Below are 121,896 nucleotides of genomic sequence, written 5' to 3' on the forward strand. Positions count from 1 at the left end.
TGGCTGGTGTGTTTACAGACATATTCAATCAATCCTTATCTCAGTCTGCTGTTCCCACATTCTTCAAGAGGGCCACCATTGTTCCTGTTCCCAAGAAAGCTAAGGTAACTGAGCTAAATGACTACCGCCCTGTAGCACTCACTTCCGTCATCTTGAAGTGCTTTGAGAGACTAGTCAAGGACCATATCACCTCCACCCTACCTGACACCCTAGACCCACTCCAATTTGCTTACCGCCCCAATAGGTCCACAGACGACGCAATCGCCATCACACTGCACACTGCCCTAACCCATCTGGACAAGAGGAATACCTATGTAAGAATGCTGTTCATCGATTACAGCTCAGCATTTAACACCATAGTACCCTCCAAACTCGTCATTAAACTCGAGAACCTGTGTCTCGACCCCGCCCTGTGCAACTGGGTCCTGGACTTGCTGACGGGCCGCCCCCAGGTAGTGAGGGTAGGTAACAACATCTCCACCCCGCTGATCCTCAACACTGGGTCCCCACAAGCGTGCGTTCTCAGCCCTCTCCTGTACTCCCTGTTCACCCACGACTGCGTGGCCATGCACGCCTCCAACTCCAACTCAATCAAGTTTGCAGACGACACTACAGTGGTAGGCTTGATTACCAACAACGACGAGACGGCCTACAGGGAGGAGGTGAGGGCCCTCGGAGTGTGGTGTCAGGAAAATAACCTCACACTCAATGTCAACAAAACAAAGGAGATGATTGTGGACTTCAGGAAACAGCAGAGGGAGCTTTTGGCCAAGTGAGACAGTAGCGTCCCGCCTAAACTCAGATTCTTCTATATAAATATGAACTTTACCGAACAAAACATACATGTATTGTGTAACATGAAGTCCTATGAGTGTCATCTGATGAAGATCATCAAAGGTTAGTGATTAATTTTATCTATATTTCTGCTTTTTGTGACTCCTCTCTTTGGCTGGAAAAAATGGCTGTGTTTTTCTGTGAATAGGCACTCACCTAACATAATCGTTTGTTTTGCTTTCGTTGTAAAGCCTATTTGAAATCGGACACTGTGGCTGGATTTACAACAAGTGTATCTTTAAAATGGTCTAAAATACAGGTATGTTTGAGGAATTTTAATTATGGGATTTCTGTTTTTTTTTTATTTGCCGCCCTGCAGTTTCACTGGCTGTTGACGAGGTGAGACGCTACCGTCCCACATACCCTAGAGAGGTTAAGTTCCTCGGCGTACACATCACGGACAAACTGAAATGGTCCACCCACACAGACAGCGTGGTGAAGAAGGCACAGCAGCGCCTTTTCAACCTCAGGAGGCTGAAGAAATTCGGCTTGTCACCAAAAACACTCACAAACTTTTACAGATGCACAATCGAGAGCATCCTGTCGGGCTGTATCACCGCCTGGTATGGCAGCTGCTCCGCCCATAACCGTAAGGCTCTCCAGAGGGTAGTGAGGTCTGCACAACGCATCACCGGGTGCAAACTACCTGCCGTCCAGGACACCTACACCACCCGATGTCACAGGAAGGCCAAAAAGATCATCAAGGACAACTACCACCCGAGCCACTGCCTGTTCACCCCGCTATCATCCAGAAGGCGAGGTCAGTACAGGTGCATCAAAGCGGGGACCGAGAGACTGAAAAACAGCTTCTATCTCAAGGCCATCAGACTGTTAAACAGCCATCACTAACATTGAGTGGCTGCTGCCAACATACTGACTCAACTCTAGCCACTTTAATAATGGAAAAATTGATGTAATCAATTTATCACTAGCCACTTTATATAATGCTTACATACCCTACATTACTCATCTCATATGTATATACTGTACGCTATACCATCTACTGCATCTTGCCATCTTGATGTAATTAAATGTATCACTAGCCACTTTAAACAATGCCACTTTATATAATGTTTTCATACCCTACATTACTCATCTCATATGTATATAATGTACTCTATACCATCTACTGCATCTTGCCATCTTGATGTAATGTATCACTAGCCACTTTTAACAATGCCACTTTATATAATGTTTTCATACCCTACATTACTCTTCTCATATGTATATACTGTACTCTATACCATCTACTGCATCTTGCCTATGCCGTTCAGGCATCACTCATTCATATATTTTTATGTACATATTCATATTCATTCCTTTACACTTGTGTGTATAAGGTAGTTGTTGTGAAATTGTTAGGTTATATTACTTGTTAGATATTACTGCATGGTCCGAACTAGAAGCACAAGCATTTCGCTACACTTGCATTAACATCTGCTAAACATGTGTATGTGACGAATACATTTGATTTGATTAGAAGTTTCACCTTCCAAAAGGACAACGACCCTAAGCACACAGCCAAGACAACACAGAAGTGGCTTCGGGACAAGTTCCTGAATGTCCTTGAGTGGCCAAGCCAGAAAGACCTGAAAATAGCTGTGCAGCAACGCAGCTGGGAGAATGGGAGAAACTCCCCAAATAAAGGTGTGCCAAGCTTGTAGCGTCATACCCAAGAAGACTCGATACTGTATTCACTGCCAAAGCTACTTCAACAAAGTACTGAGTAAATGGTCTAAATACTTATGTAAATGTAATTTTTCAGTTTTTTTATTTTTATAAACTAGTAAACATTTCTAATAACCTGTTTTTGCTTTGCCATTATGAGCTATTGTGTGTAGATTGATGAGGGAATACAAAACAATATATTTTATAATAAGGCTGTAACATAACAAAATGTGGAAAAAGTAAAGGGGTCTGAATACTTTCCGAAGGCACTGTATATATTATTGATTAGATGAGTTTATTAGTCACAAGCACAGGGTCGCAGATGTGATTGCAGGGTACAGTGAAATGCTTAAGCTCCAAGCTCCAACATTGCAGGTCAAAAAGAGAAGTGAATGGGATAGAGTTTTGGCCTGCATGTTGACATCACCAGGTGGTAAATTAGTTCCTAGACCAATAAAAAATAGAGTTCTAAATCTCTCTGCTAATAACAGCTAGTTTTCTGTTTTCCCCTCCCCGCTCAGACCACTCCCTAGCTAAATTCTTGCTTAAGAAATTGCTCTTCGCTAAGAAGCTATTTTTGTTTCTTTTTTACCATTTTAATTGAAGGTACTTTTACCCAGAAATGATTTGATATTGAGATAAAAACTGATGTATTATGAACTTAAATTAATTTTGAGATGTTTTTATATTTCTTTTTCATAAATGTGGTGTAGATTGTGTAGATCTGTAGGGAAAAAAATCCCATTTAATATCTTTTTAGATTTTTAAGGTAGCAAAATGTGAAGACTGCGCAAGGGGTGTGCAGACTTTCATTAGGCACTGTAAGTATACAAGAGAGGGCTCTTCTGTGGAAGGACATAATGAGAACATTGTAGCTAAGTAAGTAAGCCTTGTCTGAGCCAGAACGGCCCATAGGGTCTCCCTTTTCTGTAGCATGAGGCAGCTTGATGTAGAAGTATACACCCTGGACAGAACGCTAGTCTGAGAACATTTTGCACAGAGCTAAGCCAAAGTTAAACCGGCACAGGCACTGGTGCATCTCATTAATATACAGGGTAACACAAATACTGAGCTATATTGTATGCTTCAAAATATATATATATATATAGTATTTTATATGAATACAATTGCTCAGAGAAATATATTTTAAGTAACATTTTTTTTTTTTTTTTTTTAGATCTATAAAAATAATTGGCACCCCGTTTTCAATACTTTGTGCACCCTCCCCTTGTGAGGATAACGGCCCTTAGCCTTTTTCTATAATGTTTTATGAGATTGAAGAACACAATGCCGTTTAGCAAACTCCAGGCATTAACATTTGTTGGTTGCTCTCAATAAAGGCATTTAGCCTATTGGCATGGAGGTGGCGTCTAATTATACATTTGCGACTTGGTGACCGCAGGATGCGAGCAAGTTCTGTAATTCTCCGACTGTAGCCCTTGATCTTTTCTTTGCCTCCTGAACCATCTTCCTCACTGTGTGTGGGGACAAGATACACTTGAGTCCTCTTCCAGGAAAGTTTAACACTGTTCCAGGGATTTTAAACTTCTTAATTGTTGCCCTAATAGTGGTAAGCAGTATGTTTGGTTTTTCCGGGTTTTTGTTAAACAAATTAACTAATTTATGAAAGTCAGCAACCATTTGTCTCTTTTCATTTGTGAGTCCTTTGCATTTCCCCATGGTGATAGATGACAAATGGATTTTTACATGAGTGTTACCTCATTTTTATACCCTAGTAAAACAGGAAGTCATGAAAGGCCACAATACAGTTCTTTAAAATGAGATTAATTTTTAAAAAGTAGAACATCGATGCAGATTCAATTTTGTTTGATTTTATTTCTAAGAATCATTAGGGGTGGCGGTAATTTTGACACCCATCTTTTTGTGAAAAAAAGTGTTACTTGTTAAACAAAATATTTTTCTCTGAACAACTTTCTAATTTGGCAAGAGTGACAATAATTTACCCAGTCTTTTTTTTTTCAAGGGTGCCAATCATTTTGGTTGTGACTGTACATCCTGTATAGGTGGGTATCTACCAGGCCCATCTTTCTAACGGTTTTGTAAAGTCAATAAAGATTAAGCAAATGTCCGGGTGGGGCAAAACATAAGGGTGAAGAGTTCCAGGGAAGAGCATGTGATATACAGTTTAGTATGATATATTTTTTAATTACTCATTGCTTCACAGTTAGGGACCAAACTTGATATGCGTGTGTTTCATTAACTTTGACAGCCCTAGTTTTAACTCATATTTTCATGTGAAAAATGCATTGGTATCCATGAGAGATTGTAATAATTGCAGTCAAGTTAGGATTCAGAGCATGCTGATCATGGTGTGGTCAGGAGATTTACAGAGTTTACAGAAGTTAGCACAATTAAGCCACTGTTTTGTGTGAAGGGATACAGTACTATGTATGTAGCTAAAGGAGCAATTAAAAGAGCACTGTCTTACACAGAAGGCATTGAATGTGTTTAGCCTAAAGATCCAGGGCCAGGTTAATCTCCCATAGAGAGAGAGGCACTGAGAAGTACTGTGTCAACAGTAAACCTAGTGACCCGCCCTATAGCACCCAGACCAGACCAGACCCAGCCTATAATCACTACATACAAGCACCAGGAGGGAGGGAGGGAGAGACCCCAAACCTCCCCAGGCCGGAACACACCAGAGGCAAACTCTATGATTAGGGGGATTAGGGGGTCTGAATTACAGACCACTATTCATATAGGCTTAGTTATCCCCCATAATAACCCTCACAGAGAGAGAGAGAGAGTGTGTGCACAAGGCATTTATGTTCATTTATAACCCAGAGAGAGCACAAGCAATACATCATTATTGTTCTGTTCCATTCCAGAACACTTATGGGTTCCAGATGCCCTTATTTTCCAGAAGAGCAGCCTAATGTTTGAGTTAAATGACATGGTAAAAATCAACAAGGTTATGTGTGTTAAAGTTTAAAAAAAAAAAATATTAAAAATGGCTGGATAAAATCAGACCACAACAATCAATCAAATTAATTTATAAAGCCTTTTTTACAGAAAGACCACCATTCCTTTCTAGATTTGTTGTAGCCTATATTTTTGCTTTGTCTGAACTAGATTTATATGTTTTGTGTTTTTTGTGGATCCAGAAAGTAAAGCTGCTTCTTCTGCAAAAGCTAATGGGAATCTGAATAAACCAATGCCCAATGATCCACCAATGTACTGTATTCCAGTTCACCCTGGTTACTACAGTATAGGCATTGGATGCAGGATCTCTAGTTTGGCTGGTAAACATTGACGCCCATGTGTGCCTAGCAGGGCGGGTTCTGTCCTGGCCCTCCCCAGCACCACTGATAATGGTGTGGATAGACAATAGGGGGTGATCAGGGTCACACCCTGGCCTAACCCTGGGATAGTGGCCAGCTGTGATGGGGCCATGATGTTTACCCACCTCCTGATCACACTCTGCACTACAGCACACACCCTACTATGGTGTTGTCACTGGCTCTAGCCTTCCCAGCCACCCCGATCTCTCTGAATCTCGCTTTCTTCTGTTTACGTCTTCATCTCTTTTGCCCTCTCCATCTTTCTCTTTGTATTTCTGACTGTTTCTCTGTCTTTCTCCCTCCCTGTCTTTGTCTCTCTTTGTATTTCTCTTGGCCGTTGGCTGTCTTTTTCTCTGTCTCTCTCTCCCTGTCCCTGTCTCTGTATTCCTCAACATTTCTCTGTATTTCTCTTGCAACACTTTCGGTGTTGTGAAATTCACCAACTGACACACCCGCTGACGCATTGTGGCTTATAATTTCAAGTGAATGCTTAGTATGGGTGTGTGCATAACCTAATATGCATGTGCACATACTGGTATAACCTGGTTTCTGATAAAAAACCTCCCCTGTAAATACCTGGTGTCAATCAAACAGCTTTTTAGTTTTATGATAAATTAAGTCTAGAGGATCCATGGCTGAACATTACCTTAAGTTGCCCTTATACCCATGTAGCTACAAAGCAATAGCTGTGGAAACAATCTTGCAGTTACATAGGACATATACCCCTGAACTCTATTACCATGTCATTACATCGCAGTTCCTATGGAAGTACACTGTTGTTGCTAAAAATGATTACTGTTTAGTTACCTATCCATGTTACAAGTATAATACGCGTCGTGCCGTGTGTGTTATGCTTTTCTTCTCCTTACACCTTCTGATAAGATATCCCCATTTTGCATGTGGATCCCCAGTAGAAAGAAGTTAGTGAACCAAGAGACTCAGTAGCTCGGCATAGTGCTTATAACCACTTACTGCAAGTTTATGAGCACTTAAGTGCTTATTAAGGGTCTTTCCAGACTTGAAAATGATGATATAGGGCTAGTTTGCATCATCCACACTTGTCATTTCTGGACCAGGCCATATTTGTGTATGTCAACCTAATTAAATAACCAACAAAGCCCTTCGCGTTCATCTGTCAAATAGTTTCAGGTCAAAGATGACATTTCTTGCAGTTAATTGAGCATTGATTGCTGGGAAAAGGTGACGCTTTTGATCGAAGACAATTTGCTGTATAAATGTATCTAAATCCACTAGTGGAATAGTGTTCATTGTCAATCCCCCATAACTGCCAGGGCTTTCTTAGCCGGATAAGCTGTGCTTTGTTCGCCGCAGAGTTGACGTAGCGCTCTTTTTGTTGCTGTGGGTCATCACATTTTACCCTGCTCTCTGTAGCTGTATACGGTCTCACTCAAAGACAACAACCCTGACAACACCAAATGATTAGACACTGTAGGGTGAGACCCTGAAGTCACTTAGTCTCCATGACATGGTCATTTATGTTAAGATAGAGGGTCACTAGGCCATATACAGCAACGGGAGACTTAATATAATGGAATTACTGTACACAGTATGTGTTTGTACATGGGGCACCAGGTGTTGAGGATCTGCCACTGAAAACCTATACGAGGAAACGGTAAACCAACATGGAAAACTGTGGGGTTTCACATGTGCACTCATACAATATCTGCAGGATGTATTGGAGTATATTTGCGTAGATAGGGCATATTACTCAAAGCAAGGTTGGTAATAGCCTACTGCATATCATGCTACACCATATGCTAGTGATAATGTGGTATCTGTGTGCAGTATGGCACAACGCATGGCATTTTGGTTTAGCCCCAGCAACACAAAAAGACTGCATTGAAGAATGTCTTTGGAATGAATAGTCCGTCTGATCAGATATTGATGCTGTACTAAACCATTCTAATGCAACATCATTGTCTGATGCAACACCGTGGCAAAAAAAAGGAGGAAATTCAGCTTTCTGACTTAATTATGTACCAATAATTGTTATTAATAGAATCTTATGTCATAAGTTATGTCAAATCCAGTTCCTCAAATTACTATCAGGCAAAATAAAAAGCGGTCAAGAGAGGCTAGTTTTAAGGTGACAGTGGGCCCTGGTCAAAAGTAGTACACTATATAGGGAATAGGGTGCCAATTGGGGCAAATTCAGTGTGGATTCATCTCCTGCTGCTTGCCACCCAGTTGGAATGTCCCTTTGAAATTTGTGGCTTACAATACAGAATGCTTCGAGTGACCCCTGGTGGTGCTAACAGTGAGATTGGGGTGAATCTCAATTGTATTTCCTTCATTACTGCACCCTCTCTCTTCACGCCTGTCTCAAAAATAATGTTTTCCTCCAATGCGTTTAGAGAAGAAGAATCAAGGATAAACAATCGTAATACACCGTGACTACTTTATGACTACTTTAATACTATATTTTTATTGAATACTTTTTTTTTGTATAGATGTTGCGCTTTTGAGAGGAGAGCTTGCGAGAAAGCATTTAATTGTGCTGTGTGGTAGACTATGCTGTATTCTGTGCATATGAATAAACTTGATTGATTGATCTCTTTGGGATGCTGATCCCCTCCGACTAGATGGAGATGGAGCAGAAGCAGTCTCATTTTCCAAAATGTGTTCCATGCCAACAGCGACACTGTCGGAGTGTTCTCACATCCAAAACACAAGTCATATCCTGTCTCTCTCATTTTGTCACACCCTGATCTGTTTCATCTGTCCTTGTGATTGTCTCCACCCCCCTTCAGGTGCCGCCCGTCTTCCTCATTATCCCATGTGTATTTATACCTGTGTTCTCTGTTTGTCCGTTGCCAGTTTGTCTTGTTTGTCAAGTCAACCAGCGTTTTTCTCAGCTCCTGCTTTTCCCAGTCTCTCTTTTTCCTCGCCCCCCTGAATTGACCCTTGCCTGTCCTGTCTCTGAGCCTGCCTGCCTGACCACTCTGCCTTCCCCTGACCCTGCCTGCCGTCCTCTACCTTTGCCCCACCTCTGGATTACCGACCTCTGCCTGACCTGACCCTGAGCCTGCCTGCCATCCTGAGCCTGCCTGCTGTTGGCTGAACGCCATGACCGGGCGTTGGACAGTTTACTGGAGTAATTCCACAGGTTGTCTGGGAGGCCGCCTACCACGGTGGTAACCCCACAGCCCCTCAGTGACTCAGCTGCTAGCAGCTCCGTCTCATCGGTCACTCCACCTTCTCGGGAGCCCTGCTTACCTCCCCAGGAATGCTTCAATGGAGAGCCGAGCACCTGTCGGGCGTTCCTAGCTCAGTGTGCCCTCGTATTCGAGCTTCAGCTCTCCTCCTTCCCCTCGGATCGCTCCAAGATAGCCTGCCTCATCACGATGATGTCTGGGAGGGCTCTCACCTGGGCTACTGCCATGTGGGAACAACAGCCGGCCATATGCACTAGTCTGGAGGGGTTCGTGGGAGAGGTGAGGAAGGTTTTTGATGCCCCGTTCTCCGGGAGAGAGGCCGCCCGGAAGCTAATCCAGCTACGGCAGGACTCCCACAGTGTAGCAGATTATGCGGTGGATTTCCGCACGTTGGCAGCAGAGTACTTGGAACCAGGAGGCACTGTTTGATATGTTCCTGCACAGCGCCTCGGGGGAGGTCAAGAACGAGCTTGCACCTCGGGAGTTACCTACGGATCTCGGGTCCCTCATCGCTTTGACCATCTGTATCGATGGGTGATTACGGGAATGACGGAGGGAGAGGAAATTGGATTTTGCTCGCACACCCAGGGATCCCACCTTGCCTCCGAGTCATTCCGGAAGCTCCCAATGGTCTCGTTGCCGAGAGAAGCCGAGGCTTCCCGACCTGCCCCGAGGGTTGCCGAAGATGGCCGAGTCACTGCTTCCTAAGCCTATGCAACTAGGCAGAGCTGGGCTGCCGCCAGCGGAACAGCAATACAGGATTGACACGAAAAGCTGTCTGTATTGCGGGACTCTTGGTCAATTCGTGTCCTCTTGTCCTTTAAAAGATCAGGCTCACCGGTAGGAGCGAGTACTCTGGTGGGCCATATGGAGAACGTTCCTGCTTCCCCTGCTCGCACCCTTTTTCATGCCATTCTGCTGTGGGGAGACCAGTCCTAATCTCTCCGGGTTCTCATTGACTCTGGGGCCGACGAGAGCTTTTTAGACGCTACCCTGACGTCCGAGCTGAACATCCCCACTCAGCCCCTCTCCATTTCCATGGACGTTAGCGTGCTGGACGGGCGCTCTATAGGCCGAGTCTCCCACAATACCACTCCCATCAACCTACGTGTGTCAGGAAACCACAGCGAGGCTATCCAGTTCCTGCTCACCAAGTCCCCTCAGATTACCGTGGTATTGGGATTCTCCTGGCTCCTGCGACACAATCCCCTCATTAACTGGTCTACTGGTGCCATCATGGGCTGGAGCCCGTTCTGCAACGCCCATTGCCTGAAGTCAGTACAACCTGCCCCGGGACGTCTTCCCGGGGGCTCAGAATGTGCCCCGGACCTCTCCGCCATTGCCACGGAGTACCAGGACCTCCGGAATGTGTTCAGCATGGCCTGGGCCACTGCACCGACCTTATGACTGTGGGATTGACCTTCTCCCTAGCATGACTCCTCCCCGGGGATGACTTTACTCTCTGTTGGGACCAGAGACAAAGGCGATGGAGACCTACATCGGGGACTCCCTTGCTGCAGGATTCATCCGTCCTTCTTCTTCTCCCGCCGGGCGCAGGGTTCGTGCATCGACTACCGGGGTCGACTACCGGGATCTCAACACTACCCGCTACCACTCATCTCCTCGGCCTTTGAACCGCTCCAGGGGGCCACCGTGTTTTCCAAGCTGGATCTACGGAACGCCTACCACCTGGTGCAGATACGGGAAGGGGACGTGTCGAAAACCGCCTTCAACACGGCCAGCGGTCTCTACGAGAATCTGGGAATGCTATTTCGTCTCGTTTGTGAAGTCAACCAGCATTTTTCTCAGCTCCTGCTTTTCTCCAGTCTTGCTTTTTCTCGCCCTCCTGGTTTTGACCCTTTGCCTGTCCTGTCTGAGCCCACCTGCCTGACAGGGGCAGGCAAACACAGGTCAAGGCAGGCATGGGTCGACAATCCAGAGTAAAAGGGCAAAGGTACAGGACTGCAGGCAGGGGCAGACAGAGAGGTGGAGTCTGTCTGCCCCTGCCTGCAGTCCTGTACCTTTGCCCTTTTACTCTGGATTGTCGACCCATGCCTGCCTTGACCTGTGTTTGCCTGCCCCTGTTGCTATAATAAACAGTGTTACTTCGACAGTCTACCAGGTTCTAACCTTTATTCCTGATACACACATATTAGAGTTAAATGCATGTCAGACCTGGGTTCAAATACTATCTGTATTTAGGGTATTCCAATTACTTAAAGACATTTGGAAGTAAGAATTTAGATATGTTTTATTTAAAAAGTGGTTGAATATTGGAATGTATTAGAAAATACTCAAATACACTGACTCAAATACACTCCCATGTATTTGAAATATGCATTTGAAAATAATTTAAAATACTTCCAAAAGAAGTAGTTGATTCAGGCCACATTATTTAAAAAAATACTCATACACAGACAGTAAGTATTTAAATAACAAATACACATGTATTTGAACCTAGGTGTATGTACAGGCACAGAACAGCCAAAGTTCTAACTTTGGCTGTCAAGCCCAAAAACTGCAGTGTGTACTCAGTTAACTCCAGGCCAGACAAAGACTACGATTAAGTTGCATGGTTTGAAATATTCCACAGATGCTTTCCTCCAAAAATGGTCTTCCCAAAAGAGATGTATCCCAGACTTAAGACATCACTTCTAATTGAACTGTTGTGAATTAAGATGACAAGGTTAGGAAGAAAGATGCCACAACATGATTTACTTGAATAAAACTGTATATTTTACAGATCTTTGTACACTTTAATTACAAAACTGTATGATACTACATTTTTTAAATCAGTTTTTGGTCAGAGAATATTTAAAATCGTCTTATGTGCAATTACCATGTATTTACAAAGTCTCATGTTAGTGATTTATCAAAGAAAGCAACCAAATAACAACTCCAAAATGTTCATACACTCAACATAAGACATGGCTTAAAGATAAATATATTAGTAAATAAATATTCAGAGAACATATTTCCATTTATGAAATGTGCTGCTATACAGATACAGAAATATACAGATTGATTTCTAACCTTTTTAAACATCTGTAAAATGGTAATGATGGAGAAAATAATTATATTCTTAAGTTGTTTTTTAAAAAGCATTTTTTTTGTACACATTTTCTTTTTATATAATCTTAAGTGCTACAAACAATTAAAACAAATTAAATAGTGACTTGCGTACCCCCACATTTTCATTTGCAGTACATCTCTATGCAAAGGCAAGATTAGATTCTCAATATCTTTAATTTATTAGGGCTCTGGGTTAACATATAAATATTGTTATTTCAAAACGAATGCCTCTGTGAAGAGAATGGGTACATTTCATAGAAACAGTAGAATACAGTCTGTAAAACAAACAGAAAGAAGGTATGAATGAATGAACAAACAATGTTGATATTGTTTGTGAGCATGATGTGTATTGTGTGATTTAATCATTTGTTTTTTTAAATCAGGTGTGCTGCTTTTTTTGTAACTGCGTTGTAAAAAATACATCAACAAAAACACACAGCCACAGTATAAAAGAGATCCCTTGTGAATGATACTTTTTTCCTTTGGCCTATTTTTTTTAAGCAACACAAGAGCCTCGATACGACCATCTACATTAGAGCTTAAGTGTTGAGGAGGCTAGATGAGTAACTGCCCAAAAAAAACCATGAGCTTCTAAACTAGAAATAGTAACTAAAACGGATATGAAACCAATCCTTTGAAGATTTCCAAATCTCTTTCGAGGAACTCAGAGAAACCTTGTCACTATGTGGACCTCTATTCAACCAAAAAGTGACACAGTCCCGCCCCAGATAATAAGTATGGCTCGCTGGCCTAAGGCTTGGTGTTGGTCTGAGTATACCACCAACAGACAGAACTGTAGAGTAGTTTGTATAGCTTAGCTTCATCTTCTCAATGAGAGAAGTGGGTGACTGACTGACACTGGCTGTCCTCCAACTACCAAAGATCCCAATCCCAATCCCCACCCAACCCCCTAAAAAAGAAAAAGGAAATGTTTTGGTATTCTTCCATAACCTTTCATCTGAGTTGGTGGTTTGTTGAAGCTTGTTATCCAAGCTGTATAGGTAACTGTATGTCATAAAAGCAGTACAGTACACACATAGTCAGGTCTAAAGGGAGCAAAAAAGCAAAAAAGACTTATTTTATGCTAATACAATTGCTCAGAGGAAGATACTTTATTTAACAAGTAATACAAAAAAATCTAAAAAAGATAGGGGTCAAAAATATTGCCACCCCTCTTTTCAATACTCAAGCACCCTCCCCTTGTGAGGATAACAACACTGTCTTTTCTTTTATGAGATTGGAGAACACATTGGGAGAGATCTTAGACCATTCCACCATACAGAATCTTTCCAGATCCTTGATATCCTTCGTCAGCGCTTATGAACTGCCCTATTCAAATCAAAACACAGGTTTTCAATCGGGTTCAAGTCCCGAAAATATAATACAGCTCAGTATTTGTATTATTTATTGCATACAGTCTTTTTTGCTCATCTTTAACAAGGGTGCCAATCATTTTTGACCTGACTGTACATATAGTGCATACTATATGTACATCCAGGCATTTGTGTAATAAGAATTAAGAAGGGAAAAAAAGGAAAGAAATCCTCAAAAGTTTTGCACAAAATGGAGTTTCGATATCATGTGAAGAAAAACAACTCACCAAATCAGAAAATACAATCTCACAAACTGGGCCCAGCTAACACAATTAGTTTATCTTCTAATGGGTCTCATGACTGACACTGGCTGGCACTGATGGTATGTGGTAGTAGCCTACATGTCGTGTTGTGCCCCTGCCAAGCCAACCACTGAACTTCCACCCATATGTTGGAGCCTGATTCTCTATCGCAGCCTGTAGAAGCTGCTGCTGGCCCACCTCAGCCCACGAGGTGGGCTGAGCCACAGGAATGAACTGGATAGGCCTGGTTACACCAGGCAGGCCATCATATAATTTTCAGTAGAAATCCACACCATCACCATATAGGATTATAACATTCAGAGCTCAGCGAGCGAGCAAGGCTTAGAACAAGGCAACTGAGGGTTTGTTGATTGACTAACTGAACGACTGACTGGTTCGGTACCAAAGAGGCTGTTTCTGGGCTCCACACCCCCTCATATACCCCCAAGCCCCTCATCTGTAGCTTTACTGTTTCCCGACGCATCGTGGTTAGTGGCGTTCCGGGGATGGAACAGGGCCCTGGTCTCTTCCTCCTGGGTGGGGTACGTTTGACCTCTGAACGGTCCTGAAGTGAAGTAACCCCCTTCACCTGGCTCCACCCGCCAACGAGTCCCAGTCCGCCCCTCGCCCCCTTGCCCCTCCCCCGTAATGATGCTGCCTAGCAGTAGGCTGCTCTGGGTCTCCGCCCCCAAGCCCGGCTCACAGTCTGTGTCCTCATGGATTATGGGTATTCTCTGGCTGAGCTCGCCACAGCAGCCCTGTCCGGAGCAGGCGTCTGAGTCTGCAGCGTGGTGTGCGTACTGCACGTTCACGGCATAATCCTCGTTGTAGCGCCCCCCTGTGGCCCGGTGGACCTTCATCTCCTTGTAGAAGAAGCAGGGCAGGCCCTCATAACTCACCTGCTCCGACGGAGCCAACAGGTGCTCCCCCTGGCCGTAAAAGTTCTGCTGATGCTGAGAGGCGGAGCTCTGCTGATGGAACTCTGTGACCCTGTGACAGCTACGCCCCGAGGAGGCCAGAGACCCAGCCGTGTCCGAGTCCTGCCCCTGCTGACCTATGCACTCCATGTTGGGTGGGAGTACCTCGAAACAGCAGCTACACGCCCCTGCTCCTACTCCCCCCAGGGCATGATTCCCCCCTATCTCCTCCCCTGTCTGCCCCCCCTTCCCCCTGTCAGCAGCTCCCTCTAGAGGGCCGGCTGAGGTAGTGCTAGTGGTGCTGGTGTCCCTGGGTTGCTCCAGTGACGAGCGGCTGCTGTAGTTGGGCTCCAGACTGCAGCTGGAGAGCTGGTCCCCCGAGCCGAACCCACAGGCTCCTGGAGGAGGCTGTGGCTGCAGGTTGCAGCCATCTTGTCCCCCCGAGGGAGCTGGGGTTAGGGAGTCCTCGGCTGTGGAGGGACAGGCGGTGGAGGCCCCTGCGGCTGTGGCCCCTGGCTCCCCTTGCGAACCTCTGCAGGGGCTCTTACTGCGGTAGACGTAGGGGTCGTAGTCAGAGCTCAGGGAGCTGCGGAAGGTAGAACAGGAGCCGTACACCCCCTGGTTGCTAACCTCGGTGCAGTCCAGCATAGAATCACTGGATGAACAGTGGCACTGGCCTGAACTGCTGCTGCTGCTGTCGCTGCCCGGACAGTCGGCCAGGTAACCGCTGCACACAGAGTGGTGGCCATGGTAACAGCCCAGGCCTGAGGCACCACTCCCTGCCTCCCCTATCCTGGAGCTGGTAGCGGGGGCCATGTGGACCACCGTGGGGTAGAGCAGACCCCCTTGGAAGGCCCTGCTGTGGTGGCCCTTGTGGGGCCCGGCGCCCCCAGCCACCCCCACTACGCCTGCAGCCCCCTCACCCTGCTGGGGGAAGGTCAGGCCCTGGAAGTAGTAGTGTTGGTACATGGTCTCATACTGCGAGTAGCAGGCAGCACGCGAGAAGCTGCGCCCATGGAATTTGGGCCTCTTGAAGGCTCCATGGTGGGGCCCGGACTGCTGGTGCTGGGGGTAGGTGGGGGGGTTGAGGCCCAGGCCGCGGTGTTGGTGCTCCAGGCCACAGTGGTGGGGGTTGAGGGAGTGGTCCAGGTGCACGGTAGTGTGGGGGTGGTAGCCCCGGAGGAAGGCCCCGGCGTGGGCAGACTGGGGAGGGTACAGGCCCTGGGGGTCTGGGTGGTGGTCCACAGTGAGCATTGTGATGGGGTTACCATGGGGGTCCATGGAGGTGCGGGTGGGGTAGGTAGTCACCTGCCCAGCACGGTGCACCCTGCCTGGGTAGTGGACGGGCAGGACTACCCTCTGCTGCCGGCTGTGGACGGGATTGCCATCCATGCAGACAGGGCCGGGGTTCCCCTTCTTTTGCTCTGAGAAGAGGGGTGTGAAAGAGGGAGAGTGTTTGATTAAGGTTAACCTAGAGAGTCAAAGAAGAGTCTTTCAAAGGTTAGCTTTGTTACAGTTACAGTTTCATGTGTTGTAATATTTACTTTATTTCATGAAAAGGGTATTTCACATCAACTGCATTTTGCTTTTACTGTTTTAGTGGGTTGTGTAGTCTAACAAAAGTGCTGACTGGAAACTCTTATTAGAGAGTCACAGGTGCTCCCCCACTGGGACCCTGTTCCCCATATAGTACACTACTTTTGACCAGGGCCCATAGGGAATAGTGTGCCATTTGGGATGCAGCCAGTGTGTACCAACTCACCGATAATGTTGTGTCTACAGTGAGGGCAGGTGTGGTGCTGAAGGAGCCAAGGGTCCACACACTTCTTATGGAACCTGTGGGCACAGGGGATGACCCGCAGCTCCTGTTGAGGGGAAGGAGAGCAGGAGAAGAGGAGGGGGAGGAAACAGGGGGAGAAGAGGAGAGGGAGGGGAAGAACAGAGGAAGAGGAGGAGAGGGGGAACAAGAAGAGTTAAGGTTAGTTAAGGCTTATGATATCGAAGGACATTATTGGCGTTTTGTTGGATGAATGGCCAACAGGTGGCAGCAAAGCAGCAAGAAGGTTTCTCTTCTTCACCGGTGTCACATTATACATCAGTATACAGCTACACCGAACAAATCCAACCTCACAATCAAACCCAAGACTACACTACTCATCATGACAGCACAGAGCCCTCAAACTACACCAGTCACCCTTCTTCTCAAACCTGACACCATGCCGTTGGCCGAGCCAGAGAGCGTCTTATACAGAACACAGCAAGACTGACACAAAGAAGGATCATTATTATTCCGTTCTTGGACAGAAGATAGCTCAAGTTTTTCCCTCCGTCTCTCTCGCCGTTTCCCTCTCTCCCACTCTCCCTTCCTCTCTCACTGCCCCTTAGCATGACTCATCTCCTCTTTGGGCTCTCTCCCTCCCATCTTTTGTCTTACTTCACTGCTCAAACCCCTTTGATGCCATTCAGCCTTTTATATCACTACTATGCTTTGTTGTGTGTTTTCTTCCCCCTGGTTTCCCAAGACGACACATAACACACTCACTGACTGACTGGGTCCCCTGGGGGCTCGGGGCTCTGGGTTGGTCCCCTGACGTCCCCAGGCTGGGCCATGATTAGCAATGCTGTTACTGTAAACCTTCAAAGGTCCTAGAATAGGGTCTAGGAAACATCTTTCTACGGTGACTTCAGAAATTCAAGTCAGTTTGACCATGTGCCTTAAACTCACCACTTTCAAATACCACTCCAATTAAAATGCCACTCTGACATAACAAAGTCTCTCAACTTTTTGTTATGAACATTATTCAGTGTGTGCGTGTGTTCTCTCTCACACCTCTCCGTCGATGTACTTCTCCAGGCAGATAGCGCAGTCGGAGGTGGAGCTACTGCTCAGTGAATCCGATGCCCCGCAGCTGCTCTCGCGCTGCCCTTTGACCTTGGCCTTGAACTTCCTGGTCTCCATCTTCTCCAGGGCCTGGATGGCCATCCTGTTCATAGAACTCTGGAGATGGGGAGAGGGAGAAGAGAGAGGAGGGATAGAAATGGTCAGGCTGGGAATAATGGTACACAACAGGTACATAAAGAGAGGTGCAGTATTGGTAGATAGTGTTGGTAGACAGGTACATAAGGACAGATACAGTGATGGTCATGTAGCCTACATAGAGTCAGCAATATGTTGAGGACAGAGTGTCCTTAGCATGCCCCAGTGTGAACTCAACTGGAAAGAGGTTTCGTAACGTGTGACAATCTGCTGCTGGTGTCAACTGCTATTTTAATTAACACTTCAAGGAAGTCGACATGGCTCATTAGGAACACACATACACACGCAAACGGAAACACGTGTGCACACACACTGGCAGGTTTCTCTATATTAATCCCAAACGCAGTCCCCTGGAGTGTGTTCCTCTGTCTAACACACACACACACACACACACACACACACACACACACACACACACACACACACACACACACACACACACACACACACACACACACACACACACACACACACACACACGTGTGCTGGCAGGATTTCACCTGCTACTGTGCTGCTCTCCATCAAGGTTAATTAGATGTTAAAACCTGTTTTGGAGATACTTGGTAGCATTGGATAGAAAACACTCTGAAGTTTCTAAAACTGTTAAAATAATGTCTGTGAGTATAACAGAACTGATATGGCAGGCGAAAACCCGAGGAAAATCCATCTGGAATAAATTATTTTGAGGTCACAGGCCATTTCAGTGCTAGCCTATGGGAAATACAAATAGATAGGACCCAGATTGCAGTTCCTATGGCTTCCACTAGATGTCAACAGTCTTTAGAAAGGGTTTCAGGCTTGTTTTTTGAAAGATGAGCAAGTAGTTGGAAGAACTACAAGGTGTCTCTCATTAGAAAAGTAGCCTTGTTGGCGCGTGAATGAGGTGCGGGCTCTTCATTATTTATCTTCCCTATCGAACATACTATTCTCTGTCTTAAATATTATCGTTTATTTAGATATTAGAGTACCTGAGGATTAATTAGAAACATCATTTGACTTGTTTGGACGAACTTTACTGGTAACTTTTTGGATTCGTTTGTATGCATGTTGAAAGAGTGGATTACTGAGATCATTGGCGCCAACTAAACAGACTTTTTTGGACATAAAGAAGGACTTTATCGAACAAAACGACCATTCATTGTGTAGCTGGGACCCTTGGAATTGCAAACAGAGGAAGATCTTCAAAGATAAGTGATTTATTTAATCGCTATTTGTGATTTTGTGACGCCTGTGCTGGTTGAAAAAGTATTTTGGTGTGGGGCGCTGTCCTCAGATAGTCGCATGATATGCTTTCGCCGTAAAGCCTTTTTGAAATCTGACAACGCGGTTGGATTAACAAGAAGTTAAGCTTTTAAATGATGTATGACACTTGTATTTTCATGAATGTTTAATATTACGATTTTTGTAATTAGAATTTCGCGCTCTGCAATTTCACCGGATGTTGTCGTAGGTGTTCCGCTAGCGGTTCATGCGCCCATTAAACCGGACTCATGGACCACTCCAGGCCTACACTACAGTAACATCCTGTTCAGAGCACATCCATCAGCATAGCATCTAATGTCTCCAACCCTAGGTGAACTAGCATTATGGGGACATGGTGGAGCACTCTGTGTGTGTGGACGTGTTAAACTAGATGTGGGGACCAGAAGTCCACACAAAGTCAAATGCTATTTCTATGGTTTAAGGTTAACCTGTTAAGGCTAGGGGGTGCTGTTGTCACTATTTATGGAAATCGTGTAATTTTTGAAACGGCTTCCTACAAACTTCTTGATCGTACAATATGCATATTATTATTATTATTGGATAGAAAACAGTCTATAGTTTCTATAGCCGTTGAAATTTTGTCTCTAAGTGGAACAGAACTCATTCTACAGCAATTTCCCTGACATGGAGTCAGATTTCACACATTTTGGCCCCTGTTCTGGAGTCAGTTTTAAGGCCACTGTTATTCCTATGAGTATACGGACACTGCTTACGTCTTCCCCTGGATGCCTTTACGTGATGACGCTTTGAACGGTATCGATTGCCCAATCACAGCCACTATAAATGAAAAAATCCTGTAGGTAGGACCTCTTTTCTAGGTGCGTCATGCGCGCGGAGGATACCGACCTACTGTTTTTCCAAGCATTAGTGTAGCCTGTTATATTTCTCCGGTCATATTTTTACTCGTTATAGGAGTTAAAAACATCATAAGGTAGTTAATTTAAAGCGTTTTATAGCAATTTATATCCGTTTAGTGCGATTTTGGGACATTTATTTCTGAGCCACTGTGAATCTCTGGGCACCGTTCCAGTTCATGCCGAACGCAATGTGCATTTCTGCATGGCAAGAGGACAGCTTTCGACCAAAAGACGATTAGACCCAAGAAAGGATTCTTTGCCCAAGATTCTGATGGAAGAACAGCTCAAAGTAGGAACAATTTATTATGATAAATCGTGTTTCTGTCGAAAAATGTTAGTGGCTTAGGACGCCATCTTTTTTGACGTAGCTTCGCTTGGCGCAAACTGTATTGAAAAGTAAGGATAATTTAAAAAATGTAATTCCGCGATTGTATTAAGAATTAAATTGTCTATCAATCGCTGTCCACCCTATATTTTTTAGTCACGTTTATGATTATTTATGTATACGACTAGATCACTGTCTAATATGGCACACGGCATTTTCTGACCAGCTCGGCTACTTTTCTCATTGTATAACCACGATTTTGGTGGCTAAATATCCACATTTTCGAACAAACTGTATATGTATGTTGTAATATGATGTTACAGGAGTGTCATCTGAAGAATTCTGAGAAGGTTAGTGAAAAAATTAATATCTTTTGGCGATGTTGACGTTATCGCGCTCTTTGGCTAGAATCAATGCTGGGGTAACGTTTGCATATGTGGTATGCTAATATAACGATTTATTGTGTTTTCGCTGTAAGACACTTAGAAAATCTGAAATATTGTCTGTATTCACAGGATCTGTGTCTTTCGATTAGTGTATGCTGTGTATTTTTACGAAATGTTTTATGATTAGTAATTAGGTAAGACACGTTGCTCTATCTATTTATTCTAGTCGATTTGTGACGGTGGGTGCAATTGTAAACTATGATATCTACCTGAAATATTCACATTTTTCTAACAAAACCTATCCTATACCATAAATATGTTATCAGACTGTCATCTGAGGAGGTTTTTTCTTGGTTAGTGGCTATCAATATCTTAGTTTAGCCGAATTGGTGATAGCTAGTGGTGTTGGTGGACAAAGAAAAAATGGTCTCTTTTGCTAAGGTGTTTACCTAATAGATTTACATATTGTGTCTTCCCTGTAAAACATTTAAAAAATTGGACATGTTGGCTGGATTCACACGATCTGTATCTTTCATTAGCTGTATTGGACTTGTTAATGTGTGAAAGTTAAATATTTTAAAAAAATATTTTTTTTGAATTTCGCGCCCTGGCTTTTCAGTGGGGGGGGGGGGGGGGTGCAGTCCTAGACAGGTTAAGGTTAGAATTAGGTTTAGTTTTAGGGTTAGGAGCTAGGGTTAGGGTTAGGTTTTTGGATTAAGGTTAAGGTTAGGGTACAGGTTAGGGAAAATAGGATTTTGAATGGGACTGAATTGTATGTCACCACAAGGTTAGCTGCGCAAGACTGTGTGTGTGTGTGCTCACCTGGCTTCTCCTCTGTTTTAGTTTGATCTTGATGAGCAGTATGAGGCAGACCAAAGATACCACTACGAAGAAGGCCAGGAAGATCCCCATGTCAAAGTACTCCGTAGGCTGCTGTAGGGAGGGAGACAGGGGGAGAAGGGTTTGTTAAATTATGTCTATACAGCCAAAGGCAGGCATCTCACACACATGCTTGCATACACACGTGCAGGCACACAGGCATTGAAGCACAGCACTGGGCATAGATGCACCCCTGGCACCATCCATTGATAAAATGACTGTGTGAAAATTGATGTGATATAACGAAGAATAGAGAGCGAGAGAGAATAAAGGAGAGGCTCAGATTTCTCTAGAAGAATGACTTCCCATGTCTGTAACTGTTAGCTGTGGGACTAGACTCAGTATAGTGCTTTGTGAAGTGTGTAGGGTTTAAATAAGAGTTATGATCAAAATATGGTTTGGCTAGTCCATTCACTTGCAAATGTGTGCGTACACACACACACACATCTAGCATCTTCCCAGTGGTTCTGGTTTGGCTTGTCTGGCTCTTACCCTTGGTGGTCTGTGCTGGATTCTGGCACGGGCCACTTTCTGCTTGTTGACTATGTTCATCAGCTTCACAGCATCGGCCCCCTTCACATAAACCACTGGCCTCTTCAGAGGGTCCTCCGCTACCTGGTTCAGCTGCAGGAAAGGAGAACACACAACAGGTCAGCTATACAGGAGAACACACACACAACAGGTCAGCTATACAGGAGAACACACACACAACAGGTCAGCTATGTAGGAGAACACCGACACGGCCAGCTTCCACATTTGGCCCGGCCCACACCACATCGACTTTCAGTATTGTAAATTAAGAATAAGAACTGTGTCCTATCATCAACATACTAATTTTATTATTTTAGAATATAACCTGTAGGAAGGAGAGAGAGAGAGAGAGAGAGAGAGAGAGAGAGAGAGAGAGAGAGAGAGAGAGAGAGAGAGAGAGAGAGAGAGAGAGAGAGAGAGAGAGAGAGAGAGAGAGAGAGAGAGAGAGAGAGAGAGAGAGAGAGAGAGAGAGAGAGAGAGAGAGAGAGAGAGAGAGAGAGAGAGAGAGAGAGAGAGAGATGTGGAAACTGTGGACTGCCTCCTCCACTGAGCTCCTCTTTCTCCAGTTTGCTGTCGGCCTCCCTCCCTTCCTGCCCTCTAGTCTCTCTAGTCCATGTGTCAAACTCATTCCACAGAGGGCCGAGTGTCTGTGGGTTTTAATGAATTAAGGTCCCCATTTTAGCAAAGAACAACCCACACCTGGTTGTCTAGGCTTTAATTGAAAGCATAAACCCAAAACTGTCAGCCTCTCTCCGTCCCTTCCTGCCCTCTCTAGTCTGTTGTCCTCCCTCCCCCTGCTCTCTAGTCTCTCCAATCAGTCAGCCTCCCTCCCTTCCTACCCTATCTGGTCTCTCCAGTCTCTCAGCCTCCCTCCCTGCCCTCTCTAGTCTCTCCATTCTGTCGGCTCCCCTCCCTCCTGGTCCTCTCTAGTCTGTAATTTAGAAAGGCCAGGGGAAATACCAGGGGTATTCACTTTTCAATTTCTTCCCGTCGTCATGTTACCAAGTGAAATATGCTCTCTCTGGTTACAGTATAGCAAATGGCAATTTCACATCTCTGCCTCTGCGTGTGTTCTTTCCCCCCTGCAATCTACAAAGTTAATCTACACTAGACTCTCAAAAGTGCCAACACTGCTAGCAAAGTTACGCTGCATGTGCTTGAATTGAAGGACAAAGTGAATTTGAAAGATGAGATACTCAACCCCTCGAAGTCAAATGGAACTTCAACAAAGTGCTTCTCTATTATCAGAAACCATCATGTTTAACTCTACATTAAATTAAAGCCTTCGTAAAAGTAGATAGATCATGTAAGTGGCAAGAACAATTTAAAAAAGAGAGGTTAAAAACATTAACTTTCTAACCCTCTCTCTCCCTCCTAATTTCACCCGTAGTACGTTAACTGTAACTCTCTGTAACTCCTCCTCCCTGCCCCTCGGCCTTGTGGGTCGTGTCTGTACCGATTGGGCAGCTGCGACTGGAAACCCTCTTAGGGGAATTTAACCCCGCGGGCCACACTGCCTTTCATGTGGTCCCTTCTCAAGCCTTTCATCTCTGTGGGTCGCTGCTACACTGCTGCTGTAGCCTACAGCCTGGAGGCCTGTTCACAGAGAAACCTGCATGTTCGGGCCTGGTGCTCTGGGCCTGGTGCTCTGGGCCTGGCTGAATACCACAGGAGAATTCTTCTCTCTGACAAAGCTGCTATGTACGCTGCACCGGTGGAGGCTAGAGGGTGGAGGAGAGACTTCTGTATTACAGGCAGGGAGCTCACCAGCCAACAACATAGAAACAGGAACTAGCTCAGGTAGAATGGAAGGAGAGAGACAAAGAGGGAGAGGGAGAGGGAGAGAAGGAGAAAGAAGTAGAGAGAGAAAAGTCCGCGAGAGAAGAGAAAAAAAGAGTCAGAACGAGAGAGAGAGATAAAAGCGAGAGAGACTCGGATTATTCGGGGTACTAGGGGATGAGGTAATGTGTTGGTGTGCAGTAGCAGCTCTAAACTACCTCTGCAATTATGAGCTCCACGGAGCACGGTCATGGTTGAGTAAAACCCTAACCTGAATATCAATTTAACGTCTCTCTCACACAGTACACTGTTCTTAAGGCAGGCAGGGTAGGACTCAGTCTGCATCCTAAATGGCACCATATTCCCTATATAGTGCACTACTTTTGACCAGAGCTCTATGCACCATATAAGGAATAGAGTGCCACTTGGGACGGGTCCTTAGGCTAGACTCAAAGCCCCTAATAGTTGAATGAGCCTGCTTCATCCACATGGGTTTGACCAGAAAGAGTATATTGTTGGGCAAACACACAACCTGCTTGTCATAGCAGGGCATGTCTCAGTCAGTTGACAGTGGTCTTGTTAGGACAGAAGGTCTTTGAAAAGAGAAGAAGAATGTGGGTGTTTGAATGGAGAGGAATCTGTTTTTAACCTTAGCACGTTGGCTTATAGCTACCCTGTTTCCTTCATTGAATAAGTGGAGACTTAGGATGTGAGTGCCGTGTGTGTGTGTGTGTGTGTGTGTGTGTGTGTGTGTGTGTGTGTGTGTGTGTGTGTGTGTGTATACTGACCTGATCGATGGCATCAGGGTTTTCGGACACGTCAAAGATGACAGCCGTTGCTCCCCTCTGAACCGCTCGCTTCGCCTGCAATAAACAGAGAAAAACACAATCCATTAGATATGCATAAATCGTTCAAATGAAGGCACTACTTTCACTACTCTCTACTTTTGTTTACAAACATCACCTTGAACTCAAATAAGTACATCTGAAACGGAAATTGAAACCGGGAGCCAGACAGACAAGCGAGCAACAATGACAAGAAGCTGCCTTGTGGGGAATCCTAGGTGGCTCGTTATAAGCTAGCTAACCAACAACTGTAACAATGTCATTGAAAGACAACAAGTGTGTGCAAATGTGTTTGTGTTTTCAATAAACATTTGGAGACAAAATAGAGTTTACATGTCAATAGTCTAAGACAACCCAGTCTGTTTTGCCCCATAGTTGCACACTCGTCAGTTTTGTTGCTTAACAACCAAAGTGGGTCTACACTGAGTGTACAAAACATTAAGAACACCTTCCTGATATTGTGTTGCACCCCTCATTTCTTCAGAACAGCCTCAATTCGTCGGGGCATGGACTCGACAAGGTGTTGAAAGCGTTCCACAGGAATGCTGGCCCATGTTGATGCCAATACTTCCCACAATTGTGTCAAGTTGGCTGGATGTCCTTTGGGTGGTTGACCATTCTTGATATACATGGGAAACTGTTGAGCGTAAAAAACCCAGCAGCGTTGCAGTTCTTGACACAAACCGGCACGCCTGTCACCTACTACCATACCCCGTTCAAAGGCACTAAAATCTTTTGTCTTGCCCATTCACCCTCAATGATACATACACACATTCCGTGTCTCAATTGTCTCAAGGCTTCAAAATCCTTCTTTAACCCGTCTCCTCCCTTTTGTCAACACTGATTGAAGTGGATTTAACAAGTGACATCAATAAGGAATCATAGCTTTCACCTGGATTCACCTGGTCAGTCTATATCATAGAAAGAGCAGGTGTCCTTAATGTTTTTATACTCAGTTGTTTCAATGTATTTTCCCTCCAAACACATTGCACTCTCACTCCCAGCCACTGGAGGGGGTTGTGTGACTTTGAATGGTCTGACTCCAGCAGCAGCTAGGCCCAGCAGCTAGAGAGAGAGACCTCGAGAGAGAAAGCGCGAGAGAGAGATGCGAGAGAGAGATGACCGAGGGAGTCGACCCCAGTCCATGGAGAGGTAAACAACACGATGATAACTTTGGAAGGATGAGCACATGTGGTCTGTCTCTCAACTTTCTTTCTTACTACATGGTGTCACGAGAGACAGACCAGTATACCAAATGACAGCCTATTGCCTATGTAGTGCACTTCTTTTGTCCAGGGCCCAGGTCTCTGGTTAAAAGAAGTGCACTATAAAAGGGAATAGGGTGCCATTTAGGACACACGAAAGAGCTGCCTGTTTTGGTGGGATGGTGTTTTGGCCTGCCTGGTGACATCACCATGTGGTGAATTAGTTAACAGACCAATAAGAAAAAGAGTTCCAAAACTCTCTGCCAGTAACAGGTCGTTTTCAGTTCTCTTTGAATTATTCATTTTGATATCTCACATTTGGGGTTCACTAAGGACCGCCTACTCTCGAAAGTATCAATCTAAAACACTCTGTTGGAGACAGACAGGCAAAGCGGCGAATGAGGTGACCCTCAATTCCATCAAAGGAGACGCTCTCCCGCCCTCTGGTTATTTTCACTTCTTTTCCTCAACAGAAGTGTCACTACTCTAGTTCCCCTCATATCGACTGGATACCGTTTGCCAGCTCACAAGTGAACCGTGAAGGGTATCGCTGCCAAGCATAGGTCTTCAGACCCTGTTGAGAGGTTGACTTCTAACCAGGTTTTTGATTTAAGTAGAAATTTCGACTTCTCAGTCTCCGTTAGTAGCTAGTGTCACTGCTAGCTATTGATACTCAGTTAGCCCATGCTGCAAGGCTTCGGCTAACTTGCTGAGAGGAAAGCAAACCTCACTAGCATACCCTACCTGCAACACGGTAGCTTTGCTAGCTCCCTTCTATAGTCTAGTTAAGCTACGCTCACCCGTTGTGTTAGCTAGACCGACCCTCTCTGCCTTCAAGGCACTGTCGGTCACGGGAGCTTTTATCTCTGAATGCTAACTCGGTCACTTGGTTTCCTTCAGCCAGCACTGACCTAGCCACAGCACACTTTTACCATGAGGTGGCTGCTAGCTAGCTTACGCCCCACTAGCCTCGCAGCTATAGCGTTACAGAGTGCTCAATATTGCTTGTGCTATGCCGCAAGGCTCCTAACTAGCTAGCTTGGTGTCGCTGTTTACACAAGCTACTCTTTTGTTAGCCACCAGCCGCAGGGCTTCTAACTAGCTAGCCTATGCCGTCTGCACGTTATTTTTACAACAGGCATTGTTCGGTCCCCCTTATCCGTTGAAATGGCCACTGCTATCCCATCCCAGGACGAGCCTAGCCCAGCACTCGAACCCCCACGTTCTTGAGCTTGCGGCTTCATGATAGCGGGGAAAGATTCCCACCCTCTATGCATTAATTAACTCCCTCCCCTGACTGTCTGACGAAGTAGTGTCAGGGGAAAGAGAGTTAGGGGACAACGAGGATGACGACGGGATCAACTCACGGAATCCTTGAGATAGCACAGGAGTTGGGGACTGATGACCCCGTTCTCCCATCCTCCAGTGGAGTTTGGGCTCCTTAATGTCTACAAGCGGACCGTGTCCAGATTCGAAATTGAGTGGCTGTCTTCTATAGGCGCTCAAGGCCTGTCAAGGTCACGGGGACCATTATATTGATTTATAATGGCAAGGGTGATAGCCTTCAGAGGGGCTTGGAAGGGCCCTCTCCTATAGAGGAGTTGACCTCTTGGGCACTGTTTTTGGGACATGTCTCATTATACTGAGATTGGTCCATGTATTGGGCTTTCCCTCACTTTTTGAGGTTTTTCCTGACGGGTCGTCCCTGCATCTTCTTGGTCCGTACTCCCTTAGTTTTGGGACCTCTGAGGGTTGCTATGTAGGGACTTCCCTGGCTTCAGCGATACGCAACTTGACCATATCCCCACATGTGAGATATATTTGAAAGAGAACTTAAGTTCACCTGTGTAACCTCGGTTCTCTGATATTATTTCCCTGCGCGCAAGAGCGTCAGGAAGAGAAGCATGCTTGATAATAATCAGAGGGCAGTCCTTAGCGAACCCCACTCATAATACCACACTCATAATATCAGAGAACCGGGGTTCCCCTCCCCACTCAGACCTCTCCCAGACAGTCCTAGAGCAAATTGCTCTTTGCTAAGAACCTATTTTTGGTTCTTTGACCATTTTAATTAAAACAAATCACAGTAAGAATTTTGCTAAGACCGTCTGAGAATGGTCTGAGTGGGGACGGGAAAACTGAAAATGAGCTATTATTGAGGTTTGTAACTCTCTTGCTTGTTGGCCTATTAACCAATTTATCGCATGGTGATGTCAACAGGCAAGCCAAAACTTCATCCCTCTGTACCCACTGTTTCTTGAATAATTTAACTTATATATGCCTCATGAGCTTAGTTTAACCGTCGTACCTCATCAAAAATATTAGCTTGTTTCTCACCAATGTGGGCTGTAGGTAGCCTAGTGAGCGTTGGGCCAGTAACCGAAAGGTTGCTGGATCGAATCCCCAAGCTGACAAGGTAAAATCTGTCGGTCTGCCCCTGAGCAAGGCAGTTAACCCACTGTTCCCCGGGCGCCGAAGACATGGATGTTGATTAAGGCAACCCCCGCACCTCTCTGATTCAGAAGGGTTGGGTTAAATGCGGAAGACACATTTCAGTGGAAAGTAAATGTAAACAAACACTGCATAGCCTCAAAATATGGTTAAAACTATCATTTTTATATCAGAGATGGTAAGTCCTTGCTCTGTCTATGGATTTGAGAGTGATTACATTTCTCCAGCCCGATCTCAGCTTCTTAGCGAAACAGTGGCGAGTAGAACGCTTTCTTTTATTGTTTCAACTGCTGATTGGCCCTTTAACTCCTACTTTCCCTGACCAACCAACATCCATTCTGTCTGAGCCCAGGGGTGTATTCTTTACGCTGATTCTGTTGCAAAAAGTTTCGCAACAGAAACCGTTTACACCAAGCGCTATTGAGTTGAACTGTTTTGTTCTTCAATCAAAGTTGTAGTTAAGCAGCTGGAAGAAGTTGGAACGAACCCCGCGGACTTCATTCCACTTTAGAGCACGGAAGAATCTACAACTTATAGGGAAGGGAAAGGCGATACCCAGTCAGTTGTACAACTGAATGCGTTCAACTGAAATGTGTCTTCTGCATTTAACCCAACCCCTCTGAATCAGAGAAATGCGGGGGGTTGCTTTAATCGATATCCACGTCATCGGCACCCGGAGAGCAGTTGTTGTTGGGGGTTAAGTGCCTTGCTCAATGGGCAGATTTCTCCAACTTGCCGGGGCGGGGATTCGAACCAGCGACCCTGTGTATGTGTGTGTGTGTGAGAGAGAGAGAGAGAGACTGTGCCATGCAGTTTGATTACAATTATGTCCTGTATTTAAGCTGAATAAAGACATTAATGAGCATACAGTCCAGAGCATAAGAGGGCAGCCCAAGGCGGGAGAAAAGACCAGCTCCCTACACTTATATTGTACGCCTGATACCGCTCCCATCTTTCCATACGATAGATGTTCTATCCCAAAGATGAGAACTTGCAGAAGCCACCGTGTAGGAGAGAACGGGGAACCCTTGGGACTCGTGTTCCCTACAACCAGGACTGATTCCTCTCCAATACTGTACAACCGGAGATAGACCGGTAGAAAGACTAGCGAGGGAGAGCAGAGAGCAGTCATAGGCTCTTGTCAAAAGTAGTGCACTATAAAGGGAATAGGCTGCCATTTGGAACATACTGTGCTTGATCCCTCCCGCTCTCTCTATTCCCATCATCTATATACAGTACCAGTCAAGGGTTTGGTCTACCTGTGCAAAGGGCCCATGGAGTGGAACCTTTCATCAATTGGGCCAAAAGGCCTTCCAGGAAAATGGAACTACACACATGGAACATAAAGTACCAGTCAAAAGTTTGGACACACCTACAGTACTCATTCAAGGGTTTTTCTTTATTTGTACTATTTTCTACATTGTAGAATAATAGTGAAGACATAAACTATGGAATAACACATATGGAATCATGTAGTAACCAACAAATGGTTAGACAAATCAAAATATATTTTTTATTTGAGATTCTTCAAAGTATCCACCCTTTGCCTTGATGACAGCTTTACACACGCTTGGCATTCTCTCAACCAGCTTCACCTGGAATGCTTTTCCAACAGTCTTGAAGGAGTTCCAACATATGCTGAACACATCCCAAACCATCTCAATTGGGTTGAGGTCAGGTGATTGTGGAGGCCAGGTCATCTGATGCAGCACTCCATCACTCTCCTTCTTGGTCAAATAGCCCTTATACAGCCTGGGGGTGTGTTGCGTCATTGTCCTGTTGAAAAAACAATTATAGTCCCACTAAGCGCAAACCAGATGGGATGTCCTATCGCTGCAGAATGCTGTGGTAGCCATGCTGGTTAAGTGTGCCTTGAATTCTAAATAAATCATAGACAGTGTCACCAGCAAAGCATCCCCACACCATCACACCTCCTCCTCCATGCTTCACGGTAGGAACCACACATGCGGAGATCATCTGTTCACCTACTCTGCTTCTCACAAAGACAAAGCGTTTGGAACCAAAAATCTCAAATTTGGACTCATCAGACCAAACGACATATATCCACCGGTCTAATGTCCATTGCTCGTATTTCTTGGCCCAAGCAAGTCTCTTCTTCATATTGGTGTCCTTTAGTAGTGGTTTCTTTGCAGCAATTAGACCATGAAGGCCTGATTCACGCAGTCTCCTCTGAACAGTTGCTATGTGTCTGTTACTTGATCACATGGCTGGGCTGTAATTTCTGAGGCTGATAACTCTAATGAACTTATCCTCTGCAGCAGAGGTAACTCTGGGTCTTCCTTTCCTGTGGCGGTCCTCATGAGAGCCAGTTTCGTAGGTAGGTGCGTCCAAACTTGACTGGTACTGTACATCTGTGTACTACAGGCCAGGCTAGGCCAGGCTGACTGGCGCCCCTCCACCTCAATCCACATTCACCTTCATTTTGACTAGAGGAAGTGTGCAGTGAGCTCGCACTGTGTGTGTGTGTGTATTCTTTAATACAGGTTCTCACAGGGTAGAAGGGGATGAATGATTCACTTATGCTTCACCATCGATCAACAACAAACTGACTCACAACAAAGTAGTACTCCACATACGGAATGCAGTATCCACACACAGAGACCAACGAGTTGATTCTAATGGGGTTAAATAGAACTCATTGGCTAGTCCTTTCTTTAGGTCTACAGTCGTGTCCACTTTATAGGAGCTAACACGTTTCTTTTTCCCCCAACTGCATAAATGTGTTTAAACTTCTGAGGCGAAGAGTGAATTCTCTTACTCTGTTCTCTGTGGGTTTCCCTCTCACCCAGTTTCAGCTCTCCATTGCCAGGCTCTGGCTGTAGTCCATTTAATTCAGACGCTTTGATGTTAGCCATCTACGTTAATAATTAATAGCTCTTGGTAAGACGCTTCAAGAAGAAAGAGATCCCTGCTAAAGAATCTCCATTTGGGCATGCGCTGCAGTGTAGGGACTCGCCTGCCTGATGACAGCAAAAATTTACCTACAGGCAAGCGCAGCTCCCTCTTTTAACGTAAAGCGCACACACATGAGCACACACACACACACATGAGCACACACACACACGAGCACACACAAGCACACACACACAAGCACACAGGAGCACACAGGAGAACACACAGGAGCACACACACACACACACACACACACACACACACACACACACACACACACACACACACACACACACACACACACACACACACACACACACACACACACACACACACACACACACACACACACACACACACACACACACACGTTGAGAGGAAGGATGAGGATTGGGTTGTTTACATCTAAAAAAAAAAAACTATTTCCCCTGAGCAGAGCAGAGTGGAGCAGAGCAGAGTGGAGCAGAGCAGAGTGGAGCAGAGCAGAGTGGAGCAGAGCAGAGTGGAGTAGAGCAGAGTGGAGTAGAGCAGAGTGGAGTAGAGCAGAGTGGAGTAGAGCAGAGTACAACAGAGCAGAGTTGAGTAGAATGGAATAGAGCACAGAAAAACAGAGCAGAGTAGCGGTGTGCTCCTAGTCCCTATGAAGAGAGAAAAGGCCGACACACTACTCCACAACGTCATAATCTTGTCACACTAAAACCTTCTACTCCTACACTTTCACACACTGTTCGAGGGTTTCTATGAAGTAAAGAAAGAATATGGTGGTGTTGTACAAGTATAGCATCAGGCAAAAAAAATGATGTTCTGATCAGTAATTCTGTTTGCTTCATCGGTTCAAAACCGCTCAGGAATTTCAAGTAATGTTACTTCCACAGCTACCAGATAACAATGTGAATCTCCATAATATATTTGTAGGAGAACTATAGAAAGATATGGCCTTGTCTTTGCGTAAGTAAAAGGTGGCAAGGGTGACTGAAATAACAATGTAAAGTTGCCTCTAAAGCGACTTACAGTATGTTTTAAAGTAAACAAAACATGAAACTCACAGGTCAGAAACTCTAAACTCTAGCTGTCTGCCATGCCATGCATATGGCCTGTCTGTCATAAACACTTACACTTACCCAGAGCTAGTCGGAGTCTCAAATAGCACCCTACTCTCTACATAGTGCACTACTTATGATCAGAACCCTATGGTGCCAATTGGGACACAGCCACTGACTTAAAGCCAGAGCCACAGTGTGCGGCCCAGCCGCTGGCTCAACGGGCTACATGTTGGCCCTGAGCATGAGAAAGAGGGTACAATCCAACCCAAGTGGACAGAAACCACAGCCTACAACGAGGAGAGGAGGAGAGCCTGGCGTCTAGACACAGAGGACAGAGAGGAAGAAGAAGCCTATGTTTAGAACGGCTAAATACATCTGCCAGCTTGTGTTTTTTAAAGGAAAGAAGACTTCACCATGCAGTCGGGGAAGTGACTTTTCTCAGGATAGATCAGCATGAACACTAGGTCCAACTGTTTAGACACTGTATGTGCACCAGAGGAGGCTGCTGAGGGGAGGGCGGCTCAGAATAATGGCTGGAATGGAGACAATGGAATGGTATCAGCCACATGAAAACCATGTGTTTGATACAATTCCATTGACTCCATTCTAGGCATTATGAGCTGTGCTCCCCTCAGCAGCCTCCTGGTGTACACATAATATGTGTAATCTGTACAGTCTCACTCTTTCTCTCTCACACACACACACACACACACACACACACACACACACACACACACACACACACACACACACACACACACACACACACACATGCACATAAACATGCACCCAAGTGCACACACATAGGCTGCGTTTACACAGGCAGCCAAATTCTGATCTTTTTTCCCCAGTAATTGGTCTTTTGACCAATTAGATCAGCTCTGAAAAAGATCTGATGTGATTGGTCAAAAGACCAATTAGTGGAAAAAAGATCAGAATTGGGCTGCCTGTGTAAACACGGCCTTAGAAGCACACACACACACACACACACACACACACACACACACACACACTAGGCTGTGTATACACCTGTAACCTGTATACTTAGCTAAGCTCTCATCAGAGTTTAACTCTCCATTTCTCACTCTCTCATGCTTGCTCGCCCTCTTTTTTCTTTCCTCTCTTTTCTTCCCTCCCCCGCTCTGCTCTCCCGCTCTGCTCACTGCTATAATTAAGTGAATTAAGTCTTCAGAAGGTTCTCCTCTCCTCTGCTATTACACAGTCATTTCATGTAGCCTCCTGGCTTCTCCTCCCTTTATTAAAAGATAAAGGCATACTTTTCTCCCATGGATTTTCTTACATGTGGTCAGCTTCTTTTCTCGCTCCTTTCTGTTTTAGAGACCGTGTGCCAGGGCATTATTTACATTCTGCTAAAATAAAATGAAAGCTCTGTTCTCAGAATGACTCTTCATCCGACACATGCATATATGTAGACATGTTTGCCAATGGCATTCAAACCAACTGAACTTCATTTCCCATATGTGACTAATTAACTATTATCCACCAACTATAGTAGATGACATCACTACTGAGCAAAATATCTATGCAGTATACATCCAGCAGGAGACAGAAAATCCCTTAAACGCACGCAAAAAAATGGTGTGAGCACAATAGTTTACCTCAATAACACCGTGTGAGTTAGTTTAGACTACACGTTTAGCACATACAGTTGAAGTCTGAAGTTTACATACACCTTAGCCAAATACATTTAAACTCAGTTTTTAAAAATTCCTGACATTTAATCCAAGTAACAATTCCATGTCTTAGGTCAGTTAGGATCACCACTTTATTTTAAGAATGTGAAATGTCTGAATAATAGTAGAGAAAATGATTTATTTCATGATGCCATCTATTTTGTTTAGTGCACCAGTCCCTCCTCCAGCAAAGCACTCACACAACATGATGCTGCCACCCCCAGTTGGGATGGTGTCTTTGGCTTTCAAGCCTCCCCCTTTTTCCTACAAACATAACAATGAGTTCTAAACAAACAGTTCTATTTTTGTTTCATCAGACCAGAGGACATTTCTCCAAAAAGTATGATCTTTGTCCCATTGTGCAGTTGCGAACCGTAGTCTGGCTTTTTTATGGCGGTTTGGAGCAGTGGCTTCTTCCTTGCTGAGCGGCCTTTCAGGTTATGTCGATATAGGACTCGTTTTACTGTGGATATAGATACTTTTGTACTTTTGTCCTTTGCTGTAGTTCTGGGATTGATTTGCACTTTTCGCACCAAAGTACGTTCATCTCTAGGAGATATAACACGTCTCCTTCCTGAGCGGTATGATGGCTGCGTGGTCCCATGGTGTTTATACTTGCGTACTATTGTTTGTACAGATGAACGTGGTACCTTCAGGCGTTTGGAAATTGCTCCCAAGGATGAACCAGACTTGTGGAGGACTACCATTTTTGGTTGATTTCTTTTGATTTTCCCATGATGTCAAGCAAAGAGGCACTGAGTTTGAAGGTAGGCCTTGAAATACATCCACAGGTACACCTCCAATTGACTCAAATGGTGTCAATTAGCCTATCAGAAGCTTCTAAAGCCATGACATCGTTTTCTGGAATTTGTTTAAAGGCACAGTCAACTTGGTGTATGTAAACTTCTGACCCACTGGAATTGTGATACAGTGAATTATAAGTGAAATAATCTGTCAACAATTGTTGGAAAAATGACTTGTGTCGTGCACAAAGTAGATGTCCTAACCTGCCAAAACTATAGTTTGTTAACAAGAAATTTGTGGAGGTTGAAAAACGAGTTTTAAGGACTCCAACCTAAGTGTATGTAAACTTCCGACATTAACTGTAGCTTCCACAGCACACTTCGGTTTACTCTCATAACCAGTGATTGAGGCAGAATAAAAAATGAAATAACCTGCAGTGCTAAATCACGACCTGCTACTTCTGAGCTATACACATTGTCCAACCAATCGCACGGGGACATACCATACAGTCGCACACGCACATTAACCCCTTTCTCCTCATCCTCAGTGTCGTTCCTCATGGCCATGAAATCCCACCCTGAAACCTCCACCTAGACTCTGTACGGCTCTCCAGTTCTACGGGGCGTAAAAACACCACGTCCAGATTCCTGACTGCATGTGGACTTTGAGTGCCCTTGACTTTTGGGGCGACATTCTTTTGAAAAAAGTCAACTCGACTCTCCCTCTGTCCGTAATTCTCCTTTTTAATATCACCGGGGCAGCCCGTTAAAGTTGAGTGTTTTACATGAGTTGAGGGGAACGTCAACGATACAATTTCAAAGTATTTTTGGGGGGGGATGTAAAAAATGTTTATGAAGCACATAAAAAGCCACTTGTGTTCCACTCCTGGTGTAGGACCCAAATATCACCCTAATCCCTTTATAGTGCACTACTTTAGAGGGGCCTGGTAAAAAGGTAGTGCACTAGTGTGCTATTTGGGACACATTCCTTGTGTAAACTAGCAGTTTACTGAATGTAAATATGGACACGGGATCACTTGAACCACTCTGGGAGCCACGGCGACAGCCATTCATAACCCTATTCCAGACGTGAGGTACACTGAGGGTCTGAGCAGAACAGAATCGCTGGTCTTGTTTGAGTATTTTTTTAACACGTATCCGTCCTTTGTCTCTTCCTTGAAGTAATCACTAATCTAAGACAAATGAATGGGAGTTAGTACAGGTTTAAGTACATCGTTTGTATCTATCCATTATAGTCAGATCAGTATTTACTTCAAGGCAGGGTGGGGGATGTTTTATTGTGGATGGGGGCTCTGCCTCTTTAAAAGGGCTCCAAAAAGCAAAAGCTAGCAGCTAGACACAGGCAGGCAGCTACAGTATGACGAGGGAAGATTCCCCTGATCAGTGTCATCTGCTTAGTCCAACTTGTAGTCAGTCAATGTGATGGGTCTCACCAATATGAAAATGGCAACGTCACAGAATAGTTTTCCAAAATTCTTCCAGCTTCACCACCTGATCGTAGCCCAGAGACAGAAATGACCCAGCGTTAATTCTGGGGCCACCCCACCACCACACATGTGTGTGAGGGTATGTATGGAACCTTACTCGGAACACAGTGGGTACGGAAGGGTATGGAACCTCGATCGGATAGAGATATATAGAGAAAGAGAGAGACAGATGATGACCTCACTAGTAGAAAGACAAAGAGAGAGGGGGCCCGTCTCAGGTACAGTACTTTGGGGCTCTGGTCCTCTGGTCTCATACCGAACACAACATAGCCAGCTACGGGAGTGTGTGTGGCTGATGTCATTAGTAAACGTGCATTCTTTGGACAACACCATGTTAGATGCTTATGCAAGTTGCTACACTAGATGCTAAGGCAAGGTGCTACGCTAGGTACCACTAGACGCTAATGCTAGAACGTTAGAGACTATGCTAAATGCTAACGCTAGATACTAATACCAGGTGCTCCTCTCTTCCCCTCTCCCATTTCTTTCCCATTCAGTCTCCCCTATCTCTTTCCCTTTCTCGCCCACTCCCTCTCCCCTACCTCTTAAGAACTCTTGGAAGACTAGCCACTGGTAGGCTAAAAGAGATCCTAATAGATCTTCTCAATCTCTCTCCCAAAACTCTTTCCCGCTGTCTCTCCCTTTCCCCCTCTTTCCTTACCTCCCTCTACCTCTCTAGGTCCCCCCTCTCTCTCCCCTCTCTTTTCCTCTGTCTCTGCCTCAGCGCACAATGCGGGGTGGCCATTCAGCCAGCGTTACATAACCAAAATTATACAATTGAGTTGCACTGTGAGTGTGTGTGCGTGCATGAGTGTGTGTCTGCATACTTGTGCCCGCGAGTGCTTGAATGACTGCGTGTGTGTGCATGAGCACCGAGTAGGTGTGTGTGCATGTTCATGTGTGTGAGGTGGGGCACCTCAGAGGGCCAGCCAGAGCAGTGTGACTTGGCAAACAGCAACAGACCCATTAACGCCTACAGTTCTGCAGGAGAGAACTCTCTCATCAGACCGTCTTTCGCTCTACACCTCTCTTTACCTCTCTCCCTGCCTGTTGTCCTCCATAACACCAGTCCCTCTTCCCTACCTCACCACTGAGTGTACAAAACATTAGAAACACCTGCTTTCCATGACAGACTGACCAGGTGAATCCAGGTGAAAGCTATGATCCCTTATTGATGTCACGTGTTAAATCCACTTCAAATCAGTGGAGATGAAAGAGAAGAGACAGGTTAAATAAGGACGTTTAAGCCTTGAGACAATTGAGACATGAATTGTGTATGTCTGCCATTCAGAGGGTGAATGGGCTAGACAAAAATACTGAAGTGCCGTTGAACAGGGTATGGTAGTAGGTGCCAGGCTGGGTTTCCTGTGTGTATCAAGATTGGTCCACCACCCAAAGGACATCCAGCCAACTTGACACAATTGTGGGAAGCATTGGAGTCAACATGAGCCAGCATCCCTGTGGAACGCTTTTGACACCTTGTAGAGTCCATGCCCTGACGAATTGAGGCTGTTCTGAGGGAAAAAGGAAAGGGGTGCCATTCAATATTAGGAAGGTGTTCCTAATGATTTGTACACTCCGTGTGTATACCCATCATCCCTATGCGCTCGCTCTCTCTGTGTGTGTGTATTTGTGTTATCCACTGCCCAGTCCTTAGTTTTACTTAAAACACAGGACCTAATCAAGCACCCATCAGCCACTGCTCTTCCCTGTGTGTGGGTTCTGCCCTGTGGAGACCAAATGGACAGAGAATGGACAACCGCTAATTAAATATCCTACATTTTTTCTCGTCTCTATCCCCCTGTTTTTGTTTTCTTACCGGTTTGCTTTTCCAGCCTTTGTGATCCGCAGGAAAATAAACAGCCCTTCTGTGTCACGCCCTGACCTTAGAGATCCTTTTTATGTCTCTATTTTGGTTTGGTCAGGGCGTGAGTTGGGGTGGGCATTCTATGCTTTGTGTTCTATGTTTTCTATTTCTGTGTGTTTGGCCGGGTGTGGTTCTCAATCAGAGGCAGCTGTCGATCGTTGTCTCTGATTGAGAACCATACTTAGGTAACCTTTTTCCACCTGTGTTTGTGGGTAGTTGTTTTCTGTTTTGTGCTGCTGCACCTGACAGGACTGTTTCGTTTTTGTTCATGCTCTTTGTTATTTTGTTTAGTGTTCTGTTTAAATAAAAAAAACATGAACACTTACCACGCTGCGCTTTGGTCCACACCTAATTCAACAGACGATCGTGACAGAACTACCCACCACCAAAGGACCAAGCAGCGTGGCCAGGAGAAGCAGCTCCAAGAAGAAAAAAAATTGGGGGGGGGGCACACGGGACGGTCGGCGGATCCGAGGATGGAACCAGAGCCAGTCGGGGTGAATTGGAGGTGAGCGAGGGGAGCGAAACAGAGACAGTGAAGGAGTTGATGGTTAGATTGGAGAAGAGAGCTATGAGAGAGCTGCTGTGTTGGTGCATGAGGCACGACATTCGCCCTACGGAGTGTGTCCTCGAGTTGATGTCACCTGAGTCAGCTCTCCATACTCGTCCTGAGGTGCGTGCTAGCCGTCTGGTGAAGACTGTGCCAGCCCCACGCACCAGCCCTGCACGTCTTATGCCAGCTTGCAGTTATATTTGCTTTCTTTATTATTTGGTTAGGTCAGGGTGTGACAAGGGGTGGTTTGTTTAGTTTTTGTACTGTCTTGGGGTTTTTGTCTTGTCTAGGGTTTTTTGGTTATCTATGGGGATTTTGTATTGTCTAGGGGTATGTAGGTTTATGGTGGCCTGAATGGGTTCCCAATCAGAGACAGCTGTTTATCGTTGTCTCTGATTGGGGAGCCTATTTAGGTTGCCATTTTCCATGTTGGTTTTGTGGGTAGTTGTCCATGTTTAGTTGCCTGTGAGCACTACGTTGGCGTCACGTGTCGGTTGGTTGTTTATTGTTTTGTTGGCGACATCGTTAAATAAACAAGTATGTACGCTCAAAACGCTGCGCCTTGGTCCACTCCTTTAAACGGCCGTGACATTCTGGTAGATGGTGGGTCAGACTCGGGAACCCTGCTGCCTTTTATAAAGTATTCCCACCAACCAACCAACTGACCTCCTCTACTTCAGAACTGGAAAAGTACTGTAGGATCACCAACGAAAAACCTGTATGCATACATCTCCCAAGCCGTTATGACCGTATCATTGATTTATGGAAGTAATAATCATTTATATTCCACAGGTCTCTGTAGATTCCTCTGCAGTGAATTTATTACTGATGTTCATTGACTATCATGTGTGGCTGAGACAACGCTAAACAAAGAATCACATGGTTAACTGCTGAAATAATACCAACTGGGCTTTTTTGCTCACAAATCTACCAAGTCAATTTTTTTTTTTTTTGAAACTCATAACCCCCCTAGCTGTCAGTACAAAACTGCAGTGCTGCATTCAAGTTGTAGAAAGAAGCACTACTAGGAACTAGGCTATTTACTAGGAACATCCTAATGCAAGGACACTCTACTACAGTCAGTCAATATTTCTCATCAATTTGGAACAAAATCTTGAATCAAGGACATCCTTGCGGGAACGTTCTCTTGGAAACATGTAAACCCGTTTTATAGTCGAGAATTGAAAACTTGTCCTTTGGCTCATCAGTAAATAGAAGAGTGGAGAGACAGAATTGGAGGAAATTAGAAAGTGAAACACTAAACAGGAACGTAGTAAGTCAGCCACTTATCAAAAGGTACACATCAAAACGACTGTGTTGTATTCCAGTGAAAAAGCTAAGACTACTAGGAACTGGAGTTGGGTTCCTTTTCTTATTAAAACAGGACGTGTTTTAACATAATAACCTTATCATCTAAATAAAAATAAAATAAAAACATGACTGCATGACAGCAGAGTGATGCAATGTTTCTGGGCATTACATCATCAACGTGGGCCACAGTGTCACTAACTAGCTACCACAATCACACAACACGCTATGTTGACCAACCGTTACACTACCTCACTGTTAGGTATCATAATAATGGAGCATTTAGTCATTGTCAGATGAGCATCCACTTTGGTACCTTTAGGGGAGGGAAAGGGGATACCTAGTCAGTTGCACAACTGAACGCATTCAACAGAAATGCGTCTTCCGCATTTAACCCAACCCCTCTGAATCAGAGAATTGCGGAGGGCTGCCTTAAATCAACATCCACGTTAATTAATAAATAGGATTTTCTAAAGAAAAACTATTTATACAATTTATATAATCCTAGGATCTCAACTACCTCATCAGAACTGACCAATGGGAGCAATCGTTGTCCACCTGCAGCATTTTGCCTGTTAAGCTGGGGCGGCAGGTAGCCTAGTGGTTAGAGCGTTGGGCCAATAACCGAAAGGTTGCTGGATCGAATCCCCGAGCTGACAAGGTAGAAATCTGTCGTTCTGCCCCTGAGCAAGGCAGTGTTCCCCGGTAGGCCGTCGTTGTAAATAAGAATTTGTTCTTAACTGACTTGGAGGATAAATTAAAAAAAAGCTCTTCATCTGCCTCCGTCCTTTTCTCGCCCCCTCACTCCCTCCCTCTCAGGAGACAAACCAAACCCAGCAGCCGTAAAAACCCAAATAATGCACGGAGAGCAGAATTAGTACGATACCCGCTAATTATCAAAATCCAGAAAAGAGCCGTTAAATTCTACGACCACCTAAAAGGAAGCGATTCCCAAACCTTCCATAAGAGATGAACCTAGAGAAAAGTCCCCTCAGCCAGTTGGTTCTATGGGCTCTGTTCACAAACGCAAATAGACCCCACAGAGTACCAGGATTAGACCCAACCAAATAATGAGAAAACAAAAAGATAATTGTTTGTCACATTGGAAAGAACTAACCAAAAACACTGAGCAAACTGGAATGATATCTGGCACTAAACAGAGGATACACAGTGGCAGAATACCTGACCACCGTGACTGCATAGCATTGCTATTGAGAAAGTCCGCCGTAGGCAGACCTGGCATTCAAGAGAAGACAGGCTATGTGCCCACTGCCCACAACATTTGGTGGAAACTGAGCTGCACTTCCTAAACCTCCTGCCAAATGTATGACCATATTAAAGACACATATTTCCCTCAGATTACACAGACCCACCCACAAAGAATTTCGAAAGCAAATACATTTTTTAGAAACTCCCATATCTATTAGGTAAAATACCACAGTGTCCCATTACAGCAGCAAGATTTGTGACCGGTTGCCATACAAAAAGGGCAACCAGTGGAACACAAATTTATTTCACTGTTTATTTATCTCCCCTTTCGTACTTTAACCATTTGCACATTTTTATAACACTGTATAGCCATAATATAACATCATATAATAATTATTCCAAAACTCTTGTGAGTGTTATGTTTACTGTTCATTTCTGATCGTTTATTACATTTTTGTTTATATCACTTGCTTTGGCATTGTAAACATATGTTTCCCATGCCAATAAAGCCCCTTTGAATTGAATTGATTCCCCCCTCTCCCCCCTCCACTGGCAGCCCCTTCAGAGGAGTAACAATAACTGGATGTAACTTAGCTCTCACTACTGCCCTCCCTCCCCCCACAAACCCTCTCCCCTTCTATCCCTAGCTACGGGCTCACATAAAGAGCTCCCAGTCAGTCTGTCTCGCTCGGCCTCTCTCCCCACGGCTGCCAGGTGTGTTACTCACCCCCCCCACCACCACCCCTCGAACTGTGATTCTCTTTTTTCAAGGGCTCTTCTTCCATTAGCTCAACCTCTCTAGGCATGGCTAGCTCCAATGGCACTTCTCACTCCCTCACACACAAACTCTCAGGAGGGTGAACCAAACCCCACCTCTCTGAGGAGCATAAACTTCTTAAACCTCTGGATGTTCTCTCACATGGACAGAGGAACCCCCCACCACACCATGGAGAGGGCAGACAGCCGATCAGATCGAGTGTGTGTATGTGTGTAGCAGAGAGAGGCCCCTGGCTGCATGGGGCCCAGATCAGGCTCAGGCGTGGTGGGCCTCGGCCCCGAGCAGCTCAGGCTCAAAGAGAACAGGGCCATCACACTCAGAGAAGCCCAGTATGGAGGAACTCTCACAGAGAGCAACAAACGCACACGGGCTTAGCTATGTGGAGACCCAGGGAGAGAGAAGAGAAAAGGGACGCTTTGGTGTGGGAGCCATGTCTGATCGTATCACTATGATACGTTTAAAAAAAAAAAATCCATGTTACCTCTTTTGATAGCTAGCCGTTGTGTTTTCTGGCTAATAGCAAAAACGGTCAAAACTCACAAAATTATATATATTTTTTTAAATCACAAAAAAATGTAAACAAAAAAAGTCGACTTTTTAACCGTTTACAATTACATACAAATTCAAGCATGTCGAAGAATTTATCATCTCAAATTAATCCATTTAAAAGACCCCCCCCTCTGTGGTGCTCCGCTCTTTCTTTTCCTCCCTTTCATTTCCACTCCCCTCTCTCTCTTCTCCCTCCCCCCTCTTCTGCTCTCCCTCTTCTTCTTTCTCTTTTCTCCCGCTCCCTCTCTTTCGTCTTAAGTCCCCGGGGCTCCTTTATTCTCTCTTTAAATAGGGGCCCGACCAGGGCTGTGAAGTGTAATAATGGTCATTTTTCCTCTCCATTCAGCAGCGGGTAATTCCACCCAGGGACGGCTCACTTTGAGCCACATCACACAAGGAGCTTCCCAGTGACCATGGCAACGTGCTCAGTGGGATCCCGGGGCCGTGAAGCAGTGATTTGGGGGATTTGGTGGGGTGTAGGGCAGCCAGGGTGGCTGGGGTGGTGAGGGCCCGCAGAGGAGGAACAAAAAAGAAAACGCTGTCCAAAATGGAGAGAGGAGAAGAGAGGCCCAGTCTAGGTGTAGAGAAAGCCTCCGACCGAGCGAGCGACACCCCACCAGGAAGAGAAGCCAAGATACTATCAGCAAGTTGAGTCGTACAAAACATGAAAGGAGCACCCAAGAGGCAGGCCTCCCTCATGGTGCAGGCAGCTCAACGCTTCACAGGGTTTCACTCTCTCCCGCTCTCCTCCCCCTCCCTCCAATTTCCCCCCCCCCCCTCTTTTCTCCCCTCTCCCTCCTTCCGCCATGGTATGGCAGTGTTTCTGTGATGTGGTGGTGTGGGGAAGGAGGGAGGGAGAGAGGGAACAGAAGGTAACATGTGCGTTTTATTGCTGGTGCCAAAGTCTATCGATGAACTGATGCTTTCATTGATCATAAGGGAGGATACCTTGGCCTTCTGTTCACCTCTCAAAATCAACCCCAGGACCAGTACATTCACATGGCCCTCCCTCCCTAACCCTAGAATGTGTGTAATCCACTGGTTAGTTATAGGGGAAACGCTGGATTACTGCTTCATAATAAATCGTCCTACTGCTACGACACCACCACCATTTCAGTCTTCGTCACTTTAACTACCACAGCGTCTGACAGTAACATGCACTTCTGTGGACAAGCCCTCCTCATATGGCATGAAAAGAAGTAGGCCCGTAACTCCATTTGTGCGCCCACCTTTGAAAGGAGATAAAATAGTCCCGTCGACTCATCACTACTCCATCTATTCCCTTCCACCAGCAGAAAGCATTCTTCCATAAACGCTAGGTAATTACGCTGGAATAAAAAGCTGCAGCTGCATCTTAACAATGCACTGAAAACTATTATAGGTAATCAATTCCTATTATATTGAAGTTCTACAGCAATCTACCTTCCAAAGCACTGTGCAAAACCACCTGGCCATCAAAACACAACACTTCTCTCTCCCTCTCTGCTCTGCTATGGAGTCCACCAAGACAGCGAGTGACAGAGAGAGAGACAGAGAGAGAGGGAGCTTTATCAAAGCACACCTAATCTCTCAGCCCCCAGATAAACAGTGGATGAGCTCACATAAACCACACACGCACGCACACACACACTTATTTTTTGACATTTTCATCAGCCAATATTAAATCGGCCACAATTTTTTTTAAATAAAATAAAATGGTGTACAATACAACATAAAGGGTGCAACAGACCAGCACCCTTGCCAGAACCTACCCTATAAAACACCACAGTACGAGTTTAACAACACTCTGTGTGGCACAGCACCGCATTGGCATACCATACCATGTGGTCTGGCATTGGCATGGTCTCTAACAAACAGACCGACAGACACCTTTCCCAGGTCAGCTACAGGGCAGGGCATCCAAGGTTTACACAGCCAGAGGTGGGAACAGTTAACCTAACACAGGCCCCAGGCCAGACTGTGTGTGTGTGTGTGGCTAGCTGCCTCACTCTCATCTCTCTCTCTCTGGCTGAGATGCCAGACAGGGTAAGCATCCAAAAGCCACTTAGCAGTAAGAAGGTGCAGCTGTTTGCTGAGCTCCACAGCAGGCTGTGCCAAGAGAGAGAGAGGCAGAAACAGAAAGAGGAGAGGAGTGCCAGGCTAGGCTGCTAGCTAGTCACTGCAGGGGATCTATATCATAGAATTACAGTGCATTCGGGAAAGTATTCAGACCCCTCGACTTTTTCCAATTTATTTAAAGTTACAGCCTTATTCTAAAATGGATTAAATAAAAAAAAATCCTCAGCAATCTACACACAATACCCCATAACGACAAAGCCAAAACAGGTTGTCAGAAATGTTTGCAAATGTATTACAAATAAAAAACATAAATACCTTATTTACATTGGTATTCAGACCCTCTACTATGAGGTGTACCCTGTATCGAGTGATTATCCTTGAGATGTTCCTACAACTTGATTGGAGTCCACCTGTGGTAAATTCAATTGATTGGACATGATTTGGAAAGGCACACACCTGTCTATATAAGGTCCCACAGTTGACAGTGCAGGTCAGAGCAAAAACCAAGCCATGAGGTCGATGGAATTGTCCATAGACCTCCGAGACTGGATTGTGTCGGGGCACAGATCTGGGGAAGTGTACCAAAACATTTCTGCAGCATTGAAGGTCCTCAAGAACACAGTGGCCTACATCATTCTTAAACGGAAGAAGTTTGGAACCACCAAGACTCTTCCTAGAGCTGGCTACCCGGCCAAAATGAGCAATCAGGGATGAAGGGCCATGGTCAGAGGTGACCAAGAACCCGATGGCCACTCTGACAGACCTCCAGAGTTCCTCTGTGGAGATGGGAAGACCTTCCAGAAGGAAGCCACTCCTCAGTAAAAGGCACGACAGCCCACTTGCAGTTTTCCGTAAGGGACCTGAAGGACTCTCAGACCATGAAAAACAAGATTCTCTGGTCAGATGAATCCAAGATTGAACTCTTTGGCCTGAATGCAAAGCATCACCACTTGATTTTAAGAATGTGAAATGTCAGAATAATAGTTAGGAGAATGATTTATTTCAGCTTTTATTTCTTTCATCACAATCCCAGTGGGTCAGAAGTTTACATACACTCAATTAGTATTTGGTAGCATTGCCTTTAAATTGTTTAACTTGGGTCAAACGTTTTGGGTAGCCTTCCACAAGCTTCCCACAATAAGTTAGGTGAATTTTGGCCCATTCTTCCTGACAGAGCTGGTATAACTGAGTAAGGTTTGTAGGCCTCCTTGCTCGCACACACTTTTTCAGTTCTGCCCACAAATGTTCTATAGGATTGAGGTCAGGCTTTGTGATGGCCACTCCAATACCTTTACTTTGTTGTCCTTAAGCCATTTTGCCACAACTTTGGAAGTATGCTTGGGGTCATTGTCCATTTGGAAGACCCATTTGCGACCAAGCTTTAACTTCCTGACTGATGTCTTCAGATGTTGCTTCAATATATCCACATATTTTTGCTTCCTCATGATGCCATCTATTTTGTGAAGTGCACCAGTCCCTCCTGCAGCAAAGCACCCCCACAACATGATGCTGCCACCCCCGTGGTTCACGGTTGGGATGGTGTTCTTCGGCTTGCAAGACTCCCCCTTTTTCCTCCAAACAGAACAATGGCCAAACAGTTCTATTTTTGTTTTATCAGACCAGAGAGCATTTCTCCAAAATGTACGATCTTTGTCCCCATGTGCAGTTGCAAACCGTAGTCTGGCTTTTTTAATGGCGGTTTTGGAGCAGTGGCTTCTTCCTTGTTGAGCGGCCTTTCAGGTTATGTCGATGTAGGACTCGTTTTACTGTGGATACAGATACTTTTGTACCGGTTTCCTTCAGCATCTTCACAAGGTCCTTTGCTGTTGTTCTGGGATTGATTTGCACTTTTCGCACCAAAGTACGTTCATCTCTAGGAGACAGAACGCGTCTCCTTCCTGAGCGGTATGACGGCTGCATGGTCCCATGGTGTTTATACTTGCGTACTATTGTTTGTACAGATGAACGTGGTACCTTCAGGCATTTGGAAATTGCTCCCAAGGATGAACCAGACTTGTGCAGGTCTACAATTTTTTTTCTGAGGTCTTGGCTGATTTATTTTGACTCAAATTATGTCAATTAGCCTATCAGAAGCTTCTAAAGCCATGACATAATTTTCTGAAATTTTCCAAGCTGTTTAAAGGCACAGTCAACTTGGTGTATGTAAACTTCTGACCCACTGGAATTGTGATACAGTGAATTATAAGTGAAATAATCTGTCTGTAAACAATTACTTGTCATGCTGACTTGACAAAACTATAGTTCGTTAACAAAAAATTTGTGGAGTGGTTTAAATGACTCCAACCTAAGTGTATGTAAACTTCCGACTTCAACTGAATATATATACACTGCTCAAAAAAATAAAGGGAACACTTAAACAACACAATGTAACTCCAAGTCAATCACACTTCTGTGAAATCAAACTGTCCACTTAGGAAGCAACACTGATTGACAATAAATTTCACATGCTGTTGTGCAAATGGAATAGACAAAAGGTGGAAATTATAGGCAATTAGCAAGACACCCCCAATATAGGAGTGATTCTGCAGGTGGTGACCACAGACCACTTCTCAGTTCCTATGCTTCCTGGCTGATGTTTTGGTCACTTTTGAATGCTGGCGGTGCTCTCACTCTAGTGGTAGCATGAGACGGAGTCTACAACCCACACAAGTGGCTCAGGTAGTGCAGCTCATCCAGGATGGCACATCAATGCGAGCTGTGGCAAGAAGGTTTGCTGTGTCTGTCAGCGTAGTGTCCAGAGCATGGAGGCGCTACCAGGAGAGGCCAGTACATCAGGAGACGTGGAGAAGGCCGTAGGAGGGCAACAACCCAGCAGCAGGACCGCTACCTCCGCCTTTGTGCAAGGAGGAGCACTGCCAGAGCCCTGCAAAATGACCTCCAGCAGGCCACAAATAGTGTACAGTAGTGTATACATATATCTCAGCAAAAAAAGAAACGTCCTCTCACTGAATATTTGTATGAACAAAACATTTGTATGAACAAAACAAGATTAACAAATATTTGTATGAACAAAACAAGATTCAACAACTGAGACATAAACTGAACAAGTTCCACAGACATGTGACTAACAGAAATTGAATAATGTGACCCTGAACAAAGGGGGGGGGGGGGGGGGGGGGGGGGGGTCAAAATCAAAAGTAACAGTCAGTATCTGGTGTGGCCACCAGCTGCATTAAGTACTGCAGTGCCAATCCTCCTCATGGACTGCACCAGATTTGCCAGTTCTTGCTGTGAGATGTTACCCCACTCTCCCACCAAGGCACCTGCAAGTTCCTGGACATTTCTGGGGGGAATGGCCCTAGCCCTCACCCTCCGATCCAACAGGTCCCAGACATGCTCAATGGGATTGAGATCCGGGCTCTTCACTGGCCATGGCAGAACACTGACATTCCTGTCTTGCAGGAAATCACGCACAGAACAAGCAGTATGGCTGGTGGCATTGTCATGCTGGAGGGTCATATCAGGATGAGCCTGCAGGCAGGGTACCACATGAGGGAGGAGGATGTCTTCCCTGTAACGCACAGCGTTGAGATTGCATGCAATGACAACAAGCTCAGTCCGATGATGCTGTGACACACCGCCCCAGACCATGACGGACCCTCCACCTCCAAATCGATCCCGCTCCAGAGTACAGGCCTCGGTGTAACGCTCATTCCTTTGACGATAAACACTAATCTGTCCATCCCCCCTGGTGAAATAAAACCACGACTCGTCAGTGAAGAGCACTTTTTGCCAGTCCTGTCTGGTCCAACGACGGTGGGTTTGTGCCCATAGGCGACGTTGTTGCCGGTGATGTCTGGTGAGGACCTGCCTTACAACAGGCCTACAAGCCCTCAGTCCAGCCTCTCTCAACCTATTGCGGACAGTCTGAGCACTGATGGAGGGATTGTGCGTTCCTGGTGTAACTCGGGCAGTTGTTGTTGCCATCCTGTACCTGTCCCGCATGTGTGATGTTTGGATGTACCGATCCTGTGGAGGTGTTGTTACACGTGGTCTGCCACTGCGAGGACGATCAGCTGTCCGTCCTGTCTCCCTGTAGCGCGGTCTTAGGCGTCTCACAGTACGGACGTTGCAATTTATTGCCCTGGCCACATCTGCAGTCCTCATGCCTCCTTGCAGCATGCCTAAGGCACGTTCAAGCAGATAAGCAGGGACCCTGGGCATCATTCTTTTGGTGTTTTTCAGAGTCAGTAGAAAGGCTTCTTTAGTGTCCTAAGTTTTCATAACTGTGACCTTAATTGCCTACCGTCTGTAAGCTGTTAGTGTCTTAACGACCGTTCCACAGGTGCATGTTCATTAATTGTTTATGGTTCATTGAACAAGCATGGGAAACAGTGATAAACCCTTTACAATGAAGATCTGTGAAGTTATTTGGATTTTTATGAATTATCTTTGAAAGACAGGGTCCTGAAAAAGGGATGTTTCTTTTTTTGCTGAGTTTATATACATATTTTTTTTCTTTATATATATTTTTCTGCTGAAAACTTGAGGGGCCAACAACAACAAAAAGACCCGTGGGCCAAATTCGGCCCGCCAATTTGGAAACTACTCTACAGCCTTGTGTATTTGCTGTATGCCCTTACAGCCAGCAACAGGTCCAGAACCAGTCGAGGTTAGGTCTGTGTTTTTAGGGCTGTAATGATACCAGATTCGTAATATAGAATTTTTTCCATGTGAAAAATGAAAACACATAGCAGACTGAACTCTTTGGTCCTTCAAAAACTCGCTGTGTGTAAAATAGGGTGTGCTATATCTTGGAAAATAGATCAAATGTGACTCTGGATGACAACATAATGTTTCCAACATTAGGGCTGATTTCGTAAATATGTGAAATCCGCTTTCTGTTTTGTTTCCTTGCCACAATACTAACGAGTATCACAATACTGGTATCGTCCCGGCCCTCGTGTTTTTGTAAGGGCAGAGTAGAGTACATGGCCCCTATGTTTTTTCGTGTGGTGGGGTCCGAGAACATGAAAAGCCTGTGAGGGAGAAAAACCCCCAATAATAATTAGACAGCCTCATATCCTGACACAAACTCCCCCTTCCCCTCTCACCCCCTCCATCACACCCTCAACCCTGAAACAGCACCCCTCACACCCCTCCCTGTGTAGGGGGTGATGTCATGCCACAGGATGGAGGGATGAGGACAGGGATGAAAGGAAGAGAGGGAAAACCCTCATGCCGGTCAGGGCCCATGCGGCCGTTGGCGCGGCAACATGAAAAGTGGAAATATCACGCTGGCATGGCGACAAAAGAGAGCAGAGCCACCAAAGCCATGGCATGATTACATGTTCCACAAGAGACGCCAATATCACACAGAGAGAGGGAGAGAGACTAAAGAGAAGGAAAGAGAGACTAGAGAGAAGGAAAGAGAGAGGGAGAAGGAAAGAGAGAGGGAGAAGGAAAGAGAGAGAGAAGGAAAGAGAGAGAGAGAAAGAGACTAGAGAGAAGGAAAGAGAGAGAGAAAGAGACTCGAGAGAAGGAAAGTGAGAGACTAGAAAGAAGGAAAGCGAGAGACTAGAGAGAAGGAAAGCGAGAGACTAGAGAGAAGGAAAGCGAGAGAAGGAAAGAGAGAGAGAGAGACTAGAGAGAAGAGAAGGAAAGAGAGAGAAAGAGACTAGAGAGAAGGAAAGAGTGAGAGACTAGAAAGAAGGAAAGAGCGAGACTAGAGAGAAGGAAAGCGAGAGACTAGAGAGAAGGAAAGCGAGAGACTAGAGAGAAGGAAAGCGAGAGAAGGAAAGAGAGAGAGAGACTAGAGAGAAGGAAAGAGAGAGAGAAGAGGGATAGAGTAGAGGGCTAGAGAGAGAGGGAGAGGGTAGAGGAGGGGATTACCAGGAAGCTAGGAACATGTCACCCCAGCCAGGCTAGTTAGGACAGAAATACACCACTTAAAGACAGGCAGCACAATTCTGAGCACAAAGTTTGTTTTTTCACTAAATTGGTCATTTGCCCAATCAGATCAGCTCTGACAAAGATCTGATGTGATTGATCAAAAGACCAATTAGGGAGAAAAAAAAGGATTCGAATTGGGCTGCCCGCGTAGACCCAGCAATACTGTTCAACACTACACTTAAAAGAAACCATCATGTGAGGATCTATTCAACACCTTACACAAACCACAAGTCAACTTACTGTGCTATAACTCTTTAGTCTGCACAAATAAAACGGATAGGCATAGCTACAGCTCTCTGAACAAAGCTAAACCCGGCACGGAAATACAATGTGTAGATGTTAGATGAACAGTTCAGTGGCTATCTACAATGCTACAAAAACAACTCTTCCACAAACACAGGCAAAGACAACACAAGCTAGGACCCAATCTTCCAGCGCCTCCCCGCTTCCCTGCTGTAGAGGGAGCCGCTGTGTGTGCAGCACGCAGGGAGGGGGGCAGCGGTGGGGGTCACAGGTCAGCAGCCCAGTGCCTCTCATAAGAACCAGACAGGAAGAGCTGGAAAAAAACTGTGTACATATATACACCACCAAATGAAGTGTTGGGTTTGGCATCGAAAAACAAAAGCATATGCAGAAAAGGACCTCATACCTACAGTAAAATATAGTGGTGGGGCTATTTTGCTTCCACTGTTCCTCTGGGTCCTTTTATGGTCAACGGCAACATGAACTTTACCAAGTATCAGGACATTTTAGCAACAAACCTGGTTGCCTCTTGGCCGCGAGTTGATCTTCCAGCAAGACAATAACCCCAAGCACTAATCAAATCCCAGAAGAAAATGGTTAATCAACCACGAAATCAAAATAAATGTCCGTCTCCGGACTTGAACCCCATTGGTTTATATTGAATAGGGCCGACGAAGGATATCAAAGATCTGGAAAGATTCTGTAAGGAGGACCGGCCTAAGATCCCTCCCAATGTGTTCTCCAATCTCATAAAATGGTTCAATGTCATTATCCTCGCAAGGGGAGGGTGCTAAGAGCATTGAAAACAGCCAATAATGTTGACCTGTATCTTTTCGAGATTTTTTTTTATTACTTGTTAAACAAAATCTCTTTCCCTGAGCAATTGTATTAGTATAAAATAATATAATTATATTTTTAAAGTCTTTTTTGCTCTTTATCTCTTTATCTTTATCAGGGGTGTCAATAATTATGGACCTGACTATATGTGACACGACACCGGTTTGGTGTGGAAGCCTGCTCTCGCTCTACTGCACTAGGACTTCATAGGCTAGCATGCCCCCCGCCCCCCTCCATTTTCTTTCACCCTTCCTCCTCAACCCTGCCTTTCACCCTTTCCCGTAAGTCCTGCCTTCTGTTCATCAAACCTGCCTCTAATGGTGGGCCAGCTACAATAGAAGTAGTTAGTAGTCCTGACTGCTATGTTTTCCATTTCAGTAGAGAATCTATGACGTTAGAATTAGTGTTATAAAACATCATGATACATAAAAAACACGAGCTAGCGCACACCCAGAAAAAAATGATTTTATGTAGAGGTGCTGACTAACGGCGAATAAACTATAAGCTGTAAAAATAAAGAGTCGCACACTGTATATATAAACTCCCAGTAATTTATCGGGTAAATCACCAACGTTTCGGCATCAATGTGCCTTCTTCAGGGTGAACATCATGATGCAAATAGCATATTCGGGGCCATGTAGCATATTCTAGAATTGGAATTTAGATCCAAAACTGGGCGGCAAAGTGTGGAGGAAACAGAGAGGAGGGTTGAGTATGGGGTTATGCAGGGGTTTAAGGCTAGACCGGGCAAGGCAGGGTGGGGTGAGGGGGGATGCCTGAGCCTAGTAGGGACCGCAGTCTGCGGGCACTAGGGGCATGGGGGCTGGCAGGGGCACTCCGGGCTGTGTGTCTGTCTGGCAGTACAGTAGAGTAGTGGCCGTGTCTGGCTCTGGGAACACCACAGGCCCCCAGCTGTGCTCGGGCCCAGGCAGGCAGGGTCTGGTCTGTCAAGATGGGCCAAACAACAATGAAGAGGCCTTTCCCCTCTCCTTTCTCTCTCTCTCTTTACACACTAATTATAGACCAGCAATGTCCCACTGTCCCCTCAAAACAAACCAGGAAAGAGAATGGAAGAACAAGGCGCCTCCTCTTCTCCCTCCTCCTTTTCATCTCCACTCTAATGAGGGGATGGATACTGTCATCTAGATCACTTTCACAACACCCCCCCACCCCCCCTGAAAGAGGGCCACAGGTCTGCTGGATGGGCTCTGCTCCTGCACCAAACCAAAACACCCCCCCCCCCCCCCAATTCCAACATGGCCGCCTGCCTACAAAGACAAGAGATCATCCCTATGGTGGCCCCAAATATCAGCTCAGCAGAAGTTGAGTCAAGGCCTCACTGCCGTCCAATCAGAACACTACTGTACTCCAAAAACCCTCGACTGACACGTTGACTAAAACAAATGATACAGTCGGTACTTTCAAGAGAGGAGGAACCTATCGTCCACACTTGTTCCTATTCCCAGGTATAGTACAAGATTTTTCAAGTGTTTGAGTGCCTTCGTTCTAGCATTACCATTAGCTCAGCTTTCAGATCCTGGCGTGTTGCGTGTTCTGTTCTTCTCTGTCCTACGCGGTAGCTAGCATCCAAACGCCAACCGACCGCTAACCGTCGCCTCCAGAGAAAGTGCCTCATCCATTAGCATGTCTATACAGCTACAAGGAGCGCTCCTTCAATTATGAATGGCTGCCCTCTTTCTGTCACTGGGAAGGCGAGGCCAGGCGTGTACAGGATAAATGAGACGACAGCCTCCCCCCGTCCCTCAGGGACAAGTGGTATGTTCCATTAGGAAGGACACTTAATTAAAGCCATGATAAAATACCACTCTGGACACCAGAGGCAGGTCTGGTGGAGGGGTGGAGGGGAGAGGGGGAGAGACGAGGCTTCAGTTCCTCTCTTCTGATTCTTGAAGCGAAAAGAGGAGAGGTGAAAAACAAAAACAAAACCTGTAAACGAACGGTTCCCTTGACAACCAGGGATCAGAGATAAATAATACTGACAAACGTTTTAATTAAGTTGCTGAACACAAGTTGTCTTCACTTCAGAGCCAGGCCCAATCTGCCCATGCTGATAGGATGAAGGAGTGAGGTTTTCTGGCATGTACAGGAGCTGATCCCAGATCAGCACTCCTACCCCGAGACACTTGATACATACGGGCCACGGTCTTGTTTAACATCCAGCACCTACCCAAAGACATTGCGTCATGTTTTGTCTGTGTGTATATGTATAACCTAGCTGTGTTGCTCACCTTTCCCAGGACAGTGAGACAGCTGGGGTCCAGCTCAGGCTGCTCCAGCTTCACCACTCCCACCCAGCCATACTCGTATAGGTCCTCCTCATCATTGTTGTTACACAGCCCCAGCGGATGCATCTGGAGGACAGGAGGAAAACCATTGGGTCAATATCACAACATATAAAACAGGATTAACGTCTTTCACGACACAGCATAGGGTTAAAATCAGTCTAGGGATCCTGGGAAAACATGCTCCTGCAAGAACCTAAATGTCCCTTATTATATTACATACAAGCTGGTGCAGGTGTGTGTGTGTGTTTGCGGTCGGGCTCAAAGAGATTGCCGTTGAAGTGCGCTTTATACACTGTACCTATGAGCTAAGCAGCAGCGCTACGGTTTAACAGCCAGCCAGGCACATTAATATTACTATAAAAGGATGTAAGGCTTTAAATGGGGGGGAAAAGCCAATGGTAAAGTAGCTAAGTTCCACACCACTGCACATTACCCAGTGTCTAGAGTATCTTAAGTGGTCCCCCTATTATCCCTAAGGCTACTAAATGATCTTGGGGTTTGCAGTGCCATTCCTCAGAGCACAGAAAGAGAATGACTAGAATGGAAAAGAATCCCCCTTCAGACCACAGCAATACTTCAGGTCGAACGCACTGATTATAGGCCTAAGTTGCGCCGGATAAGTGTCCGCTAAATGACTACAATGTAGAATGTCTGTAATTGAAATGCCCAGTCTATTCTATGTCATTGTGTTCGTATGTCCTGAAGCAGAGGGAGGATGTCTGCAGAGTAGATTAGACCTGAGGACTGAGGATAGGAGGGCAGACATGAGAGGCTGGCTGACTCACTCTCTCTGTGTGTGCGTGTGTGTGTGTGTGTGTGTGTGTGTGTGTGTGTGTGTGTGGGCACGAGGCAGCCCCCTGTAATTACAGACTAATGCATCATGATTCATCTCAGAAAGCTCTTCAGCTACTTTACTTCAGACTTTCTCTTCTTTGATTACGTAGTGGGATTTAGAAATAGGCCTATATGTCTGCGTCCCGAATGGCACCATATTCCCGTCTATAGTACACTAGTGTTGATCGTCTGGTTTGGTGACCTACAGTATGTCGTCATCAAACATCCCCCAATGGGAACAAAAACACAGAAACCACGCAAAAATAAATCCCCCTTTTTTTTTTTTACTGCATAAAAGGAACACTTGACTTCTAGGCTTCTAACTTCAAGTATTGCACCAATATTTCCTGTGGTGATGACACGGACTGCTGTGGACTGTTATACTCTATATCTAAAAGCAGCCTTTCTTCCTTCCTGCTCTGTGGGGCCTCAGCCTGGCCTTGTAAACTCAACAGGTAAAGACCTGAGGAATTCATCGTATTCCTGTTAGGCCTAAGCCAGTCAGGGATATACTGACCTTACTGTAAAAAGGGCTCTCCACAGTGATTTCACCGTCTACGCAAAAATGTCAGCTGCACAAAAGTAAACGGAACGAGGTAGAGAGCCGTCGGCGCTGTTGAGTAGACTGTGTAGAGCCTTTAAGACTCAACATGGTCGGCCATCAAACTGAACCAAATCAAGACAAAAGTTACATTGAAATATAAAAACAAGACAACTACAGCAAGAGAGAAACCTACAGTGTAAACTGCACATATCTGTTCGAGCATAAAAAGAAAGAGGGTAATTTCACTCCTTCGCCGATACCCAAAATTAGATTAAACGTCTTTAAAAATAAAAGGTTGTAAGCTGGTGTCCTTAGGTCACAAAGACCCGTCCCCTCCCCTCTCCACCCTGACCAGTAGCAGCAGCTTAGTGGACCCTCTGGGTCCGAGGATGACCCCAGATACCCTCTCTCTCCCTGCCCTGACCTCTGAACCCTACTTCATCACTTTGGGAGAGAGCTGCTCTGCTGGTTGGAGTTAGGGCGAGGCATGCAGCAGGACCATTGAAAAGGTAGACTATGTGGCCAAAAGTATGTGGACACCTGCTTGTCAAACATCTCATTCCAAAATCATGGGCATTAATATGGAGTTGGTCCCCCCCTTTTGCTGCTATAACAGCCTCCACATGATGTCAACTGACTAGCTGGAAAGGTGACATCCTATGACGGTGCCACGTTGAAAGTCACTGAGCGCTCCAGTATGGGCCATTCTACTGCCAATGTTTGTCTATGGAGATGCAATGGCTGTGTGCTCGATTTTATACACCTGTCAGCAACGGGTGTGGCTGAAATAGTCAAATCCACTAATTTGAAGGGGTGTCCATATACATTTGGCCATGTAGTGTATTTGGAGAGGAGGCTTGACACTCCATCGCCATATGGCAAAGAGGGGGGGGGGGGGGGGGGGGGCCCACTGACCTGAGGGTTTTGGAGGAGTGTGTGTGTGCTTGTGTTGGGTGGGGGGTTAGAGTTCGGGGGTTAAATGCAAATAGCCCAAGATGGCCATTGTGTGTCATAGGAAAGGAATGCTGACAAAGTGTGTAATGTCGTTTGAGAGTTCTCTCTTCTCTATGAAGTCCCCCCCCCCCCCCCCCCCCCCCCCCCCCCCCCTGAAGGATGTAATGTGATAGAGGCATTGGATTCTCAACACGAACACCTCTCCATCATTACTAGTCTAGAGGCATACTGGAACCACAGATGCTAAATTTGAGAAATCAAGAGCCTCGGGACAGCCATGGGGAAGGGATATTAAAGACACACACACAAACACGTAGAGCAGACACACACACACACTTAAGTGTACACAGACCAGGGTTTCTGTTAGCCGGTAATAGCCAGTACCAGTCAAAAGTTTGGACACATCTACTCATTCAAGGGTTTTTCTTTATTTTTACTATTTTCTACATTGTAGAATAGTAGTGAAGACATCAAAACATCAAAATATGAAATAACACATATGGAATCATGTAGTAACCAAAAAAGGGTTAAACAAATCAAAATATATTTTAGATTCTTCAAAGTAGCCACCCGTTGCCTTGACAGCTTTGCACACTCTTGGCATTCTCTCAATCAGTTTCATGAGGAATAACTTTCCAACAGTCTTGAAGGAGTCCCACATATGCTGAGCACTTGTTGGCTGCTTTTTCTTCACTCTGAGGTCCAACTCATCCCAAACCATCTCAATTGGGTTGAGGTCAGGTGATTGTGGAGGCCAGGTCATCTGATGCAGCACTCCATCACTCTCCTTCTTGGTCAAATAGCCCTTACACAGCCTGGAGTTGTGTTTTGGGTCATTGTCCTGTTGAATAACAAGTGATAGTCCCACTAAGCCCAAACCAGATGGAATGTCATATCACTGCAGAATGCTGTGGTAGCCATGCTGGTTAAGTGTGCCTTGAATTCGAAAAAAATCACAGACAGTGTCACCAGCAAAGCACCCCCACACCATCACACTTCCTCCTCCATGCTTCATGGTGGGAACCACACATGCGGAGATCATCCATTCACCTACTCTGAGTCTCACAAAGACACAGCGGTTGGAACCAAAAAACTGATTTACACTGGTCTAATGTCCATTGCTCCTGTTTCTTGGCCCAAGCAAGACTCTTCTTCTTATTGCTGTCCTTTGGTAGTGGTTTCCTTGCAGCAATTTGACCATAACGCAGTCTCCTCTGAACAGTTGATGTTGAGATGTGTCTGTTACTTGAACTCTGTGAAGCATTTATTTGGGCTCTAATCTGAGGTACAGTTAACTCTAATGAACTTATCCTCTGCAGCAGAGGTAACTCTGGGTCTTCCTTTCCTTTTTATTCTACAATGTAGAAAATAGTAAAAATAAAGAAAAATCCTGGAATGAGTAGTTGTCAATTTTTTACGGGTACTGTATATATATATATTTTTTTAAAGCATATAAATAGAATTGGCACAGGGCCAATTGTCTGGGAGAAGAATAAAAAATCCCACTGCGAAATAAACTTTTTAGCATATTCATTGATGGCAATAACAGGCGATGTAAAAAAACATTTGACTGGTCATGCTTATCGGTCTATAAGTACATTTGCATAATTTAGTGGAATTAAATTGCCGCTTCTGTACGGCATATTCGTTACGTATTTTATTTATCACACGCGTACAGCATACAGATCTTTTGAGTGGAAAATCTGTCAGACCGAGCGAGAGCTGCTCCTATAGCATCTCAAACAGGAAATACATAGGCAACGAACGGAAGGCAGGCTTCATCAGCGCGTCACACACCACTTTGCATTTTGAAAACATATTTCATTGTTTGAAACCTCAACGTTTTAATACATGAGGCATGTCTTACCTTGCATCAAAGTAGCCTAGCCAAAATCAGACCATATCCACGGAGGCAATTATTTTACATCAACTTTCTTTCATTGTCCAGTAGCCAAAGGCACAATCCTAGTCATATTAACAACCCATGCTAGTCGTTGTATATTAGATCACCCCTCTTTCTAAATGTCTAACGGATTTTGTCATCTCTGTCACATGAAACCGCTCGCATGTGCAGTGCCCTTTTGACACAGGTGTTTGCCCGCTAATTGCATTGTGGAACGAACAATCTACTGCCTTGTACGCATTGCTGCGCTTACGTGAAGAAATACGTTTATTTTAAGCTAAACCTTCTGATCTTTTGCATCTGTTCCCTTTTTTTAAATGTATCCTACTGGTTGTACGAATTTGGGCTCTATCATCCCACAACTGTCCCAGAATCTGTTTGGAATAGGCCATTTCTTTCTCAACAAGCTGACCAATGGGTAAACTTTTCTACAATGGCGGACAGTAAATTGACAAAGGCTAGTGATTTTGCTGTTCGTTAGCTGAGGAAAAGTAAATGTGGACAGTTATTCTAACAACTTCAATGTGCACATCATAATTCGGTAAGAATTACGGTAAGTACATCGGTGCATGTTCTGTTAATATGAATTACCATAATCTAAATGTGATTTCTGTCATGCTGAGCACCGTGGGTGGACGCCCTAATCAGGGCAGGGACCCAATGCATATGGGTCCTGCACACGTCTCAAATGTCCGGTAAATTAAAATGCTGGTGGTCAAATGTCCGGCGCCACATTTTCGCCACAACGGAAACTCTGACAAAGACACATACTCTTGTAGCTGGGTACGCGCACACACATTCTTGTTCGCATTTATTTCAGTGTTGCATTTCAGGTAACGTAAAATTCGAGGCAAAGGAAGCATGTCCTTCAGGCTGTGTCTTCTGAGAAGCCAAACTCCTGACGAAACAACAATACCTAGCAACATTGTCAACAAAAACATTGAATTACTAGGAAACTGTGCGCGAAAAATAGATATTTTAATCAACACAGCACCAAGAAGGAAGCATTGAAAGCAGCAGACCTTCATATTCAGAGAGAGAAAGAGGGCAATCAGTGAAGAACAAACACCATTGTAAATGCAACCCATATTGAAGCTTATTTATTTTCCCTTTTGTACTTTAACTATTTGCACATCGTTACAAGTATCGGTACAGTATATAGCCATAATATGACATTTGACATGTCTCTATTCATTTGGAACTTTTGTGAGTGTAATGTTTACTGTTTATTTGTGTTTATTTAACTTTTGTTTATTATCATCTATTTCACTTACTTTCGACATGTAAACATGCCAATGAAGCCCTTTGAATGGAATTGAATTGAGAGAGAGATCTTCACTATTCACTAAGCATTCTCTACACTGTCTCTCCTGTAAACTTAGAGAAGGGGCAGAGCAGTATAGAAGGCTCAGGCTGCCTGGCACAGGTGACTGTAGACAGGTAGGTATTAGGTAGGTAGATCGATATTATTGTCGGTAGGAGAAGGGAGAACAGAGGCCTATGCTACACATTTGGTATGATAATTCCATCTTTGAAAGCGGGGGGGGGGGGGGGGTGTAAGGAGAGATAAGCAGCTCTTTCCCCTATGCCTACATAGTGCATACATTAATCATCATGCTGAACTATTCCACTTCACAAACTGAAATCAACTGAATAAGGATTCATTCACTGCCCCGGTGTTGCTGTGGCAGACATATTGGGAAATGTATCTAAAACGAACAGAGGGAGGGAGGGAGAAATGGTGGGAGAAGGGAGAGAATGAGCCCTGCCTGCCCTGCTCTACCCTGCCTGTCTCCCTGACTGCCTGTCTCCCTGCCTCTGAGTCTAGAACACTGTTCTATTGTGTTGGTCCTTTCCCTGCACCTCCAAAGGGCCTTCTGTTGTTGTTATGGCCAGCGTTGTTATTTTAGAGGCTGGCCACCGTTATCTCCATCTGTACTGCTGGTACACAGCTAGAGAGAGGCTGGTTGGTCATCGAGGGATGTAAAAACATGCCTTGATTGAGGGAAGGTTGTTAATACGGAGTTGGGATCGAATGAAGGGGCAAATGTTTTGGTGTCTTTGGCACACACACACACAGTGCAGAAACAGCAGAGCTTGTCATGTGCTCACTGCTCCAGAAGCTATCCTCTCTAGGTAGAGCTCTGCTACCCGACCTGAGCCCGACGGCCCCTGACATTATACATCAGGTTAGAGCAGGGTAGTGCCTGTTTTTTCAGGAATAACTATGGTACGGGCATAGCTCGGGTATCACCAAATTGTTAACTAACATTTTGAAGTGGAGCCATTTGCTCGTGCTCTGCTGCGCAGTACATCTAACGGAGATCATAACATGGTGTCAGAAGTGCTTCAACCTCGTCAAGTATAAGACGGGAGAGATTATTTCAGAGAAAACAATCATATTCCTTGTGCTGTCGGAGTTTAGAGTGACGAAAAGTAGCTAAGAGCTAACTGCTCTCATGTGTCTTCATTGAGCAGGGCAACCCAAGCGGAGCCGTTCCTATGGATACTCAGACTCAGAGCCGCCATGAGCAAAGCGCATGGAGAGCGAGCTGCGGATGGGACTGAGTGACAGACAGAGGAGCAGCTAATGGATTTACTAACGGAGGAAGTTATTTCTGATTTCAGGTTTCGGGCAGGGCCTTAAATTTGGCAGAAGCAATCGGGCCTGGGTAGGGTAGGGCTGAACGTTGCGGGCATGGGTAGGGCTCAGGTTTAAAATGTATGCCCGTGCAGGGCTCTACCTCTTGGCTCCACAGCCGGGCAAGAGCACTGCCTACCATGACACTTCACTTTGCTTTGCTCCTCTCTCTCCTTCCTTCCTTCCTTCCTTCCTTCCTTCCTTCCTTCCTTCCTTCCTTCCTTCCTTCCTTCCTTCCTTCCTTCCTTCCTTCCTTCCTTCTCCCCCCCCACTCATCTCCTATCCCCTCTCCTCTATTCTCCCTTTCCCCCTCTCCTAGATGGTGTCTCCAGTTCTGCCCTGCTCGCCCCGAGGGGAGGCAGTCTTTCACATGGGTATCCCCTTACACACAGCCAACACTCTCAATGAAATCATGGCAGTGATCTGAACCCAGCTTGTCACTCAACTGGTCCCTCCCCCCATGCTCCATCTACAGAAAACACTGTAAAGACTTGGGTTGTATGCACTCGGGCTAGGCACGAAACGGAAGAAAAGGGACTGAAACAGGGAGCGACTACCTGAACTTCTCCAATGAGAAAGGCTTGTTTTCGTATATTGTCGCTAATCATTTGGCTGCGGCATGCACTAATGAATACAACCCTGAAGTTTGGTTTGGAACGGGAGTGGGTTGCGGCTTTGCCAACTAATACTGTACGTTTAAATCATCTCAATCAATAAATACAATACAGAGTTTTAAAAAATATATGGGTTACGGATGTTGCTTGTTGATTTGTCTTAAGTGCTTTAAAAAAAAAATGTCATAGCATTATGGGGGATGATATACTATGTGAAGATGTGAAATGCAATCAAATGAAAGGTGGACCCCCACCATCCCCGAAATCCCACCCCCAGCTCTTTATCCCGCTCACTCTCCCCTATAGGAGTGGACTGAGCTGATTTGGGTTTGTAATGGGATCAAAACAAGCCCTACTTCTAGGACTATTTCTAGTCCTCCCCTCTCAAAGGACATCTACATGCAAGCCACACCATTCTCCTCTGTCAGTGACACAATTCACTCTTCCTTTGATCATTCAACAACAACTAATTCAGACCCCCCCCCTCCCCCATCCCTCACTTTTCACCATCGCTTTGCACCCCTAGTTACATCCCCACATAGCACCACCCCTGCCCCCCCCTCCCACATCCTCCTTTCCCGCAACCCCCAAGATTTTAAATCGCTCCCCACGTTTTGTTGTCCGAGTCGCAGCATGCTATACCGCCCCTGCCTGAAAGAACTTGATAGGGTTCAGAGGAGGAGGAGGAAACTCAAAGCAGAACAAGGCTAGCTAGCTTCCCCTACTGCTCTCCAACTAAACTCTCCACCTTCCTTAAGTCGTCTCCCCCCCCCCCCCCCGCCCCCCCCCCATCTCTTTTATTAACTTAGGGCCCTCTAAAATCTAACTAAACGGAATAAGGCAACAACAAAAAAATCTCGAGTTGTTTTTCCAGGTTTCAGATCGCTCTCAAAACCACCCTTTTATTAAATAGAAAAACATCAACATGGAATGTTCTAAGTCCACAACAATGCTTAAACCACATCAGGAGACCAACTTTTGAAGTCTGGGAAATGTTTTAAGACATTTTAAGTGTGCACCAGCAAGAGACTACAGTGTTTCTGTAGCACACGTGCAGAGCAATTTGTTTAGCATTGCAGAGTATGCTAAACAAATTGCTACTGGATTGATACAAATATTCATGGTATCATTCTGCCCGGGGAAGGCATAGGCTACTTTGTAGTTAACATTTAATTGAGAAGGTTTTTAGGGAAAGCCTTTCCATCTACCAGAAGACGTTTATCATTAGCATCATCCCTAACGGCTACACAAAGTGGCAGTTCTCCGCATCGCGGATTTTATAGGGCCCTACTAACTTAAAGAAATGCTGTGTGGGTCAAAGATTTCACAAACATCCGCCCGGCCCTGGTTTAAAAAAAACGAGGTGTTTGAACCATTACAGCTTCAAAGGGTGTGTGTGACTGTGGGAAGATGGCTGTGTTAGCCGCAACACTACATTCAGAGCACAGTGCTCCTGTACAAGATCATCTTAGACAGTGCTTCTGCCGATACACCAGGTAGTCAACTTCAAAAGAGCAGGCAGATTGGAGGACGTAGCAGACAATTTGATTCCTCAGCTAAAATCATCACGCGCACAGACTGAAAGACAGACAGAGAGAGAGAGAGAGAGAGATTACACACGCATAATACCAACTTGTCGTTTATCCTGGATATGGAGCTGTGCTCAGCTAAACCAAAGGAACAACTGAAAAAGAACCCTCTGTTTTATTCTGAAATCCCAGTTATGAAAGGAAATGAAACACAGACTCCTAAAAAAAACATCTTGGGCATTGGCAAAAAAAAAGCCACGAGCAAGCCCACTACCATGTCACAGAGCAGCTCAGCACAGGGACTTACAGTATCCCAACTACTGTGCTTCTAATATAGTCTAACATTGTGCATGAAATCGCACCCTATTCCCTTTATAGTGCACTACTTTCGACCAGGGCCCCTAGGGCTCAGTAGGGAATAGGGTCAATTTGAGACACAGGTTAGGGCACTATGGTACATCAGGACACTGTCTGGTGATGACAGAATGTAGGTCGTGATGCAGATCGGTTTCACTGACAATCAGAATGGAGAGAGCAAGCCCACAGGCACAACGTGCCATCCCAAACACTGTGCCATCACAAACTAGGGCCGGGGACAATATCAGTATCGCAATATTTTGGCAGTGGCAAAAGTGAAAACACGAAGCAGAAGTCACTCTTTGGTCCTTCAAAAACTGCAGTATGGAAAATATTGTGTGCTATAATCTTGGAAAATAAATACATGTGACTGGATGACAACATAATGGTGTTTGTTTCCAACATTAGGGTGTTTTTCCTAAATAAGTTAAATACGCTTCGTGTTTTGTTTCCTTGCCACGATACTAACGAGCATCGCAATACTGGTATTGTTCCGGCCCTACCACAAACACCATGCCACCACAAACACTATGCCATCCCACGCACCATGCCACCACAAACACTATGCCATCCCACGCACCATGCCACCACAAACACTATGCCATCCCAAACACCATGCCACCACAAACACTATGCCATCGCAAACACCATGCCACCACAAACACTATGCCATTGCAAACACCATGCCACCACAAACACTATGCCATCCCACGTACAATGCCACCCAAACACTATGCCATCCAAAACACCATGCCACCACAAACACTATGCCATCCCAAACACCATGCCACCACAAACACTATGCCATCCCACGTACAATGCCACCCAAACACTATGCCATCCAAAACACCATGCCACCACAAACACTATGCCATCCCAAACACCATGCCACCACAAACACTATGCCATCCCACGCACCATGCCACCACAAACACTATGCCATCCCACGCACCATGCCACCACAAACACTATGCCATCCCAAACACCATGCCACCACAAACACTATGCCATCCCAAACACTATGCCATCCCAAACACTATGCCACCACAAACACTATGCCACCACAAACACTATGCCACCACAAACACTATGCCACCACAAACACTATGCCATCCCACGCACCATGCCACCACAAACACTATGCCATCCCACGCACCATGCCACCACAAACACTATGCCATCCCACGCACCATGCCACCACAAACACCATGCCACCACAAACACTATTCCATCCCAAACACCATGCCACCACAAACACTATGCCATCCCACGCACCATGCCACCACAAACACTATGCCATCCCAAACACCATGCCACCACAAACACTATGCCCTCCCAAACACCATGCCACCACAAACACCATGCCACCACAAACACCATGCCACCACAAACACTATGCCATCCCAAATACCATGCCACCACAAACACTATGCCCTCCCAAACACCATGCCACCACAAACACTATGCCATCCCAAACACCATGCCACCACAAACACTATGCCCTCCCACGCACTATGCCACCACAAACACTATGCCATCCCACACACCATGCCACCACAAACACTATGCCATCCCACGCACCATGCCACCACAAACACTATGCCATCCCAAACACCATGCCACGACAAACACTATGCCAGCCCACGCACCATGCCACCACAAACACTATGCCAGCCCACGCACCATGCCACCACAAACACCATGCCACCACAAACACTATGCCACCACAAACACCATGCCACCACAAACACTATGCCATCCCACGCACGATGCCACCACAAACACTATGCCATCCCAAACATCATGCCACGACAAACACTATGCCATCCCACGCACCATGCCACCACAAACACTATGCCATCCCACGCACCATGCCACCACAAACACCATGCCACCACAAACACTATGCCATCCCACGCACGATGCCACCACAAACACTATGCCACCCCAAACATCATGCCACGACAAACACTATGCCACCACAAACACTATGCCACCACAAACACTATGCCATCCCAAACACCATGCCACCACAAACACTATGCCACCACAAACACTATGCCACCACAAACACTATATGCCACCACAAACACCATGCCACCACAAACACTATGCCATCCCAAACACTGCCATGAAAATACAGTGATCAAAACAATGCCATCGCAAAGTGACACCGCAAAATAGTGCCATCAGCTACAGTGCCATCAACAATGATATGGTTGTGGTGCCACCAGGGTCTGGCAGAGTGACAGGTTTCACTAGATGTTCTCTAGGTCAGTCTGGTCCAATGATTAACCACTAGAGCGGTTGGTTAAGGTTTCTAGGTTTCTCTCTTTATTTTGGGGAGGGGAAGAGCTAGCACCTTTTCACGTGTACACAGAAATATACCGGAGAAGAAGAACCTGGGAACCATGCCAGTCTACTGTACTTAGTCAATGCCACTTCGACATTGCTCGTCCTAATATTTATATATTAATTCCATTCTTTTACTTTCAGATTTGTGTATTGTTGTTAATTGTTAGATACTACTGCACTGTCGGAGCTAGGAACACAAGCATTTCGCTACACCCGCATTAACAACTGCTAAATATATGTATGTGACCAATAAAATTTGATATTTGATTTGAGTCCTCTTCTCTTGTCTCACCCACCTGTGTTCCCTAAGCTAGGCTATAGACGTGTGTGTTTGAGGGAGGGAGGGAGGGAGGGAGAGCGTGTGTGTGTGCTTGCGAGAGAAAGAGAGAGATCAGGGCACTACAGCTCTCAATGAATGATACTGGTACTGGTGAAGGCAAGTATGTGTCAATTCTCCCCAAAAGTCTTCCACCGTGAACTCAATGACCCCACTCCACACCCCCCACACACGTTCACACACGCATGCAAAAACACACACAGCAGCTGCACTGACCCGGGGCATTGACGGGCTAGGGCCTCCCACTGCATCCCCCAACCCCATTCATCTTCAGAGAGGTGTGAGGTAGCCCTTACAACTGTCCCAGCGTATGTGTGATACTATCGTAGTTCAACATTGTTGCAGGTTTGCAATGGGAGAGCTTACTTGTATTAGCATAGCATCACGTCATAAAGTTATTGACACTCCCCTTACATTGTGTGGTTGGTGGATTTAATCAATGACCTGCGCAAACGTGTGCGAGTCTGCTCTGAACACACACATCAAATACCCTCAACCTCAAATGGCCCCCCAGCTGCCAAATACTTCCAGTGATACCTCATCCTCAGAACTGGATGCTCGCTCGCAATAACATGCCCACACATAGCGGGGAGAACTTTACCGAGAACACACACACACACGTGGCCGTGCCAGTTTCCTGTCGATGCATGTCATTTAAACTCTGTCCCAGCAGCCAAACAGTGATTTTCACAGAGAGTTATTGCCACACAGTTCCTCTCCATCTGTTTATCCATGAGGAGGACCGATCCATAGGAATAGTCTCTCTCAGGGCCTCCCGAGTGGCGCTGCGGTCTAATGCACTGAATCACAGTGCTAGAGGCGTTACTACAGACCCGGGTTCATTCCCGGACTGTGCCACAACCGGCCGTGGCCGGGAGTCCCTTAGGACGACGCACAATTGGCCCAGCGTCGTCTGGGTTCGGGGAGGGTTTGGCCGGGGGGGGATTTACTCTCACCCTAGCAACTCCAAGTGGCGGGCCGGGTGCCTGCAGGCTGACCCCGGTCGCCAGTTGAACGGTGTTTCCGCCGACACATTGGTGCGGATGGCTTCCGGGTTAAGCTGGAGGGTGTTAAGGAGTACTGTTTGGCGGGTCAAGTTTCGGAGGACGCGTGACTCCACCTTCGCGTCTCTGAGCCCGTTGGGGAGAAATAAGGTCAAAAAAATTATAATAACAAAAATGATTTCAAAAGTCTCTCTCTCTGACATTGCATGCTCTGTCTCTTTCTCAATCAATCATGTTGTATCGAAAGCTTTTTCTCTCCAGTCTGAACAGTGACTAAGGACAGATGCGCACACAGACAGAGAGAGAGAGAAAGTGGGAGAGAAAGGAAGAGAGAAGATGAAAGTGAAAGAGAATGAATGAAAGTGAGACCAAACCAAAACATTCTGACTGACCGGGCCTATGAAGTACTGTAGCAATTGAGTAGCTGTCTCCTCTTTCTACTTCATTTCCCAGCACTGTAAATAACTTCAAAGGGGGCTGGTAGCCTTGAGGAGCGGAGAGAGAGAGAGAGAGCGAGAAGAGAGAGAAAGTGAGAGAGACAGAGAGGGGGGGATCCCGTTACAGGAGTAGCAGCTGGGAGGACCTACAGGTGGGGCCATCCCTCCCCTCTCCTCCTCTCCCCTCCCTCTCTCCTGAGGTAACCTGATCTCAGTAAAGGATCCCAGTGCTCCTCCGCTTTGTCTTCTCCTATCCACAGACGAGATGGAACAACATGCATAGCCTGATTAACTTTAATGCCGTCGATCTGAATGTCTGTGCCATGTAACATTCAATCACAGTTGATGATTAAAGAGACGTTTGAAGAAGTTTGTGTGAGTCAGAGGGAGTATGCTAACATTGGTGACAGTAGTACCAGTGTGTAATACAACTAGGGATGAAACAGTTACCGGTTTCACAATAAACCTTGGTAAAATTCCCAGGCGGTTAGTATTACCGTTTCAAATTTGAATGATCATAAAACCGTGTTTGATTCCCAAGGGTTTGAAAAACTCACGGTAAATAGTGTCCAACATCAACCAAAGTTAGCAACAGTCTGACGCAGGTGCAGCATGTAACGTGGGTTTGGTTTTGTGCGAAAACATGGCGGAAGGCAGCGACAGCGCTCTGGAGATTTTTCAGCCTTCTAAGAGAACCTAATCTGAAGTCTGGTCATATTTTGGGTTTTACAAGAGTGCTGAGGGAAACTTAAATCGAAGATGGTCACCCTGTCTGCAGAACATGCAAAACAAAAACACTTTGCAAAAGGGGGCAACACTTCAAATCTCTTGAGTCATCTTCGTGACAGTACTTTATAGAGAGTGCAAGGTAAGGTAACGTTTAGCTCAATGCATGACGTGGGGGACTTTGGAATGGGGGTAAATGTCATGGTTTGTCTGTCTAACTTGCTAATAGCTTGTCAATAATGTAAACTGAAGCTTTCAGTGTTACCTACTTTTGTAAAAACACTACACGTCGTTCTGCTGCTGTATGCGTCGTATGTCTGCAGACTCTATTCTCCCATTGCACACGATAACACGTTATGTAGTTTTAGTCACCCAACCAACATCTTTTGTTCATTTAAAATCCGGCAGTCGTCGACTTGGTTGTAAAAAGTGTTCAAACAAGAGAAACACGATAGACTCCCATAAAAGACTCCTGTATTTATGTCAATTGCTGGGCTCATTGCAATTTGTGTTGTTCTTTTAATGTCACACCTGCACATTGGATTTGTTTACCTATGGTTGTATTGTTCTTACGTGCACATTGCTTTACCTGTGTTGCTTTTACATGCACATTTGATTTGCTTAAGGTTGTGTTCATTAAAACCTGCACTAGGGAAACTTTTACCTCATGGCCACATGGTGCAATCTTTAATGTTAATGTTATTATTTGAATGTTTATGCACACAAAAAGTGCATAGTGCTGCTCATTTTATTTGTTGTTTGTTGGTTTTCAATATAAAACTTGGTGAAATGATTTCAGTGTGTGTATCAGTACTTTTTGAACATTTCCAGTACATTTAACAATACCGCGATAATGCTGATAATAATGATAACCGTGATCATTTTGGTCACTATAATCGTGATATGACATTTTCATACCGTTTCATCTCTAAATACAACTAGGGTTTTCTCTTAGAGGCCCAAAGGCAGCAGGCAGAACCAGTCTCGGCTTCACAAACTCCCCTCACAGTATGCCTGTCTGTTTAAATGGCATTACCCTCCAGCTGGCGAGCCCACAAAATAAGCCGACCCACTATGTTACATGCTGAGAGCTTTGCCATCCCAACACTCACACCCGCTGCCCTTGTCCTCTCCTTAACCCCCCTAAACATCACCTCCGCCCTCACAACCATCTTCATAGCAACGGGGAAAGCAAACAAGTGTGGTGGTTTCAGTGTGTATGGGGGACACTGGGAGAAACCTAATACCATGTCAATATTCTGATATGTAGCGCAGGACTCTGGAGCTGACAGCTTTAACACAGAGAGACAGGCCGCATTGGTGACTCTATTAGCTTAGAGCAGAGCCTGAGATGGTGTGTGTGTGTGTGTGTGTGTGTGTGTGTGTGTGTGTGTGTGTGTGTGTGTGTGTGTGTGTGTGTGTGTGTGTGTGTGTGTGTGTGTGTGTGTGTGTGTGTGTGTGTGTGTGTGTGGACTCAACTCCCTCGGTGGTGTCACTTTCAGTCTTCAAAGGCGGAACAAAGGCCGACAAAGTTCATAGGTCAAAGTTGGTCGGATGCCATCATTTTGGGGAGTTGCAACATGCACACACACACTCCGCCCGTAAAGAGCAGCAGAGAATATCTACATGCATAGTGAGAGTAATAAGCATATTGTGCTAACTGCATTGGCAGTAAAAGTGGGTGAGTTGAGCACGATTCTCGATACGCATCAATTATTCACTGACTTCAAGGTGTCACAGAGACTTCATTAACATAGCTTACATACCATATCACTGACAGAGACAACCGTGGAGGATGTTAATAAGTGATACAGTGCACACACACACACACACACACACACACACACACACACACACACACACACACACACATACACACACAACCTAATAACTTATTTCTAGTTATTGTCTCGAAGCGACACAAACTGGAACTTTGAAAGAGACCGACCTCTCAGCAGAGTTAGCTGTGTTAAAAGAACACATCATTAACGTTGTTACATGAATGATCTAACAAGAAGCACATTTCCAGAATAAAGCCAATACATTGAGGGTACACCCCTTCTGAAGCCTAACATTACTTTTCGTAATCGTTTTACAGTACACTAATTTCTCCCATACAACTAATGCTGCAGCTCTGATAACAGTTGGATCTCCCTCCATAGTAAAACATCACCTAGCTCTCACCAGTCCCTCAAATCATGATTCCTGGGCCTAAAACCAGAGTGAATGTCACAAGTTAATGGGTCCTGATTAATGCCACAGCCTGGCTATGGAACCCACCCGGACCCTGGGCTGATCTAAATATCTATCTGGAGGGCTGTGGCTGGAAGTCCGGAGGGGGGCTAAAAGTGGACCAGTGGCGGATTGCAGTGATCAACACCTAGCCTCAGCGTGGCCTTTGAAGTGGCTAGGGCCCTTTGATGGCGCTGCCGGGCGGAGGAGGGAAGGAGGGGGAGGGAGGAATCTGTGGCGTTCTGCTCGCCCTCCTCTTGGAAAGCCCCCAAAGTTGTGGAATGCAGAGCAAGCTGAGCACGGAGAGCTATTGCTGCTGGTTGACCGACAGACAGTCCAGGCCAGAGCCTGCTGGAATGTGATTAGAGCAGAAAGCACAGAGCAGGCCCACAACCAGGCAGGCCTCCCTCCTCCCTCACTGACTCTCTCTCTCTCCCTTGGTCATTCACTCTCTCCCCCCTTCTCTCCCTCTTTACACGCACTGGAGTGGACAACATGGCTACCACAATATTGGAGTTGAGAGAGAGATAGAGAGAGAGAAAGGAGACAGAGCTAAACTGGTTTGAGGCAGTGGGTAGAACGGAGGATTGGTACATGAGCTGGTCTTTATAGGAGCAGAGATTAAGTGAATGACATCCATCACTTTTACTTCAAACCTATCCCTTCTAGAGTTCTCAATTTCAGCCCGAACCCGACGGGACCCGACAGGTTCAGGACGGAACTTTGTTTTCAAGAATTGACTCAGGCCGCCATGTAAAAAATTATAATAATTACAGCGTGTGCCAACCTCCCTCTCCTCCTCCCTGTCAGCTGCAGGAGCAGGGACAGGCTGCTGTGTTTATTGCGCTGTCCGGGTTGCTAAAGCTGCTATCTTATTACACTTAACTAGTTTTTTACTTGCTAATTTTCTAACTGAAAAGTTGAAAGAAATCCCTAATTTCTTGAGAGAGCAAAAACATTCCTTATTTGCTAAATGTGCCTTCCCTGCCATGCTCTTTTCATGTGACACATGCATGCACATGTGACTGGCCAATAGGGTAGGGTCTGAACGCAGGATAGCCAATCATACACTGAGAGTGCAAAACAATAGGAACATCTGCTCTTTCCATGACAGACTGACCAGGTGAAAGCTATGATCCCTTATTGATGGCACTTGTTAAATCCATTTCAATCAGCGTTGATGAAGGGGAGGAGACAGGTTAAAAAAGTATTTTTATGCCTTGAGACAATTGAGACATGGATTGTGCGTGTGTGCCATTCAGAGGGTGAATGGGCAAGACAAAATATTTAAGTGCCTTTGAACAGGGTATGGTAGTAGGTGTCAGGCGCACTGGTTTGTGTCAAGAACTGCAACGCTGCTGGGTTTTTCACATTCAACAGTTTATTGTGTGTATCAAGAATGGTCCACCACCCAAAGGATTTCTAGCCAACTTGACAACTGTGGGAAGCATTGGAGTCAACATGGGCCAGCATCCCTGTGGAATGCTTTTGTAGAGTCCATGCCACAACGAATTTAGGCTGTTCTGTGGGCAAAAGGGATACAATGCAATATTAGGAAGGTGTTCCAAATGTTTTGTACATAGTGTATATCACATCAATACATTGGTTACAACATCTGTTATACCGTTATAACACATTACAGCGAAATGGATGCCAAGGTTATTAAAAAGAAACTTGCCGCGGGGGAATGTATACTGGTGGCTCAGGAGGGAAAGGGAAAGTCAGATGTGTGGAAGTCATTTGACTTGGTTGTTGAAGCAACGGGAGAATCAACTGGCCATGTCAAGCGCAGAGAATGCGAGGCCTTTCTACGTTGTGACAGCAAGATGACCGGTACTTCTTCCCCGCAGTGCCATTTTGCACAACGCCGTGGCGCGACAGCCTCCTCCTCAGGCCAAGCTTCTATGACAGCTTTCATCAACAAAACGGTAACCGTCTCAAAGAAAACAAAACAGGCAGTGACTGACAAATGTGTCCGTTTTTTGTTGCAAAAACGTCAGGCCATTCAATATCGTCGAAGGCCCAGGCTTTCAGGAGCTTGTCCAGGAGCTAATATACGTGGGAACCACTTATGGGAGGGTGTCTGCCAGCTCTGTTCTACCCAGCAACAACACCGTCTCTGCCAGGTGCAAGGGTATGGCAGAAGACAAAAGAAGGATTTACAGATAAGGTAAATGATATCCTGAAAGAGGGCACAGTGGGGATGACGACAGACATGTCTGACAATAACATGTCATTTCAGAACTAAAAGGAGTTCCAGTTAATTGGAAGAAACATGACCACGGCTGTGTTTCCAGCTAAAGACTCAAAACTGGGGAGAATAGAGGGAGTTGGTGAAGCTGCTTGTGACAAAGTTTGACCTCGACGCTACGTCACCGAGCAGCATTGTTCGGGTGACTGACCAGGGCTCCAACATCCTTCTCGCCTTTCGGCCATATCAGAGGCTGGACTCTCAGGACCACGTTCTAAACATGGTGCTATGTCATGACCTCGACAGAGCAGTACTGGCCATTGATGTGCTTGACATCGCTGAAACCCTCACCGCAGCAAAGTCACTGGTCAGGTAGGCTATACGATCATTCATTTGTGCTTTATATATGCCCAACCATGTCATACCAACAATACATGATAGGAATATAATTAATATAATGTTATGTAGCCTTCCATGTGGGCATTTCCATGTGGGTAAGCTAATTTTTCCATGCACCGGTTTGGAAGTTTAGGATGCGTTTATCATGCCCGCTATCAAGTATGTCTAGCAGTCTGGACTGGCTGCCCATCCCTATGACCCTGCTTTGGATGGGAGACACAAGATTTGCACAGTGTACCTGACCCTGAAGTCTGTCCAGAACATGTACAACTAAGTGCACGAAAAGTAGGAGGCCCGTGGAGAAAGTGTGAGAGTAAAGAAAATCAAATCACCCGATTACTTGCACCTCCTGGAGTTCCTCAAGCCGTTTTATGACTCACAGGAGGAACTGGAGGGGGACAAATACCCCACTCTGAATCTTGTCTGTCTATGGTCAGAGAGACTAAAGCACTCTCCCAAAATATGTGTTCTTCTGTCTTAATATTTAAGCCATAGGTTAGCCTATAGCTAATAATATCCAGAACATTATTTATTATTTAATTATTCAAGGCGCCATTTGTTATTTTATTGACATGTTGTTCTGCTCTGTTGTCTTAATTCTTAGGCCATAGCCTAATTAGCCAGAACATTTAATTTGTTATTTTATTTTCAAAATAAAAAGCTTGATTGTATTTAAAGGCACGACAGACTGACTTGTACTTATATAGGCTACTATAGTACTTCAAAATAATCCTAAAGAGAAGGTGGGTCATTTTGACATTTACATTCTAGTAATTTAACAGATGCTCTTATCCAGAGCGACTTACAGTAAGTAGTGAGTGCATACATTTTACCAACTTTTTTCCCCTACTAGTCCCCCGTGGGAATCGAACCCACAACCCTAGCGTTGCAAGCACCATGCTATACCAACTGAGCTACACAGGGAGACGTGGTGTGTGTGCCACTGCCAAATAGGTATTAGATTCCAAAGTTTGTTTTCTGAACGGTGTAAACAACACCCAACAAATAAGAAATCACAATGAGAACTCTAATCCCTTCATCTCCCTCCTCTTCTCCTCGCTGTGGATCATTCTGAAGGCGAACATGACAGCCTTCGAAAATACATTATCAGGAATAATTCATGCTAGTAATTGTCGCTATCAGAATAAATCCACCAGCTTCAATAGGTAACTTTTATTCCATTCAAGTGCAGTCAATCTTCTTTGATATTTCAATATTCGAATGGGGATGTGTGAGAGAGAGAGAGAGAGAGAGAGAGAGAGAGAAAGCATTGCACCATGCAGAGATCAAACGTTAGCCAAGCGCTTTGTCTGTCCTTCATCAAATGCCACAGATCCCCTACCCTACAAGAAGACTGAGATCACACACACACACACACACACACACACACACACACACACACACACACACACACACACACACACAGAGCTTTAGGTCCGCGTCCAAAATGGCAACCCATTCTCTTTATAGTGCACTACTTTTGACCAGGGCCCATAGCGTTCTAGATGACCAAAGCCACCTGCTGATTATGCAAACTCCTCTCTGACATCAAAGTGTCCTCTGCTAAATAAATAAATCACAAAGTGGCTTCTTTTGAATCCTCAATCAAACCAGACTTGTTGGCCTTCCCTTTGTGTGTGTGTGTACTACTCTGTGTGCGTGTCATGGTCTCCACAGGCTGTTAAGAGTACTGTATAGCAGCTGGAGGTAGAGGACTACTCTAATCTAGACACTCCTCAGAGGAGGCAGGCAGCCAGCCAGGGCTATGTTAAAGGTCACACCATCAGCTCCATACCCTCCCTTCCCCTCATCCCCCCTTTTCTTACATCGCTTCTCTGCACCACCCCAGACAGCACAGACCACGACCTTCTCAACAACTGCACAAACACAGCCATATGTACCGATTAGGGATGCACAATATATCGGTGGATATTAGCTAAAAATGCTAGTTTAACGCCGATGTGCAAAACCGATGTCAAAGCTGACGTGCATACCTATATAACGTAGGTACATGACGTAATGACACCGCGTAAAATGTTGCGCTACACGTGCAACACAGCATTCCTAACTTAGCCCACACTGTCTGCTGTGTGGATCGAGCAGTCAACAAGTCGAGCAGTCATTTGAAAGAGTAAAAACATTTCAGTGAGACAACGCAAAGGCGAAATCCATTAAAGCCAAGATATTGGAATTCATTGCCCTTGACAATCAACCGTTCTCTGTCGTGGGTGATGTTGGCTTTCGTCGACTGGTCGAGCACCGGTACACACTACCAAGTGCGCTATTTTTCAGATGTTGCCCTACCGGAGTTACACAGTAATAGCGCCACTGCTATTAGCTTCATGACATACATACTATGGACGGCCGTTTGGGTCTTTGCGTGTCAAAAAATATACAGTAGCACTGTCAAAGCTGTACAAATAAGTCTACAAACAAGCAAACAATGTGTTTTCAATACTGCGTTGGTAATAAAGCCTCATTTGTTCGCCCGCAACTTCTGGGGTAGCTAGCTTTAGCTTGGTACCTAGCTAGCACCAATACAACCAGCCTGAAAACAATGACCAGTAGAAACTGTAGTCATTTTCATTATTCTTAGCAATGATTTAAGAATCCTTGTGAGTAAGTATTAGCTTGGTTGCCACTTGGTGTTCGCCTATTGAAATTGAACTTCTGTTGATGAAAATAAATAGCTAGTCAGCTACTTAACCCTGCTGCCCAAAGCTAACGTTATAAGCAGCCAGCTAGCTTCATCTGGCTAGTGAGGCTCAACAGGACCGGGTTATGTGTTGTGAAGCTATCCACAATAAGGATTAGGCACAATAGTGGAATTTGCGGTTTGCTTTCAAAATAAAAGTATGTCATTGACGGTGATGCAAATTAATACAAATAGTATAATTATGCCATACTTTTATTTAGAAGGCTAACCGCAAAGTCCACTGTTGTGGCTATTCCTTAATGTGGCTAGCTTCACATAGATGGGTCCGACCAGCATTAATCAAAAGAACTGTCTTATAAATTAGGGTTATTTTAGATGATGTCACCTAGCTATATAATTAGCTAGCTAACTATAGCTACAGAAACAGATTATGTAGTTTTGATATGTTTTTGGGGAAGAACATAGTGTAACGACCCTGGGTTTATAAGCGCGGAAATCGACTCTGCCGCATGAGCATGCTTTTGCGGCACAGTCGATAGCGCGCTGGACTTAGGGCTAGAAGGTCGAGGGTTCGAGACCTGCCCCCTGCTGTTTCATTACAATAGTTTGCATCCATGAGCTAGCTAGCTTTTTTTATGACCAGCACTGTAGGTGCGCGAGACAACATTACTAGCATCATAGCATACGTATCGATGAATCGTTGTGACATATGAAATACGAGTGATAGTGTAATCAATGTGTAATAACTACGTAAAAAATGTATGAACGCGTTAAATTATTATGTGACTTGCAGTCATATTCAGGTTCTGATTGGTCAACAAGCTTAATTGACACGTCAAATTGTGTTATTTGACAAGTCAAATAGTTATATATTATATAATTTTTGACACGCAAAGATTCAAACGTTGTTCCATAGCAAAGACCCAAACGGCGTTCCATAGAAATCCTGGTTGAGAATGAAACAACTGAACAAATGATCAATGAAACAGCACAGCAAGTAAGTGAAAGAAATATGTTTTGATTATGTTTTTCTGGTAATGGGCACATACGTAAATGCCAACAAAATAACTTTTCGGTCAGTGTGCTGTGTGTGTGTAACCTTTATTTAACTAGGCAAGTCAGTTAAGAACAAATTCTTATTTACAATGACGGCCTACCCCGGCCAAACCCGGACGACGCTGGGCAAATTGTGCACCGCCCTGTGGGACTCCCAATCCTGGCCGGATGTGATACAGCCTGGATTCGAACCAGGGACTGTAGTGACGGCCTTAACACACACACATGGACGCAGTGGTCTAACTATTTAAATGTAAATATCGGTTATCGGTATAGGGTTTTTTGGCAAGGAAAATATTGGATATCGGTATCGGACAAAAATGTCATATCGGTACATCACTAGTACCGACTACTGAGTGTTTGACAGAGGCTATGTGCTGAACTCTGATTTGTGCTTGAAGTCGACTGGAATAGGCAGAAGTACTCATTCTAGGTACCTACCTGTACTCTTTATATTTACAGTGCCTTCAGAAAGTATTCATACCCCTACAGCTTGAATTCAAAATTGATAAAATGTATTTTCTTAAAAATCACACAATACCCCATAATGACAAAGTGAAAACATAAATGGAGCCAAATACAGGCAAATCCTTGATGAGAACCTGCCTCAGAGTGCAAACGACAGACTGGGGCGAAGATTTACGTTCCAACAGGACAATGACCCCAAGCATACAGGCAAAGCAAGACTGGAATGGCTTCAGAACAAGAATGTGAAAGTCCTTGAGTGGCCCAGCCAAAGCCCAGACTTGAATCCCTTTGTTGAAAATCTGTGGAAAGACTTGCAGATTGCTGTTCACCGCCTCTCCCCATCTAACTTAACAGAGCTTGAGAAAATCTGAAAGGAAGAATGGGTGAAAATCCCCAAATTCAGATGTGCAAAGTCGATACAGACATACCTAAGACAACTCAAAGCTGTAATAGACGCCAAAGGTGCTTCTACAATGTATTGACTTAGGGGTGTGAATACTTATGTAAATGAGATTTATGCATTTCATTTTTAATACATTTGCAAAAATGTCTAACATGTTTTCACTTTGTCATTAAGGAGTATTGTGTATAGATGGAGAAAAAATATATTTAACCCATTTGTAATTCAGGCTATAACGCAACTAAATGTAGAATAAGTCAAAGGGCATGAATACTTTCTGAAGGCACTGTAGGTGCCAGTACTCATCACATTTTAGACTGTGTTACTCAAGCCATAAAACAAGGTAGTGGTGAGCACCTGGTGGTGAGCACACACATTCATATGCAGGCCATGCACCAGTCAAGCATAAATGTTTCACTAAATTTTGTGCACTTCCTTTGGCTTGTGTTTGAGCAGGGCCGAGAGCTACCCCTGAGAGTGGAGCAGGCGGGAGACAGGGGCGAGGGCTACCCCTGTCCTGTCCCCTTGGCAGTGGGGCGCGGGAGCAGGCGAAAGGCAGATGGTGAAGGCAGGAGAGAGAGGCAGAGGTGGGATGGATGGAGGCGAGAGAGAGAGGTGATGCAGCGGTAGAGGGGAAAGGGAGGGGAGAGAGGGGAGGCAAGCGGTATTAGCGCTGGGTTCAGGTTTCGTCTGCCTTGGTCTTGTTTTCTTTAGGAAGCACTAACTGGTGCTCATGGTACACCGCAAGGAAGTTCTTGCCTACGTCACTTCCGGGTCATACGGTCGAGGTCACGCTGACCCTCGTGGGAGAGAAGTGGGGTCTGGAGGGAGGGAGGGAGGGAGAGAGAGAGAGGTAGGGGGGTACGGACAGACAGACCACATTTGAAACTCATGTTACCAGCAATTAACCCCTATGATACTTTCAGATATACAGACAAAAGAAAAACACAAAGGAAAGAACAGTACGACACTTCTCTCTCTCCCCCTCGCTCTCCCTCTTTCTCTCTCTCAATTCAATTTCAATTAAATATATGTTTACATTGCCAAAGCAAGTGAAATAGATCATATCTCTCTTCCCGTTGAAACTACAGACACCTTCCTGGCTCAGTTTCCACCCTCTTTCTATTTTTTTTGTCTCCTTCCTTCCACGCTCTCTCTCTCGATTTCGTGAATGGTGGCGGGCCATGGCGCGGTGGCGGCAGTGCTATCACCTTTCAAGACGACCTGGAAAGGAAGCGGTTAGGAGGTGGTCGGATCGGGAGGAAAGCCCTGCTCCACCATCCAAGAAGGAACATTAGGACGGGAGGCACTCCAACTCCATCTAATGATATTCCAGAGGAAATGAGAATGTGAATAAACAAAACCCAGGCTATTTCCTGGGAATAACGGAGAGACGGAAAGAGAGAGACAGAGGGGGAATGGGAAGCAGGTCTGTCCGGAGCCAGAGAGCCAGTGCCAGGAGAGGAGTAGTACAGGCCCTTTCAGGTCTCTAGTTATATTCCTTGAGGGAAAGACCTTGGACGACACGCACAGGAGCACCGGAAGCTATTTGGAAACACTTCAAACCAGAGACTTCTGTCTCTCTGCCATGGCTGGAGGGGGTGAGAGGGGGCCAATTTGTGTGTGTGCGTGTTGGGAGACTGCATTATAAAAACTCTCAGCCATGGCTTGGCATGTCTCCTCTTCCAGATTGCAACCAGAAGACAACTTATTCTGAATTAATAACAACATATCACTGCCTTGGATACTCCTTGCCCCCACCTATGGGTGTGTGTACTATGTCACAGAGGTTGTTCTATGGGTGAGGCAGAGGCAGGACTTGCAATAAAGCTGCACCATTTTCAGCATTGGAATATCGACAAGCCTTTCAACCAATTTTGTGTTTCCCAAAATACTACCAAACGTCAGAGACATAGAACCGAGTCCTTTTGTATTGCCAATCCTACTATTCAAGCGTTAAAGGATCTTTGAAACAAACCATGGAACCATTACCTAAGCCACAGAAATTGTTGTTTATTTTCACAAGATCTGAGGAGTTATAGAGAGGACAAATCTCAGATATGAACGGTGAAACTAAACAAGGAATCATCTGATCTGCCAATGGGGTAGGGGTTTACCGCTGAGACCTAGACCATAGATCTATCTGCTTTCAAATGGCACCCTATTCTCTATATGGCCCCTGATCAAAAGTAGTGCACCAAATAGGTAATTGGGACACAACCAGTGAGCCTCTCCCTCCATCGCTCTCTTATTCTCCCCAATGATCAGGTTAGGCAAGTCGCTCCATTCACCACTACACAGTAATACCGATATCCCCCCAAAAAGAAAAAGAAAGATGGAGGGAGGGAGGGAAAAGAAAGAGAAAAATCCTATCAGAGATTAACTGGCAGCACCCAGACGAGGCTGTGCTGGGTTCAGTGTGTGTGTGTGTGTGAGTTTGGGGCGAGGGAGGGAGCCAGGGAGGGAGCCAGTGAACCTATCTTACCCTATCTTACCTCTTTTTCTGAAGCAAAGCAAGGCACAGTCTCAAACAGCACCCTATTCCCTATATAGTGCACTACTTTTGACCAGCCCCCATAGGGACTATATTAGGGTATAGGGTGCCATTTGGGATGGGACTCATGTCTTTGATACTTGACTAGGAGGAATCTGGAGGCGTTGCAGGTTTCTTTTGTACTTAGCGCTTGCCGTGCCACACAGAGAACCCATGTGTGTGTGCCAAGGCTGGGATTTCTTTCTTCTCTTTACCCCTCCCTCTCCTCTTCCCTCCTTCCCCCTTCCCTCCATCTCCGTCCTTGGCCTATCCCCCCCAACCAAAGCTCAAACCACTGAATCAAAAAAAAAAAAAATCGTAACATTTTTTCATCTAAGGTTATAACTAACGTTTTCTTCAGTGAATGTCCAGCTAGAGCGCTCTATGACCCTGCTGGTCATGGTGTTGGGTGTTCAGAGCGGCCATATTTGGGTGATGACGAGCTTCTCAGGGGTTTTCTGAAGGAAAAGAGGGTGGGGGGCGATTTTGGACGGCAGGAGGGGGGGTAGGTTTGACTCCCCTTAGAGATTTTCTTAAACCTATTACATCAGATTTTCTCTGCTTGATGGACTCAGAGGCCTGGGCCTTTGTGAGGGGAGAGAATGACCTAAACTGACATTCAGAAGGGTTGTGGGTGGTTGGTTGTGGTCAGGCATTTACAAATAAAAGGGAGATTCCTGAGGCCTCCTGACCCTTCTGAAAATCATCGATCACTTAGTAAGAGCAGCTTCCCTTTGGACAGCAAAATAAACAGCTGACTACGTGAATGTGAGGATTTACTAAAACTGAAAATATGCTCTGAGGATTATTAGCCTAAATCACAGAAAGACACCATTTCTAAATAAGGGGTGATAATATAGTCTGTTCCTGCTCTCTTGCCAACTCCTTATGGAAGTATCATGCTAAACATGGCATGACAATGACAATTGACTAGGCAAAAGCACAAACAGATCTAGGACCAGGCTAGTGACAACTAGCAACATCTGTAACAACACCAGGTAAATACAAACAACTTTTCCCATCTCAGCTATTTTCACCATAGAGGATGGATGCTTCATACAGATATGTTTTTTGTTGTTGCTAATGTTGACATTTGCAGCCAAGCTCAACACAAACCATTTTTAAATAGAAGAGAATCAAAAGGGCGTGAAACAAGAAATGGACCAACAGGGCAGTTAATCTGTCGCCCAACGTGATAAACAGACCCACAATCGACAACAGGCTAAACCCACTGAGAGAAAAATAACTCTGGTGGGTGCCGGACAAACTAATGGTCACCAAACAGGCACTATCAAAAGACCCTGGGAGACTCAAAGCTACCACTCTGTCTCCCCTACTGTGATCAAACAGCTACACTCGACAGAGAGGAGAGAGAGAGAGATGAAGAGAGAGGGAGAGCTTTTTGCACCAACACAAGCCAGCCACCAGCACAAAACACCAAGCAGCAGAGCAGGGATAGAGAGAGAGAGGAATGAAGCAAGAAGAGAGGGGGAAGAAGAAGGGGTAGAGAGGTAGAGGGAAAGAGAGAGAGCATGTGGGTAAACGGTGAGGTGTAAGGGTTTAGAGGGAACGCGGATACTACTCACAATGAGGCAGGTGTCACTGAGCAGTAGAGTCACCTCAGTCAAGATGGAGAGAGAAAGAAAGAAAAATACTCTGTACCCTACTACATACACAACCACTACACTAAAAACTACAAAAAAAAGAAAAAAAAAGGAGAGAAAGCCCCCCTCCTGAAGACTAGAAGCAGGAAAACACATCTGTAGTCAGGAAGAAAGAGACGGATATGTTATAATCTCCTCCCTGTCAGCTTTCAATACAGACGGACAGGCGTTATTTCAGCCCCCCCTCCATGAAGTGTGTGTTCTGTGAAAGACTATTCCTGCTGGAGGGAGGATCCACACTGCGGCCTGTTTATCTCCCTCTCTCGGGGTAGTATCTGTTACACCGTCGTCGTCGACGTCCCCTCCCGGGCTCTCTCTGGGTGTGGATCTGTATGGCGGCGCTACCCTATCCCCCTCATCTCAGCAATGTCACCTCATACCCACCATGCCTGAGGACATAACTCATACATTCTGACATTCCACTGTGTGAACATTAGAGAGGGATATGGTTATAGTATGGAGACTAGAGAGATATACGGTTTACGGTTGTAGATTCTCCTCTTCTTAAGTGGTTTTGATTTTCAGGATTTCACAAGATTTTAGAAACCAACTAACTTGAGGAGACTGAGATTTTAAAAAGACTTCGGGGGGGAAAAATGAAAAATACCAAATCCTTGTAAACAGATCTTGTGTTGTTCAGGCTAGGAGAAATGAATCTTGAGGTAGGGTTTAAAAACATTATCATCTTCTCTGTTCAAAATATCCCCAAACATCAGGGACAAACATGCAGATATAGTAGGACCAGCTGGACTGCCAAGTCTGCGCACACACACCTCCCAGCAGAAAGTAAAACATACATACGTTTGCAACTGACCAACAGAATGTTTCCCTACTTACTGCCATACAGGAAGACAGTAAATAGTCTACATGAGGGCAGCAAGGAAAGAGAAAAGTAAACTTGAATTAGGGTGGAAATTCCATGACCATATAGTCCCCCTATAAAAAGGTGATGTGTTCTTTTGACGGGCTAGGCCAGGGGCAATTTGTTTCTGAAGTAGCTGTGGGATGGGCCGGCCCCAGCCCGGGCCGAGGGGCAAGGCCACTCACCAACCAGAATTCCTCCCAATATTTGTTTAGCAGCAGGTCGAGCGGAGAGCAGTGCACAAACGCAGTATTGTTCCTTCCCCCCTTCTCGCTCTCTATCTGGCCTCACTGTACAGCCAGAGTTAGGAGCTGCCCGACAGAGTCATGAAGAAACTCCTTGGTTGTCCCAAACGTCACCATATTCCCTATGTAGTGCACTACCTTTGACCAGGGCCCTATGGGAGAATAGGGTGCGATTTGGGACGTAACCCTTCTCCATGCCTTTTTGTAGAAGGGGGATATTTAGAGAGTTGGAGGCGAGTTGGTTTATCTGCTCTGAGAGTTCATGACTCCAGTGTTGTAAACCTCCAGAGATCTACGTTATTTGATTTGTTTTATTTATTAGAAACAAGAAATCACTTAGCTGACTGTGACCTTTGGGGCATTTGGCCCAGCTTCAGACAGAAAGAAAGGACTGTGACTCACTGCTGCTGCTCCACGTCGGTCACATTTTTCCCCCAAAGCGTTTTTTTTAAATAGCTATGGCTGTCCTGCCCCTAACAGACACAGCCTGCATCAGGAGATTTAAAAAAAAACAGAGGACGGAGCAGAGGGCAGTAATATGCTTAGTGAATTTATGCAGGATGAGATCCTAATGCATCCAGAGCGAGGACTATGCAGCAATGTGTAGATTTGGCAACCCATATGTCAATAAATATACGGTTGAGGATTTCTCCTATATTCAAGCCATTCTATCCCTCGAGTGTCTAACGTTATCATCATCCACCAACTCAGTCTCTCTCAGAGCAACTCTACTCCACTTCTCTGTGATTGAACTGAACTGTTCAATGTCGATACGAAAGTCAATACAAAAAGACAGCCATTTGTAAAATGGAGGAATAGATTTTGCAGCTCAGTGGTGAGTACAGTGAGAAGCTATTATTGGCACTTATCTGAACCATTGTCATTTCACAACACCCAGACCGATGAACGGTTAAAAACAGAGAGTGGCAGCGGTGTGTTGGTGAACACCTGCTGGGAGTCGATTCAACATAATCGTCAATAAATTAAGAAAATGAATGGCAGATGTTCTGGTCAGAGGCGATTAGACGGCCACGCCACCTGCTTCTTTTAGCAGGTCGTCTTTGCGGTGTGTCTCTTCTCTTACGTGCAGCGAGGCAGCAGAACATTGTTGGGGTCAGAGGTTAGAGGTCAGGTGGATGCCAGAGAGAAACCACTAGATCCCAATGATGTCAGACTTCCATACGACCCTCTGAGGACACCTTGAAGATTAATACTAAACTCTGAACATCATGAATGCCAATGAAGGACCACAGCTAGGGTTGCAAAGGATTGGAAACATTCCAGGAAATTTCCAGAATTTTTCCATGTGAAGTTAAGCCCAGGAATTTTGGGAATTTTGCTTTAATCCATCAACAAAGTTAGCTTATAACAGTAAACCTTTTTTTGTGGGATACACATAAGGCAATTCTAGGTCTTGTGGCATATTTTGGTTAAACTATCCCCAATTCAATGGAATTGCAACCCTCTACATGCACAGTGAGTTCTTCCATTACACGTGCAGTGCACTCTTCCATCACATGTACAGCTGATTCTCAAGATCTTGCACACTAATGAGATGCTATTGAGCCCACGCTACTACACTGTCTGAGCCAAGGACTACATGCTTTCTGGTAAGTTTTGATTACAATACTGGGTGGGGTGAATATAGTTTATATGATACACATGATTAACTAGTAAATAGTAACCTACAGCAAAGTGTGTTTAAATCATTTCTAACTTGTTAACAATTTATGCTAGTTAGTTTTTGCTACCATGTGGGCTTTAGCTTGCTTGAGCCTGCTAACTGAGGAGTGTTAATTCACCTCTTTCCATACATGTTTCATTTTAAAACATTTATTTTACAAAGGAGTTGTTTAATCTAACTGCTTAACTATTTACCTGTACATGGAATTATATTTGGACTTTTTTTACTTGTTTATTTCTAATCTTTACAGGAAAATGCTGTGTGGAGACACTTCACCGCAGCTAATGTAGAAGGAAAAGCTGTGTACATTTGCAAATATTGTGCCAAATCATATGTGAAGAATACAACAAAGATGCAGAATCATCTGGCCAAGTGCATAAAGTTCCCACAGCACTCACAACAAGCAACCTCTGACAAAAGTCCCTCTATATCTATTTGAGGTGAACATTATGAATCAGACACCTTATCAATAGCAACAGCTCATGTTTTTTTTGACTCAATGGAGGAATGTAGTCAGAGAAATGCTGATGAATGCCTTGCTCGAGCTGTGTATGCAACTGTTTCACCTCTGATGCTCACAGGCAATGTGTATTGGAAAATATTTCTGAATGTTCTTCGCCCAGCATACACCCCTCCAACCAGACATGCTTTATCTACTCATTTGCTAGTTGCAGAGTTCAACAGAGTTCAAGTGAAGGTCAAGCAAATCATAGAGAAAGCAGAGTGTATTGTAATCATCTCTAATGGGTGGTCGAAAGTTCGTGGGCAAGGAATCATTAACTACATCATCTCCATCCCTCAACCAGTATTCTACAAGAGCACAGACACAAGGGACAACAGACACACCAGTCTCTACATTGCAGATGAGCTGACGGCAGTCATCAATGACCTTGGACCACAGAAGGTATTTGCACTGGTGACAGACAATGCTGCGAACATGAAGGTTGCTTGGTCTAAAGTGGAGGAGTCCTACCCTCACATCACACCCATTGGCTGTGCTGCTCATGCATTGAATCTGCTCCTCAAGGGCATCATGACACTAAAAACAATGGATACACTACTAGAGAGCCAAGGAAATGGTTAGGTATGTGAAGGGTCATCAAGTTATAGCAGCAATCTACCTCATCAAGCAAAGTGAGAAGAATAAGAGTACCACATTGAAGCTGCCCAGCAACACCCGTGCAGGTGGTGTTGTCATCATGTTTGACAGTCTCCTGGAGGGGAAGGAGTCTCTCCAAGAAATGACCATATCAACTGCCATTTACAACTGCCAGGTCACAGTTGTAAATGAGAACTTGTTCTCAACTAGCTTACCTGGTTAAATAAAGGTGAAATAAAAATAATTTAAAAAATCACAGTCTGCCGATATGGACAGCCCCGTCAAGAGGATCTTCCTGGATTATGTATTTTGGGAGAGAGTGGTAAGCAGCCTGAAACTCCTGAAACCTATAGCAGTAGCCATTGCACAGATTGAGGGAGACAATGCCATCCTGTCTGACTCTGCTTACAGATGTAAGAGAAGAAATCCTTACTGCCCTGCCCACTTCCCTGTTGCTCCAAGCAGAGGAAACTGCAGTTCTGAAGACTTCTGCCCGAAAGCCCATATACGCCGCAGCGTACATGTTGGACCCCAAGTATGCTGGCAAGAGCATCTTGTCTGGTGCAGAGATCAACAAGGCCTACGGTGTCATCACTACCGTGTCTCGCCACCTTGGCCTGGATGAGGGCAAGGTTCTTGGCAGTCTGGCGAAGTACACTTCCAAGCAAGGGCTTTGGGATGGAGATGCAATATGTCAGTCGTGCCAACATATCTCATCAGCCACCTGGAGGAAGGGACTTAGTGGATCTGAGGCTCTTTCCCCGTTGCCTCCATCATCCTCCAAATCCCACCAACATCAGCCGCCTCAGAGCGCAACTGGTCCTTGTTTGGGAACACACACAACAAAGCGCGCAACAGGCTGACCAATACAAGGGTTGAAAAATCAACAAGGTTGGAAAGTGACAGTGAAGATGAGGCCTCAGAGTCTGATGTTCAAGAGGTGGACATTGAGGAGGTCCAGGGAGAAGACATGGAAGCCTGAGAGGAAGACAACCAAAGCTTTAGTTTCTATACTATTTTTTTTACAGATGCATGTTGAAAACGTTTTTGGGAGATGCGATGGATCATTGGGGATCATTCAATATTCCCTTTCTTTTGTTGTTCAGTGAAATCATCCCATATGAAGAGTCATCTCATTTAATTAAAGTTCAATTCGTAACTACATTTTTTTATTTCTATTGGAAGGATTTAATAAATTTGCAATTATGTCTACTTATCATAAGGTAAAAGGTTAATGTTTCTGTCTCCATATGGTATGGTAAATATATCCAATGCAAAAAACATCTACATTTAAATGGTATTAATATTAATTTGCATATATTCCCGTTAATTCCCACAGAAAGTTTCACCTCTGAATATTCCCCAAAAAGTGCAACCCTAACCACAGCTATGTCCATTTTAACTAGAACCGAGGAAACCTTGGTTATATTCATTAGGGCACACCCTAGCAAAGCATTTAGCAATGGGAAATAAAAACTTATTGAACAAGTTTAGTCCCTCCCTGTTTGTCAGTTTTCTTCCATTTGGTGCCCTGTGTCATGACGTTGGCCTGGGGGTAGGTTTATGACAGTCATAAATACCTCTTTCCCCCTTTTTCCCTCTCCCTACCATACTGATGTGACATAAGAAAACCCCTTGGTTAACATAGAGATTCTGGGAACATCAGAAGTTGGGGGGAAATGAACTATATTCTGGTAATCTGACCAACTGAACATATGCGGTGGTACTTAAGGTATATTATGTTAGTTCGGTTGCCCTCTGACACATTCTCATCAATAATAGAATGACAAACTCTACTGTGGAAAGTCTAAACATCAGAGGTATCGGATTCACATGGAATTGTTGTTTAATTCAAATGTTTGGATATGAAATTATTTGTGAAGAGATGAAATGTAATTTTAGCTTCCAAATGAGAGATTTGGGTTTTCATAAGTTTGGGCCTCTGCTCAACCAGTGGCCCGCCCCTGGGAAGAGACATGGGTTACAAACTTTTCAGACACACCCCTCTCCCTCCACTATATAAAGCCATTGACAAAAATATAACCTTCTGTTCCGAGGAGATGAGGGTGACGATCCCATGTCAGAATGGTTCAGATAATAACTACAGAACTAAGCCAACATCAGCATGAACTTTGGTTGTGAATGGTATGAACTTTGAACTCGTATTCACTACAGAAGTGATACCTCCTAGCCGTTGAGTTAGCAACAGCTGCTACAAACGCAGGTTAGGAAGGACAGTCAGAGTATCCCGTCTACTACACAACGACGTTACTACAACTATCCAGTGACCACCAGAGACATTCTTCAAAGGACAGAGGACTCGGGTTGGCAACACGGTCTTCCATCTACCACCAACCTACTGAAGCGCAGCTCAGAGTAAATATTTATTGCATTTTCCTTTTCCAAATGGGCGGTAATTTAGAATGCATAAGATACTGTATTTACGATAGCACAGCTTCGCCTCTGTTCCAGTCTCCCGCTCTTTCACTAAATCCCAGCCCCTTTCCTTTGTGTAACAAGCTGTCATATCTATTCTGCCTACTAGGGACGTTTTCCTTTATGACGGCAATTTGTAATCAAGTTATGATTTAATTGTGTATGTATGATTCTGTGTGATTAGTTAGGTATTTAGTAAATAAATAATTAAACCCAATTTTGTATCGCTGATTCAACTTGTTAGCCAGGATTCTTGCAGATAACCAAGGATTTACAACTTTCAGATGAGACTGAATAAGATGATGATTAATGTTGACTGCTATGGATGTAAAATATTACTAAATCTTTAAGAGTTTATTCGGAAGATAACAGCTCTATAAATATTATTTTGTGGTGTCCCTCTCAAGTTAATTACATTTACATGATTAGTTCAATCAGGTAATATTAATTACGGAGAAATTATTTTATAGAATAGTATGTCATAGCAATTAATCTGGCATAGCCAAAGACACGACACCTGGATGGCAGCGAACAAACGACGGCTGTCTGCATAGATCACTGAAGAGACGCAAAGCTCTTTCTCAATGTATCTTGTCTTGATTTCTTGGAACTTTAAACTTATTCTTCAAAATTGGTCGAAAAGGAGGCGAGGAGATAGCATGCCAGTTATTGCGGAAATATGAATTAAGAAAGAGCCCAGGAGTGATTTAAAAAATGGAGACGATTAGGCCAAGGGCATTGACCGTCTGGGAAAGTGCTGCTGGATCAAAGTGCAGTTTTTTAGTGCAGTTTTTTTTCATGCTCTTTACTTGTCAGTGTTCCAAACGGGACATTAGTTGTCTTTAAACATGTAAAACACCATCAGATAGAATTGATAGCAAACAGTGCACTGGAATGACAGATCATAATCAAGTGCCTTTATCACAGTCGACACCTACATTTTAGCTTTAAAAATGCAATTAAAAAAAGGCAATTTTCTCCGTACTGCCACAGATGAGCCAGTCACACTTCATATGGGCGGGTAGCTAGCTAAGTGCAGACGCAATGCACACAACACTAAATACTTCCTCCAATCTAGCTAACCACTGTAGCTAGAATTGACATTTTAATTAAATCACAATGATTGGCTAGTTTCCATGAAACAGCTGCTGAGTTAGTGTAGTGTCCTTAGCTAGCTAGCTATGTTGTGCTAAATGTTGGCTAGAAATACAGAACAATATGAAAATTAAATACAACAATATTGCATTTACATAAATATTCACACCTCTTAGTCAATACATGTTAGAATAACCTTTGACAGTGATTACAGCTGTGGGTCTTTCTGGGTAAGTCGAAGAACTTTTCACACCTGGATTGTACAATATATATTTTTTTTTAATTCTTCAAGCTTTGTCAAGTTGGTTGTTGATCATTGCTAGACAGCCATTTTAAAGTCTTGCCATAGATTTTCAAGCCAATAGAAGTCAGAAATGTAACTACGCCACTCATATTTAATGTTGTCTTGGTAAGCAACTCCAGTGTATAATTGGCCTTGTGTTTTAGGTTATTATCCTGCTGAAAGGTGAATGTCTCCCAGTGTCTGTTTAAAACCAGACTGATTTTGCCTGTGCTTAGCTTTATTTTGTTTATTTTACCCCCCCCCCCCCCCCCCCCCCGGAAAAAAAGTCCCTAGTCCTTGCCGATGATAAGCATACTCATAACATGATGCAGCCACCCCATGCTTGAAAATATGAAGAGTAGTACTCCGTGATGTGTTGGATTTTCCCCAAACATAACACTTTGTATTCATGACATAAAGTTCATTTTTTGCCGTTTTACTTTAGTACCTTGTTACAAACAGAATGCATGTTGGGGAATATTTGTATGCTGTACAGGCTTCCTTCATTTCACTCTGTCTATTAGGTTAGTATTGTGGAGTAACTGCAATGTTGTTGATCCATCCTCAGTTCTCTCCAATCGCAGCCATTTAAAGTCACCATTGGCCTCATGGCGAAATCCCTGAGTTAGGAAGGGAACCAGTACCTTTATAGTGACTAGGTGTATTGATACACAATCCAAAATGTAAATAATAACTTTACAACGCTCAAACGGATATGCTTTAAAAAAAAATATGTACCCGTCTACCAATAGGTGCCCTTCTTTGCGAGGCATTGGAAATGTGTTTTAAATTCACTGCTAAAGTAAAGGGGTGTGAATACTTTGAGGCACTGTAGGTTGAACCATAGACCCAAAGCTAGGTTGAACCAGACATCTAATTAACAACTTTATTTGAAAATGTAAATAGTAATAAAATAAATAAAGGTACTTCTACAAGCCTATTTCACACCATTGCCTGCTGAATTGCAGGATAATTAAATAAGTTAATTTGTGCACAAATTAAAATGTGTCACTGACTCGCCCCTGGATTGAATGTTTCAGCTTTGTCTCAATGAAGAGTTCGGCATTCGATTAGCCATGTACAACATGCCCCTGCAGTTACAAGCCTGCTAGAGTTAGCGGGCAAGCGTACAAGCAATATCCACTGTCGTAGTAAGGATGAAGCCTGAGCTGGAATGTGACGCTAACTGAAGCTGGCTAGCTTTAGAAAACCCTGAGTAGACCTAGCTTCCTTCGTAGTATACCCCTCCGGTCTTGGCTGATGTGTGTACCTGGCATGTCACAATAACAGAACAGAGAACAGAGTGTCTTTTGTAGACAGGCAGCGGGTCCATTATGCAGCCACCATCCACCATCCCCTAGCTGTAAGTAAGCCTCCCTGCCCCTATGAGCGCTGCTACCTCGTCTCGACCATAGAAATATAATCCCTAGAACCGGTATCCCTATTGAAGTCAATTGGTGGGTGAAAGGTAGACGGGCAGCCATATTGAATGAATCCATAAACATAATTATATTTCTATGGTTCTCCTGGCCCATCCCAGCCCGGACCAGGCTGCCTGCCTGGCTGTCATCACTGCCACAGAGGCCTCTATTCATTCTATTCATCCCGGAAAAGACAAAGCCCAAAGTGTACAGCAGCCATCCCAGGCATCCCAAGCATCCTGATATCCACCAGCGATATCATTTTAGGCTTTTGTGTTCCCCGTGCTTTGGTACGTTGCCTCCCTTCGTCCCTCCCTTCTTTGTGTTCCACCATCACTCGTTCTCTCTCTCTCTCTCTCTCTCTCTCTCTCTCTCTCGCGCGCGCTTTCTCTCTCTGGCATATTCCAAGGTGTTGGCGCAATACCATTCTGCCACTATGTTGTTGTTTTTTTGTCTCGTATCGATACACACATTATAAGCATCGTAACACAGCAACACAGATAAGGAACTGAGAATGTGTCTGTGGAGGACAAATGAGAAAGACACTCTGGTGACCTCTTCTTAAATACAACATCCTTCCTGTGCGCCTCGTTTTACCTTACCCCCACATTCTGGCCCTATACAGGCCCCTCTGGTTAGCCCTCCCCTGGCCATGTCAGTCTCCGTTGGATCCTGGAGCCCAGTGGTGGACTTAATTCTCCAGCTGCAGATAGCATTACCCCCCCCCCCCCCCTCCCTCCCACAAACCTTCCCCCCTTTCCTTCACTATGGTGGGCATGTGTGCCGGCCACTGATAAAGGGAAGTGGAGATAAGAGGAAACACAAGCTGTGATGAGGAACACATTGCTGCCAGAACAGAACAGAACTGCAGACGCGGGGAGGGAAGAGAATGAGAGAGAGAAAATGAAGGGTGGGAGAATGAGAGAGAGAGAAAGAAAGCAAGCATATGAGAGAGGGAGAGTGCATAACAGCAGCAAGATTTGTGACCTGTTGCCACAAGAAAAGGGCAACCAGTGAAGAACAAACACCAATACAAACCATATTTATGTTTATTTATTTTCCCTTTTGTACCTTAACTATTTGCACATCGTTACAACACTGTATAAAGAGATAATATAACATTTGAAATGTCTTTATTCTTTTGGAACTTCTGTGAGTGTAATGTTTACTGTTCATTTTTATTGTTTATTTCACTTTTGTTTATTATCTACTTCACTTGCTTTGGCAATATTTCAAAAATGTAAAAGGAGAGAGAGAAGATCAGCCTGTGACATAAACAAAACAGAACAATAATAAATGTAAAGAGTTGAGAGTTAAATGACAGAATATTCCTGGAGGGCCATGCCTCTAAACTCCGCACTGAAACCATATTTTTGTATCTAGACCAGTTTGCGCTTGAGATGTAGGGACTCATGTGTGAATAAAAAGTCTGTTTATATCTGAATGATGCCTAAGTGAATGCCGATAACATAGAAATTTGAATAAGTAAACGTAGCTATATTGTATATATGCTGCACCACACATAAACCACAAAGCATTTTTCTCTGAGATTCACACTATTCATTGTTCTCATTGTTCAAATTCCGAATTCCAAAATGCGAGAGGTGATTATGATTCTACTGAACTTCCCTACTTTCCCAAGAGGACAGAATGTAGATACATCTGTGCCAGCGTTGGGACTGAGTGGAAGGGACAGGTGCCACCCTGACAGTGGGTACCTCCAACCTCCTGGGGACATACAGTATGTATATATGCTTCCCATAAAGCATCCAATAGTGCTGTGGTGTCCCCTTGCAAGATGGATGCCACGCTAGGGGACAAACCAGACCAGGCCTGCTGCCGTGTCGTGGTGTAGTCAATGAAAGTATGGTAGAGTCGCCCTTTCAAAACACTACAGGCTTAGGCTACTTAGAGATGTATGAATGTAGACTACAGCAGATATGGTATTGTCATACAGAATACACTAGGCGAAAAGGGTCCATATCAGGGGATATCTTTACATGACACGTTTTTTGATATTCTAGAGAATACAGACCATTTCCCATGCATATTTTGAGTTTTGTAGATATGCACCATAACCTGACAAATTCTGAATCCAGATGTGTCTTTTAGACATATATGATCTTGGGATTACTCCGAATATTGCATTTCCTATGGCCGGATATGGACTCATTCAATATCCTGAGATATGTGACATCCTATTTTCTCTCTCAATGTCGACAAATACGGACTGAATGCATCGCATATCTTTATTTCAAGATATGAAGCTACTATGTTGATTCCAAATATGCTTCTCTTGGCTGAGGTCCATATCCGGATCTTGATATACTCTTCAACATGCTGATAATGACGATGATTTCTGATTCCTTTCTGTGTTTTCAGCACATGCTCAGTAATTTGACCAATATGAAACCCATATTTTTCATCTTTCATGCACAAATCATTTTTGGATTTCATCCAGATATCATACATTGTATGGCCAGATATTGACTCATTTGATATCCTGAGATAGGCCTATGTGGATATCTTACTCAATAATTTGGCAAAAATAAAATCCATATCATTCTTTCAGACACTATCTATAATTTTTGTATTCCCTCTGGATAAAGTCACGTGCAAACCGGAAGCTAAAAGCACTGAAACTGGTAGCTTAGCAACGACAATCATGTATTTTCTGCTGTAGAGTTCCAACTTTGGGCACCACAAATTAGTGTGTAAACAGTGTGTGGAGAAACAAAGAAATGAGAAGCTGTTCAGAAAATACCTCAAAAGAAGTAAACGCTAAAGTAAGTAGCTAATTTGAGATGTTTTATTTATCTTAGTAACTAGAACGTTAGCTAATTTGCTAAGAACGTTAGCTAATTTGGCCAGCAACCAGTAAAGCAGTGGTCACCAACCTTTTCTGAGTCAAGATCACTTTCGCAGTTAAAAAGCAAGCTGAGATCTACTGCTCAGATTTTTTTTTTTACATTAACCTCACACCAAGTTTTGTAGGGTTGAGGTTTGGGCAGTAGGCCTAATACATTATCACGTCATATTGGCTATATGATTGGCGTGCCAATATTGTTAATCAGACCATATGATATTTCAAAACTCAAGCTTTGATAACAAAATAGATCAGTTGGTTTAGCACTTGCGAGGAACTGTGGAGCATGAAATAATTTGCTTTTTTATTTTACTGGACTGATGGTACCTACATCTGATGGTCAACGAGGTCAAACCACGATCAGTGATCTTCAGGTCAAAAAGTCGGAGTTCTAGAAAGATGCCCGAGTTTCTGAATTGGAATTCCGAGTTGGATGACCGTTAAAAGATTTTCACCAACCGCCTCTCACCGTCCCTGCTCTCTCCTTCCTTTCCTCCGGTGAGACTGACCAGAGAGAAGGGACACCGTCTTCCACCTGATGGCGAAACTCAAGTTGCACCGCATCTGCCTCATGCACAAATTCATGTTGTTCCTATGACCAGAGAAAGTTAAATATTCCTTAATATTAAAATCTACACGACGAGCTGCTAATAATCATAAAACACAGGGCTATCAATACTTGGCTACTCATTCATTGCAGCTGCAGCCCGAGCGGAAGTACGGTGAAGCGCGTTTTGTAATAGGGTTGATGAAAAACAGTAACAGTGCTGAATATAAACTTAAACTCACTCCTAAAAACAGCAACTCTTTGCTGTATTCATTGACAGTCTCTCCGTGGTCATGGTTTTAAAAGTTATTAAATCTTACGTAGCCTAGTAAACTTGGCTGTGGCCAGGGAAGCTCTGTAGCTACGGTGTCCTGCTAGGTGCACTCGATTTAGTCAAAGATTTGCCGGTTCGCCGGGTAGGCGGAGTTTGTCTCATGGGAACACTTTGCTTACCCTGTGCGCAGGACTTTTGAATCAAGTGCAACAGCTCAACACGATTTTTTAAAAAGGTGCGCAAGCCTTTAACGTTCGTTGGCTTTTCTACAGAAATATTTGGTGATCGACTAGGAATGCCTTGAAGATAGACCAGTCGACCGCTTGGCGACCACCGCAGTAAGGCTAGCTACTTATCTAGCTAGGCTGGATGAGGGGGGGTGTAACGTCAAAAGCAAACAAATAACGAAATTGCCCTTTTCACCCCTATCAAGCCTCAATGTGACAGCAAATGCTTTAAAATGTTAAGGCGTATTTTGTATCATTGTTTAACATAAGCTCGCTAGCTAACTGACTTAGCTAACTAGCAAGCTTGTTCAAGTTAGTTTTCTTGTCATGAATGAAGGTAGAGTAGCTACCTTGTGGTATGTATGGTTATGTGAAATGTCAATATTTTCTTGCAATATCAACAGTTTGGAGTGTATCACAGACCAACACTATCACCACATTGGGTCTGGACTGCGAGGGACCACCGCTGATGACCCAATCAGCATCCATCGTCCATAACAAACAGGGCAGGCAGGGGTATTAAGGGTGTACAAATGTTATTTTCTGTTAAATGAATAAAATAAAAATTTCTTTGCATCTTTACAGAAAACGTGTTGCGATTGGACCACTGGATTTGCTTTGGAAGTAGCAACTTGGTTTAAATATGACGATGTTTGCCTTTCTGTGCATTGTATAGCCTACTAATAAATGCTCAGATATGTCACCTTCATGTGAAGAAGCACAATGATTTTCGGTGCTTGAACAGGTAAAATCAATTGGCCGCTGGACATTTCATATGAGTATGATTAACCCCATTATCAATCAGACACATGAGGATATTACATATCACGTAACAATATCTATTGGTATTATGATTTTTACATTTTTATTTATAATGGTACATGAATGATCAGGTAATGACTACAGATATGATACATTTCTAAAATATGTGGATTCGTTCATGTCTAAGTATAAAGGCTTAGATACGTCAGCATGTTGACACATACCCTTTCAGGAGATGAAATATTCTACAAATATGTACAGTGCCTTCGGAAAATATTCAGACCCCTTGACTTTTCCACATTTTGTTACGTTACAGCCTTATTCTAAAATGTATTTAAAAAAAAATATCAATCTGCACACAACACCCCGTAATGACAAAGCGAAAACAGGTTTTTAGAAATTTAGCAAATATATTATATATAAAAAACTGAAATATCACATTTACATAAGTATTCAGACCCTTTGCTATGAGACTCGAAATTGAGCTCAGGTGCATCTTGTTTCCATTGATCCTCCTTGAGATGTTTCTACAACTTGGTTGGAGTCCACCTGTGGTAGACTGGACATGATTTGGAAAGGCATATAGTTGTGCATGTCAGGGCAAAAACCAAGACAGGTCGAAGGAATTGTCAGTAGACCTCCTAGACAGGATTGTGTCGAGACACAGATCTGGAGAAGGGTACCAAAAAATTCTGCAGCATTAAAGGTCCCCAAGAACACAGTGGCCTCAATCATTCTTAAATGGAATAAGTTTTGAACCACCAACACTCTTCCTAGAGCTGGCCGTCCGGCCAAACTGAGCAATCGGGGGAGAAGGGCCTTGGTCAGGGAGGTGACCAAGAACCCGATGGTCACTCTGACAGTGCTCTAGAGTTCCTCTGTAGAGATGGGAGAAGCCAATCAAATTTTATTTGTCACATGCGCCAAATACGACAGGGGTAGTAGACCTTACAGTGAAATGCTTACTAACAAGCCCTAAGCCCTTGACCAACTAGCTTTTTTTTTTTTAATTAAGAATAAACAAAATTGTAAAAAAAATAGATAAGAAGGACAACCATCTCTGCTGCACTCCACCAATCAGGCCTTTATGGTAGAGTGGCCAGACAGAAGCCACTCCTCAGTAAAAGGCGCACGAGGCACCGAAATACTCTCAGACCATGAGAAACAAGATTCTCTGGTCTGATGAAAGCAATATTCAACTCTTTGGCCTGAATGCCAAGCGTCACGTCTGGAGGAAACCTGGCATCATCCCTACGGGGAAGCATGGTGGTGGCAGCATCATGATGTGGGGATGTTTTTCAGTGGCATGGACTGGGAGACTAGTCAGGATCGAGGCAAAGATGAACGGAGCAAAGTACAGAGACATCCTTGATGAAAACCTGCTCCAGAGCACTCAGGACCTCAGACTGCGGCGAAGGTTCACCATCCAACAGGACAACAACCCTAAGCACACAGCCAAGACTAAGCAGGAGTGGCTTCAGGACAGGTCTCTGAATGTCCTTGAGTGGCCCAGCCAGAGCCCGGACTTGAACCCGATCAAACATCTCTGGAGAGACCTAAAAATAGCTGCGCAGAAAAGCCCCCCATCCAACCTGACAGAGCTCGAGAGGATCTGCAGAGAGGAATGGGAGGAACTCCCCAAATACAAGTGTGCTAAGCTTGTAGCGTCATACCCAAGAAGACTCAAGGCTGTAATTGCTGCCAAAGGTGCTTCAACAAAGTACTGAGTAAAGGATCTGAATACTTACGTAAATGTGATATTTCAGTTAATTATTTTTTAATACATTAGCGAAAATGTAATTATGGGGTATTGTGTGTAGATTGATAAGGATTTTTTTTTTTTTTATCCAATTTAGAATAAGGCTGTAACCTAACAAAATGTGGGAAAAGTCCAGGGGTCTGTATACTTTCCAAAGGCACTGTAAGCGAGGCACTGCCACCCGCATCAGTGGTTCGAGCGTGGCCCAGTAACCGAAAAGGTTGCTGGATCGAATCCCCAAGCTGACAAGGTAAAAATCTGTCATTCTGCCCCTGAGCAAGGCAGTTAACCCACTATTCCCTGGGCGCTGAAGACAAGTATTTGATTAAGGCAGTCCCCCGCACCTCTCTGATTCAGAGAGATTGGGTTAAATGCGGAAGACACATTTCAGTTGAAGGCATTCAGTTTATTAACTGACTAGGTATCCCCCTTTCCCTCTTGAACGTATCTCACCCCAGATAGCTCCCTGGACTCATTCGGTAGCTGGGAGATTTCTCAGGTCCGGATTGGATGCATGTAGAAACTTTCCCATTATGGAAAATATACTAGGTCTGTATATGAAATGAAGGACATTAATATCTGAATCATGTCTACGCCTTATATCGAATAAAATGTTAGATATCCGGAAATACATAGATAAAGATATCCCCTGATATTGACCCTTTTCGCCCAGTGATAGGGAATGGTGTCAGATCTATATCTTATGTCTATCTAACTGGCCTACTCAACGCACCACAGGGTTTGGCTACTCAGGACAGTGCAGCTTTGCAGATAGAAAATGTATTCTATAGAGCTAGAAAAGCTTCTACCCCCAAGCCATAAGACTCCTGAACAGCTAATCAAATGGCAACCGGGCTATGTTACAGCAGAAACTGACTCAACCACACGAATGCCCGGCCATCCCATCTTCAGTCAGCTGTTCTTACCACACAAAAAAACGATGGCGCCGGTCCATAACCGTCGGTTACACTGTTATACCGTAATTGTGCCAACCCTAGTGTCAGGTCAATATGTTATATTTCTAGCAGATTCTACCTTCAACTTTCTGAGCCATAGACCCATAGCCTAAGGAAGTAGGGGTGCAGCAGCACCCCCCGTGGTGAAATAGCAAAACGGCAGCACCCCCTGCAGAAGAGGTGTGAGAATGTGTGTTAATATTGCGGTAACCTTTTCACACGTATCAACAAACTGGTGTGATCATTCTACAGTGATCCCTGCAGCGTACGCTCAAACTGGTGTGATGAGAATGATTATTTAGAACGTCCAGTTTTGACTGACGAAACAGTCAGCATTTGAGCTAGCCACACTGTTTTTTCACAGAAACATTTTGCACAAAACATAGTCCTTACAAAAGTATGTCCTGAATGTGACCAGTTTATTTTTGAATGCAATGTTCAGGCATTCACACAAGTAGCGACAGCATACACAATTATGCAAACTGGAAAAAGTGTAGGCTACACTAGTCCTGGCGCTAACTGAGGAAATATTGACGTAACACAAGTGATCATATTTAGCTAATGATCGGCTGACAGAAACCACAATATGAATTAGCTAATAGCAATTAATATTTATAATTCATCACATCACGGGTGAGCTCACCATTGATCGGAATAATTGAGTAAAACACTTTATAGAAATCGAAACTAATCCAACGATAGGTAGTTTGTGAGCGCCGCCATGTTTGTTTTTTCGCATCAACCAAAGATAATAAGAGGAGACAAGATGAGTTTGGTCTGTTTGCAGTATGCATGTTGAAGGGGGTGTGTCGTCTACGATAATTCACTTCCAGAAGTTTACTTGAAAGATGTGAACCATTCCTTCACCTCATAACATCTTTGGTCTGACAGAAGTTTACGTGACAGCCAGAATGCATTGTATAATGTCAATAAACATGGTGCCACACATAGCTGGCAAATAGCTTAGCATTAGCTCATTGTTATCAGTACAACCTTCAAAAAAGTATTTTACACACATCATAGGTGTCCATTACAATCTATGCAATAATCAGAATGCATATTCTGTCACCAGTACTTGAAAACATGTGAAGAAAACTGTAAATATATTATGCTCCATACATACATGTATGCTACAGTAGCAAGGACAACACAATGTACAGAAAATAAGGCAGTTACTTTGATAGGAACACACACGTCCAAAGCAATTATTTGAAAGGAAAACAACAATGAAGGCAATGCGAGCGCATGTCAGAAAATGTGCCAGTTCGTGCAAGACTGCGCAAATATCTGCATATTTGATCTGCAGAAACACTGGGGAAGTGCTTGGGATCTCCTCAAAGAGAGAAGTTTGTCCAGCTCAGTAAAGCCTTAAACATAAATTGTCCGCAACATTGAAATGGGCTACTTCTGTGTGAATTAATGAGGAGGCGGAACACACCTCAATTCAAACTGTTTGAAATTGTCAAGTTGAAACATAGCCTATAGATAATTAGCAGGAAGCGCGTGTTAACTGTCCTGTTGCGTAACAATCACATTCTGGAACAGTGAGTGCATTTTGACATCACATGCATAAAACAACTCACGCTGGGGTGACCGTTAGAGATATTTGGAAATGACATGTGAAAAGATGAATATGGATATAAATAACAATGGAATTGGGGTAGGGGAGAAAAAAAAAACATGGGATGTAACAAATAATCATCGTCAAACTGTAGGCTAGAACCAATCATTGACAATACACTACCGCAAGGCTGAACGTTTCCGGTTCATTCCTTCCTGTAGGCTTGCATTTAGCATTTACAAGATCAAGGTTAATTTAAAAATCTAAATATTAAAAAAATACAATTATTTCGGATTTCTTCAATCCTGGTACTAGCCAGCCAAAACACCTGCCATCCCAGCAGCCCCAACAGACGCCCACTATCGCCACGCAATGGAGAAAGAAGTGGTGGAGAGGTGGAGATACGAGTTCTTTGAAGCGGTGGATCTGGTGCAATCAGAAGTGGAAAGAAGATTCTACCAGAAGGGGTAGGGATATCAGCAAGACAAGAGAGAACCATACTTTACGCAGAAAAAGAAAGCATAACTCAACTGGATGCACAGTCCCTTGACTCCCACCACCTCCCCATGCAGCTAGACACAGGTCGCCTGCTGCTTCAACACCACATGTCGGGAGACATCACAAAAAATACCCCATGCAGCACTATCTCAGAGGTGGCTTAAACTCTGGCCCAATTTCACCCACAAATAAGGTCTCTTCAGAGAAGTAGAAACCCTAATCCAACTGTGCCTTTGTCTTCCGATCTCTGTCACGTCCTCGAGAGCACGTTCTCCACCCTTCACCGCCTGAAGACTTGCCTGCGCAGCACAATGAGCCAGAAAAGGCTGACAAACCTTACCCATATGCACATTCACTGTGAAACTTTTCATATGGTATCGTTTCGGTATCGAGTGTCGTGATACTAAACCTGGTATCGAAGTCAAAAATCTGGAATCGTAACAACACTTGGCTGCAGTGATACGGTTACCGAATCATGTCCTATTCTTAGGCTACTCACCACTTTAGGAATAGTATTTAATTGTTAGTCTGCATAGATGGATGTAATGCTTTATTATAAAGGTGATTTTCCCCCTCAATTTTCTCTTTCTTTTCAGTCAGTACCCCCAACTTAAAACTTAATCCCGTAGCTATGCATAGACCCCCACTGAGTGGCCAGGTTGGCCATGCCTCTTATCTCTTCAAACAGCTTCCCATTGGCTCACAGTCAAAGACAATGTCCTGTTAATCCAATCCAACAGTTGTCTGGTCTGGTCCCTCTGAAAGTGACCTCTGACTGAACAAAAAGGCTGCCTCCCAAATGACACCCCATTCCCTAGTGCACTCCTTTTGACCAGGGCCCATAGGGAATAGGGTCCTTTTTGGTAAATACCCACTAAGTGGCTGAGCACTAGGCTAGCCTAGTGGCTGAGGAATCTCCAGGCTCCACATACCTGCTCCCGGATATCCTTTAGTTAAGGAGGCCCCTAAGCTAGCACCATGCATTCGCTTAGCTAGGGCAAGGGCCAGAGTGAAGTATCCTAGACACCGGTGATGCTTAAAAGGCTTTCGAGGTGACATCAGTGTCCCTGTGAGTCATGTAAGTCACCACTAGCATGACAGACTAGGCTATTGAAGCAAGACTATAGAAACCAATCCATTTCACTGCTCCAAGATCTTTGAAACACTGTGTGTGTGTGTGTGTGTGTGTGTGTGTGTGTGTGTGTGTGTGTGTGTGTGTGTGTGTGTGTGTGTGTGTGTGTGTGTGTGTTCCCCTGGGCTAAGTGTGCAGTTGCTCCTGCTGTAAGCCCCTGGATCTCTGAGTCAACTCTGTGAATGGCTTTTGTTGTGCACGCACACACACACGCACGCACACGCACAGAGGATGAGGGAGCTCAGGTTGCTCGAGCTCTCCTCTCCTCTCCTTCTGTTATTGGCCTCACCATTGTGTCTAATTATTCCAGTAAACATTGACACAGCATGTGTGGTCTCCCATCTCTCTGAATCCACCCGCTCCAGCCCAGAGACAACAGACAATGTGTGTGTGTTCTGACATCATCTTCATCTCGTTGTTTCAATCAGCAAGAGAGAGAGAAAAAACAAGAGAACGTCTTTACCAATGTAAGCTGTTAAATACAGACACAGTCAGAGAAAAAAGCGGTAAGAAAAAAACATTTGAGATTTTTTTCGAGCTGTTGCCATGGGCAATTATCATAACTCCACACATAACTCCAGAAAATAGTCATTATGACCAACGTATGTTCGCACCAGTCCAGTAACTCACCACTCACGAAATCCTCTGGAGTCCGACCTAAATACACTACATGTGGTTTAATACCCTGGCTATAGGGGCAAGACAGAGGTAGAATTAGGCCTACTTTAGCCTGCTTAAAGCCCCTGAAATTATTTTAAAGTAACTGACGTAACTGTGGAATTCAATCAAAACCAGTCAAACACTACCATAAAACATACTCTCACTGACCCCACTGTTAAAACCCTAATTGACACCATTGTCTTATCACACCTGGACTACTGCAACGCCATTCCCTTCGAACTCCCCACCAAAACACTTGACGGACTTCAACACATTCAAAATTCAGCTGCACGTGACCTCACACACACACACACGACTTTGGGACCACATCACCTTCACGCCCCCCCTCATCAAACTCCACTGGCTCCCAGTTCAATACAGGTTCATCTTCAAACTGCTCTTGCTCACCTACAAAGCACTCAATGGATTGGCGTCCTCATACCTTACTGACCTCCTGCACCCGTATACTCCGACCTGTTCACTGCACTCCTCTGACACTGTGCTCCTCACCATCCCTCACACCAGGCCCCACTCCATGGGAGACCGAGCTTTTTAACAATGCAGCCCCGTTAGTCTGTCCTAATTTTTAGTTTACTATTCTATATACTTAAATGTATGATTAAATGTATGATTTTCTAGCTTTTTAAACTGCTGTTTATCTTGTGTATGCAAAGTGACTTTGGGTGTCTTGAATAGTGCTTAAAAGAAAGAGAAAAAAAATAATATATATATATATAGATATATACACATACATACACACACACACGTATATTATTATTATTATTATTATACATTAACACAGCTACATTGTTAGGCATGACCATGCAGATTGAGGACACATCTCGAAAGGTTTTGAAGCAGAATCTGTTGGTATGGTGTTTGGCCATCACCTACCTACCCATGGGCCTTACGCTAGACGTCAGCGCTGCCCTGAAGTTACCCTACCCAGCGCCTAGCGTCAGACCCCACCTAGCAACCAGCTTCAGGTGGTAACAAGAAGGGAAGGAGGGAGGCTGACTTGCATTGTTGCATTGATGTTACTCACTGTCAATGCCGCTGTGTAGCGCTGCATTGGTGTCACTGTGGATGTTGCTGTGTAGTGCTGTATTACATTTCACTGTGGATGCTGCTGTGTAGTTTCGTCCTGTCAATTTGTTTATCTAACCGCAGCATGCCGTGCACTGAGCCATTTAGGGTGGATGTGATGTGACAGAACTTGGGTTGACAAGGCCAGCATTAGAGAGCCATCTGTCACACCGATGGTTGACGCGCTGGTTGACCGTTCCAGGTATAAGACCTGATGTTGACGACGTCTCTGACTAAACAATCTCAAGTTGAGTCCAAAATGGCACCCTATTCCCAATGGGCCCTGGTAAGAAGTGGTGCACAATATAGGGAATAGTGTGCCATTTTGGACGTAGACACAGTCTCTCTCCGGCTGTCGAAATTATGAAAACTGTCTGTCTCTCAGTCAAGACAACAACATCCAGTTCATGGACTCTGTATTAGGTGCATCTGGGGTTGAAAAGGACATGAAGCCGAGGCGTGCAGCACAAGGCATCTTTAGGACCTCTTCATGTAAAGATCCTGTCAATAAAAAAGCCAAATCAGAACATGACACATCATTGGAGAAAGACCGAAATGGCAGAGAGAGAGAGCGAGAGAGAGCGAGATCCTTAAAAGTCTCGGTGAGGCCAGTGTCCAAATCTCAGGACCGCTTTCTGGCAACGTTTATTCGGGAATGCTCTGTTGCGGAATGTGTGTAGCCTCAGGAGCAACTATTTGACTTGTGTCACATGCCTGTGGGACGGGTATGACCGATGTGTTCTCTCTCCTCTCTTTTGTCCTCCCTTTCCTTTGTCATCGCTCTCTCTCTCTCTCTCTTTTCCTCTTTCTCCCATCCTCCCAAATTACACTGGTCACAAGGATTCCAGACGTGGACTTCTCTGATAGAAACAAAAACTAGTGATGCGATTATAGAGAGAGGGATTGATGGATGGCATGGAGGTAGACAGAGACACGATTGAACTGCTGTAATTGCCATGACCTTTCCTTCCGTACGTACACTGTGCTCCAGGCGTGGACGTAGAGACCGACAGGGGTGAGTGGACACAACCAACTTTCCCAACTTACTGGGGTATGTAACATGGATTGACGTTGTTTTGCTGTCCCAGTCTTCTTCTCTCTTGGTCTTCCACTCATCGCTCTCTCACTCGCTCGCTCGCTCGCTCAATCCCCCTCTCTGATCTGAAACAACCGCTTCACTCAGTATGACAAATCCAACCTCCAACAGTGAACCACATCCAAATGAAAAAAATAAGATTAAATGTTGTTACGCAGGTCAAAGTCATACTCAGTTATTTGGGGATTCGAGAACTAGATTGGTCATTTTATAACCAAGTGCCACGCTCCACAAACTGTGACAAAGGCAGTAGGCATATTCTTCAATAGCAACAACCCGTATTGGCGCGTATCGAGAAAGCCTCTCAATCGGAGTAGGAGTGCTGATCTAGGATCAGTTTAGACTTTTACTTCATAATGAATAAGGCTATATGGACAGTGAGGACCTGATCCTAGATCAGCTCTCCTCCTGAGACGCTATGTGAATACAGGGACACAAAGGTTAAAAAGAAGTCTTGAACTCTGTGAACTCTAAATAAATACAAGCAGAGAAGCGTCACTGCTCATTAACAACAAAGAGACAGAGAGACACTATCTGGAAACCAAAAGAAAAGCTTCAGACTTCAATCAGAAGCATGCAAATAACCCCAGTGAACCACATCCACACACACACACACACACACACACACACACACACACACACACACACACACACACACACACACACACACACACACACACACACACACACACACACACACACACACACACACACACAGGGTATTATTCCAGTGAATTAATTAATTGAAGCCACCTGGTGTCCCAGATCTAAAACCAGTCCCTGAGTAGAGGGGAACAATTAAAAAAGCTGTGGAAGTCGCTTCAAGGCCCAGAGTTGAGTTTGAGGGCTACAAAAGTGACTATGGGGCCTGGTCAAAAGCAGTGCACTATATAGGGAATAGGGTGCCATTTGGGAGGCGTCCTTTCCTTCAGCGTGAGCTTCCAGCTGTCATGGGAGCTGTCAATGAGTTATCTGTCTGATGATCTTGGCGGCATTTTGAAAGCGTCTGCAGTCGCACATGCGCATGCCTGTTCTGTCATATACACACACACACACACACACACACACACACACACACACACACACACACACACACACACACACACACACACACACACACACACACACACACACACACACACACACACACACACACACACACACACACTAGGGCTGCAGACTGCGACCATTTAGTCGCATTTTGCGACCATTTGACTTGGCTGTGCAAGTAAAAAAATATATATATTGGTCACGTCAGTGCGAGCGGCACATTCTACATGGTCACCTCAACAAAAAAAAGGCCTATTTTTTTGAAGGCTAAAACCCTTATGATTTGGTCAAACCGTAAAGTACAATTTTGTAATGAAAGTATCTGCCTGCCCCTGTACCTGTTTGGCTGGGGCCTGCTGCTGTTAGAGCGAGCCAATCTCTCCCTCCTTTCCTGGGGGAAAGAAATGCTTGAGGAGAAAAAAAAACGGTTGTGATTGTATAACATTTTAAAGTCCAATTGCCGGGAGAACACAGCTATTCCTGTTGTCACAGTATCCTGTTGGAAAGAGGAGGTTATCAGCTTTCTGTAGGTATACTTTTTATTTCTCAACTCTTGAGCTCAATAGCAGCTATTTTACAAACAAGATATTTGATATGGCTTTGAGATAAGGAGCGAGCGAAATGCGTTTTGGCCATTGCGAGTGCATAGACCTTATTGGGCGGTAGGCTACTACTGCACAAAAAAATGGGACATTAAATTGACTGTTAAATTAACACATGGCTCATTCTCCGTGGCCAACAGAGCCTCCAGGACACCTACAGCACCAGATGTCCCTGGAAGGCATAAAATGATCATCAAGGACAACAACCACCCGAGCCACTGCCTGTTCACCTCGCTACCATCCAGAAGGCGAGGTCAGTACAGGTGCATCAAAGCTGGGACCGAGAGACTGAAAAACAGCTTCTATCGGGGCATGCGCAGACCAGCTGGCTGGTGTGTTTACGGACATATTCAATCGCTCCCTATCCCAGTCTGCTGTCCCCACATGCTTCAAGATGGCCACCATTATTCCTGTACCCAAGAAGGCAAAGATAACTGAACTAAATGACTACCGCCCAATAGCACTCACTTCTGTCATCGTGAAGTGCTTTGAGAGACTAGTCAAGGATCATATCACCTCCACCTTACCTGCCACCCTAGACCCACTTCAGTTTGCATACCACGCCAACAGGTCCACAGACCATGCAATCACCATCACACTGCACACTGCCCTATCCCATCTGGACAAGAGGAATACCTATGTAAGAATGCTGTTCATTGACTATAGCTCAGCATTCAACACCATTTTACCCTCCAAGCTCATCATTAAGTTTGAGGCCCTGGGTCTCAACCCCGTCCTGTGCAATTGGGTCCTGGACTTTGACGGGCCGCCCCCAGGTGGTGAAGGTAGGAAACAACATCTCCACTTCACTGATCCTCAACACTGGGGCCCCACAAGGGTGCCTGCTCAGCCCCCTCCTGTACTCCCTGTTCACCTATGACTGCATGGCCATGCACGCCTCCAACTCAATCTTCAAGTTTGCAGACGTCACAACAGTAGTGTGCTTGATTACCAACAACGCCGAGGCAGCCTACAGGGAAGAGGTGAGGGCACTTGGAGTGTGGTGTCAGGAAAACAACTTCTCACTCAACGTCAACAAAACAAAGGAGATGATCATGGACTTCAGGAAACAGCAGATGGAGCACCCCCCTATCCACATCGACTGGACACCAGTTGAGAAGTTTGAAAGTTTACATTTTCTCGGCCTACACATCACCTACAAACTGAAATGGTCCACCCACACAGACAGTGTGTTGAAGATGGCGCAACAGCACCTCTTCAACCTCAGGAGGCTGAAGAAATGTGGCTTGTCACCTAAAACCCTCACAAACTTTTACAGATGTACAATTGAGAGCATCCGGTCGGCTGTATCACCGCCCTCAACCGCAAGGCTCTCCAGAGGGTGGTGCGGACTGCACAACGCATCACCGGGGGCAAACTACCTGCCCTCCAGGACACCTACAGCACCAGATGTCCCTGGAAGGCATAAAATGATCATCAAGGACAACAACCACCCGAGCCACTGCCTGTTCACCTCGCTACCATCCAGAAGGCGAGGTCAGTACAGGTGCATCAAAGCTGGGACCGAGAGACTGAAAAACAGCTTCTATCTCAAGGCCATCAGACTGTTAAACAGCCATCACCAACACAGAGAGGCTGCTGCCTACATACAGACTCAAATCATTGGCCACTTTAATAAATGAATCACTAGTCACTTTAAATAATGCCACTTTAATAATGTTTACATATCTTACATTACTCATCTCATATGTATATACTGTATCTTATACCATCTATTGCATCTTGCCTATGCCGCTCGGTCATCGCTCGTCCATATATTTATATGTACATATTCTTATTCCATCCCTTTAGATTTGTGTGTATCAGGTAGTTGTTGTGGAATTGTTAGATTACTTGTTAGATATTACTGCACTGTCACACCTAGAAGCACAAGCATTTCACTACACTCGCATCAACTTCTGCTAACCATGTGTATTTGACATAAAATTTGATTTGATTTGATAGCAGTGGGTATTATGTTTAGAGTTAGTGATCTAGCTAATAATGTGTTTTGAGTTTCCACTTACTCAGGTGGTGCATTAGCCCCAAATAAATTAGCCTATGATATTAGTTTACATGAAGATGCAGGCAAATTCATCTCTTTTCAACAAAAAATATATATTCTGGAGCCTTATTTTAACAGTAAAATATAACAGCCTAATTGTGTCTGGTTAGACTGTAAACTCTCCTTCCAGACTCACATTAAGCATCTCCAATCCAAAATTAAAACTAGAATCGGCTTCCTATTTCGCAACAAAGCCTCCTTCACTCATGCTGCCAAACATACCCTCGTAAACATCCCCATATTGTTATTTTTATTTATTTTTTGTTCTTTTGCACCCCAATATCTCTACTTGCACATCATCATCTGCACATCTATCACTCCAGTGTTCATGCTAAATTGTAATTATTTCGCCTCTATGGCCTATTTATTGCCTCACCTCCCTAATCTTACTACATTTGCACACACTGTACATAGATTTTTCTATTGTGTTATTGACTGTACGTTTGTTTATCCCATGTGTAACTCTATGTTGTTGTTGTCGCACTGCTTTGCTTTATCTTGGCCAGGTCGCAGTTGTAAATGAGAACTTTTTTCTCAGCTGGCCTACTTGGTTAAATTAAGATGAAATATATATTTTTTTTAACTACAGTCCCTGGTTTGAATCCAGGCTGTATGACATCCGGTCCTTGATTGGGAGTCCCATAGGGCGTAGCACAATTGGCCCAGCGTCGTCCGGGTTTGGCCGGGGTAGGCCGTCATTGTAAATAAGAATTTGTTCTTAACTGACTTGCCTAGTTAAATAAAGGTTAAATAAAAATACAATAAAAAATTGGCCAATTCCCACAAGTGTAAAGGGTTAATAAAGCACTGTGAACGACTTAATAAAGATGAGTCACTCTTTCTATTGCTTGACACCACAAAAAGAAAATTGGTGAGACCAAATCATGGGCTGGTGCCACCAACTCAACAACGAAAATGTTAGTCTGGAGCCCTGCACATGCAAACACAAACACAGGCAGGCAGGCAGGCAAACACACACATGCACACACACCAGGCAGGCCCTGTATAAACTTTACAAAGAACAGAGTCAACTGTGTTCCACCTGTTGTGTACTTTAGGAACGCCCAGTGGATTAGCCTGTTGAATAAGATAAAAACTCTCATCCAAGATCATCAGTCCATCTCACCAGAGATTCTCCGGTCCACAGCCCAGCGAGCCAATGTTCTAAAACACTAACTCAACTTTACACATTTGAATCAAATTCCTTACAGAGAACATCTAGGATTAAATCTACCACTCCCTCCTCCACCTACAGGGTGTCTGTAACTATTTCGGGCCTCAAACAAAATCTCACTGCTCACCAAAAGTATTTTTCCTTCCACTCGAGCAGGCAGAGAGGGAACACCTCCACCTTTATTTGTAGGGGAGTGGAACAGAGCAAAGCGTAAGGATTTAGCCCCAGGGCTGACATTACATCATCGTGGGGTTTCTCAGCGGAGCGGTGTATCAGGGACCGGAATTATTCACTGAACCCTTTGAAGAACTCAGCCTGGCCCTGCCTCTCCCTCGCGCTCTCTTGCTCTATCACCATGTGTCTCTCTCTGCCTCTTTCTCTCTCTGTCGCTGTCCCTCTCTCTGCCTCTCTGTGTCGCTCTCTTTCCCTCCGCCTCTGCCTCAGAGCGGCAGGTCCTTTGATGCTAGTACTGTGAGCTGCGTTGCGTGAGCACGTTGCGGCCTCCCAGCCCTGCCCTCCCCTCCCCGCCCGATACTATCTGCTCAGACGGCACATTCATGTGGTTTATCTATGCAGCACAGCCAGACTGCAGTAGCCTTTCACCCTCCCATCCTTCCCTGCCTACCACAGGCCCTTCCCTGTTCAGGGTCCAAAACTGGAAAGGTAGGTAGCCAGGCAGGGCAGGGCAGGGCAGAAAAGCAGGCATGCAGGCAGGGCAGGGCACGGAGGTAGGTCAGGCAGCAGCATGGCTTTGATATGGTGTAGTATAATCCTGTGTATTTGTGGGGGGGTAGGAATCACACACAAAATAAAGGGAGCTATTTTTCCAGATGAGTAGACCCATTTCTCACTCCCAGGATCTGGGACACGTCACTGACATGAGCTCTGGGAAGGGGAGGAAGGAGATGGGGGACCAGAGACGATACATCTTCCTCCTGTACTCGGGGGAGACGCCTGACTACGACGGCACTTCACCAGGGAAAACAAATGAAGCTCCCAGCCGACCCAGTCTGGTCCAACCAGCCAGTCCCAATTCATCATACCTCGGGCCCCATTGTCGAAGAGCCTCCTTGGTTGGCTGGGTCCTCCTCATTACTGGAACCGCCGCCACCACCAGCCCAGAAAATATCCTCCTGTCTGGGGGGCACCAAGAGGGGGATCGGGCTGGAGGGGGGTGGCTGGTGGAGGCCGGGGCTTCCACCTCCACCAAATAATCCCAGCCAAGCTATTTGTCCCCATAGGGCAGCCTTATAAATGACCCTTATACCACAGTTGTATAAGAGTCCAAAAGAGGAAACAATGGAGGAGAGAGAGAAATGGCCAGGCTGTGACAGAGGATGTGTCAGCTTTATGGTTTGTGCAGACCCTAATAACACTGATATGATACATTAGTCTCGGGACAGATGGAGGCACAAAACCAATAATGCCTTCCACTGAGTAATAACAATATAATGCTAATAAGCCTGGAACACAGAAATGGCATCAAGGGACTTCCATTAGCCAAACTGGTTTACTATAATAAACCGGTATGAAAGAGCAGGGAACAATAGATATGGGATTTGATGATTATGAAACTAATAATTAATTCTCCTTACAATGAAGCACAGTGAGTCGAGGTTTTTATAGATCAAAGGAAAGCAGTGGTAAAAACCTCTGAAAGACCTAAGAGGCTGATGTAATTTATGTAACGATGTACACAAAGAGAGACCTTTGAACACCGTGGGAGTGAGACAGATTTGTGATAAGGCTTCTCCTCTCATGACAGCGTGAGCAAACCAGGCTAACGGGCGCTAAGTGTGCGCGTGCATTTGACGTGCGAAAGTGTGTGTGTGTGTGCCCACAATCCGAGCCTGTACGTACAGTACGTGCTCGTGTGGAGCCAGCCAGACAGAGTGCAGAGGACTGAAAGGGACTCCAGGCCATGCAGCTAGCTAGCTACCCAACTACCTTCCCCAGTCAGTTCACAGTCCCAGAGTCTATCAGTCTATCTATCGGTGTATAGAAGCACAACAAAAGGGGGGGGGGGGGGCTGGACTGGTGTTATAGACCTCCCTCCAGTAGTCAGCACATTCCTGACCAACAACAAAGCCTACCTCTGCTCTGCCTGGACCCGCCATGGAGAGAGAGCATTGTCATCTCCCTCCTAACCCCAACTCTAGCCCCCTCGTAGCCCCACAGCCTTTGTTTTCCAGCTAGACCCTCTGTGTCAGGGGATAGAAATGTAGGCTGACTGAGGCCGGATGCAGCCAAGTGATGGCCCGGCCCTTTCAGCGCGACAGTCATCAAAGAGGGGAATGATGACCATGATGGGGCTTTTCAGAAGTTAATGCAACCCAGTCTCAGTCCCCTCACCGTGGTTCTGACTCAAAGACCGAGAGAGAGAGAAGCTGCCTGCTAATCTCTCAGAGAGGAGCATCAAAGCCTCTCTCCCGCCCTCCATCTCTCACTCAGCCCAGTGGAAAGTAACTTAGCTGTTGGGGCCACCAGAACTAACACGCACTTGATCCAGCTGGAGTGTGCACGAATACAAACACAGAACGGGGGGGGGGGGGGGGGGGAGAGAAGAGAAGCAAGAGGCAGAACAGGTCCGTGAAAACAGGAGACAGAAATGTCCCCCAGGATGTTGGTTAGCGGTATAAAGTCAGTGTGTCGGCAGGGGAAAAACAGGGGGAGAGGTATGAGGGGGTTAAGCTGTTGGTCTGAGTTAGAATGTCATACAACACCTCCGACATCCATCACAAGCACACGGTGCTTTGTGGCAGGCCGTGATGCAACAACGTACAGATTAGTGATAGGGGTCCGTGATCCGTGACATACCGGTACACGTTTGTTGTGAAGGGAAAAAGGCAAGCGTTAGGGCCTGGTTCCTCGTCTGTGTGTCAAAGGAGGAGTAGACAGCAGGGGAAGAAGAAAGCAAAAGAGTGAGAGTGAGTGAGGGAGAGAGAGAAACTATTCTGTTCTGTTCCCGAAAAATACAAACGCAGCCTCAAATGACTTTGGCTGGGACTTAAAAGCGGAGCCGGGTGGCGGTTAAAGAGACGATAGCACTTAAAATACAGCTGCCACCGCGAAACCAATAAATGGAGAAAGTAGGCGAGCAGGGCACTTTTAACCTTTTAAACCCTATAGCTATATAGTGCTAGCTGCTTGTGTACTGCTTCTGTTGCTTGGCGGCAGGCGAGGCGGGCGGCGCTGGGAGGGGTCCTGTTCCGGGTACCTCCCGTCCTTTCTGGGCTTTGCCCATTATGGCCTCCTCTCTTGGGGTTTCCAGCCTGTGGTCGAGAGAGAGCGAGCGAGAGAAAGCAGCGCTGCCTGGATCCCTCAACCACACCAAGCTCTCATTATAGTCTACATGCGGCGGGACATAACTCCTGCCTGGCCCGCTCACTTTCTCTGAGATGAGAGGAGGCATAGTATATGGGCTTGGGATCCTCGTTTTCTAACTTTGTTGGTATGTGCAATGCACAGGCTTTTATGAAAGTTACCAGTCAGATAAAGCTACTGTATAGGCTATCCACTTCCAAGGAAATGACTCAATGTCAAAATATCAACATTTGATGGAGGTTATGGGTGGACTTCAAAAAGGTGACAGGTTGAGACTGTGAGTGAGACAAAGAGCCTTAGAGTCTCTGCTGGCTTTCTTCTGTCACCTTATTTCACAGGAAGTTTGAGTCATTCATGGAAGTGGAAGATGGAAGTGAGACGAAAGCCACATTCTGGTTCTGGTTTGAGTTCCATCTGGGACTGACAGATGCTGCCACAACTCTGTCCCTGCCTTGGTCCCTGCCTGCTCCTCTGTCCCTGCCTGCTCCTCTGTCCCTGCCGGCTCCTCTGTCCCTGCCGGCTCCTCTGTCCCTGCCGGCTCCTCTGTCCCTGCCTGCTCCTCTAGCATGCTGTGGACAGCATAGCCCTGCTGCAGGGAAATCAGACGCAGATGTGTGCTCTGCTCTGCTCAGGCCATGAGATGAGATGCAGGCAGCTTCCTTTGCCGAGCTAAAGGAACAGACAGCTTGGCCCGGGGAGAGACAATGTGGAGACAATAGGAGATATGATGAACAGATGGGGAAACCAAAACCAATGGCAAAACACTGGTAACTGCAAGTATAATGCATTATGATGCAGTTATAATGCATTGTAAGATGTGTTATAAGCATATTTGAACAATTATAATACTTTATCATTTCATAATAAAAAGTGTCATGCCACTGCATTTACTGATTGATATACAACCGATGTAAAAAAGAGCAACATAAGCATTGCTATGGAGACTGATTGTCGTAACTCTATGTGCATCCCATAATAAACGTCATCCCAAACCAGGAAGTAGTATCAGTAGGTCCTACCCCCATGCAGATCCGGTTTAAGTCCCAAATGGCACCCTATTCCCTATATAGTGCACTACTTTTGACCAGAGCCCTATGGGCCCAGGTCCAAATTAGTGCAGTAAATAGGGAATAGGGTGCCATTTGGGACGTAGCCCAGATGGTGATGACTGATGGGGATACCCTCCAACTGTGTAAATATCGGTTGGCATCGTGATGGTGAATCTGAGCTCACTGTCGCCCGGATCGTCCACCTGAGTGAATCAGGCGGGGGTGGCGGTGTGGTCCCGCCATCACGGACCCGTGTCATGGTCTTTACCAATGTCAACACCACCATGCTGTTGTGCCGATGAGATGTTCATGTTGTTTACAGCAAGGTTTGGAGTTAAACACCATCATATTCACATTCACACACTGCCTGCTGTAGTAGGGTTCAAAGTTAGTGGATTCCCGAAATGATTGACACCCTTGATACAGACGAGGAGAAATTACTATATAAAATAAATAATTCAAATACTGAGCTATATGTATATTGTATGCTAAAATACAAATTGGGACTTTATACTACTACAATTGCGAAGAGAAAGAGATGTTGTTTACCAAGTAGGATAGCGTACTGTACCTATTAAGCCCACTTCGATCTTTTGATTTAATGTTTCAACCAATTAATCTGTCTGTTATTATTCTAAGCCAAAAGCCAATCAGATGTTTTACTATCAAGTTATGTGCAAGTTCCCACTAGTGGACAATTTGAAAGCTGAAAAAAAAACTTGTGTTGAGGCGACCTAAGACAAACATGTTTTCCAGATATTTTGTGTACCTTTTCAGATAAGTGATCATACTTTATGTACAATTAAGAGAGGAATGTACTGATATGCACATGATAGCAAATTTTATGGGCATTAATGACTATTTCTTGCCAATTGAAAATCTGGGGGTTTTCATGCTAGTCAAAGTCACACAGTAGCAACATAACTTGGTGAACCACAACATGACAGTAGATTTCAGGCATTAACAGCTAACATTTTGAAATACCTTTTGTCTTATTTTACTCTTAAATGAACCTTGCATTATTATACATAGATTACATTTTTGTAAATTTTACATTTCTCAGGTGGGCTTAAAGGGTACAACAGTAACACAAAAAGCACTCCCTCTATACAGAATGTAAACAGCAATAAAGAAATATTGTTCAATATGATCAATACTAAATTTGCATAATATTGTAGACCATAGTGTATATTTATACCCCAAACCATTGGTTTTCAAATATGTTATGAGTAAACGTTGCTATTCTGTCTTTTTAACAATAAATCCCTGTTGTTCCAAAAGCCCAGTATGCTCCTATTAAGACGAGTTTGCAGTGACACACACGGGGATAGTGTGTTGATAGCCCTAATATCCAATGATCATGAGCATAATAGTTTTTTGTTCAGATTTAAGTTGATTAAAACACAAAAACTACAGTTAGGCATATTATGGATTTAGCCATGGTGTCAATTAGAATCCTCTGTACTGTCTCCAAGACGCTTGGAGTGGAGAGTTGGAAAATTACAATATAATGTAGCTCAGTACTGGTATTCGTTCTATACGGCTTTTTTGTTCATCTTTATCAAGAGGGTCAATAATTTCACTGTAATAATTTCACTGTAAATGGTGCCACACTCAAACCCACACAACGTATTCATTGACAATGAAGACAACCGTCACAAATTACTAAAAACTGCAAAGACAAAACATGAAGTGACAATAATGTATGCATGTTGTATTATATCTAAGGCTGTGGCTACAGTAGACCCATTCTTTATTTTCTTCCACAACACATCACACCAGTTGAACTTGAGGCCGGTAATTTGTATTTATCAGTGGAGGCTGCTACGGGGAGGACGGCTCATAATAAAGGCTGGAATGGTATGGTTTCCATGTGGTTGATACCATTCCATTGACTCCATTCCAGGCATTACTATGAGCTGACCTCCCCGCAGCAGCATCCACTGGTATTATTATATTCAGTGTTCTAAAATCTACATGCTATGTTCTAATTCTACGTTCCACATTCTAATGGCAGGTAGTCAGTCACAGGGTAGATGGGGAGGGGACCGCTCCACCTGCAGAGAGAATACCCCATATAGTTTCACTCCCTGACTGAGGGTGATTTAAAGAGACATTGATACCTCCCTATTATGTAGTCAAATTGTAGGCAATCAGGGACCTGGGAACTGGCCTGGCTGGCTGGGAGGGAGAAAGAGAGAGAGAGGGAGGGATAAGCTGATCGTTCTGGACTCTGGCGTCTCATCCACATCAAGTCATCTCACTTTCCCCGTAACGGCGCAGAGCAAGTAGAAAATTGACTTAATTTATTATTTTTGGCCCCGCCGGCACATGCCAGGTTTTTTTTGCACTCATGGGGCAGAGCTCAGGGGGTGTTCGCTTTGGGGAGCAGGAGAGTACGGGGGAGAGCGTAGTGGTTACTGAACCACTTTGCTCAGGAACCATGCCAAGCACCCCCCAGTCCTTCTAACACCAACCACTACCTACTGAGGTCTGGAGACCACTGTACATACCCCCAGGGGCCAAACAGCTGGGACTGACTGAGGCCTGCCTTCCTAACCTGGCCGACTCGGCCCTGTAAACCACCTCTCAGACTCACACGGTGCCAAGTAAAGGCCTCCATTCACACTGACTGGGAGAATGCTGAAACAAAGACAGCCAACAGCGGCGAAGTGGAGTGGCTAAAGAGAGAGGGCAGTGTGGGAAATACATGGAGATCTGGGGGTGAAAGCTATGATCCCTTATTGATGCCACTTGTTAAATCCACAAACAAATCAGTGTAGATGAAGGGGAGGAGACAGGTTAAAGAAGGATTTTTAAATTGAGACATGAATTGTGTATGTGTGACATTCATTCGGGGTATGGTAGTAGGTGCCAGGCGCACCGGTTTGTGTCAAGTACTGCAACGCTGCTGGGTTTTTCATGCTCAACAGTTTCCCGTGTGTATAAAGAATGGTCCATCCCCAAAGAACATCCAGCCAATGTGACACAACTGTGGGAAGCATTGGAGTCAACATGGGCCAGCATCCCTGTGGAACGCTTTCTATACATTGTAGAGCCCATGCCAAGGAATTGAGGCTGTTCTGAGGGCAAAAAAACGCAACTCAATATTAGGAAGGTATTCCTAATGTTTGGTTTACTCAGTGTATTGAATCATGAGAATTACAATACATATCGTATCGGCACCTAAGAGTCATGATAACATCGTATCGTGAGGTCCATGGCTATTCCCAGCCTAGAGGGGACAATAGTGAACGTATTTTGGTATGGTTATAACAAGTCTTACAATTCATTATAACTTGGGCCGGGATGAAAGTATCCTGATACTCATTAGTATCAAGGAAACAGAACACAGAGTGGGTTTAACTTCAATAGGAAAACAACCCTAATGTTGGAAACAAACATCATTGTGTTGCCCTTCAAAGTCACATTAGATAGATTTTACAAGCTGTAGCAAACAATATTTTACATACAGCGGGTTTTTAAAAGACCAACACTGGTATCTTCACAGCCCTAATTATAATTGCATCATAATGCATTATACCTGTGGGTACAAAGTAATCATTACAGAAACATAATACGGTCTGGTGCATACACAAGGTAGCATGCATGAGGACCTACCCAGTTTCATTACACAAGGCTTACTAACGCATAATAGCAAGGCCTCTACGGGTTTGAAACGCCATTACTTTAACAATTCAAAAATACAGTCTTAATGTTGCCATCTCTCTAAGTCAATCATTCACAAAACACATAAACAACCAACAGCAACTACTGAAACAGAACCAGTTTGGACATGGTGATTCTGTCCTTCTGTACTGGACAAAATGTCCCTCCTCTTTACAAAGAAGGACAAAGAATACAAGCTGCCACACAGTGGTCACTATGTTAGCAAAGAAATTAAAACCTAAATAGTTTTCAATGTAAAGTTGAGGTCCCACATTTCTGTGTGGTTAGCAAGCCAAGCCAAAATGGCCAACAAATGCTACATGTGTAGAAGCCGGATCCATTTCAGTGATAAATATTCTCTCTCCTTTGATCCTGATGGTCTTCCCGCAATGTGCTACTTTCATTGCAAAATATGACAAACGGTTGATATTTTTATGAAAACACACTTGTGAGTACACACACACACAATTCATTCAAGTTCTCTTCGGGAAAGTGTATTCTTTGTGGCTCTGTAATGTCATTTCACTGTACGAGTTAGAAAGCAGTAATAAATGAGTTACAGACATCGCTATAGATTCCTGCAACAATCCTAACCAGACCCAGATAAGGTATGTCATATATGAAGAGTAATGTGCAAACAACTCACACTGCTACTTCATTAAACATGTAGGTTAGCACATTCATAGTCGTAATTGGAGGTCATCTTTGAAATTAGACCATTTCTAGCAAATCATGGTCATGTGTAGGCTACTGTAGCAGTGCAAACCACCACTAGGCTGAGATAGTTCTCAAAATCATGACTGATCGTAATAGAGCACATCGTCCCGGTTTCATGTAGGGTAGGGTAGGCTACAGCGGGGTTGGAAGGGTCCGTGGCGTGGCCCAACATCCACAAGGCTGCATGCTTGGTGGGCCATCAAAGGATTTAGTTGACTGCTCTCGCGGGTGGTGCTTACGGAAATGATTACGAACATTACATGGTTGGTGAAGTAGTTGTGTAGAAAGGCCATCGCAAAACTAAGTTACAAGCTGGTACAATAAAATCTATGGGATAGTTTGTTCAATTTGTATGTTGTTACAAAATAACCACACACAATAACTTAGCCTAGGCCAACTTCAAAGAAATTGTCTGTGTGATAATTGATCATGTATCTTCGCAGCGAGGCGGCACAGTCGGTAGGAGGTTTAGTTATATTGGTTGAACTAAGAATTAAAAAATAAGTCAATAATGAAAACAAACAACCATCCACCAATTAATTGGGAACGAAATGACCTATAGGCGTACTGCTGAATCAAATCATTAGACGTTATTTGACATAACGTTTCTTGATTACGTCCAGACAATATCCTATTTGATGGAACTGTGACCAACCATCTATCAGTTGTAACTCTGATCAAGTTATGATGAACAACTTCTATGATTTTCCTGGGAACGTTTACAAGTGTAATAACCATGTTAATCCGTGAACAAACGGTTATTGAATGTATATGCCATGGCAGATTCTGGGTGAATCTGAACTTTTATCCCGAAAAGAACCTGCAATGTACATGTGAATGAGTTCCAAAAGATAGAAGCCATCTTGTAATCACATTTGGTAGCAATAGGAGGCTAGTACCATCCTCACACATACAACACACACAGTGCAACTCAACCCCCCCCCCCCCCCCCCCCCCCCCCCCCACCATAAAGTTTTAGAGTAGAGTAGCGAAGTAGAATGAACGCCCAGGCTCTACTGATAAGCAAACAGAGCCGTAGCAACATATTGTATATGTCCTTCCCACAACTTAACAGAGTTTTACATACTTGCACGATCTCGCCCTCCGCGCTGATAGTGGCTCCTGCCTTTGAGAATCGTCCTTGCAACCCCGTCGTGTATGTAGTATAATCTCCATTTGGACTTGACTCAAACAGCACTACTTCCACAAAAGCCGTATCCTTGGCGAAAACCGTTCCAAGAGAAGTGGTGACCACGAAGATCACCAAGACCACCGAATCGGCTACACACTCTAACCTTCTCCTTGGTAAAATCATCATCTTGCCGGTTGGATATGCGCCGATCGGAACATAATTTCCAAGCGTGATTAGGTGATGGTGCTGAAATTCTGGAAATCGAATCTGAAGCGAGATCGATGCGTCAAAAGAGCGCCGTGTTTTCGCAATTGTGCAACGAAAGCTGTGCGTTGGCCGAGAGTGTTTATTTCACCATTGCAGCCTTGTCAATTACGTTGCTTGCTTGCTTGCTTGCTTGCTCTCGCTCGCTCTCTCTCTCTCTCTCTCTCTCTTTCTCTCACTCCCTCTCTCTCCAGCTCTACAAAGCGGATCTCCTTTGATCTCCAAACACGTGATTGTTTTAGTTTTTTTCCTTCGAAAAGGGTTATCCCCACCCACCAATTTTCCTGACCCTCTACTTTCCACTCCCCGCTTTCGAGTGCCAGCATTCTGTTAAGGACGCACGGCGCATTCATCGTTAACACTTCATATTTAGGAGCCTATAGGTCGACAAGTATACCTCGAATTGAAGCCAGACATTTTATCAAACGTGATACATTTGAGCTGACATAGCCTAATCGAGGTTTAGTTTAGCTATGGACAAGAGATTTAACAGCCAACATGATTCAAATATTCATAAACACTGTCTTTTAGAAGGGGTCATTCGCTCAGGTTTGAAGCCCTTGAAGATAGGAACGACCTTAAAATAATCATTACCCTCTTCAAAACACTTCATTATTTAACCCGGCTAATTTTTCAATCTCCTTTCTGATATATCTGTGTCACTAGGCATTAATGGTAACTTGTTACATTAATGATACATCTGCTTCTATTGTGAGATTAAAAAGTTACTAGTAGTTACTACTAGCCTGTAGTTACCGGTAGTTTTTAAGGAATAGATCACGAAGCATGCCGCGTGTTCGTGTTTAAGAAATAAAAGGGACAATTGAACCAACACTTTATACAAATCATGAATAAGGGCCCTTATAAATGGTTCATTAACGCTTATTTATGAAAAGTATTATAAAGTGTTGGCAAAATAATTAAGTTATTTTGTCATTATTAACATAATATGCATTGCAAGTTGTCAAATACCCATGTCAGTGTTTTGTCTAGCTGCATTCCTCTCATCTTCCAAGGTTTCTTACCCTAATTGTTATTACGACTGAGGCATGACAGGCTAATTACACGTACTTTCAGTAATTGAGAGAAACGGTTGTCACAGGTGTTTAAAGCATATCAAGGGTTATTTGTAACAGAAATACATCATCACTTTGGTGTAGGAGAGATTGACACACAATATTAGGCCTGTATAGGGTTCGAGTTTTGCATGACATTTTTTACACACTGTGAACGATTGAGGTGAGTAAACTATTGTAAACCATAACACAAAAATAGAGGACAAACATAAATATTGTGTATTTAGTGAAAAATCTAATAAGAATTAAATAAAGTATATTGTTACATGGATTGTTTTTCAGTAGACAATAATATTGCTGTGGATAATATAATGGTGTTTGGACAGAGGACCAGTCTGATGTTTTATCTTGAATCCTTTATCCAGACAGACGTGTGAGAGAGGCGTTTGTTTGTGTGCTGCATGGGGCATGGCAGTGCCTGGGTGCTGGAGACAGCCTGGATCACAATCTGAGTCCCAAATGGCTCCAAATGGCTCCCTATTCCTAGTCCCATAGGGCTCTGGTCAAATGTAGTGGACTATGTAGGGGATATGGTGCCATTTGGAACACAGACTTTGCCTGGGAGGAAGAAAGGTTTGTTTCGAAACAGACAGATCTTATGTATAATTCCAGTGTCTGAATCAGAGGACCTCTGTGTAACATTTTATTTTTTCAATGCATTTAGCAAAATGCAGGCCTACATGGGCTACAATATTTATCACATACATATCTTGGTATGATATTATAGAAACAGATTTTAAATTGGAATCAAGTGACATTTAATTTGATTATAACTGCATTCATTATCTACCCCTATCTTGTACAGCTTTTTCAGCTTTTTCATCCTTGACTGATCTCATTTCAGCTGCAAATAGATAAATTGCTTTATCATCAAGTAAAATTATTTTAAGTGTAAAATCTACTTAATGAGACGGTATCCTTATTATCCACAGTGCTAGATGTAAAACAAAATTAAAAAACAGAAGCAAGGTCTCATCTCACAACTCTGTCAGTTGAGTAGCAGGGCGATTATGAAAACCAACTGCACGAGATGGAGACTAGAGGCCTTTTTAGGTCAAAAATGCAGCAGCCCTTGGAAAAAAGCTGCTTTCTGGTCAACATATGTTCTGATTCAAATGCCAGCAATGCAGAGGAGCAAAAAAAAAATTCAAAGGAGTTGACGCTAGCAAGCTGATTTTGAAGATGTTTTTTTCTTCCTCCACCTCAAGCATGACAATTATTTACAGATCACCTTTGCCTGGTGACCATTGATTGTGATCAAGTCCACATCTGTGGACTATCTGTCCTGCAACACACAGATGGACGCACACACACACACACACACACACACACACACACACACACACACACACACACACACACACACACACACACACACACACACACACACACACACCAAAGTCATCTTTAGCTATTTCTAGTCTTGTCATCTGAAGTGGTCAAAATCACTCAATTATTAAATACTTAGCTTTCAAACGTAAGACATGCCGTTTCTTTGAGCGCCCATCAAAATATTTTTATGAATCTTGTCACTACAGTCCCTGGTTCAAATCCAGGCTGTGATTGGGAGTCCAATAGGGTGGTGCACAATTGACCAAGTGTTGTCCTGGTTTGGCTGGGATAGGCTGTCATTGCAAATAAGAATTTGTTCTTAACTGACTTGCCTGGTTAAATGTAAAAATGTTTCTGGGATTTCCCAAATGTCAGTAATTGTAAAGACTGTTTTG

At 44.6% G+C, this 121,896-nt stretch overlaps 1 protein-coding gene across 1 annotated transcript; it reads right to left on the minus strand.

The window, feature by feature from the left end:
- Positions 1-11,693: 11,693 nt before the first annotated feature.
- znrf3 (zinc and ring finger 3) lies at positions 11,694-119,264 on the minus strand. Its single transcript, XM_038988533.1, has 8 exons — positions 118,785-119,264; positions 53,608-53,730; positions 24,430-24,504; positions 21,824-21,955; positions 21,275-21,385; positions 17,415-17,582; positions 16,347-16,449; positions 11,694-16,008 (listed from the first exon to the last, which is right to left on the minus strand). Exons 1-8 carry the CDS (start codon positions 119,013-119,015, stop codon positions 14,102-14,104), a joined length of 2,850 nt encoding a protein of 949 aa, XP_038844461.1. The 5' UTR covers positions 119,016-119,264; the 3' UTR covers positions 11,694-14,101.
- Between the last annotated feature and the right edge of the window lie 2,632 nt (positions 119,265-121,896).

The sequence above is a fragment of the Salvelinus namaycush genome, chromosome 1 (assembly GCF_016432855.1).
Source record: "Salvelinus namaycush isolate Seneca chromosome 1, SaNama_1.0, whole genome shotgun sequence".
NCBI classification, from domain to species: domain Eukaryota; kingdom Metazoa; phylum Chordata; class Actinopteri; order Salmoniformes; family Salmonidae; genus Salvelinus; species Salvelinus namaycush.

Bases quoted from the DNA above. Each gene is read 5' to 3' on its own strand.
- znrf3 (XM_038988533.1), bottom strand. From the start codon at position 119,015: ATGATGATTTTACCAAGGAGAAGGTTAGAGTGTGTAGCCGATTCGGTG. The intron at 24,505-53,607 runs GTGAGCAACACA...TGTTTATTGCAG, and splicing joins GTCTCACTGTCCTGGGAAAG to GCGAAGCGAGCGGTTCAGAG. The intron at 17,583-21,274 runs GTGAGCACACAC...CCCCATCTCCAG, and splicing joins TAAAACAGAGGAGAAGCCAG to AGTTCTATGAACAGGATGGC.